This window comes from Myxocyprinus asiaticus, chromosome 46 (assembly GCF_019703515.2).
Source record: "Myxocyprinus asiaticus isolate MX2 ecotype Aquarium Trade chromosome 46, UBuf_Myxa_2, whole genome shotgun sequence".
NCBI classification, from domain to species: Eukaryota; Metazoa; Chordata; class Actinopteri; order Cypriniformes; family Catostomidae; genus Myxocyprinus; species Myxocyprinus asiaticus.
The window spans coordinates 11,587,586-11,727,980 of record NC_059389.1 but is presented as its reverse complement, the minus strand read 5'-3'; the positions used below and the strand labels follow the sequence as shown (position 1 = coordinate 11,727,980).

Here is a 140,395-nt window from a genome sequence, read left to right as displayed (position 1 = left end):
CAGTGCTTATTTATCTTAGAAAAGTCACAAAAATGTCCTGGAACTTAAAGGGATAGTGCACCCAAAAATGAAAATTCTCTCATCATTTACTCACCCTCATGCCATCCGAGATGTGTATGACTTTCTTCTGCAGAACACGAGGCAAAAAAGGGCAGATTTTTAGAACAATATTTTAGCTCTGTAAGTCCATACAATGCAAGTGAATGTTGGCCAGACTTTGAAGCTCCAAAAATCACATAAAGGCAGCATAAAAGTAATCCATATGACTCCAGTGGTTAAATCCATATCTTCAGAAGTGATGTGATAGGAGTGGGTGAGAAACAGAGCAATATTTAAGTCCTTTTTTTTATTTTATTTTTTTATTTTACTATAAATCTCCACTTTCACATTCTGAAAGTGAAAGTAGAGATTTACAGTTAAAAAAGGATTGAAATAATGATGTTTTTCACCCAAAGTGATTGCATTACTTCAGAAGACATACAGTATATTAAACCACTGGAGTCATAAGGATTATTTTTATGCTGCCTTTATGTGATTTTTGGACCTTCAAAGGTCTGGCCACCATTTACTTGCATTGAAAGGAAACACAGAGCTGAGATATTCTTCTAAAAATCTTCGTTTGTGTTCTGCAGAAGAAAGAAAGTCACACATCTGGGATGGCATGAAAGTGAGTAAATGATGCGAACATGTTCATTTTTGGGTGAACTATCCCTTTAAACATGAAACATGAATTGAGACATAAAAAATGTATTTTCAATGTTTTTCCTATCCTAACTCTGCATGATTATATGTAAGTTGCATTTTTGTTTTTAGTATTTTTAGAATTCATAATTAGACAGCTTTAGGCAACTAATTTATCATGGCAAACATACTCTCACCTCTTGACTGCTATAATGTAGTCCATCTGAAACTTTTGTAAACATCAAGTCTCATTAATACAACTGAAGTACCAGGATGAATATTATGTATTTAATTATTGAATTAATGTTGTGACAGTGATAAGGGAACAAAACCTGGATTTTCACTCTTCTTCAGACACGCTTATACACATTACCAAACCTTCGTTGGTGTGTATGAGAGCGAGATAGAGAGAGAGAGGCATTCTTTGAAGAACAGAGGGTGAGGGAGGCAGGGAAAAGCAAAGCTGAAAGAAAATTTCACTTCCATGGCAACCAGGCTGTTCAAGCTTCCGTGCCTTCTGTCATCCAGTTCTAAACTGACAGAGCCTGGCATCAACAGCATTGCTCTCTTGTCTGTACAGCTCAGGAGAGCAAGCATCAGATCATTACTGCTGTATACCATTCAGAGTCGGGCTGTATTGGTGTATTGGGATTGTTTGTGATTTGATTGGTTCTATAGCAATATTAATTGTCTTTGTTGCAGAGGATGATTCCCCCACCAAGAGATACCAAGATGTACCATCAACATAGCATACAGTTTATGTGATGTATTGCTCAATCAAAGGAACTTTAAAGATGGAATAAAAAAAAAAAAAAAATGAAAAAAAGATCTTTTAAAACCATTTGGAATTGAATTTGAGGGTTAAAACGTCAAGAAAAGGATGCCTTTATTGGCATGGCTGAAACAAAAATAGCAGTCGACATGAAAACAAAACTGACCCTGTTTACTTTTTTAATAAACATGGTCTTATTTTGAATGTTTCATCTATGCATCACATGTTATACTCAAAAAAAAAAAAAAAAAAAAATGTAACCGATAGTCATCACTCTTATATTTTAACCTTTCCCCTCTTACCACCTGTCATACTACTTTTCATGATTCAATCCATTTCTGATGGATAAAATCAAGACCCGCCCAATTTTTCTCATTAAATATCCTGTATAACTCAATTTACATTATGCATTATGTATTTCTAAGTCAAAAAATGCAATTTCATGTTGACTTAAATGAAGCAGTTTATGCTTGTTACAGCATATCTGAAGTAGCATGTCTCCTATGATTATTTATACCAGTTAATATAATACACAAAGTGCAGTAAAAACGAACCAATTTTTAAAGAATGACCATTAGCTGACTTCTAAAGTAATTATTAAGGAAATAAATCCAAGGTCTACAGAGAATGAATCAATACACACTAATTCCACATAATGCAGTGGGGTTTGGGTCTTCAGCAGTGGTCACCGGGCATTTGGAGTCTCCTGTGGAGTCTCAACAATTGCAGCAGCTTGCCAGGAGTCCCCCTTTATGAGATGAATTGACTCTGTGGAGACTGGAGTAATTAGTAAAGGGGGATGCAGGTCCTGTTACCTCCCTGAACCGTCAATTTTGACAATGACACATTCATTTCACAATTAAATCATACAGCAGCTGCCAGTATTCCTGTATGCATTGTGAATATTTAACAAAAGGGTAATTAAATACTTTTAGGAGGTTGACATGTCCTGCAGTGTAACATCCTATACTTCATCTATAACTATTTTAAAAAGCATTCTGCTAATTATTTCATAATTTATTATGCATGTAGCTTTAAAGGGATAATTCACCTAAAAATACAATTCTCATCATTTACTCACCTCACGCCATCCCAGATGTGTATGACTTTTTTTCTTCAGCAGATTGAAGCAAATTAAGATTTTTAGAAGAATATCTCAGTGCGCTTACGTTATGCGAGAGGCAGCGTGAACCGAGTCCCGAGTGGACGTGCATTAGAGAGCGACTGGAAGTCAACAATTATGTGAAAAGGACAAAGTATTTTAGCTGTTCTAGAATTTCCATTGCCATTGGATTAGCCACACCCCCTCTTTCCAAAACCCCACTCCAAAGATACCAAATGAGACCAACACGCGCTCTCAACTGACAATTGTTATGAACAGCATGGCATAAAAATGGCATTAAGCCTCAATAATTTGCTACAACTACAATACAATAAGAATGCATAAAATGATTGACAGGCAGAAAGTGTCAGAGACTGAGGACCATGGACACATTTTTGTTTGCTGTTTACAGAGTCTAAAGCCGTCACAGAGACAGGTGAAGACATCTCACGACACTTATTTCATTAAAGGTGCTGTAAGCAATTTTAGCCGTCCTACTTCCATGAGACTGAGCTGTTGGATTAGCCACACCCCCAGTTTCCAAAACCCTGCATTCCAAAGATACCAAATTAGCTTTATTGAGACCGACATAGTGCAGAAATGGTTGTTAAAAACAACAGCAGCAAAATAGCACCCTAAACTGATAATTGTTATGAACAACATGGCTTAAAAATGACAGTAAGTCTCAATAAATTGTTGCAACTACAATACTATGAGAACGTGCAAAATGATTGACAGGTCGAAAGCGTCATTGTCTGCAGACACATTTTTGTTTGTGCTTTACAGTCTAGTGCTGTCACAGAGACAGGTGAGCAATCTTACAACACTTATTTCAGTAATTTCTATCAGGTAGTAGAGCATGTTTTTTTTTTGCATACCTTTCCATGAAAAAAAAACAATCACTTACAGCACTTTTAAATATTTATCTGTTTCTCACCCACAGCGATCGTATTATTTTAGAAGACATTAATTTAACCTCTGGAGTCATATGGATTACTCTAACTACAACTGACTGTGCTTTCTGGAGCTTTAAACTGCTGATCACCATCTACTTGCATTGTATGGACCCACAGAGCTAAGATATTCTTCTGAAAATCTTCATTTGTGCTCTGCTGAAGAAAGATAGTCATACACATCTGGGATGGCATGAAGGTGCATAAATGATGAGAATTTTCATTTTTGGGTGAACTATCCCTTTAAAAGGTCATATTAATTGAGGGAATACATAATATTGAATATTGATATTTTTAAAAATGTATTTGTCACACCGAAGAAGGCAAAAAGGTGATTAAAAATTGTGAAAAACAGGACCTGAGATTTACACTTTCCCTTACACATTCATATAGATTTTAATCTAAATTCTTGATGTTGTTTGGAAAAAGGTCCATGTACTGTATGTTATGTGCCAACTACCCATAAACAAAACAAATAAATACAAATAATAATCTGCTCCAGCAGGGTCTCTGCATTAGGGTCAAGTGGGGCTGGGCCCCGACAGAGGTGTCGCTGTTGTGCAAAATGCACGGCATCATCATGAATTTAGAATCAGAATTAGCTTTATTGCCAAGTATGCTTACACATTCAAGGAATTTGTCTTGGTGACAGGAGCTTCCAGTGCCCCAAAAATACAGCAACAAGACAGAGATAATAGAATAAAAATAAAAAGTGAATAGTTGCTCAATGGGGCAGTTTTAACTATTCATGAGATAGATAGCCTGAGGGAAAAAACTGTTCCTGTGCCTGACGGTTCTGGTGCTCAGTGCTCTGTAGCACCGTCCAGAAGGCAACAGTTCAAAAAGGTAGTGGGCAGGGTGAGTGGGGTCCAAAATGATTTTTCCAGCCCTTTTCCTCTCTCTGGAAGTGTATAGTTCTTGAAGGGAGGGCAGGGTGCAACCAGTAATCCACTCAGCAGTCCGAACTGTCCTTTGTAGCCTTCTGATGTCCGATTTCATAGCTGCACCAAACCAGACAGTTACTGAAGTGCAGAGGACAGACTCAATGAACGCTGAGTAGAACTGTATCAGCAGTGCCTGTGGCAGGTTGAACTTTCTCAGCTGGCGAAGGAAGTACAACCTCTGCTGGGCCTTTTTCACAATGGAGACAATGTGTGTCTCCCACTTCAGGTCCTGTGAGATGGTGGTAGAGCCCAGGAATCTGAATGATTCCACTGCTGCCACAGTGCTGTTTAGAATGGTGAGCGGGGTCAATGTTGGGGTGTTCCTCCTAAAGTCCACAATCATCTCCGCTGTTTTGAATGTGTTCAGCTCCAGGTTGTTTTGACTGCACCAGTCAGCCAGACGTTCAACCTTCCTTCTGTATACAGACTCATCGTAATCTTGGAAACATGGAATTTATTTTAAGAAATTATACAATTTCCACATCTTAAACTTATTTTATGTCCATTATACAAGAAAAAAGTAGAAATTCTTTCGAGAAATTCTATTATTATTAAGGTCTGTTGTGTTAAAGCTTTTAAATCATTTTAATTTGCTATCCGTGGGGCTAGCCCATTGTCCTCAATGTTAATCAACGGAGATCTGGAGAACGTCATGCACATGTACAACGAGCTTTTAATGATGGACCAAGGGGCTTGTTTGCCTTTGCCCCTGAGCCAATCAAAAGCTTTGATCATATGTATGTCAAGCTGTTGAAATGAGCCTCGGAGATGACCGCTCGAGTGTAGACTTGCATAGTGAACTTCACTGGTAAGTTTTAAATTTTCCAATTTGTTGCTGGTTGGATTAGTTAAAGTGCACCACTCATCATCTCAGTGAATTGCATGCCATTGCTTTGAGGAGTTGTGTTGTTGATGCATTGATTTATATTAGATTACAATGACTGCTAAATATTCAGAGTCTGTTAGATTTGATTCGTTTTGTTATGTTGTTCATGCGAGATAATATGGACAGCCTTTGACATTTTGCCCATTTATGGTTTTCTTTCACTGTCACTTGAGCTTTTTGACAAGGATGTGTATGTTTTAGTGGTGTTTTGTGCTGAGATGATATTATTAGGGATGTTTGTGTGTGGCATCATGTTCAGGTTGAGCTAGAAAAAAACTATCCATCACTCAATGTAAAATTTCTGTCATGATCTATTTTTATCCGTCATACTTATTTTCATTTTAAAAGTACTAGAGCTTCATTCAGGGGTGTAGCATCCATTCTATTGGCATATTCATGGCAGTAGGCTTATATGATCGATTTTTTGACTCAACATGCTTAAGTGTGGTGAAACCAATGAGTTCTAGGGAACGTTCTAAGGTGAAGATTCTACCTGTCAACCAACCGCTGCGCTAAAATAAGGTTTTTAAACATTGCCGGTTAAAGCGCATACATGCATGCACAAGTTTACAGAACGTTTTCATTGTCCCCGATTTAAACATACGTTCCACATGAGAAGCACATCTCTGAAGCTCAGTTAATACAGTTACTGCACAATTCTGCTCTGATTACTGTATATATGGCTGAAATGATGTGCCACTTTTTTCACACTTTATTTTTATTATGCATTTTTGTGCTTTATCATCATTAATTGATGTATGCAGTCATGAAATCAGAGACCCTCTAGGCCTCTACTCATAATCCAAACACAAAAGAGATGCATAAAACCAGGTGTTAATGATGATGGTGCCTGTTAATACGCTTAATGCATCGTAATACCAGGGAATAAACAGGGCACACACATACAGCGGGAATGTTAGAAACAGAGTAAAGTCAAAACTGATGCACTAGGTTAAAATGTTTTTCTTGTTTCTTTTTTTGTCAGTTTGACAAAGCATTTGGAATTATCTGTCATAAATCTGTAAAATCGGGTTTAGTGATTGTTTGTACCCCACCAGAAATTATGACCCTGAGACGCCACTGATCTGTACTTATAATTTACCCTGACCTGAATATTTCCTCAGCTATAAACTAGGCCTGTGGATGTTGTAACATAGTTGGCATCATACAACACTTAACCAAAGTAGAATATGAATTGTGAATCTATCCCAATCATTGAGTGCTGTATAGTTTAATATTGATTGTGGAACACTCAGCTAACCAAGTTTATGCATCTTTCATGAACACAAATATTTTTCATTATTTCAAAGGTGATGTGATACTGTCATTTTCTGGGCCTCAGTAACTCCAGCACATAGTTTAACCTCCTTGGAGGAGGAAGGCATGGTGCCCTTTGACCTTTTCAATAATTACAGGAGGTTGTCTGAGGAAAGTAATCAGGGGGCACACAGCTATTCCAATGAATAAGGACAGAGAGGGGTTATTCTCCAGTGCAGCTGTCAGTCGTTGCAAATGACAGGTAGTCAATAATAAATGTGCATTTTCAGCATATAAGCCAAAACAACAGGAAGTGTACTGTATTATCAAGGGGACAATACAGGATGCCTAAGGTAGAACTACAACAATCAAACTCAGACATACAATTGGTAATGCTTATCGATTAAATACACTGATCATTGATCAAACTGGTTTGTACAGTGAGTGCAGTGAGTTTACTTTGGTCATCATATTAAAAGTGTGATTGCAAATTGATTTAAGCTTCACTCAGATTACTGCCTCCATTGATGTTAATTTAAGATAAGACGCATCCATTGTGTCACTTTGCAAAAATAACTAACTGTTGCTCATACATTGTGTTAGAGATTTCAGCAAACCCCTAACCTTAAGTATTAAACTTTGGTACATAACTGCAACACTGTTTGTGCCATGGACATGAATGATACTTCAAATATTGCGGCTTGTTGTATAGAGGTGTGATATAACATTTCTAAGCTATCCAATTTACGATTTTCATCTGGTGGATGATCAAATGGGCAAAAAAGGCCCATTGACTTATCAGTCTATGAGTCAAGGGGGCTTTTTTGCCCATTACACTTTGCCCATATAATTTGGTCTCTAGATATGGGATGTCTATATGGTACCCTTATAGACATACCATATCTAGGGACCAAAATATCATAGAGACTTGGGTGTGGGTTCTTTTGACTTAAGACAGTAAGCAACCACCTGGCAACCACCCAGAACACCCTAGCAACTAGGAGTGTGCAGTGAAGCCATTATCTGTATCTGTATCTGTTCATATGACAACATTTTCTGTATTCACTCTGTATCAAAACTAAATGAAACACCCATTTTTAAGTGTCACTGTCCTTTTCTGCATTTCATGGTGTTTTGCAGCCCTCTTCAGCCAGTCGCAGCCCATTTGGCATTACACGGTGGCCCGTTTAAGCTTATCGCCACCCATTCGGCCCCATTTTGCAGCCGGCCCACCAGGAAAAGTCCCGGTTCTCCATATGGCCAGTCCGCCCCTGAATGGAAATCATTACATGTGAATCATGTGATACATTAACATAGACATTTCAAGAAGTGGAACGTATATATGATGTACCTTCATGCCTTTCTGAATAAGGTATTTGGCTTTGGGCATGTCCCTACTACCAACCACCAAAAACAATCCACTAACTAAGTAGCAATGCATTAAAAACCCTCTGATAAGACTGTAACTGAATATAGAAGATTGGTGGAACCAAAGGAATAAATTCCTCTACTGGAAATCCTACATAAATCATCCTAATCTGAACATTTGGGGGTTGCTTTGCACATTTGCAAAGCAACTTTTGTGGATTGCACAAAAAATATTTTTTACCAAAGACATACTGGTCACTGAGACATTAAAACAGAGATTAAACATATGCAGGGCTTGACCTCACAAGTGTGTCCTGACTTATAATGGGCCCCGTACCCTCTCTGACATTATCACGTCTTGGGAAAATTAAAGGTCTTAAGTGGAGTTTTTCACGGATTCCCGTTTTATTTTTTTCCACAATATCTGATGGGTTTGATATGGCTACAGAAAGTAAATCTTGTCCAGCAAATGAAGTATTGATTTGTGTCTCCCTGGCCTTGCGATCACCTTGTCCCCAATGCTGTGATACACTGACTGAGAGAGAGAGAGGAGATAGCATGTCATGTGTATCGGTAAAGAGCTTATTTAGACCTCAACCTTGCTCCAAACCTTTCTGTCATCTCAGGACCGCTGTCTCTCTCAATCTCTGATTTAATTAATTCTACTGTCATCAATCATTGTTGTTGCCAAAGTTTATCAAAGACAGGAGGTTACAGGTTCTGAGATACTGACTTGCAGCCTCCCACAAAGCACATTAGAGCACAAATCTGGTATCAGAGGCGGGAAGTACATTTACTCCGATACATTTACTTGAGTAACTTTTTGAAGAAGAAAAAAAAAGTACTTTTACTTAGATACAATGAGTGGCATTCCTGTCGTTACATTACTGGGTTTAATTTTAATTAATGCATAATTTGAGAAATTATTGAATGGTACTTTTACGGCAGCAGAAGTTCACACAGCTGCGTGTGCTGTCACAGACTGTCACTCAAGCCGAGTCCATCACTGCTGCAGCATCAAGCTCTTCAAACTAATAGTGATAGTTCATGAACGATTCGTTCATTTTGAACAAATCTTTTATGTGACTCAGAAGAACGAGTATGATTGATTCGTTCATTTTGTGTTGGCCACGAATGTGCATTGCACAACCTCAGTTCGTTTGTTACGTGAAAACCGCATAGGCGCTGTACAGGAAACAGAAATTATTAGTTCACCTTTTGAGTCTTTTGGTCTGAGTCATTCGTTCTTTTGTCACGTGACAGCCATATACGCTATGCATTGCTTACACAGGAAACAGAAATGATTAGTTCACCTCTCGAGTCTTCTGGTCCGAGTCGTTCGTTCTTTTGTCAAGTGACAGCCGTATACGCTATGCAGTGACAAAAGAATGAACGACTCCAACAAGGAGATTCCAGAGGTGAACTAATCTTTCTGTTTCTCATAATTTGTTCTTGGCTGCATTATCAGTTTTCCTTATTGGGACTATAATCAAAGTTTGCGTAAGTAGACATGTTGGGGGGGATTTGGCTATTGAAATGTAACATTTTAATTTAATTCTGCTCAAATAAACGAAATGAACTAAATGACTTGAATAAAGATTCGTTCATTTTGCTGAATGAGACTCAAAGATTCAAGTCAGTAAAATGATCCGATCTTCCCATCACTACAAACTAAGTGAAACACTTTCTTCGCTCTGCACAGTGGAAAAAGAATAGTTTCGTCATGCAATGCGTTCATTTAACACAAAGACAAGAAGATATTTCAAGATTAAAATTGCAGCTCCAATTTAAGGCAGCACATTGAGGTAAGTTGTGGCTCTAATGATGACGTGGGCTTTTCTGTGTCATGGTGATGGCCATTTTCAGGATGATTCTGTAAATATGGGCTCGTGTGACATCAGTTTTTAAGTGTACATTTTCAAATCAGTGCAGTAATATATCAGTGCGCTTTGTCCCGCATGTCATGAGCAGTATTTATGCATTTACCCCGCGCCCTCACGGGGGTACTGGAAACTACCGCAGCTGCTTCGGGCTAATTAACTGTATAAATCCACGTAAACATCCAGGTTAAGTGTAAATGCCTTTTGCTCTGCCGATTGCGTTACTGACAACTGAAGCGCCAACAGACAGCATTTCTGCGCACGCTCAGAGAGGCGTGAGGCGATCATATGGCGAAGAGTGTTCCACGACCGGGTTGGTGCCCTACAAAGGCTGCATACCCTGCATTTAGGGAGGGGCGGTACTGCTGTACAGAACTAATGATCTAAATTCTTTCAACACTGAAAACTGTAACTACACTGAACTAAGAAATAAAAGCTATTAAATAGCAAAAGTAGGCATTAATAAAGAATGATCTTGCTTTGGTTCATATTTCAACATTATATTTAATGTCCCTGTGGGACATTTTTCACATTTTCAACTTAATAATTACTAGAAAGATTTCGAAACCTCTCCTCATTGACAAATTCATCCAGATCTGACAAGAGCCCTTAAAGGGATAGTTCACCCAAAAATGAAAATTCTCTCATCATTTACTCACCCTCATGACAGATGTATGACTTCTTTCATCTGCTGAACTCAAATGAAGATTTTTAGAAGAATTTCTCAGCTCTTTTGGTCCATACAATGCAAGTGAATGGATACCAACATTTTAAAGCAAAAATTTTTTATTTTTAAATTACACAAGTCAGCATAAAAGTAATCCATAAAACTCAGTGGTTAAATCAATATCTTTAGAAGCGATGTGATAGGTGTGATCACTTTCACATTCTTCTTGTGTTTTTGGTGATTCGCATTCTTCTATGCATATCGTCCCCTGCTGGGCAGGGAGAATAATTTCTGGCAAAAAAAATAACAAAATAGCTGTGTCTCGCTTAGAAGGCGGCGTGCTAAGTATGGTGCGTCCTTTGAAGGCTGCAGTATACTGAGCGTCCTCCTTTAAACAAGTCTCGTTTAAACGAGAAGGCCTTCGTAGGACAAACGGAAACGGAACGTAACATGGTTGCTATGACGGCATGCCACTCGCACTTTTAGTGAGAAGGTTACAAATTCCCTTTTGAAGGGAATGTATGAGGTAAATTTTAGGAGAGTTATAATGATGTATAGATTTTACAGGTGTACTTTTAGTCTAACACTTTATTTTAATTATATATTAATATAATTGTAAATATTATATACTCTGCACCAATCTACTGAGGCACTTCAACTTGGGAATTAACATTCCTTACATTTGAACATTATATTTACTACAAATTGGCTTTATTTTTTTTTAGACATTTCCATTGAAGCAAAGAATTGTGGGTTGTGAGTGCCAACGAAGGATACACCTCATGCATCCTCCGAATTCCCATGAAAGGTTGTCGCATTTGAAGGTGGCATTCGAAGTGTCCTACTCGCTTTTATGAAACAAGACAGCCTCGATGACGGATGCGGTCAACAAATGTGACCTCCGGTGGATGCAGCCTTCCAAACGAGACACAGCCATTGATCCGTTTCTTACCAAAACCGATCATATCACTTCTGAAAATATGGATTTAACTACTGGAGTCGTATAAATTACTTTTATGATTACTTTTTTTGCTTTTTGGAGCATACAAATTTTGCCACCTATTCACTTGCACTGTACTGAACTACAGAGCTGAAATGTTCTTCTAAAAATCATAATTTGTGTTCTGCAGAAGGAAGTCATACACATTTGGGATGGCATGAGGGTAAGTACATGAGAATTTTCATTTTTGGGTGAACTATTCCTTTAAAGTGATAGCTCAGCCATAATTTAATATTGTCATCATTTCCCTACCCTCATGTAGTTCCAAACCTGTGTGACCTTCTGTATTCTGTGGAAAACAAAGATGTTAGACAGAATGTTAGGGATTGACAGTCTCAGTCACCGTTCACTTTCAAAATATGGAGAAAAAAAAACATTCACTGAAAGTAAATGGTGACTCAGGCAAAAATGTCTAAAATCTCCTTATTGTGTTGCATGGAAGAAAGAAAGTCATACGGGTTTGGAACAAAATGGTGGATGACAGAATTTACATTAATAATAATAATTCTGTAATAGATGTTCAGTGTGTATTATGTAATGGAATATAGGGGAGTTAAAGTATATTATGTCATTTGTGAAAGTAACAAGTTACTCACTATTTGAGTACTCTTAATTAGATACTTTCTTACTCTACTCAAGTAATTATGTTAGTACTATTACTTCTACTTGAGTAGAAGTAATTGTACTTTTACTTGAGTACAGTTTTTGGTTCCTCTACCCACCTCTGCCTGGTAGACAGATGTAAACTTAATATTTGATAAAGTTAAAGACACATCCAAGCCTAGTTCCTTAATTTAAAAGGGATAATGTCAAAGGGTAAAAAAAAACAAAAAAAAAAACATCATAATTGTCCATACTGCTTGTGCACTTCATTGCAAATCTTATGAGGCCAAACAATAGCTTTGTGTGTCCTTATTTGACAGCAGTAGTCACCATTAATTTTCATTATATGGAAAAGAGCAGCTTGGACATCGTACTATAACTTGTTTTATAAGAGTTTTATAGTACAGAGAATCTGGAGTAAAAAAGGACTTGAATAGTGATCCGTTTCACACCCACACCCATCATATTGCTTCTGAAGACATGTATTTAACCACTGGAGTCGTATGGATTACTTTTATGCTGCCTTTATGCTTTTTGGAATTTCAAAAGTTCTGGCCACCATTCACTTGCATTGTAAGGACCATAGGAGCAGATATATTCTTCAACAAATCTTTGTGTTCTGGGATGGCATGAGGGTGAGTAAATTTTTTGGGTGAACTATCCTTTTAAATGCAGTCTATACCAGCCAAGAAGGGCTAGCTTTCTATGTGTAACATGGAAATAACTCCCAAGACTCCCAAGCATTCAGGACCTCCAAAAACCTTTATGAATTTTAATAGCTTACTTCTAATAGGTTTCAAGTTGGAAGCTTGCAAAGCAGCAGATATTACCGCAATGATATGCATCTTTGTGTCATAAATTCCTTTGCTATGCTGACAGCTGTTCAGGTTAATATGTGCTCACATTTGCGAAGCAGCGTCCTGATACTCTGACAGCGCAGGCAAGAGCTTTGAGGAATTATGGTATTCAATTTCACATCCGTGACAAACTCTCCTCCTGTGTCATAAAAACAACGATAACAGACAGATTTTATGGCCGTCCCACTTCACAGCCATTGCTCAAAATGGGCTAATGAATTTGGATGGAATAAGACAGAGCAAAGCATGCTTTTTGTGTTTTGCCTGTGTAATAAGAACACACTTTGGTGGCAGTCATACTGGGCCATGCCTGAAACAATAACAATCTATCCATTATGTTCATCATTCTATAGGATTTTGTGTACATTTCTCAAAGCATGAAGCACCTCTTTAGAGTCTTCATTCAACACGTTATCTGATCTGATGCAAGGCTATTAGTTTTCTAAGAGTAAATAAAAAGAAGAAGAAAAAAAAGAATTCAAATAATGTAAAATGATTGTTTGATTCTTTTTGTGGGCTTAGGGGAGCATCCCTGGCCTGCTTCACTCAAGCCAGTGTAAATCCCCAATGTACATATTTAAAAATATATACAAAGGGTCTTATTAGTCATCATTGAGTTTGTGAATTTCAAAGGCTTGATAAGTGGCCTAAATAATTGAAAACTGAAAAAATCCCATGAAAATTGATGAGATGACTGTAGATGATAAATCTCGAGATTCAAATTTTTGGGAACATTTTATTGGATAGGGCTCTGATAAAAAGATTTATGGTCAAGTTTCCTATAGGAGAAAGATCAAAATTTAAATGCAACTTTTTGGGGTCAATTTTTAGAACTACATTGGCATATACAGTTTAATTGTTTTTTGTTTTTTTTTACTGTAATCTGATTACTTTTAAATCAAAAATTACTGTAATAAATTACAATTTAAATTCTTGTAATCAGATTATGTTACTGACTTTCACTCATTTAAAAGTTAATTACTTTAAAATACATTACTCGGGTTAAACAGATTTTCAGATAATATTATTTATGTAGAATACATTTACATCTTGTAACGCTCTCCCTAGAGATAAGAGTATTTTAATGTGTTGATTGAGTCAAGCAGCAAATGCTAGTAATCCACAAATTTAATGGCTGCATGGTTCACGACTGCACACAGATGAAACGGAGCATTACAAAATAAAGAAATGGGGGGTACATCAGTAAAGCAGAGCAGATCTTTTGCATCACTTTTCACCTGTGCACATATTCTGAGAACACACACCACGCCCAACATGCAATATGCAAATGAGAAGTGCTAGTGTCTTAAATGCACTGCGCATACACAAATGTCAATTATATTATGAACTGTTACAGTCTACATGTAGAATTTTTTGTGGAAAAACTAAATTTTCTGTGATATGTTTTAGAAAGTAACTAAAAAGTAAAATAATTAGTAATGTGATTACTCACAAAATATGGTAAAGATAATGTAATTACAATATTATAGAAGTAATTAGTAATCTGTAATGATTTTTTTAAAGTAACTTACCCAACACTACATATATATTGCCTCAAAGCTAATAAATATATAAATAAAAAATTGTACATTTTTATTTTTTTATTTTTTTATTTATTTTTTTTTATTATGGGTTTTTTAACTAAAATCCAGAATTTTGGCAGTGTGATTATTATGAACAGATTCTAGACTCTTCTCTGCTTATTTACATCTATGGTCAGTGAAACACATGAGCAAATCACTGTAAATTAACATGCAGCAAAGGCTAAACTAGAACAGCTGTTTCAGGTTAAGTACCTAATGTTGCTTTTTATGATGCTTGGTACTGCGATAACCTCCCATGTAAATACTCAGCTCTGTCTCTATCCCTGATATTGCCTTCCCCACCATTTCATCATTCTATTAGTACCAGGCAAGTCAAATCAGGCTGGATTGGCAGTCCACTGTGTATTTACCATCTTTCATGAGGCAAAGAAATGCATCTCCTGTGACCACTTGTGTTCAGATTTCGAGGGGAGGGTCTCTGATTTCATGACGAAATTCATCAATCACTGTCAGTGTATTACTGCATGATATTAAACTGCAAAAAAATAAGACAAAAAGGTACACTGCTTCTAAGCACAAACACCATGTCGAGCAGAATTCTCTGTTGTTTTAGTGGAGTACCTTTATTTACCTGAGCTTCAGATGCGTGTGCTTCTTATCTTTGTCTCTGCGTGTTGATATCAGACACACTGAAGTTATGAAGTTTCTTCTGTGAAGAACAGGAAATGTTAGGCAGAATTTTAGCCTCAGTCCCCAGTCACTTTCATTGCATGGACAAATATTCAGTGTTACATCCCACCCCAGTCTAGGGTTGGGGAGGAGTTACAAAAAGGTTCCCTTCAACAGTCCAAAAACATTTTAAATAAAAATAAAAAAACATTTTAAATCAAATAACACTTATTAAATAAACAGAAAATGAAGTATCAAGGGCTTTAGGAGGAGGCAAGGCCAAAACAACAAGCAAAAGAGTGTTCTCTGAAGAGGGGGGTAAATTACCTGCAAAAGAAAATACAAACAGAAAACTTCCCTTTCTCCCTTTCCAACTAAAAACTGGAGAATACAAGAGGTTAAGCAAAATGGCACCCACCTCCCTACTACTTCCAATTACAAAAAAGAATAAAGCACTGTAACAATTTAAGTGAACAATATTATCCTCAATCTGTAATTAACAGGTTACTTACAACCAGAGCACAACCTCTCCCTCAACGTCAGTAAGACCAAGGAGCTTGTGGTGGACTTCCATCACCATCAATGGAGCACCTGTGGAGGTGGTCAGCAGCTTCAAGTTCCTCGGTGTCCACATCATGAGGAACTCACATGGTCCGTCCACACTGAGGCCGTTGTGAAGAAGGCTCACCTCTTCTTCCTGAGATGGCTGAAGAAATTTGGAATGAACCACCACATCCTCACATGGTACTGTAGAGAGCATCCTGACTGGCTGCATCACTGCCTGGTATGGCAACAGCACCGCCCTCAACCGCAAATGGTCTGCATTTACAGTATATAGCGCCTTCTTTAACCTTAGCGGTTCAACAAATCGCTTTACACTGTCTCATTCACCCATTCACACACCAATGACAGCAGAGCTGCCTTGCAAGGCGCTAGCCTGCAATTGGGAGCAACTTGGGGTTCAGTGTCTTGCCCACTTGACACTTCGGCATGTGGAGAATTGGGAATGCCGGGAATCGAACCGCTAACCCTGTGATTAGTGGACAACCTGCTCTAACACCTGAGCCACAGCCGCCGCAAAGCCCTGCAAAAGGGTGGTGCGAACTGCCAGACACATCATCAGAGGTGAGCTTCCCTCCCTCCAGGACATCTATACCAGGTGGTGTGTGATAAAAGCTCGGAGGATCATCAGAGACTCCAGCCACCCGAACCATGGTCTGCTCTCACTGCTACCATCAGGCAGGCGGAATCGCAGCATCAGGACCCGCACCAGCCGACTTCACGACAGCTTCAACCCCCAAGAAATCACACTTTTGAACTCTTGATCGCTCATGATCAACATATATCAGCACTGCACTTTATTAGTCTCACACTGGACTGTCATAATTATATTTCTCTTAACAACACACTGGCAACTGACTATCAACCGACAGCCTGAATGTCAATACAACACTATTCAACCTTACTGCACATTTATACATAAACTCAGCAAAAAAAGAAAGGTCCCTTTTTCAGGACACTGTATTTTAAAGATAATTTTGTAAAAATCCAAATAACTTTACAGATCTTTATTGTAAAGAGTTTAAACAATGTTTTCCATGCTTGTTCAATGAACCATAAACAATTAATGAACATGCACCTGTGGAATCGTTAAGACACTAACAGCTTAAAGACAGTAGGCGATTAAGGTCACAGTTATAAAAACTTAGGACACTAAAGAGACCTTTCTATTGACTCTGAAAAACACCAAAAGAAAGATGACCATGGTCCCTGCTCATCTGCGTGAATGTGCCTAAGGCATGCTGCATGGAGGCATGAGGACTGCAGATGTGGCCAGGGCAATAAATTGCAATGTCTGTACTGTGAGACGCCTAAGACAGCGCTAAAGGGAGACAGGAAGGACAGCTGATCGTCCTCGCAGTGGCAGACCACATGTAACAACACCTGCACAGGATTGGTATATCCGAATACCACACCTGCGGGACAGGTACAGGATGGCAACAACAACTGCCCGAGTTACGCCAGGAATGCACAATCCCTCCATCAGTGCTCAGACTGTCCGCAATAGGCTGAGAGAGGCTGGACTGAGGGCTTGTAGGCCTGTTGTAAGGCAGGTCCTTACCAGACATCACCGGCAACAACGTCGCCTATGGGCACAAACCCACCTTCACTGGACCAAACAGGACTGGCAAAAAGTGCTCTTCACTGACGAGTCGCGGTTTTGTCTCACCAGGGGTGATGGTCGGACTCGCATTTATCGTCGAAGGAATGAGTGTTACACCGAGGCCTGTACTCTGGAGTGGGATTGATTTGGAGGTGGAGGGTCCATCATGGTTTGGGGAGGTGTGTCACAGCATCATCGGACTGAGCTTGTTGTCATTGCAGGCAATCTCAACGATGTGCGTTACAGGGAAGACATCCTCCTCCTTCATGTGGAACCCTTCCTGCAGGCTCATCCTGACATGACCCTCCAGCATGACAATGCCACCAGCCATACTGCTCATTCTGTGCATGATTTCCTGCAAGCCAGAAATGTCAGTGTTCTGCCATGACCAGCGAAGAGCCCGGATCTCAATCCCATTGACCACGTCTGAAACCTGTTGGATCGGAGGGTGAGGGCTAGGGCCATTCACCCCAGAAATGTCTGGGAACTTTTAAGTGCCTTGGTGGAAGAGTGGGGTAACATCTCACAGCAAGAACTAGCAAATCTGGTGCAGTCCATGAGGAGGAGATGCACTGCAGTACTCAATGCAGCTGGTGCCCACACATATACTGACTGTAATTTTGTTCAGGAACACATTATTCCATTTCTGTTAGTCACATGTCTGTGAAACTTGTTCAGTTTATGTCTTAGTTGTTGAATCTTATGTTCATACAAATATTTACACTGTTAAGTTTGCTGAAATTAAAAGCAGTTTGAAAGTGAAAGGAATTTTCTTTTTTATTTGCCGAGTTTATTTTTATTGTATACTGTGTATTCTATATTGTGTATTGTATACTGTACATTTGATATTATTTGTATATTCAAATATGTTGCTTGAAACTGCACCCAGCACTTTCACCCACTGTATATGGTTGAGTGACAATAAAGTGATTTGACTGACCAGGGACATAGCAAGGTAATCTGGGCCCCTTTCCTATATAAAAAAATAATAATAATAAATTAAAAATGTCTTGCATTTTTTTGTGGGGCCCCCTGTACTTTGGGCCCCTAGAATCATTACCATCTCTCACCCCACTAACTGTCTTTAGCCCTGCTTACAGCAATGACCTGGTACAACAACTACTTTAGAAACTACATACAACTTTCATCCACTACAAATATATGCTGGCTGCTGGCTGCTGGCTGCTGGAACAAGGTAAAAGGAGCTCTCTGTACTGTGGCACTGCCATGGCTTTATACCAGTCTTCCTCTCCCAACCACCAGTCAGGACAACCAAGTAGTTAGCAGCCATTAGTGACAGCAGCTGAAGGCAGTCTCTGAAGAGGGAGACACAAGGATACACACAGTATACACACACTCACACACACACATAAGATACGTCCTGGAACGTAATAGTAGTAGTGGCAGGCTGCCATTCTTCCTAACATCTCATTTTGTATAACAGGGAAGAAAGAATGTCAAACAGGTTTAAAACAATATGAAAGTGAGTAAATTATGACAGAATTTTCATTTTTGGGTGAACTATTCCTTTAAGTGTTACTTTATAAAGGTATGGTTAAAATTTGCAGCTGGTTAATGTGAGCTAGTAGTGTATAAAACAGACATAGACTGTACAGCACTGGTCAAATATGCTTTGTTTGGTTAACAGTAATAAACCCTTCATGAGTATAAAAAATATAAGCATGCAAAACCATAACCCCAGTAACCATATATACAATGGCAGTATTCAGTATTGTTGGATTTTAGGGTCATCTGATCACGCACTGACTAATATTGAAGAACTCAGCCAGATCTGAACAGAAGAATTGGGTTCAAGATCACAGATGATAGATTTTCAGAAAGTCACGAGTAAATATGACTCCTCCTCTCAGTCCCCGTGCTGTAATCCGCGAATTAACCCCTTAATCAGAGTGAAGATGACACAAATCCCCTCAACAGCCCTGAGAGCGGCTGTCTCTGAGCTTAATTAAAGTTAACGCTAATTAATATCCTTTGAAATGAGTTAACAGTGATATTACAGGATATAGAGATCGAATGTTATTCCCACTTATATGTCTATAAATTGAAAATCGTTGTTTTGCAATGGCACGTGTTTTATACTATTTAACATGTATGCCTTTAAAAGATTCGTGTCAAAATGTTGTTTTTGTATCTGATTTTAGGCTCAACCACTGCATGCTATGCAGCTCTCTGGCTCCTCCTGTTGTTACAACATGAGCAAGTTTTTCCTGTAATAGGAATGTTCAGACAGCTGAATCGAAAAAAATAAAATTTAATATTTGAATAAATTAAATATGTATAAATACATTAATATGTCTATTAAAATAAAATAATATATTTTAATAAATTCAGGCTTAATACATACATTATTATTATATGTTTAAATAAAATACAAAATTCAATAAATACAGTCTGAATACATATATGTCTGTTAAATAAAAATTAAATATTTGAATAAATTCAGGCTAAATACATACACGATTATGTCTGTTAAAATTAAATATTTGAATAAATTCAGGCTAAATACATACACGATTATGTCTGTTAAAATAAAATATTTGAATAAATTCAGGCTGAATATATGTATATGTATGTTAAAATAAAATATTTTAATAATATAATAATATTTGAAGTCTGTTTAAATAAAATATTTGAATAATATAATATTTGAATAAATTCATACATACATGAATATGTCTGTTCAGTTAAAATAAAATGTTTGAATACATTCAGGCTGAATACATATACATGAGTATGTCTGTTAAAATAAAATAAAATAACATATCTGAATAAATTCAGGCTGAATAATACATTAATATTTCTGTTAAATAAAATAATTTAACAACATAATAATATTTGAATAAATTCATACATACATGAATATATCTGTTTAAATAAAATAAAATAATAAATGTGAATAATCTAATATCTAAATAAATGCATACATATATTACTACGTCTGTTAAAATAAATTAATATATTTGAATACATTCAGGCTGAATACATACATGAGTATGTCTGTTAAAATAAAATAAAATACGTAAATAATACAATAATATTTGTATAACTTCATACATACATGAGCATGTCTGTTTAAATAAAATGAGATATTTGAAATATATAATATTTAATGTATACATACATGAATATGTCTGATTAAATAAAATGAGATATTTGAAAAATATAATATTTGAATAAATTCATACTTTAATATGTCTGTTAAAATAAAATATTTGAATACATTCAAACAATACATAGGCTACATTACTCATTATCATTACCATGTGTTTGGTTATTTGTTTTAGATCAGTGATTCCGACTGAGCTCGCTCTTCCGTCTCACACTAGAGGGCATACACATTCTTTTCAAAAAAAAAAAAAAAAGTTCCCATGGAAACGTAAAACGTTGCAGAAAAGCCTCCTTTGCTCCGTCGGAAAATCCTACGGGGTGATGTTAAGGCTTCTGAGTCGGGGTTCTCACAGTCCGGTCATGACGTCATGCTCAACACTACTACTATCACAGCCGGCCCCGCATGTAAAGACGCGAAGGAAGAGTTGTTTACATTTTCTTAATCCAAACGGAAGAGGGAAAATTGCGTGCTGCGGTAAGTTCTTTGCTACTAATGCATCTGGTTTTCTGTTTTACAAGTGCTGTTTGAGTAAAGCTATTGCTAGGGAATAAATAATAAAAATAAAATAAAAATCTTAAACTGTCTTCACAATGTTGGAGAGTATAAATTTAGTGCAAAAATTAGCACTGAATATAAGCCTAAATTTAGTTAGGCCTAAATATAAATAGTGCAAGTAGTACATTTCATGCAAGCTTACTCAATTGTAATTCAATTTCAATTCAGTGCTACTAAAATGTTAAATTATTTTAAGAAAGTTCAAATGCATAAAAACTTAATCTTGAATATAAGTGTACACTGTACTTTATTTTGCTTTCAAGTTTAAGAGATGGTAACATGTACAGACAGTAGTGAACCAGTTTCTGATACTTGTACCTTAACCCTTCTCTCTCACTTTTTTCCCTCTCCAAAACACACACTTCTATAATTCTCAACCCATGCATGACTCCAGGAACCAGAGGATCTCCAGTATGACAGCTCTATGGCAGATATGAAACCTGACTTGAGTTCGTGCATCACTGGTCAACAACTACCTCCTAGGAATGAGCCACTCTCAGCCCTCAAGCAAATTAAATGACAGTCTCTTTACTTGGGACCATGAACCAAAGATCAGTGTCTGCACGTCCTCCAACTAGTATTTTGCAGGACAATCCGTTGAACAGATGAACAGCCAAATAAAGGATGTTAGCAATGCCTTAATGTGATTTTAGTTTTAGTCATCAATATTAATGTTTGATCGGGAAGATCAAGGAATATCTTGAATGAGAAAGGATCTCTGAATATCCTGCTGTTCTTGAGTAAAGGGTATCCCACGTTTTGGAGAGCATATTTGGTGCCGGGTGTCTGATATGATGGAGGTAGGCTCCGAAACATGCCAGCACCTCTGTCACCATCACCAACTTCAGTACCAGCAACAGCAGCAGAAGAGAAAGACTGCCACCCATGCTTTCGAACACCAGAAAAAAGTGAGTTTCGTTTATCAACATAACTATTTCACAAACTAGAATTGAAATTCATTGCTACATTTTATTTTTATTTTTGTGGCAATGCAGTTACAAGCAACATATCTGAAATCTCTTATTGGCTACCTAAGATAAACATTGCAAAAAATGTAAGGTGTATTCTTTTGGAACAAACTTTGTATCACCAATTAAAATTCCATTTTGTCCACGTTAATGGCAATTTCCAAACATTTGTTGATTTATTCTAAGATGAATATGGTTAGAATATATTAAAGACGATACTTTCATGTGATCTTTATCTTTACCAGAGCCTAGAGTCTGTTCTTATTGATGCTGGTACCCCAGATGCACACATTTGAACGACTGGGGCACCATCTACAGCTTGTACTTTGAAGAAGCCACATTCAGTGTTAACTGTCCAAGTCATTAGTTAATTTGTCATGATAAGTGAGGGTGATTAGGTCTAATGACTTGCTGGGTGTAAAACAGACCTACTTGAGGCCCACGTAGGAGCTGAAACATCGTAAAGAATCAGCCTCAAATCACTTCTGACTTATTGTATACCAGCCTAATTGTCTGGATATATTATAGGTTTATGGTAAGGTAGTAAATGTTCATGTGTTACCTCAAAAATAGTACTAATTTAGGGTTGAGTTGTTTGTGAGGTTCTCCTAAAAAATTATGCATACAGTGGCCCCAAAAAGTATTTGGACACTTAAGCCAAACTTATATAAATGTAAAAAAATAAAATAAAAAAATTATTACATCAGATAATAATATATCAACCCAAGTGAAGTGTAGGCAAGGCAATTTATTCATAAAGCACAATTAAAAACAACGGACTGTTGGCCAATGTGCTGTACAACAAATTATGTAAAGTAGAGGAAAAATAAATGAACAATAACAAGCATAAGTATAAATACATCAAATAAGCATACTAAACAAGGAGGTAAACAAAAACATATTAATTGAAAGCCTCTGAGAAAAGATGAGTTTTACATTGAGATTTAAAAGATACCAGTGTTGGAGCTGTTCTAATATGCAGGGCTAGACTGTTCCAAAGCTTTGGGGCACACTACTGCAAATGTGGTCTCCTTTTAGTTTAAGTCTGGACCTAGGGACACTCAAAGTCCTCTGATCAGATGACCTAAGAGATTATCTGATCTCATTTTATCTGTTTATTTCAAAGAATATCAGCACAAGTACGCTTTTTAATTATTATACCAAATGCAGTTTGTTCTGAAAAAACGTCTGGCAATTTGTTTGCAAAATTTGATGCCAATGCTTTGTTTGACATTTTGTCTAATGCATTTAATGCAATGAAATTCACACATTTGTGGCTTTAATGCAAGGACATAACAGAATATTCAAGCCTGGGGGAGGAAAAGGTAAAATATTAAGAATCGGTCATTAAAAATCCCATATTGTTTGATCACTATTTTGAATATTGTGAGGAATGTCTGTGGTGGTTATGGGTTCGTTTAAAGGAATATTCTAAGTGTAATACAAGTTAAATCGACAGCATTTGTGGCATATGGTTGATTACCACAAAAAATTATTTCAACTCATCCCTCCTGTTCTTTAAAAAAAGCAAAAATCGAGGTTACGGTGAGGTACTTGCAATGGAGGTGAATGGGGCCAATTTTTGGAAGGTTTAAAGTCAGAAATGTGAATCTTATGTTTTTATAAGCTAAATGAATTTTTCTGTTAAAACTTGTGTGTTATTTGAGTTGTAAAGTTGTTTAAATCTGAATTTTTACAGTCATTTTAGAGTTTTGTGGTTTGTTGACATTACATCATCATGGCAATTAAGTTGTAAAATTGGCTATAACTTTACACAGAAAAGAATGTGATTTTATCACACTAAAATCATTTTAACATGCATATTGTTTATGTCTTGTGGCTATACTTTTGAAACAGTCAGTATTTTAATGTTTACGGATTGGCCCCATTGACTTCCATAGTAAGTGCCTCACTGGAACCCAGATTTTAGCTTTTTTTAAAGAAAAGGAGGGGTAAGTCAAAATTAACTTTTGTGATAATCAACATATATGTTACAAATGCTTTCGATTGAGCTTAACTTGTATTGGACCTGGAATATACCTTTAAATATCGAAATACTTTTTGGGCCCACTGTGCATACTGGAATGCTCTTGCCTCGCATATAACAGCTGTCCCATTTCCATGTAGCAGAGTCCCTACGAAACATCAGGTTTTTCCATTTTTCTCTCCTTCCGTTGCCGATAAAGTTGGAGTGTGTTTGCTGTGTTCACCTGCAGTGCAGCTGCACATTCATTATGATTATAAGGGTGTCATGGCTTGACAGTTCAACAAAGAAGAGACTGTTCTCACCAACCAATGGCATACCCTGTTCCCCTGAATTAAGATGAGATGTTGATTTGATTTATGCGGGTTTTCTCCTATCACTGAGATTGTGCATGCGTGGTTTTCCAGCAAAGTTTCCATTGAGGTCTGCAACATAAATCCAGATTTAAATGTTGAAGCCCTCCCGATCACCTCCCTATGAATGCTTTTCTTTTACGACTGAGCTGAACTCGGCCTGTGGACTTGTGCATTAATTCACAGTTAGCCCTGTCATCACCATTAACTAGTACCACTGACACGGAACCTAATCACTTTGTAGGGGCCATGAGGAATGGAGAATTGTCCACAGTGCTCCTTCGTGAAGACGAGCTTGCCAGTAGACATTAGGCTCTCCTGGCCTGACTGCCTAACACAGCTTAAGTTCCTTTTTGCTGAACTTTGCTGTGAGTGTGTTAGACTCAGATTTGAACTGTTCTGATTTAGCTTTGTATTCCAGGCACTCGCCCAACCAGATTCCTCTGGGCTGAAGATTATGATTTTGAAGTTTGTGGTTCCCTTTCAAGTCTTTTGGGTTGCCTGTAAAAGGCTTTTTAAACACATCTAAAGGGGAACATCAAATACATAAGTTGTTGGTTCACCTGTACTTACAAATAGTGAATGTGGTACATGTTCATGTTCAGTTGACTCATTTTCACTATTAATCATTGGCAGTAACAAAACCATTGTAGCTAACCTAAAGTTGAAAATTTTCCAAGTGGCCTTGTTGAACTCAAGAACAGGGTAAAGATGCTAAAAATCAGTTGCTCTCTGGTTGAAATGATAACATGGATTACACAATTTAATGAATATTTATATTATAGTGCTTTTAAAGGGTGTTTTACATAATATGTAATTATGACAAACTGTATGATATCATCAATAACAGTCAGTTGTTTATATGATAAGAGTTAAAGTTCAATTACGCTAACCATAAAATTTAAGTTTGTTAAAAAGTTGCAGTCTAAGAAAGCATCTAATGTACCATTTAGTCCTTAAATGTTGATTGCGAAAGTTATTGCTTTGTCCCATTGGGAAGACAAGTTTCATAGACCTGTTTCCTGTTCAGTTTTTTAAACAGTCAGCCTTCCTCTGCCATTCTCAATTAGCATCACAATAAGATATAGTGATACCTAATTAGATCTGATCAGCAGATCTGAAATTGGAGGACTTTTTGGATTGGAGGTTGAAGGATTTGTCTTTCTGGGCAAAACAGAGTACAAGCAAGCAATGATATTTTCACAACAGTCTCATTTTAGTCTTTAGCTGTGTTCCAGTGTGCACACTTCTTCACTATGGCATATTGTAGTGTAAGCAGTGTAAGTAGTGCATTCACACTGAAAAATGCAACAGAACATAGAGCACTAAGTACCCGGATGATGTATGTCTTCAGCTGAAAAAAAGAAAAAAGAAAAACAGAGTGTGAAATGTTGGACACTTTATGCACTTAACAGGGTAAGTGGGGCGGGGTTACCTGACTGCAATGCTTTCCTGACAAAACAGTTATTATAATGCCAAATGTGGCAACTATTGAAACTTCTGTGAAGACAACCCCTTATAAATGTGAATTAAATGCTTTACCATCACCCCAAGCTTTGTGAACACATTATTTGATATATAAGTGTTGGACTGAGGTTGGCTGACGTGCTAAAGTTTGAATCATCACTTCTTTCACATGAAAAGCGGCAAATGCTTCTGTGTAGTGAAGTTACGTTAGTGTTCCATTTGACACCCTTTGAAAAGATGCTCAGCGTAAAGTGTTTTACTTGAGACACAGCTTTTGTTTCCTGGGTCTTTAAACCATCCATGTTCACTGTTGACCTTAATTCACTTTGGGTCAGAAGGTAAGACCTTGGAGTCTAGGGAGGTCAGCTCTGAGGTAAAGATTAGCCCTGTTTGGCCATGGCACGATTCATTGACTCGCTGGTATGACATCATTCCCACTTAGTACTTTTGTCCTCTTACTTTTTAACCAAGTAAACAAGTCCATTATCACTGTTAATGTTTCTGGTGTTGGAAGGTATTCACTAAAAACAGATTCTTGGCAGTACCATGCTGAAAAAACAATGACTCAAAATATCCACATGAATAATTTTTTTTGTTGTTTGTTTTTTTTTGTATAAAATAGTCTAAGATGATTATCTGGCCAAGTTGATTAGGCTGGTCTACTTTGAGGGTTTTAAAGGGGTTTGGGCATTTGTCAGCTGGTCAACCAGCTAAATGAACTGAACAGCTTGACCAGGCAGGAAGACAATCTGAACACCAGCTTAGCCGGTCTGGGAAACCAGCTAAACCTTCTTAAACCAGCTAAGACCAGCAAATCAACTTAGGATAGTTTAAGTTGTTTTTTTGGGGGGGGGGGGGGTTTCTAGCAGGATGCCCCACACTCCACCTCCACCAACTTTCTCCATCATCAGATATCTCTAACTCAGTTGTACATACAGCCATAGGAGAGCAGAAATGGCCTCACCCTATGGAAAAGACTGAAAGATATCACTGGAAATGATTAATGAGATAAACTCATTTATATTCAGATGACCTTTTCAGTCCATCTGATGTCTGAAGGTTGACACCATTTTTTATTCATGTGTATGTATTGATTTGTTGATGTTAAAGAAATATTGGTGTTAATGGGACTTTGTACACTTCTTTCCTGAATGTCGATGATCAGGGATCAGGACCCTGGCAGTGGAGGCTCAGTTGAGCAACCCTTTACTTTCATCTTCCTTGACTCTTGTGATCTAAGATGTAAGAAGATTTTCTGTCTTTTAGTGTTTTCAGAATTCATTCGCCATAGGTGCAGTATATGCTAACCTACATGCTAACCATACATGTCTTTCATTGTAGCGCTACCTGTGTGAAGTATGTAAAGAGCATTAATTAATTATCCCTGCCACATGAGACTAGACAGAGATTAATCTTTTTGCCTCTGTCTGTGGACCTTCTGTTGAACATGAAAGAGCTTAAGATATTGAGATAAATATGCATGTTAGCCCAAGACTATTCATGCTAAATGAGCTGCAGCGCTAATGTCAATAGCCTTGAGGTGTTCGGCAATTACTGGGTCTTTCGTTGTTATATGTAGTACTAAATCGTCTCCATTTATAGACAAGTTGTCTAACTGTGGACAGATGAATGTCTAAGCTCTTCGAGATAACTTTGTAATTCTTTCCAGCTTTATGCAAAGCAACAATTCTTGATCATACAGTAGGTCTTCTGAGATCTCTTTTTTGCGAGGCATGGTCCACATCAGCAGATGCTTCTTGTGAATATTAAACTCAAAATGTTTGAGGGCTTTTAATAAGTCAAAAGCACAATAACCCACACCTCCAATCTTGTTTCATTAATTGGATGCCAGGTTTGCCAACTCCTGACTCTAGCCTAGGGGTTCACATACTATCTCCAACCTACACTTTGAATATTTGAATGATGTATTCAATATGTACAAGAACAATACAATAATTTGTATGTTATTAGTTAAAACAAATTGTGTTTGTTATTGTTACTTAGATGAAGATCAAACCAGATTTTAAGACAAATTTATACATAAATGCCGGTAATTCCAAAGGGTTCACATACTTTTTTTTTTTTTTTTTTTGCCACTGTATTTAACCCTCCTTTGATGTTGCATTAGAACCGGTTTAAAAACTAATCAAAATGACCCGCAAAACCAAGGAAGGGTTAAATCTCTTTGCATTGTAAAATTCATTATGACTGTCCCAAATGCATAATTCAGTAGTAGCACGAACTGGCAGAGGCAGCTAAAATGGCTGTGCCACCAGGACGCCCTATGTCGGTCAAGTCCCAACTTTTCCTCTGTCACACCACATCTCTGGAAACCAGACATACAAACCAGAGCGATGGGCATCCTTTGCCTTTATTTAAATGAGGACGCCTAGTTTTGGAAAAGCCAAGGGTGTGTCATTTTCACTTTTCACATTCTTTATTCACAATACGCTCCACGTATTGTCCCACTGTCAAGCCAGAGGCGCACTGGTGTTTGCTAAAAGCAGGAACTTGGTCTCTAGGGTCATGCACAGGCTTCCATTATAAAATGCTACATTCATCACTGACCCTCTGCATAATAGAAGGTCAGTGTGGGGCTGGAGGATGGTTTTATTCAGACTTGGATCCAAGTCTAAGTGACAGACAAGTTTAATAGAAAGAGTAGATACTCTTTTTCATAGATTTCAAACATACATTTTTCTTGCAATTATTTGCTAGAATTTTCATGTTTGGGTGAACTAGCCCTTTAACTGATCAGCGAAACAACAGAAGCTTTGCAAAGTAGTGGTAATAAAGTTTTAGAAAGTGTAAATCTGACTAGGTTTGCTTAATTCTTAGCTATTATTTTGATACAATACACAAATGTTGATGCTTAAATATGGTCCTCTTGGACTGGGATTTTCTCTCTTGCTGTGCCATTGGATAATACTCTCTCTGTAGGACTCTTTTGTGATCTCTCCATTTCCCTGTTGTCATGCTAATTCACAATTGTCTTCTTTTTTTACCATCAACTGCAGTTTAGGTTAAATTAGGTGACTGACCCTTATTGCCAGTTTTGTTAAAATCTTGCATATGTTTGTTGTTGTTGTTGTAGTTGTTGTTAAAGCCAAAATACCTGATCTCTGTTTTGAACTGAACTGAATGATTTTTCTCAATGTGTGATCTGGATCCTGAACCAAGCAAAGATCTTCTGTTAAACCGTTACCTCAGAAACCTTTGTATTCATGCTTGGATTGATCAGGGCAGCATTTCCCAAAAGCATCGTATATAGCAAGAATACTTCATTTGAGATCTTGTTAATTTCAGGAAGAGGATATATTTCTTCATTTTAAATATATGATGGACATGTTATGTATCTATCATATCTATATGGGATCCGCTGGAATTTGAGAGTCTTGTTGTACCATGAAAACATTTTATGTTTTTTATGAAAAACGTCAAGGAAATTCAAAGTCTTTCTTAGGAGATCCCATTTCCTTTCTCTTCTGTTCTGTCCTTCCTTTGAGCTGTAAGCTCTGTGGCACACTGTACTGTAAGTGGCTCCAGTGATGTGATGGAAGTTGACTTGAGTTCTGATAGATTCAGGCAGCAGAGTTTCAAGAGCTTTTTCTTTTGTCTCTAACTCATCTGCCTTTGGCTATGCTATTGTCATCCTACTTTTTTGCTAATGGGGCACACTGGTTTAAACTCTATACAAGTATAAAAAAGATATAAATGGAAGAAAAATTATAACCCTTTTTGTCATTCCTTTTAAATAAGTATAGTTATGTAGGTTTTAGTTGTTTTTTTGTTGTTGTTTTTTTTTTTGTTTTAGCTTCTTCAACTTTCAGCATTCTAATAACTTTCTAAAATAAGAAAGGGACAGTTCATGTTCAGTGGTGACTGATGCTGCAATCTGCCGAAAATTACCTTTTGTTTTACACAGAGGAAAGACAGTAATACCCGTTTGGAACAAAATGAGTTTGAGTAAATGATGACAGAATTTTCATTTTTGGGTGAACTGTCCCTTTAATTCTGTCTGAAGGCATCAAAACTTTAACAGACTCCATTCCTTCTGATAAATGCTGGGATTTTTCTTCAAGTTCCACTTGTCTGTTCAGATCAGTCAGATCGTTCAGCAAACTAACAGGAAGTGGCTATATGGGCATAAAGAGTTCAACGTTGCTCTGTGTTTCTTGCTGAGACGCTCTCATCTTGGAGCTTTCTCTCATCTTGTCCTCCATTCCTCGAAACAGTCCTGCAAGTGAGACAGCGGAATTGTACTGCAATGACACTCAACTTTCAAACCTTCCTCATCAGAAAAGCATATTGAAATTGGAATATATAAGTAGTTACTATTATATTCCTTTGATTCCTTTTCTTCTAAATAAGGACACGCCAAACTTTTGAAAGCCTACTCTTTTCTAAAAAGGGCATTGCATAGCTAAGACAAAACTTTTTTTATATCATGGGGGAGGGGTTTTGGGGGTAAAATCTAGCCATAAGAAGTGTTTGGGTGCTGAATTTTAACCACTTTCCATTCCATCCATTTGCCCTCTTTTTCATGGGGAAAACAGATGAAAGCCTTTTTAATAAGTAAGTGAGTGGGACTGGGGGTGTGAAGACCACCTCATGGCAGTGGTGCGTTTTCAAAAGGCAACCTCCCCCCATCCGTGGCTTTGCTTCCCTAAATAATAGATGAAGTCTCAGAAATTCCTCATAATCAGAGGGCTGCAGAGCAGACGCCTCTCAAAAGACCCCCAGATATAGAATGGAATTTTATAGTTTCTGTGAGTGTAGAGTTCACTTACATCGACATGTTTGATGTGAGTGTTTTATCAACATATACTTAATTTAAGGTTACACCTATTCAATTGCATTATGCTTTGCACCCCTGAATGTTGACTATTGTAATCGCCTGCTCTCCAGATCTGAAGTATATTCACATGCAAAAGTGACATCTTGATATAATTTTGATATTAGCAAATCAAAATCTTCTATTTTCCTATGTGTTTGAACAACATAGTAATACAACAAGAGCTTGTTGTGCATGCCACTTCACTTTGCAGCAATGGGGTTCATCTAACAAAAGAGGGCAGTGGTGCTGCAGATTGCAAGATCTTGAATTCAAATGTCGCTTGCACTCCAGGATATATATAAGGCAGATAAAAAGGGTTTGCACAGTTAAATGTTGAATAAGGGGTCTAAACTGAGCCCTTCACTACATGCTGGCTTAAGGACCAGTTGTCATTTATAGTATTCCAAAATGGCAAGCTAAGGCAATCATCACTATTACTATTACTTAGGGTTAGGTATCTGAACAAACCCCCAACCTTAAGTATTGGCGTATTTTATTCTGTACTGTCTGGGCTATAAACATGAACAATACCTCTAATCACATGGCTTGTTGAGAAGAGGTGTCCTGTTCTTAGTGAACAGACTGGCAGTGTTTGCCTTGTGGACTTTAAAACAGAGGGAAAATCCCATAGATTTACATTGAAGGAGTGAAAACAGCCATTTAGGGAGACTTGAGAGGGGGTGGCTCTTTTGACTTGGATTAGTAAACAATCACCTAGCAACCACCCAGAAGACCTTTGCAATCTCATGGCAATGCCCTGATAACCACCTAAAACAAATTAGCATTGTTGCAGTGACTTTTGCATATGAAACCACCACTTAAGTTAATTTTCCTGTTTTTTTTATTTATTTTTTATTACTTGCTGAACATTTTAGAATTGTTGCCACATTTATGCACTCATGCTGCCTCTTACTTACTAAAGCTTGTAAACTTACTTCCTAAAGTAATTTCTGACTTCATTTCCCCAAGTGGTTGCATGCAGTCTGGTATATTCTGGTTCATTTTGCCATGAGGTAAGAAGTTTTTGGGTATGAGTGACATCACACATAGGTTGACGTTTTTCGGGTTTTTGTTCGTTTCCTGCAATTAGCATTAAGTTGGACTGCTGGGTCTAAAAGTGGGTGTATATTTAACCAGATATCAAAGTCATGAGGATTTGGCAGCGAAAAAGTCTACAACTGAATGGCTCAAAAAATGACATTAATCGGATGGTTTGTTTTTATTTCTGAGTTCTATCTGGCTCTGCCGCCAATTGATTTAACATGTGTTCTTCCTGTCCTCTAAGTCAAACCTTTTAAAGCCTAAATGAGACATTAGCTTACTTTGTTCCCACAAATTTGGAGTGTTTTTAAGAGGTGTATTCATTTCTAGATGTTTTTGAATAGCTGTAATACTTAAAGGGTTAGTTTAGCAAAAAATGAAAAGTTCACCCTAAAATTTATATTTTGTCTTTTACTCACCCTTATTTTTTCATAAAAACACAAACAAATGTTTTTTTTTTTTTTTTTTTTTTTAATGAACGTCGCTGCTGCTCTTTATCCATAAAATGAATGTGAAAGGGGACTGAGGCTATCAGTCCTTAAACATCTCCTTTTGTGTACCCCTTAAGAAAGAAAGCCACATGTACTTCAAACAATATGAGGATGATTAAATAATGATATAATTTAAATTTTAGGGTAAACTTTTCCTTTAAGATTGCAGCTTTCACCATTATGGTGGTGCATGTTGCTCCAGGTAGATTGTCTGTATACCGTAAGTTGCTTTAGATGAAAAATGTATCCCTTTGCTGAGCACTCATATCATGTCTTATCTCGCTGCTGGGAAAGAGAAGAGCATAGACTCAAGTCCTCCAGAGACCTCTTGTCTAATCTTTGTGGCAGAAGCATTGTTCGGTGTGTGTGTGTGTGTTCCTGTGTGGTGGGTCTTCACACGTTTGTTTCCTCTAGGCCAACTGTGTCTCGCGTGTTACTGCAGTGCTCTTCCTTATCTCCTTCTATTTATACCTCCTCTCTATCAACTGTTCTATCCATCCTGCATAAACCGCCTTGGCTATGGCTTTGACCTCGTTGCTAAGGAAGGAATGCTATCCAGAATGCATAGAGGTGGTATACCATAAACCACAAAGAGGTAATTCTGTTTGCTGGTTCAAGACCAGTAAAGATTGATTGCAAAGATTGATTTCTGTTAAATACCACTTGTAATTCTCCTTTTAAATGGCACAGAGCAAATATATTGATGACTGCTTAGTTGTCAATATACAGTACTTGCATACTTGCCTCAGTCAGTTCAATGACATTCAATGCATGTTGCAAACAAAACAAAAAATTCTGATCACAAAGTCTACAAACCTTTTCTGCTTATTTATTCACCCTTTTCTGTGTAGATGTTCATGAAAAGTACTTCGTCATTATTTAAAAAATAAATACATTTTGATTTAATTGATTTCAGAGTTACTTGCCCCTCCTAAAAGGCACATAAAAACAAAATTTACAGCAGGTTTCCAATGGTCATGGTAAACCTTGAAATATCAGGGAATATTTAAATATGTATTTCCAGGTCTGGACAACTAATAGAAGTAAGGTACATCTTAAAAAGTAATTGAAAAGTCATGCAAATTTCTATAGTGAATATAGTAATTTCTTCTACTTATGCCAAGCTCTAAAACATTTCATTGGCTAGAAAGATTCATAGACTGGAAAAATCATGTAAAAGTCATTAAAAATTAATTGGTCAGAAGGTCAGACATTGGTAGTTTGAGACTGGTATAAGGTTTGGTCCACATTGTACTTTATTTTTGACTTAGAACTGTCCACTTACAGGAAGAGGTAATCTGCACATGTAAAATGACCAACCACTGTGTAGTTTACATGACATTTAGGGTTGCAAGGCATGAAAGTGGTAGCTTTCTCCACAAAGGGTTGTACAGACAACACTGAAGTTAAAATGATAAGGATTAGAAAATGTGTGTATAAACAAATTTGTGTGGTTACAATGTCTGGCCATCCAAAACTAAAAAGTACAACTTATTATGCAGACAACAGAATGCACAGTTGTGCTCGAGCATATTTTGTGCCTCAAACAAAACTCTTAAAGGTGCTGTTAAATGTTAGCCATTCTGGAACTTCTGCCAGACTAAGCTACTGAATTACACATGACCCGTTCTTTCCAAAACCCTGATATTTTGATGCCTGAAGAGGTGTTGAAAAGATTTCTGATTTATTTAAAAGCTCATCATATCAAACATCTGTTTCAACATTTTGTTTTCAGCTGTTAGCATCGCTCAGGTGTACTGCTGAACAGCTTGACAAGCATTAGGCTAATCCCCTAATGCTATCAGCAGTTTGTGAATCACTAAAAAATCCGCTGCTGATTGCAGACTGAGGAGCAGGTGAGATGTTTGGCTGTGGTAAGAGGATTCAGAAACAGGTGGTGTTTGGTGTGACCTATTCTGTGCATGTTTACACTTTTCAGGGAAATTAACCTACTGTACGACTGGCTTACTTATAGTTCTCTGCATATTAAACTGGGATAGGGCATTTTAGCATTGAGAAGTATTTTTGCATTGAAAAAAAAAATACATCACTTTGAAGGTGTTACATGAACCCTAGAATCACCACTGTTGACATTTGACTCGAATGGCATTGTGTTTTGTTGTGAGAGGCAGGAGATGTGATTGTGCACTCACAGGCTCTTTCTGACAGGAGATAGCTGGGCATTTAAGCCAGTAATGAGATTGTTTGCTGACTGGGCATTCAAATTGTAATCTAATCATTGGCTTGGAAAAACTGCGATGCCATGTCTCCATCTGCTGCCTCTGACGAAGCTTGTGAAAGGAAGCGTATGGGGGTTGGTATAGAACTCCACAATGACCCTAATTGTACTAGTTCATCTACAGGTTTTTAATTTCAATGAATATAGATTTACTTTCACTGAATCCGAAAGTGTCGGCGAAAAAATATTCACGATAAGATTTTACAGTGTCGCTATTAACTCCATCGCACCAAGTACAAAAATGTCACTAGCTGCTTCCATCCAAGTTCTGAAGTTAATATATGCGGAAAACAATAACATCGCAAAAACTATGTGCGAATAAAGCAGCGTTTCCATGTGTTCAAAAAAACAAAATAATCACTTCCGGAGAAATTGTTGCCACTGTGACTCTTTTATTTATAAAATACTCGTGGTTTAGAACATGCTGACAAAACACTGTAAAGAACTTTGTCTCAGGTCTGGGAGCAACAACGCCCTTGGCAGGCTTTGGATTTTCAGAACACCGTTATTTCAGGATGACCAGAGCAACATTTCAGATGCGATGATTGGTCTGCTGGTTAGTCCAGTTGTGAATAAATTAATTAGTCACATGACTTTTTTGATGCACATCTTGTATTCCTAATAAATTCAATAGGAGTTTATTTGGTTAATGTGTTTCCATCATAGTTTATGCACATTTGTTTTTATCAAATAAATAAGCCACCTCAAGAGAGCATATACTTTTTTGGAGATTTTATTGGTATCTTGGTGTTTCCATCCAGCAGTTTTTATGCAATGTCCCAAAGTGTGCACATAAACATGTGGATGGAAGCCCTAATGAAATGTCAAACTGCGATGATCACTTTTAAAGGTATAGTTCACCCAAAATTTAAAATTCTGAAATCATTTGCTCACCCTCAGGTTGTTCCAGATCCATTTGACCTTCTGTCTTCTTTGGAACACAAAGGAAGATGTTAGGCAGAAGGTTAGGGACTGAATTTAAAGACATGTTAGTTAAAAAATTAATATAATCCAGCAATTTGCTAAAGTAGCCTTTTCACATTGAAATAACTACTCTCTCATTGTTCTCCTGTATTATTCAAGAGTAACTAGGTTGAAAAGAAGCAGCACAAACCTCTTTTGCCATCGGCCATTCTGTTGATGTAGTGTGTCGCTATCTCCGTGTCTGCATCCTGTTTGGAAGAAGCCTGCCACTGTCTAAGTAAAGCTGGAATTTGGTCATGCACGCTGTCTAATGTTGGGCAGAATTTTAGCATATGCCAGGGATAAAGCAGGCATCTGCAGACTGCACTCAGCCAAGCAGAAAAGCACAAATGCTCTCTGTTGATCAGTTGTAGAGAGCATTGAACATGTCTAATGCACACACACACAAAATTTTTTTTTTTAAATTTCTGCGACACAAAACAGAACATAAAAATAAAGACCCAATAAAGCCTAAAAGTGCCTGTATTTGGATTGAGATGTGATCGTGTCAGTGAGAGTGCTGCTGATAGTCAAGAGGTGACAAGCCACTGTCACTGCCCAGCACGGTGGAGATTTGCTAAAGTGGACTGTCTGTTTCACATCCTGCACACACATTTGTCAGATAGGATCCGCTGATGCCCTCTACATCTTGGTTCTGGTTTTAAGCAGCACCTCAAGACTCATCTGTTCTCTTTTGCCTTTTAAATGTAGTGGTCATTTTTATGTTTGGTTTTAATTTTTGTAAATGTTTTATTCCATTGTGTTTGAATAATATTGTGTTCTTTTGTTTGATCTTAATGTACAGCACTTAAGTCTACACTGTAGTTTTTAAAGTGCTTTATAAATAAACTGGAACATGAACTTAAGCGGTTAGTATAAATGGTGATCTGGTTAAAACACTGGGATTGATCAACATCACACCTCATTAATAGTAACTGCTAAATCTTTGCCTGTCAGATAAAAAAAGCATTTATTTCCATGAGATTCTGAGAACAAGGTGAAAGAAAATGATCTTCTTAGCTTAATAAAAATACGCATTTAGACGCATCGTGCTAGGTTTGATGTTAATGATGCTAAACAGCACTGGTTCTCGCATGTCACATGACCGATTGTTTTTTTTTTTTTTAACAGTTTGTGATTATGTCTTTGTGAGACATTGAGGTCTATTGACCACGGTCTTCAAACAAGGTTTAACATAATATTTCCACAGCAACCACAGTGAAAACTGTTGGGTGGCCTACATAGAGCTTTCCCATTGTCCATAGGGAGAGAGTAACATGCGTGTGAAGACCCACCGCACAGGAACACACACACACCGAACAATGCTTCTGCCAATAGGAAACACAATATGTACACTGGAAAAAAAACAACAACGTAAGAAAATAATGCTTCTACTCAAACTTAAATATTTATAACATTTTTAGCTTTACTTAATTTGCATTAAAGGGTTAGTTCACCCAAAAATGAAAATTCTTTAATGATTTACTTACCTTTAAGCCATCCAAGATGTGTATGACTTTCCTTCTTCAGCAGAACCAAAGTGAAGATTTTTATAAGCACATTTCAGCTCTTTTTGTCCATACAATGCAAGTAAACAGGTGCCATCAGGCTGCTGGATATATGACAGTCCAAAAGGCATATTTAGGCAGCATAAAAGTAATCCACATGACTCCAGTCGATAAATTAATGTCTTCTGAAGCAAACCGATAGGTTGGTATAAGAAACAAATTGATTATTAAATCGTTTTTAACTTTTAAATCTTTGCTTCCGGCCAGCACTGGATTGCTGTTTGAAATGACCTAACTCTTGCTCGTTCCTCTGTTGTATACAAAGTGCGCGCTTCCGAATTCTCACGTGAACGCGCCATTGCGTCACGCGACAGCAACGTGATGCGTCGACTGCTGGCAGGAAGCGATTTTTTTAAAGTTAATAAAGTTTTAATTATCAATTTATATTATTGCACAAATCTATCGATTTGCTCCTGAAGACATTAATTGATCGACAGGAGTCGTATGGATTACTTTTATGTTGCCTAAATATGACTTTTGGACCGTCAAGCAGCCAGCAGCCTGATGGCACCTGTATATTTGCATTGTATGGTCAAACAGAGCTGAAATGTGCTTTTAAAAATCTTCACTTCTGTTTTTAAAATTAAGATAAGTACTACTAACTCAAACGATCAAGTACAGAACCGAGGTTGTGGGGAATACCCATAAGCCTTGTGCTTGAATCTTTTAAGCATGTTTGTTTGGTCAAAAGGAACTTATTGGGGAATTTATTTAGTTGTAATTAAGAATTCATATAGATTTTTTTGGCTGACCTCATTATTTTCTTTTGATGCAATTAATTTAGGTAGAAACAATAATATTAAAGTTAATGGGGATGATAGTGGACTTCAGGAGAAATCCCGTGCACTCACCCCCTCACCATCCTGAACACCACTGTGGCAGCAGGGGAGTCATTCAGGTTCCTGGGCTCTACCATCTCTCAGGACCTGAAGTGGGACAACCACATAGACTCCATTGTGAAGAAGGCTCAGCAGAGGTTGTACTATCTTAGCCAGCTGAGGAAGTTCAACCTGCTACTGGAGCTGCTGACTCAATTCTACTCGGCCGTCATTGTGTCTGTCCTGTGTACATCTATAACTGTCTGGTTTGGTTCAGCCACCAAATCAGACAGAAGGAAACTACAACGGACAGTCAGGACTGCTGAGAGGATTATTGGTGCCCTTCTGCCCTCCCTCCAAGACCTGTACATCTCCAGAGTGAGGAAATGTGCAGGTAGAATCACTCTGGACTCCACACACCCTGCCCACTCCCTCTTTGAACTCTGGCTGGCGCTACAGAGCACTGAGCACCAGGACATCCAGGCACAAGAACAGTTTTTACCCTCAGGTCATTTTCTTCATGAACAATTAAACTGCCTCAGGACTCCCCCATAGTGCAATAATGTAAATATCTCATGAACATATGTAAATTCACATATTTAATTCAATAACTGTACATACCCTTACCTTGCACATACATTACCACTTGCACATGTACACATGCCATTCTATGTTATATGTCCTATTATTTGTGTCTGTTTATACTCCTTGTTTTATATTCTGTGTCTCACTGTAATGTTCTGTGTGCACTTGTTTCTCCTATCACCAAACAAAATTCCATGTGTACGTGAGAACACTTGTCAATAAAGCTCATTCTAATTCTGATAAAATGACCATAAATTTACTTAAAAAGCATGAGGCAAAAATGCTACATATATATATTAAGTAAATCCAACACATATTTTTTTTCAGTGTAGGTTCAGCAGGTTCATTGTTTATCCCCTGACCAGTGATGTCTATCTGTCCTCATTGCTTAAGGTAACCGGGACCTAAGAAGTAACCTGGGACGCTCTGTCCAGAGCAGCATATTGGTAGTGAACTGGGCAGATGTCCACTCACAAGAAGTGACCATATGGAATAAGCTTATCCTCTTGCCTATCTTTACTGAAAGAGTTGTTAGTAGACTGGGCAGCTTGCATTAGATGACCCCCAGCTGTGTGCATTGACTTTCTCTGTACTACATTTAAATGTATTCATTTGTTAAAGCAACTTACAGTGCATTCAAGATATGCATTTGATCAGTATGTGTGCTCCTCAGGAATCAAACCCTTTGGTGTTGCTAGTGCCACATTCTTAACAGTTGAGCAACAGGAACTCTTCTCAGAGAGCAAATGTGATAATGTGATAATGAATAAAATTATTTTATTTATTCAGCCATTCTGAAAAATGATATTGATTAATGATTTATTTTTTATTTTTTATGAAACTTTATTATTATTTTCAGTTGAGCAAAAAATATGAATTTTTGAATAATCTTCACACAGCAATTGTTCATACAGTACAAAAACAGATCATAGTGAACACGTCTGTCAAGCTCCAAAAAGTACAAAAAGCACCAAAATAGCACCATAAAAGTAGTCCATACGATGAATGCGTGCAATGATCAGAACTAAATTCGTTATTGACTAAACATCTTCCCCTCAAATCAAATATGACACTATGCCACATGTTGGACTTCAGTGACATCAAATGTCATTGGCTCTTGCGTATCTTGTGATATTGATGGCACCATTTTTGATGAGGGTGAGTAAATAATAAAATAATTTTCATTTTAGGGTGAACTATCCCTTTAAGTTCTCATCTTTATTAAATGCAGACAAATTAGGCATGGGCATGCACTGCGTAATATCTGCTGCTGTTATGTTGGCCTGTAAACCACCACACAACATGAACATGCCTTCAAGAAGTGTTCTTGTGGTTTTCCATCAAATCAAGTTACAACAATGGTCTGTAAAATCGATTCCATGCTGTGTGTGTGTTTACTAAAGCCTCAGCCTAGCAACCTGTACCTACCACCAACCATTCCTGCGGTAGGTGTGGTAAGTTTTATTACAATGTCCTTTGCTTGATTAGTGAAGTGATGTTTAATAATCTGACCTTCACTCTTTTTTTGGTTTGGGCAGGAGAAATACAGAAAAAAACCTAGACAAATTTGATCATATTTTAATTTTTGCAACAAGCAACCTGTTTATTTTTTATCTTTAAGTGTAATGCAAGTGTTTTTTCCGATGTTAAAATAATTTCAATTTCAACTTCACATTAAGGTTCCATTTGTTAGTTAACATGAACAAACACAGCTATCAGTAGGTGGCTCACACAGACCCAATAGTGCAGTATTTATATATTACAGTATATATTAATATACAAGTATGATATAAGCAGTGGCAACCTGTGCATTTTAAGTCTAGGCCTTCAGTGCGATTAATGCCATTAAGAAAACACTGTTTCACAATGATTAAGACACCTTATGAACATCATAAATTATGTCACAGCCAACTAATAATACCAACTGACATTTTTGTACTTGCTTGTTTTTATTATTGGGGGGTTACCTGGATATAAGTATTATATTAATATATAAGTATTATATACTTGTAGTATTTGTAGTATTTTAAAGATTCAAGTATTGCAAATTAAGTGCAAAATTTTGCAAACTTAGCTGCAAAAATAAAGGGCATCTTGTGGAGCTCTTGCTTCTGTTTCACACATGACAATAAAAGACAGCACAAGCTGGTCCAGAATAAATTATTTAATCAATTACAATAATGACAAACAATTTTTATTTTTTACTCTGTGCTTGTGCATTGTGGGATTTAAATTTATCCAAGTGGCTCAAGTGTTTTAACTACATTCACCAAAATTTTTTCAAATCCATTTAATGATTTGTTCAGTGACCATTTCAGGTGATGTCACCTGGTGATGTCTTGTGTGAAATGAGTTAGTCACTGAATCAATGATCAAAATAAAATGTTAATCCTTTAAAATGTTTATGTCTACAGACCTACACAGAGACTTTAATAGAGGTTTTATGCATTATAAGAACATAGCAAAGTTTGTGAGCTGCTGAGCATGACTTTTATCAAAAGACAACAATAATAGTCTTATGTTATAATGAGTTTCAATAACGTCCATATGTTTTCATGAATAAAAAAAGTGTGTCTACATATCTATTCACTATACAAATACCTCTAAGAACACTATCTATCTTTTTCCTACAGTTTGTCGACTGCATACCAACACAGAGGTAAAAAACAGGAGCTGATATTAAATAGCTTTAAATATTTAACACAGATCTAGTAATCTGCTTAAATTGGCAAAAAGAACTGATCAAACTATTACCTCACAAACATAATGTAAAAAGTACAACTTAAAGAAGACTCATGTGCTGATATTAACTCCACTTACAATGTGTGCATTAAAGAAGGATTGACCATTGTTCTTTTTCTGCAGTGCATTTCACGTAATGCTGCCAATCAAGAACGATATGCCGATAAATAACTATGTTTGTGTGTTCCTCATCTCTACATTATTAATTTAGATCAACATCAATGCCGATAAAAACATGAATTAATGAGCATTGTTGAAAGCAACTTTGTAGAAATTAACAGCCACGTTGATTAGATTGTCTGACTGACGGCCTATTACGTTTGTTTCGGCTCAAGAAACTCACCTGTGATTGGCTGGATGGTTGCTCAATCAGCCCAAAGTACCAAATGCAAAGAATACAGTAGACAAATCCACCATTTGGACTTGGTATGGGTTTAGCTTGGGAAAGTGTGTGGGACCGAATTAACTTTTTTTAAAGAGTGCAGCCACGTCCCCCCTGGCTGCTACACCCTTGTCCATCAGACATATTTGCATCAATTCAAATGTGATCACCTTGCCCTCTAGCACTCCAAGACACAGGTTCTGGTCCCCGTGGGAACCAGGAAGTAATCGCGTTCACATAAACAATGAGTTCGTTAACATGGGCAGTTATAATTGAGCTATTGCAGGTTTTGAGTAGTCCAGCTACAGTCTTCATCTCTCTGTCCAAGTATAGATGACATAAAATCATGAAAAAGGTTTTTTATACATGTTTTTAAAGAAACACATCAAATCAAATCAAATCAAATCACTTTTATTGTCACACAGCCATATACACAAGTGCAATGGTGAGTGAAATTCTTGGGTGCAGTTCCGATCAACATAGCAGTCGTGACAGTGATGAGACATTTACAATAACATAAAATTAACACAATACAATTTAAAGTCTAATATACACATAATTACACACAACACAATATACAAATAATAACATACACTGTACAGTATACAATACACACAATATAGATACACATTATTCAATAAAAAAAAAGTATATATAGTATATATAGAATGTACAGTAGGTTGTATTGTACTGTATTGACATTCAGGCTGTCGGTTGATAGTCAGTTGTTAAGAGAGAATATAATATAATAATAATATAATTTATGACAGTCCGGTGTGAGATATAAGAGTAAGAGTAATAAAGTGCAGTGCTGATGTATTTTGATGGTGGGAGATCAAGAGTTCAAAAGTCTGATTGCTTGGGGGAAGAAGCTATCATGGAGTCGGCTGGTGCGGGTCCTGATGCTGCGATACCGCCTACCTGATGGTAGCAGTGAGAACAGCCCATGGCCCGGGTGGCTGGAGTCTCTGATGATCCTCCGAGCTTTTTTCACACACCGCCTGGTATAGATGTCCTGGAGGGAGGGAAGCTCACCTCCGATGATGTGTCTGGCAGTTCGCACCACCCTTTGCAGGGCTTTGCGGTTGTGGGCTGTGCTATTGCCATACCAGGCGGAGATGCAGCCAGTCAGGATGCTCTCTACAGTGCAGGTGTAGAACCGTGTGAGGATGTGGCGGTTCATTCCAAACTTCCTCAGCCGTCTCAGGAAGAAGAGGCGCTGATGAGCCTTCTTCACAACGACTTCAGTCTGGATGGACCATGTGAGTTCCTCAGTGATGTGGACACCCAGGAACTTGAAGCTGCTGACTCTCTCCACTGGTGCTCCATTGATGGTGATGGGACTGTGTTCTCTGTCTTTTCTTCTGAAGTCCACCACAAGCTCCTTTGTCTTTCTGACGTTGAGGGAGAGCTTGTGCTCCTGACACCAGTGAGTCAGAGTTTCATCATTGTCAGTGATCAGACCTACCACCGTCGTGTCATCAGCAAACTTAATGATGGCATTGGAGCTATGTGTTGCCACACAGTCATGTGTGTACAAGGAATACAAGAGTGGGCTGAGAACACAGCCCTGTGGGGCTCCAGTGTTGAGGGTCAGTGATGAGGAGATGTTGCTGCCTATTCTAACCACCTGGCGTCTGCTTGACAGGAAGTCCAGGATCCAGCTGCACAGCGAGCTGTTTAAGCAAAGATTGGTGTTGGGTGATATGGGTGTTACTATGGCAGTAGTAAGTTAAAAGAATAATAATCAGAAGCACATCAGTGTGTCACAGGTGTGTCACAGGTGGACTGCTCATCTGTCCAAATATGAACATTTCTAGCATTAGCCATGATATGTGGTGTGTGCCATTCAGAAGTGATCATCCCTATGCCCTATACACTTCAAAGACTTTACCATCCATTGTGAGATCTTTGGAGGTCTGAAAGGTGTGGGGCTCAATAATAAATTTTTAAGTGGAACTGTGTTTGAAGTGATCTCACAGCATGGCTATCATGATTGTTCTCTCTTTGAAGTGTCCTTCAGAGGCTGATTTATCCTGTTTGGAACACAGGGACATTTGTGTTTGTGGTGTTCTTCTCTGCTTTGTGTTGTGTTCGACTTTCGGGTTAAATACACATCGTATTTGTAAATTTGTACATGCTTGATAAAGCCAAGCTTCAGTCGCATTATCTAGGTTTGTTAGTTCGATTTTGCAGAAACCTGACTGGTACAATTACAGTCGGACTAAAGCATTTACATTACATTTTAAAAAGGCGAATTATTGCTTTAGTCTGAGTCGACTGAAATCTAACTTCTACAGTGCATGTAAATGCACTCGATGGTGAGAGCAGTTCAGAGGTTGTATTTTCACTCAGAATACATTTTTACCTCACTAATGATCAGGTTTAGGGCTGTGGTTAGGGTGTAGGGTTAATAAAATATTAATTTCTTTTGAATTTCTGCAACCATAATTTACAACTCTTTTTTTGGCGCCAATCTGTGGACATTTCACTCGGAAAATGGAGCTCACACATGCCCATACATTCAACAATGCTTCCAGCTTCGGCTAAGCACTGACTGAGATATCATGCATCTATCAAATGTCAACAGAGATGAAAATGTTAGCTAGACATATCTGTTGCAGTGTTTATTTTCAATTTTTTTTATTGATAGACAGTAGTAGATAGAGACAGGAAATCAAGGGAAAAGAGAGAGAGGAACAAGACCTAACCCAGGTCTCCCAGGAGCACCACAGATCAATATGTCAAAGCACTCGCACTGACCAAAAGACGACCGCGCTGACAGTTCTGCTGAATTAAATATTTTAGTTTCACTAATCCGAGCTGAACTGGGATCATTTCCAGTTTTGCCATTTCAACAAATATTCTCAGAGGAAACAATGCATCAGTACTAGGAATTCAACGAACGATTATTTTGATAATCGATTAATCTAACGATTATTAGAATGATTATTCGGCAATTATTGCAACGATTAATCATTAGCTCTTAATTGATTATTCAGCTTGTGCCAAACTTAAAAGGTTGTATTAAATGTGCTTACTAACAATAAAGAGGACAAAATCATCTTTTAAAAATACCTCTAAATGACATTCACTGAATTAAAAGGAAAATAAATACTTTTTATTAAGTTTAATTCAGTAAAGAAATTCACTGCAAAAAATCCTATTGTTATCAAGTGTTTTTGTTTGTTTTCCTTTTAAAATTATCTAAAGAACCTTAAAACAAGATACATTTACTTGAGAAGCAACATATAAGATATTTAGACTTGCTTTAAGAGAATGCATCTTAAATATAAGTGTATTTTTTCACTTCTGCAATTACATTAAAGACAAAATATACTTATATTATTCTCTAAAAGCAAGTCTAACTATTTTATATGCTGGTTCTCAGGTGAATGCATCTTTTTGTAAAGGATTTTTAGATATTTTAAAATATTTATATTTTTAATATTATATTCAACATTCTCAGATAAATATTTTATCTTCTGCAATAAAGCTGCTAAAGAAAATGTACATTGTTTTAAAGTTTTAGATATTTGTATTGGAAAACAAGCCAAAAAAAAAAAAAAAAAACGCATTTTGTTGCAGTGTATAATGGGGTGAAGACTACCTCTCTCACCTTTCTGTTCACTTCAGTCCATCTTTAACTCACAAAAAACAAACTCTCTCTTATTTTCTTTCTTTCGTTCTTTAAATTTTATTCTCCCCTTTTCTCCCCAATTTGGAACGCCCAATTCCCAATGTGTTCTAAGTCCTCGTGGTGGCGTGGTGACTCGCCTCAATCCGGGTGGCGGAGGAGGAATCTCAGTTGCCATTGACAGTCTGAGACTGTCAATCCGCGCATCTTATCACGTGGCTTGTTGAGCGCATTATCGCGGAGACATAGCACGTGTGGAGGCTTGACACTATTCTCCGTGGCATCCACGCACAACTCACCACATGCCCCACCGAGAGCGAGAACCACATTATAGCTACCATGAGGAGGTTACCCCATGTGACTCTACCCTCCCTAGCAATCGGGCCAATTTGGCTGCTTAGGAGACCTGGCTGGAGTCACTCAGCACGCCCTGGATTTGAACTTGCGACTCCAGGGGTGGTAGTCAGCGTCTTTACTCACTGAGCTACCCAGGCCCCCACAAACTCTCTCTTATTAATAAAGCTGCATATTGCCAATTTTCTTCACAATAAGAAATGCACAGTGACATATATTATGATTCAATAAGTCGCGAGCCATCACGTTATAATGTAGCTGCATTAAGCACGCACGCTCGAGGGATGAGCGTCCCCATGACAGAGTGTGCATTAGCTGGATGAAGTTTCACTCTCTCCCCCTTAGAATAGGACATTTGCTCATAGAAGAGGCGCTGACCGCACAGAGAAATGCCAGTTTTGGAGTTTGTAGTTATTTACATGATCTGCTTCCGTATTATTTAAAATTTAATAAAGCTATAACACATTAAATATAACTGCATTTAAGATGTAACGCTGGGGTGTTTCCTTTAAAGACGCTCGACACGCAAGTTTTCCTTCAGCGGAGCAGCAGCTCCAGCTCCAATTATTCCACAACGAGAGTGCTTCTGTATTTACTTATTTTGTATTTTTGCTTTACAATTCCCTCATGCTTTGCGATCTACATCACCTGAAACGTTTTGGAAAGTTTAGAGTGCATCTGGACTGTGAGCTGTGTAATTCTTCCTCTCCTCTGTTAGGCGCGAGCTGCAGTGTTGCTCTCATGTATCATCATTAGTTTAATGTGATCTCATGTTACGTTAAATGAGCCGTATTCGACTATTCGACAAGGAAGATTTTTGTTGACAATTTTTTATTGTTAACATTGTTGATAACTTTGACTAATTGTTTCAGCCCTAATCAGGACCTTTTTGAAAGGCTGCAGAGAGGCAGTGGGTTTCACTGCTCTCATAGGGATTATTGGGTTCAATCTACAGACACGCAGAACTGCTGCTCTGACAGAATTTCATCCTCCCAAAGCCTCGACTCTGGCTGCGTTAATAACCAAACTCTCTCTCTCTCTCTCTCTCTCTCTCTCTCTCTCTCTCTCTCTCTCTCTCTCTCTCTCTGCTGTTATAAATGTGATCAGGCATGGGAATTCACCCACGTCCGAAAATCATGGTGAATGAGACTTTACATTTCAATCAAGTTTTTGTCCTTTCACTGATTTTATGAATGTAACTGATGTTTTTGGCAATGGGGAATTTGGTTTGTTGAGATGACAACAGTAACAAACAATTCTCCTTCACATTTTGCCTGAATTTGGATATTGTTTGATATAATAGCACACCCCGATTGGTAAAGATGAAGTGTGAAATTTTTTCAATTTTAAAATACTGTCTCATATCCCAGCTTAATATGCAGAGACAGCTAAAGTACAAGTAAGCCATATATAGGTTATGGCTTTTTGCACTGAAAATTGGAAACCGCAATATTGGCTCAACCAAGGTGTGAGTTTGGGGCGAGACTATCTATTATCAATCAAAGGCAGATGGGGGGAGTATTCAGAAAACCTGTTTAAAAACAATTGCAATTCTTTTTAATAATGCTATTAGTGCAGTTATTTCACACTTCATTTTTAAATAGTGTCAATGTGTGTTTCCATGGAACAGAGACAAAGAGAGAGAGAGAGGGGGGGAGAGAAAGAGTGTGTGTGAGAAAGAGAGAGGGAGAGAAAGAAAAGGGAGTCTTAGGTAACACTTTCCATTTCAACAGTGTCCTCCACTTTGCTTGCTCTATTAACGTAATGTAATGAGTGCGAAGTCTGTATTGACTGCTACTCTGATGCATTGGCAATCAACAGGGTGAGATTGTGGCTGATTAGGCTGTCACCCAGGGGAGTTAGTCTTGAGTTTTCCCACAAGACACATCTGCTGTCTTGCCCATGGCTTCCTAATCCTTCTCAATCCTGAGTTTCATGCCTTGCTGCCATTGCATCTGGACTGGAGGCCAATTACACTTCTTTATACAGACTGTAAGATTCTATGCTGCTATTTTCTTTTCATTGACAACAAATTGCATCCTGCCTTCCCACTTATCTCTGATTTCTGCCTGCCAGAGTGTGTTAACTTGCTTCTCAGCAGTGGCTGTGCAGGGCTATATTGGGTAACTCTTCGCTGCAGCGGAACTAGGAGCAGGTGGCGGGAGGAGTCCAGATCTCAAGTCATATATTGAGCAGAGCTTCATTGGACAAGAAATACATTCAAGATGCTGATGATGGGGAAGGATTTGGCTGATTGTCATGGGAAAAATACATTATTAGAAGGTTTAGCAAGTGTGTGCAGACGTCTGTGTGTTGTCGAGCCTCCAAGTACTGCTTGAATGCAAGTTTGTGGATATACTTCCCACCGGATTGCTCCAGCTGTTAAGTCAGCACATGCGGTTGCTCCAAGCCTTGTGCCTCTGCAACCAGACAACTTTGTGGCAGCGTGTGCAACTGTGTATGTGTGCACACCACAGTTTTGCAAACTTAGTTGGGTGGAAAAGGGTAGGAAGATGCCTGCTATTCTAGTTGCCTCCAAGATGAAGTCGGGATTGCCCAAACCTGTACATGGTACTGCACTACCAAATCCAGCCAGGGCAGCAACACACCAGAATGGACCCCTGAAGCCCATGCACTCCAGCCTCATACCACTGAAGTGTACAGTCTACAGGCAGCAAATTCAAGGCAATGCAACTACGCAGAAGAAGTACCAGACAACCAAAGAAACAGGAGACCCTCAGGTTGGAAAATGTATATATTTTTCCAGCTGCACTGATTTTCTGATGGTTGCTAATTGATTGATTCTTGTTCTAGAAGATATTCATTGCATGGACAGTTTGATTGTACACAGACAGTTTCATGCATTAGGACACCTATTTAGCTTAAATGGAACATGGTACTTGTGCATTGACCGCTAGATGAGTTGTTGCTCATTCAATTCTTTTGCAATACTTAGTACCATTGATAACTTCCAATTTTAAAAGACATATCTCATTATAGTCTACAAAAAGCTTTTAACTTGAATCACACCCCTGTGGCCTTTGTGTGCTATTTATCCAGCATTTTCTGCCCTTTTGTAGAGATTTTGTGTGTTTTATTTGTGTTTAAAGAATATTTCATCCAAAAAATCAATGATGACAAACATTTTGTCATCATTAATATTCAACCTAATGTTGGTTCGAACTTGTCCTTTCATGGAACACAAAATGAGATGTTAGGCAGAATGTTAGGGACTGCAGCCTCAGTCCCTATTCACTTTAATTTTATAGAAAAAGAGCAATGTCAGCATTCTTTAAATTGTCCCTTGTGTTCCACAGAAGAAAAAAATGTGTTAAATGATGACAGTTTTTACATTTTTTACTGAACTATCCCTTTAACAATCTCAATTTTTTTTTTTTTTTTTTTTTTTTTGTGGGTGTTTTATAAAAATGAATGAATAGAATCAAGCAGCACTTCTTTTTAATCGGAACTGCAAATGGTGAAGTCAGTTCAACAAAAACATCTGTGTCAGTAGTCATGTAGAATAAATAAATTTTATGCTTTGTTATTCAAATTTTCCCATGATTTGCAACAACTAACCTGTTTTAACTATTGTAGCAATACCACTATGCCACAATTTAAGTGTCAATTGTATTCATGCCTTCAAAACAGTTTCTTTTGGCCATGTTACCACCATTTTGACTACTGTTTGTAGAGCTTCCAATTCAAAGCTAAATTGTTTATACAATGACATGTTAAAACTATTATGCTTTTTAAGAATAGATCCTGCTGCCCTGGTCAAAGTAAATTATCTGTGAAAAAGTAACAGTGTTCTTTCTTTGGTCCGTGGCAGCAGTGTGTAAGTTTATGTCTATGTGTGTGTGCGTACATGTGTTTATATAGCTTCATACATTCAAGAGGTTGGAAGGCAGTGAAGAACCATGTTCTTCATGTGGTGGGGTACAATGAAAAGTTCAGCCAGTTGGGCTGTAATTACAGCACACACACACACACACACACATATACACACACATAGACATGGTCATGGAGGTTTTACTAAAGTACTCTATTAGTAGCGGTGAGCCGCACTGCAGGTGGGCATTTGGCCATATGGACGCCACACACACACCAATCCCACAGGCCAATAGTGGGCACTATTCTGCAAACACTGGTACTAATATACTCATCTGCCCTTACACTGTATTTCTGTCCCGCTTTGTTCTGGCCAGGAGGCTGGAAAATGTTTAACTTTAAAGAAAAAGGCACTGAACGTGTTTTGGTACGACACTGGTGTGAGGATTAGGTTTCCGTTTAAGACACCTTTGACTGCCTTGTAAAACAACGTGATGACTGCTGTTACTAGTTTGTAAAATATCTCCTTTTAGTCTTTCACTATGGAAATTATGGAAATTACAGAAAAATACAAGGAATGGAAAGTACATTTCGTAAGTTTAGAGACTGTTTTGGTAGCTAAAGAAGCAGTTGGATATAAAAGCTTTGTATTTATTTGACTGACCTTTAAATTAATACCTGTTAATTGATCTTGAAACTTAAAGGGAACCTATTATGCAAAATTCACTTTTACATGGTGTTTGAACATAAATGTGAGTCGACAGTGTGTGTACACAACCACCCTATAATGTTAAAAGTCCACCCACTCCTCTCTCTTATATTTCTATTAATCAAAAACAGTGTCTCAAAATGACTGGTTTTCGTATCCGCTCTAAAGTGACGTCACTTTAGAGCAGGCCACGCCCACGACTGGTGACGGACTCCACCCTATTATCATAGATCCTTCCCTGAGTGATCGACACACAATCCGCCATTTTTTCCACGCTGGAGCAGCTACAGTGAGAAGAATAGTGTCTCAACTTCGTAAGCGTCATAAGTGTTCTGTTGTTGGCTGTAAAAGTGAACATAAGAGTCTTCATGTACTCCCGGCATCAGAGCCACTGAAGACGCAGTGAACAAGTTTTGTTTTTGAAAAAATGTGCCCCAAAACATACCAAAATCCGTGTATGTTTGTGCAAATAATTTTACACCGGACTGCTTTGTGAATGAGGGTCAATATAAAGCAGGATTTTCAAAAAATTTGACTCTCAAGCATGGATCAGTACCAACTGTTCGTGTTCCAGCTTTATATCATGAAGATGTAAGTATCGCACTTTATATTTTGTGAATGTTTGCAAATCGCCTTTCCGAATGTGCTTGTTAGCTGATTCCACAGCTAATGCAGCTAAAGTTACCATTGTCTCTGATTGTATTCATGGAGACCAGAGCTATGTCGTTATAGCTTGTTTGCACCTGATGTGAAATGCAGATGGAGGGCAGAAAGTGATTTTCTACATAAGAAGCACTGTCACAAACTCAAAATGCCTATGTCTTGCGTCATTTACGGTTGCTCATACATATATTGCTGAACTCCGGTATTTACGGTGTCAGTCATATTGGTTCTGATTTGTTGTTGCTATAGTATCCGAAGTGCAAGCTGTAAAGGCACAGCCCTCTTCCAGAAAGGGGCGGGGAGCTGCAGCTCATTTGCATTTAAAGAAACACACACGAAAACAGCATGTTTTTGATTCCACCCAAAAAGAGGCATTTACAACATGGTATAATAAATGATCCGTGGGGTATTTTGAGCTGAAACTTCACAGACACATTCTGGGGACACATGAGACTTATTACATCTTGTAAAACAGAGAAACGCAATGTGGCATCTTACAAAGATGTATTGTGGCATGCTTTGCTACTATGATGGTATCGTGTGGTAATACCATGGTTCTTTGATATACACTCACACTATGGACCTAATAAAGTGCCTGACGTGGTCTTCTGCTGTTATAGCCCATCCGCCTCAAGGTTCGACGTGTTGTGCATTCTGAGATGCTATTCTGCTCACAACAATTGTACAGAGTGATTATCCGAGTTACCGTAGCCTTTCTGTTAGCTTGAACCAGTCTGGCCATTCTCCGTTGACCTCTCTCATCAACAAGGCGTTTCCGTCCGCAAAACTGTCGCTCACTGGATGTTTTTTTGTTTTTGGCACCATTCTAAGTAAACTCTAGAGATTGTTGTGCTTGAAAATCCCAGGAGATCAGCAACAGAAATACTCAAACCAGCCCATCTGGCACCAACAATCATGCCATGGTCGAGATCAACTTTTTTCCCCATTCTGATGGTTGATGTGAACATTAACTGATGCTCCTGGCCCGTGACATGACCCGTATGATTTTATACATTGCACTGCTGCCACACGATTAGCTGATTAGATAATCACACGAATAAGTAGGTGTACAGGTGTTCCTAATAAAGTGCTCAGTGAGTGTATATCATGGTACTGAATGATTGCCATATTTATATACCATGGGATTTATATGGTAATTCAAGCTATTTCAAAAATACCATGATACATGTCTGAAAAACTGGCCTTTGAAAGACTGCAAGTGTACCATGTGATTAATGCTAAACAGCTGGGTACTGGTCTGTGAACAGGGGTTTCTGTCTAACACTGACCATGGTCCACAGACCACATACCTCTTTCCCTATGTTTTTATTTTTAGAGATTATTATTCACAGTCCTGATTATATAACACATGCTGTCCACCACAGCCTAGAACTCTTGTTTACAGCTAATGGGTGGAGTGGTTCTCCAGGCTCCATGGGCAGAAATACAAAAAGCCCCCTTGCAGAAATCACAAGGAGTCTCTGTAATAAACAGAAATGGCTCCAAATTTAAATGACCAGTGTTTGACTCTGTTCTGCATCATGTGCAGCCGTGCCAGTTCTGATTTTATATGAGTGTCCCATTTACATTGGCCTGTTCCAAAGTGTGATGTGGACTCACCCATTACTTTGTCCTGCAATATCAAAACACTTAGAAACCATCATTTCTATCCCCTGTCCTAGTGGAAAAACAGATTTGGTGCCTGTTGAGACTGTGCTGCCCCCTAGTGCCCCTTTTTTTTTTTTTTTTTTTTTTTTTTTGTAATTGCATGAAGATCATGGAACTAGAACAAATGCATAGGGAATGTTTGGAATTTTATACTACTACCATACTACTCATACAGTTTTTGCTAAATGTGCTGTGTATTCTGTGCAATGTATGCAAATTTCAGTATGACCTTAATTTTTTCCAGTTGTGTAGTATGCAAGCAGTGCCCTCAACTTGATCTTCCATTTGAAAGTGACTGGTGAGGAAGCAGTATCAACCATGATTTTTAAAATCTCCTCATTATCTCATTATTTAATCAAACTGCCAAGAAATGTCCAAATATTAGATCCAGAAACTTTTTATTTATTTCTGAGATTATAACTGGACACCACTCACTGAATTAAACATGCAACAGTGGGGTCATGTGACAACAGTTTATCATTGCATACTGCACACTCTTTTCATATAATACAATAGTAGGCAGTATAAAGTATATACTGTGCAGTAAGTGGTGTGCTAGTACAGTGATTCCCTTTTTAAACTCTTTAAAACCTTTTTTGTCCCAGCACCGCGGCCACCGAAAAATAAATACTGTAAATAAAAAGATAAATATGCTATTAACCCTTAACCCTTAAGCTCTGAGGGTGTTTTTAAAGATTTTTTGTTTCAATGGCATACCCATAATGAAAGGCTTATAACTCGACAAAAAAAACAAGGAGGGTCAAGTGTTTGGTATCATTGTAAAGGAAACTGAACATAACATAAAACACATAGATGCACACACACAGCGGCCACGTGTCTCTCTCTCTCTCTCTCTCTCTCTCTCTCTCTCTCTCTCGAACTGGTGCCCCTGGCTTGTCTCTATCCCCCCTCCTGGCTGATTAGGTGACTCAGCCCTGGCCATGTACCCTCACGGCCCGGCCACGCCCTCCTCCTCATCACACTCCTCTACCGCTCGATTCAGGCCTGGGAAAAACTCCTGCATGACGTACTCCCCTCCCTTCCTGGAGGGGAGGTGTTGCCCTTCTGGCCATCCTTCTGCCGGCAGGTCTTCCCTGCCTCTCTGGAGCCCAGGGAGAAACGAGGGGAGGGAGAGGGGAGAGGGAACGAGCGAGGGGGAGAGACAGAGAGAGAGAGAGAGAGAGAGAGAGAGAGAGAGAGAGAGAGAGAGAAAAACCTGCTCACCGGTCCCCGGACACGCCGTCGCCTGGTCCTCAGCCATTCCTCCACCCTCTGGCGGACGACAGCCACTCCTCCCCTGGCAGACGGCAGCGAGTCCTCCATCCCCTGGTGGACGGAATGGCTCCTCCTCTTCCTGGTAGACGGCAGCAGTTCCTCCGACTCCCGGTGGCCGGCAGCGACTCCTCCGTACCCTGGCGGACGGCCGCGGCTCCTCCCCTGGCAGACGGCAGCGGCAAGAACTCCACGACATCCCTCCTCCTTCCCGGGTGTCAGCACCAGTGTAACAGGTTCAAGATGGGCAAGGAGGGGTCGGGAACCAGCCGCGCGTGTGTGTCTCTCTCTCTCTCTCTCTCTCTCTCTCTCTCTCTCTCTCTCTCTCTCTCAAACTGGCGCCCCTGGCTCATCTTTATCCCCCTCCCGGCTGATCAGGTGACTCAGCGCCGGCCGTGCACCCTCACGGACCGGCCATGCCCTCCTCCTCGTCACACTCTGATTTAACATAGTATATCTCTAGGTGTAAATAAGATAGCTCCGAAAAAATTATTTTGCTTTGTTCCCAATCATGTCAACTTTATCTGAGAACAATTTCGTGTTGATACAGCAAAGCAATTAAAAGCAATAGCATTACAAAATAATTTATCATAGTGTCCAAAAGCGTCTCTGTGTGTCCAAAAGCCTCTCTAAACAAATAAAACATAATAATTGTACATAAGAGCTAATTACACATGCAAACACAACAATGACTAAAGGTATGCATAGCATGGAGACATGATTTTAGTAATGAGATTTCACAGAATGAGTGCCTTTTGACCCAATGAGTCTGCATCATTGAGTCTGTGTCATTTACTGGCGCCATCCCCTGGAGGACATGTGTAACATTGTGCTTCGTGTGGATTATCTAATGATCTATGCATCCTATTACATTGTGTGAGGGCTCGTTTGAAAGATAATCACCTTCTCTAAGTAATGATATCTGATATTTTATATTCCATTTATTTTTCGTGAAGTTATAAGCGAAAACACAGCATATAAGCAATACAAACATAATTGTCAAAGACATATACAGTACTGTGCAAAAGTCTTAGGCACATAAGATGTTTCACAAAAACATTTGTCTTAAGATGGTTATTTATATCTGCTACTTTAGTGTGTCAATAGGAAAAACATGTTATACTCCCAAACATTCCTTTTGCAAACAGAACAGAATAGAATAGAAGAACAGGGAGCCCTGCAACAAATGTCATGGCCCTCATAGAGCCCCCCCCCCCAACTGAACATCGGGTCAGTCTGGGATTAAACAAAGAGATAGCAGTAAATGAGACCACCTAAATAAATAAAAGAACTGTGGCGAATTCTCCAAGAAGCTTGGAATATCCTATCTGCCAATAACCAAGAAAAACTGTGTCCAGGTGTAAGTAGGAGAATTGTTGCTTATTTGAAGGCAAAAGTATTCACACCAAATGTTGATTTAGCTCTTTTTCTATTTACTGGACTTTGTATGACGTTAATTGATTAATGAAAACTGTTTATATCATTATTTTTTTAAGAAATCCTCACTTTGAAAGTTTTTCACAAGTGCCTAAAACTTTTGCACAGTACTGTACTTAGCTATTACTCTCTAGATTTTTGTCTGTGAGTAAAACAAATAGGCTGGTTGTATTCTACTCTTTGAGAGCTTTCCAAAAACATATGGCACATGGCTATTTGATGAGATTGATGTTTGTACTGATTGTATTAATATGTACAGTGCAATTTTTTTAATAAATTATCAGAACGGAACACTTCTGATTTGACTGCAAATTTCAAAGCACTTGTTCAGTTTTGGTCATAATGCATGAATGCATTGGGAAGTAGAGCTTTTAAGTTTTCAAAGGATACCTATTTTGTGTTTGTCAAGACTGTAATTATTAATATTTTGACAATAAAGGGTTAAATACACTCCATTTGTATATAAAAACTGCAACAGTAGAAAGACTGGTATATTTGTTACATCTTTTCTTATTTTAGTATTGACTTGGTCCAGAAGTTCCGCTATTTGACATTTTTAGAGGCTATAGTAGCCTAATAAAATATTGGACTAAGCAGAGATCCAGCGGCACTGAATTTAGGAACCCCTGTGCTAGTATTCCATTCCAAACAGATTCTTCAGTTTATTTTAGTTTTAATTTTTGCTGTTTATTGTAGCGCTTTTTGTGGGACTTTTTTCACATTTGTGGAAATAAAGCTAACTTATATGTTTTAAATATGAAAATTTATGATACAGTCAGTAGTGTCATTAAGTAATACAATTTTCAAGATCATTTGTACAACCTGATTCCAGACCATGTGACAGCCTGCTTATGTATTTCCTTGTCTACACTCTAATATTTAAAAGGTAGCTGATGGACCACAATTTGGGATTTGTTTTTTAACCATGTAAGAGCTCAACCCAGAGTTAGATGTTCAAGTACCTCTTCCTTATTCTGTCTCTTTCCATCTCTCTTTGAATGAATAGATTTACACTGATTGGGCCAACCACTACCTCGCCAAGTCTGGACACAAGCGCCTGATTAAAGACCTGCAACAGGATGTTGCCGATGGCGTTTTGTTGGCAGAAATCATTCAGGTTGTAGGTAAGATTAAACGTAATAAAAATGCATTTTCCATACTCGAACCAAACCCTGAACTTCACTTGGCAACCCCCCCCCACATAAAACCTACATTTTTGCTTCACTGTACCAGTAATTCTAACCATAATGAGGAGGTACAGGGTAAGAAATGGACACACATGAATAACAAGTGTTTGGCTGTCACCACCTTTGTTATTTTGAATTGGTCTGAACATGCTCTGAAGCTGTTTTATGAGATCGGTTTATGAGAAGGGGTAATTTATGGACAGTTTATGAGGCTGTGAACCATGCTGTAAACATTTTTATTAAGCCAAAATAAAATAAGCGTATGCTGGAGGAGGATTTTCTATTCCCATTCCTATTATGAATACCTGCAGACCACACTCAGTGCATATTGACCGCCTTACCCTTAAACCCAACTAGAAGGTGTGAAACAACATTTTGCAAATTCAAAGTCTCTTTGTTCTTCTTTTTATTCAGCTAACGAGAAGATTGGAGATATCAATGGATTCCCTGAGAGCCGCTCTCAAATGGTAGGCCACATTTTTGTTTTGGTGTATTGCTTTGTATCTAAGCCAAGAAAAGCCAAACTAATGACCCCTCTTATCTCTCAAACTATAAGCCAAGGACAATGTCTTATGACTAGCATCATAATGTACTTAAAGGAATATTCCGGGTAGGGTTCAATACAAGGTTAGATCAATCGACAGCATTTGTGGCATTATATTGATTACCAGAAAAATAAATTTTGACTTGCCTCTCCTTTTCTTTAAAAAAAGCAAAAATCTGGGTTCCAGTGAAGCACTTAAAATTTCATGTGTGCATCTCTCTCCCACAGATCGAAAACATTGATGCTTGCCTAGGCTTTCTGGCTGCTAAAGGGGTGAACATAAAGGGACTTTGTGCTGAAGGTGAGCCGCTGGTGTTTATATATGACAGCTTTATGGGGGCATTTGCAGGCTACAGGTGTAGGCTACAACTGTAGGCTAGACAGTCAAACTAAAAGCACATTGAAAATTGTGAACTTTCAGTCATTTGTTTATTTTTCAGAGATCCGCAATGGCAATCTGAAAGCCATTTTAGGACTATTCTTCAGTTTGTCCCGCTACAAGCAGCAGCTGCAGACATTCAGACAGGACTCCGGCAATGCACAGACACTCCAGAACAACCAGACCCACCGATGTGCCAGCCCTGCCCTGCCTCCTCACACCTCTCCTGGCCACTCTCCCCATGGCTCTCCTTGTCCATCTCCCATTCACCAGCAATATACCACCTACCTGTGTGTACAAAAACCACAGGCTGACCTGCAGTCCAGGTACTGTGCTCTAAAGTACTATTTCTATTTATTTTTTTCTGCATAGACATATGTATAATAACAGCAGGATAGACAGGATTTGTGGGGGGGGGTGGGGCGCTACTATGTAGGCTTGGGATTGATGCAGTTTTCACGTAACGATAATCTGAAGATTTTCCCGATGATTATCGATATATATCAGGATTTTTTCAGATATAAATAGGGCTGCTCTTTGCACAATAGTCTTTGTCTTTTCAAACATATTTCTCAACACAACTTTGGTAAAGTGTGAACGGCAGGGTAAATTAAAGTGGGTCGCACACCGGACACATCTATCGGACGTCATGGCGCGTTTCTAAAATGTGAAAATTATTTTCTATGAAAGTACATACGCACACACTGCAAGCCAGCCATCTCTAGAGGCTGTTGAAAATTCTGCAGCATCATGAAGCTCCACTCGCATAGTTTTCCAATAAATTCTACCCATATCATTATCAAAAGGACATCGATTATTTACTCGACCCATCACTGGATGATATATTGTGTATAAGTATCTTTCATAGAGCCTACACAATGTATTTTCAGTTACAAGTATGTCTTTTTGTGGTTTGACAGCTTGAATTAAAAGCATATTCAATGCTGCATACGGGAAATTGCAAAATAAATGTCGCCATTTCTAATCGTTCAGTTTTCACAGTTTCATACACTAACTCATCAACGTCAATTTGTTCATTCTTGAAGTACAAAAACCTTCATAACTTTGGACTGTCATCAGCTGATAATGCATGTGTGATATTTGTGCCTTGTCCATGCCGCTACAAGCTTCAGTAAATGTTATGTCGCCCCCTTGTGGTCTCCCAAAGCTATTACATCAGACTACATTGAATGGAGTGCAACTGACGGCAGACAAATTAGACTTCTATTTAAATGTCGGCTGTTATATTGATGCTTCAAAAATGTATTAATAAAATAATGTGCCGATCAATAATCGGTATATCAATATTTTATGACATCCCGAGCACAAAGTCATTTTTAAAATTTGAAGTGTCCAAATTGTTTTCAGAGCATTAGATAAGGAGTAAATAGATTAGTTGCAAAGAATTGTTTGTTATTGTTTTATATTTTTTGTATAATTTCATCACATCAGACTTGATTAGATGGCCAGCATACTACGCTTTGAAACCCTTAAAATTCTAAACTGATAAAGATGTTTCGTTTGTTGTTTTATTTTCAGATGCTGTTCAGTTCTTGAACTTCTCGTATTTTTCTTCCTTTAATGCTTCTTATGCCCTCAACATTTCTAAAAATAAACCAACTAACCATGCATTTCCATTTCTAACAGTTTTCTGTTCTCTGTTGTTGCTGTTATTGCTCTAACACATCTTTTCTATCCATCCCTTTCTCTTTCTCTTCTGTCTATTTCTCTTTGAAGTTTCCCATCCAAAGGCTCCAATCAGAAAAAAGCTACAAAACTCTCAGTTGCTCAGAAAAATAACTCTAGGTCAGCTCTCTACATTTTCACGGACACTCTCAATACATCACACCATGCCTGATTTACGTCTCCTTGTCCACTCTGTGTGTGTTTGGTTGTTTGAAATATCACACTAACATACTACTCTTAAACGTATACTAATATACTGCGCAGTATGCAGTAAACTAGTATTCCATTTTGAACATAGCAATAGTTTGTAATTTTTGTTACCATGTCTAGTATATTACTACACAACAGCGCCATCTTGTGGTGTTATTGTGATACTACAAAGCCAATCTGGTGTCCTTAGGGCCTAAGAAGCATGTGAATCCCCTTCAATGGTCATTTTGTTCTTATTCATATGAGTATATATAGAGTTTTGTGTAAGGTCACTGTAGTTCATTTATATAATTGCTTCTCTAGTCTTGTGTCTTTGGAGCATAAAAAGATGTTGTTATTTTTTACTGAGCTCAGGCTTCCGAGCCCCTCTGTGAAGGCAGGTGGAGCGGGCGGAGAGAGTAAACCTCGAATCTGCAACAACACCAGCAGACACAGCCAGAGCTTCAACCAGTGTGACAGACTGAAACCTGCAACATCTGCCTGTCCTGATGAGAGAGGTGAGTAAGCCAGCAGCCATTTACACAATCTCAGAATCATCGATGCTTGTAGCAAGTCATTAGTTAAGCAGTCATTATTCCTTGTGAGGTTCAAACATACAACCTTTTGGTTGCCAACATAGATCTTTCACCACTAGGCCCCAACACCCATATAATCCCCAGGTTTTTTCTTGTATCAATTTTGACCATTTTGGAGATCATTTCAGACATTAATCAGATGTTTCCTTTCATAAGTCTACTCTTAGCTTTTTTTATATTTCAGTGACCATTGATATGTAAATATGTTAAGTGAGCCCATATTGGTTGTGTCTATTCATCAGTGTGCATCACATCTATATGACACTTTTCTAAGCGTTAAAGTATTGTTTTGCTGTCTGTGTTTATTAAATGTCGGGGTGTACAACTACAAGAACAGCTGTATGCGATGTGAATGTTATTAATCTGTAGTGTTTAGACTGTGAGTGGAAAAATGTCCAATATTTGTTAACAGACAAAGTGCCTCCTTAGTTTGTCCAGTTTTCTATATGAGAACTTAACACACTTCTATTGGGTTTTTTATAAAGCTGATTATAATGACTACAGACCCCTAAAAGAAAACTTTTTGCACTTTTAGAAAAGAAAACTTAAATGAATAATTTTGAGGAATAATGAGGAAGTTCCCAAATGTCTCCAAAGTGAGGTTTTATCAGATTTAGCTCACATCTGGGGACAGTTTTGTCCCCAAAGTATAGCTAAAGGCCACTCTTGAATGGCTTAGGCTGTTATGTGACATGAATTATCACCTCCAGGTTGAAGAAACATTTGAGCCAAATATTTTCTTCCTCTAAAGTTCATCCCAGAGATTTTTGAAAACATATTGCAAATAGAGCAATCCAAACCACCCTTCAACCTCTGAGTTAGATAACTGCTCATAATCTTCACAATTTAACAATACTGTAATTGTATACTGTGTTTTTGACACATCATTGGCAAGCTGTCATTTCATTATGGTAGGCTTGGTTTACACACTTCAGTATTTAGTTATTCCTGTATGAGTTATTTGTAGTTTTTGATTGGTGAACTGTTGTTTCTGAATCCCATCTGGTGATTTTTTACCCTCTTGCATTTTTCACACTTGGAATTCTTGATTTAAATCCTAAGAGGAAGAGTTATTTGCTTTATTTGTTTTATATGGCCAAGTTGTTTGACTGAGAGTGTGAATTTTTGTATTCAAACTTCATAAACTCAAATTTAATTGGATCTGAATCATTTTCAAATGTTTTGGGTGTAATTCATCCCCCAAATTATGTATGATGTATGCAGACATGTTTGTTTGTGTGTGCACGATTGTCTGCACACTGCTAGCTCTAGTATGCTGATGATGAAGTGGTTACCGCTCACTGATTCAGCTCTAATTAGTGTACTTGTGGCACAGCCAGTGCGAGAACAGACAGAAAGAGAGAGTGAGATTACTGAAGTCAGTGATATTGACAGAACTTTTACAGGCTGATATCAAGGGATTAGGAAGATTCTTCTCCTGGATGAAATGGGAGAAATATAATATTGATATTACTTTTTCTCGGACTTGAAATGCAGTGTTGAAACCATACTAAATGCACACAGAGTTGGTCATCTGCCTATGAGGTAAGCTTCGCTAAACCAACTTTTCATGAAGCAGGCTTGTCAACAATTTCATTTACTCACAAGGCCAACTATCAGTAAAATATAGTGCTGAAAAATTGGCATTGATTTTCACCTATGAATTCAGAGCAACTCCGAGAGAAATAACAACGTTTTTGAAAGTTTACTCACTGTAGACTTTGAGTTCATCAAATAATAATGCAGCATGGTTTTATTGCTTGCTTTTTCGCTTTTTGCTTTGCAAAAAAGAAAAGATTTGAAAAGCTGAGAATTGTATTGCTCTCTGTGATCACAGTCTAAACAAGTTTGAGTTTAGAACTGGCCCTGTCTGATTTAGGCACCTGGTGCCAAATAACAGAAGTTTCTTAAATCTTATTTGTTTATTTGTGTGGCTTCTGTATATGTTTTTATGTTGTCCAATGAGACTAAACATGAGATTGTGGTCTTACTCACTTAAACACACACAAATTCTTGCTAATGTCTCTTGCAGGGAAAAGATTCAGCTGTCTTGTTAACTTTAAAGCTGCTTCTCTTTTCTGTACAGAAGCACAACATATGATATAGTTGGATTACAGGGATTTATGTGGTTAACTGAGGATTATGGAAGAAAGCATATCAAATTTATCTAGTAATAATCATTATACACATTAAAAACACATTACTATTGGTGTGCCTTCGGAACTGCCTGTATGTATAAACAAATTCCTTACAGGGTCAAGGTCAATAAATGCTTCCTAAAAGGGACGGTTCGGCCAAATATGACAGTTCTGTTATCATTTATTCACCCTCTTGTTGTTCCAAACCCATATGATTGTCTTTCTGCTGTAGAAGTTGTTAGTGTCTGTCACCTTTCACTTTCTTTGCATCTTTTTTCTGTACAATGAAAGTGAATGGTGACTGAGGCATTCTGCCCAACATCTCCTTTTGTTTTCCACCAAAAAGAGAGCATGTTTGGAACAACATGAGGGTGAGTAAATTATGACAGAATTTTTATTTTTGGATGAACTGCCCCTTTAACATTAGTCAATAACTGTATTCTTGTTTGTTGTGCACCATAGATCAAACCATTGGATCTCAAAAATAAACATTAATTCATCCCTTCACATACCTGACATTTTTGTCCTCATAGTTCATGCTTCTTTTCCTCAGCATTTTGTCCTATACTTACATACTTTGTCCAACGCTCATATTTTCAAAATCCCAAGAGTGTCAGACTTGTCTGTAAACAACAGTTTAAATGCACTTGCTTGGGTTTGAAATATTTTCCAACTTTCTCAGTGGCCTCCCTACTTGGCAAATAGCCTGTTTCAGTATTGAAAGGTCAAATATGAGACCAAACAATGCATACATTAATACATCAATAAATGCTAAATCTTCTAATAATCCTGTTTTGTAAGGTTTAGACATTTTTTACATTTTATAATGTAATTTATGGAAATACGTAATGAACTGTAGATGTAATTTAGGCATTGTGCCATGTTTGTTTTGGCAGTCCTTCAGTCTGTGAATTTGTAAAGATTCATGGAATCGGATATGTTTAAAATCAGAAAAAAAGATCAAGGTGGACAGCCAGTACTTCTTTTGGTCTCCCAAATCTGTGAGCACCACCACACATAAAAAAAACACTGTCTTGTCTTGGACTGTAATTAAAAGTAACTGGATCTATTTTCTATGGCCAGAAGACGTCATTCAGATCAGACAAAGGAGAATGAAATAAAAATGGATTGAGCATGAAAGTGATTGTTAGATCCTTGGTCCTCACCACCAGCATTATGCTGACTGGCAACATGGATTTGTATAGGAGAAAATATTTATCTGTTGTTCCAATGCACCATAACAGTTGTGATTAACAGCTTATAAGATGTTACATGAATGTATATTTTTGCACTTACAGAGAAAATAACACCATGCCCCATAATGGTTGAACATGGACCTATCAGTTCCTCCATTCCTCCACCCACTAGCACCAGCAGCAGCACCACAACTACCACCTCTAAACCTTGGAGAAGCATGTCGCTCAGCGCTAAACACACTGCCACCTCCTCCATGGTCACTGATAAACAATCACCCTCAACTTCTCTTGAGGTTCCTCTAAAGGTGATTGCCCAGAAGTCCATGCTGGAGAAGCTGAAGCTCTTCAACAGTAAACCAGGCTCCAAAACCTCCAAGGCAACCTGTACGGAAGAGCTGGAAGCTCTGGAACGAGTGGAAGACCAAGTTAAGATCCCCATCCACCCTGAGGCTCACCCTGGAACCCAGCAGCCAGTAACCCCCAGCGGTTCCGGTAGCTCCAGTCCTAAGCTAGCGCTGAAGGGCATTGCTCAGTTGACAATTGGTAGGGCTTTGGCACCCAAAATAACCTTAGCAAAAGCAGAAAAAGACAAAGTCAAAGACAAGTCAAAACCTAAAGGGAAAGACAAGCTCGAAAAACAAGTTACAGAATTAGATCATACTAGAGGAGACATCAAAACTGAGGGACATGCTGTACCCAAATCTAAGAATTACATTCCCAAAGGAAACAAAGGCAGCAACAGTGCAAAGAAAGATAACACCAAATCGGCCATGAGTGGCATACCCAAACCAAGCCAGGCAGGGAAGGGTTCAGCTATAAGTAAGACTATTGTGGCCCCTACTTGTGGTGCAGAAGGAGAACGGTTACGGAATGGAAAGGTAGGAGGTTTGTCCGTGCATAAGGGGCAGAAGGACAACAGACACTCCAGCTCTACATCTAGTTTGGTGTCATCAGAAGGAAAAAGTAACCAAGACCCTGCTATTGGTGCTCAGACCCAATCAACTGCCAGCAGTACAGTCAGTGTGCAACTTCCACAGCTCCAGCAACAATACAACCGTCCCAACACAGCCACAGTCGCTCCGTTCATGTACAGGTGATGACCATTGTAATGAGTATATGTGTTTTTGTATGTTTTTCACAATGTGTACTAAGTGTGTAATTTCTGCACCACTTGTTCCACCAAACGAAATTGTAAAAATAACACTGTTTTCAAACAGCTTTCCCAAATCTGAAAAAAAAAAAAAAAAAAAAAACAGATAGTCCCACCCCAAACTCACACCATTGGTTGATTCAGTATTGCTATGTGGGGCTGGATGGGCAGCTCAAACAAACTTTTATAGCACCACAGAGGCACAGTCTTTACAGTTTTTAAGGAAATCAGCCAACAAATGGCTTAAATTTATTTGTCTATGCATGTTAAGCTGGGATAAAAGAACGTTTTTTAACTTCAAAAAAGTTACACACTTCAGCTTAAACACATAGTTTCCCACCTTGTTGTGCTATAATGCATTCTATCCTACACATGCCATAAGACACCAAGTTTTAAAATGCATGTTTGTTATACCATAATGAATTTGAGCTAGAAGGTTGCTCTGTCTCTCTGTAGGTCTCAAACGGAAATTGATAAGATGGGGCTAATGGCAGGAACAGACAAAAGGAGAGAAAGAACAGGCCTATGCAGCAAATCCATCCATACTTCTCTGGAGAACCTAACAGGTACACTTTAGTGAGCATAATTTCACAACCTAGTATTTAACTCCTCCTTTTCAGCATGAAACTTTTAAAGCTGCTGCACCAAAATAATGATTTTCCAAACAGATTCCCAAACACAGATTTCCCAAACTCATGCTATTGGTTGAGCCAGAAATTGCTAAAAGTGTTTTGAAAGCGTCATCATTTTTAAACTTTTCCATTAAATTTACCTTCGAATGGCTTATTTATAGTTGTCTCTACACATTAGTCTGGGATAGGAAAAAGTATTTTACCATTGAAAAATTTACGTCAGCTTTAAGTTACTTTTAAAATGTGGAAGTATTGTTTGCTTTCAATAATTACGTGATAAAGTGTCGCAAGATAAATCGTCAGACTTGAATACACCTCTATGTTAATCTAAATGTTTGTCCTAACCAAGACATTTTAATGGCTAGATGGATAAGGTATTATAAAATATCAGATTTGTTCATGTATGTAGGAACACACTGTTCATTTATGAATTAGTGAGCAGTGTTTTCCGAACTCTGAGGCCAATGTCAGGCCAGACAGAGAGTGAAAAAGAAAACAAAACAGCACTCATCTGCATGTAAAAGGCTATGGATGTCAAGGAGTTGCCAAGGCCTACCAGAATGTTGGTGTCTGAGTGTGTGTGTGAGCAGATCCTTTTTTTCAGTTTGTTGGAGCTCTGTGCAAGAGAAAAACTCCTCTCCACAGGAGAAGTATGCTGTGCTGGTGTGGGCATGAGAGCTGTATTGCATTTTCCCCTCTCTTTTTTATGGAGAAAAAGGAAAATATTGGATCACAAGAACTTCTTTCACGAATCAGTCGGCACATTCTCTGGGATAACTACTCAGAATGTGTCAGACAGACCATTTATCTGTCTTTAATAAAAGTGTAGGAGAGTCAGAGTCATCAAGACACATTACTCAAAGAAAGTGTGCAAGAAAGGACAGTACTTCCTCTGTGGAGTCTCCCCAAGACTGAAAAGACTGAAACTGAGACAAGAGCCTGCACCACTGGAACAAAACCGAACTGAACATCTTCTCAATGGAACAAATGGGGTGTCATAGTCCATTGGCGTCCCACATTAGAATTAGAAGAGCAGGAGATGGATCTGATGAGGAAGTCTTACAAGATATGTGCGAGGGGGTAGATGCTGCCGGAGGACCTCCACGACCATCTAAAATGTTTGCGGAACACACTCAACCAAGGGATTTGAATTTTGAGGAGGCGACAGCACTTAGTTGCATGTTTCAGCTGCACCTGACCCAGCACAAGTGGGTGTGGGATGGAATTGCACAAGTTAATAAGGAGATTCTTCTAACCATGTTGGATATTTTTGAGAAGCATAAAAGTAAGTGTGTGTTTGTGGATGTGTATATTGAATGACTTAACTGCAGTGTTACCCCAGTATTGAGTAACATGTTTTCAAATTTCTAACCTTTGGCACAGAACTGCTCAGTTTAAAAGAGTTGCAAGTGGCCAGGAAGTATACAACATACTTTAAGTCTTATTTTTTATTTCATTTTGTGGCTTTTTGACACTTTGCATTGACAGCAGAGACTGTGGAGGGGCCTTTGCTATGTCCAAATTTCCGTATTGTCAAAGTATGCACCCCATTTTAAAGAAGAAAAACTTCTTGGCCATTAATAAAGTATGTTCTTTAGGTAAGCAGGTGAGTAGTATAAATACATTCCCGGACATACTTCATCCAGGAACTGACCCAAACATATAACGTAGAAATAACAGCCGCAAAAATAACTGAACAGAATTGAACCACAAGGAACAAAAAACTTTCTTGGTGTGTATATATATATATATATATATATATATATATATATATATATATATATATATATATATATATATATATATACCACTTACAGTTGAAAAGAACCAACCGACTTGCGGTTCTCTGCCGTTTTAAAAAATTCACCGTTTTGAATATGTCAGCAAAGTGTCCAGTGGATGCGCACTTCAGAATCTCGTGGAATGTATTAGGTCTTGACTTGGCCTCCAAATTCCCCAGATCTCAATCTGATTGAGCATCTATGGGATGTCTGATCCATGGAGGCCCCACCTCGCAACTTACAGGACTTAAAGGATCTGATGCTAATGTCTTGGTGCCGGATACCACAGGACACCTTCAGAGGTCTTGTGGAGTCCATGCCTCAATGGGTCAGAGCTGTTTTGTCGGCACAAGGGGGACTTACATGATATTAGGGAGGTGGTTTTAATGTTGTGGCTGATCGGTGTATAATATGCATATTCGGACACAGGGTAAATTATTGGGGAGAGGGAGGGAGAATATGACTCTTACAATTATAAGTAAATCTCTTAAAAAATAAGTGCACCCTATAAAGGAGTGAGAGAGGCCAGAAATATACTCTGCTCAAGTATGCAAAGGCAAACGCAAATTCTTGGCTAACACTTTTACTTCAAATGTGTTATTGCGATATTATGCTGTTAACAAACCTCAGTACTCAAAGGGCGATTAGATTAACCTTGAAAAGTCTGTGAAATTTATAGATGTGCTATTATTAACCAGGTAGCTAATTATAAACATGTTAACTTTAACTTGCAAGATTCTTTAATTGACCATAGAATAAGACAGTTTACACTAATATCTGCTATAGCGCCCCTTGTGGCGACACTAAAAGAAAGAAGCATTTGCCTTCAAATACTTGCATAGAATATGTTTCGGGCCTTAGTGATGCAAAAATTGATGTTTTAGGAAAGTTGGTTCTCTTTTGAGGAGATCTCAAAAAGGCCTGAAGACCAACGAGTTAGCCTTTGCCTTAGCATGCTGTTCTGAAAGAGGCTGTTTGTGCTCTTACTGCCTTCAGGAATGTACTGTACCTCAGCAATCATTCTCTTACACGTTTTACATCATGTGTGTGAGTATGCGTATGGGTCTGCCAATGTGTTGGTGTGTGTGTACACCACTCTGTACTTCCTGAGCTCCTTGTGGACCCCTCATGATCAGTAAACAGCCCTTAATCTGACTGGCCAAATCCCTGCTCACCTCCAGCATACAGTGTGTTTATTTTTAATCAGAGGTTGGCTAACATTTCATATGTTAGCACTGCTTCAGGAGAACAAAAAGCTCTTTTATAAAACACTAGGAGATTTAAACTTATGTTTCCTAGTATGCAAACAGGGGAGAGTTAGCACTGTGATGCTAAACCCAATCTGGGATTGCTTCATGTACATTATCCCATGATTCTCTGGGTTTTAGGAGCATTTTTTAAGCATTTTAAGTGTGTGAATGTATGTGCTCAGACATGTCTTAGAGTTATGGTAGCAGCTGTTTGCAGGCTGTGGGGAAGTTTGTGTGAAGAAGAGTCTGGTTTTCTCAGGTGAAGATTCAGATGCAAAGAGATTGCGTACTGCAAAAAACATCGCTGATCTGAGGCAAAACCTAGAAGAAACCATGTCCAGCCTACGGGGGACAACTCATTTTAGTCACAGGTAGGACTGTTTTGCATGAGTTAGTGTTTTTACTTACAGGTGTTTCACAGATAACAAATTATCCATGCGCTTTTTATTTTTTATATTTTTTATATTAAGATTTTATTTTTAATTACATTCACTATGAGATTTGACACCCTTGAATTAATTTACATTTCTTAAAATTCTTTTGATCTAAATGCTTATGCTTCAATGCTTGAATGAGTAAACTTTGTCATCACAATTGATACTAAAAAGTCAATGGTATAATGTTAAACAAAGTCAAAATGTCTCTTTGGCTTCATAGTTTTGTACATAATCACACTAACTTTCAAAAATGTAAATCAGTCATCAGATTAATTATTAAATAGTATTTAAATCTATTATGACACAGAGGTTTTCCTCTAGTGGTAGCTGCCACTTACTGCTATTTCTCTTGTGTCAGCTCATGTTCAGACTCTAAATGACTAGTTCAGTAGGGCTGAAGTAAAACATGACATTAATTATGACTGGGCACAGAGATCACAGCAGAGCTCAGAATGCACCCCATTGTTCATGGGTGTGTGAACCCTTTTATCTGTGGGGGTTTGCGAACAGTTGAAAAATCTAACTGGCTTTGAAGAAGACAGTTTGATTGGCATTAGGAGCAGTTTTGGTGGGTGCCGGGTTTTGTCTTTGCTGCGATTAGTTTGATATGTGTCTCGTCTTTCAGTTTACAAAAGCTAGCCGTGAAATCGTCCGGGGGCCACCTACCGTCTGCTAATGCTGGATAAAAAGCTTGTTTCAATATCCCAATGAAACTCTGTCCCAACAGGATGCAGAATTGTGCCAGAAGTTTTTCTCAGTGCTACTTTTGCTTTTTTATTGCTCTCTCTCTTTAAGAACAAAATGAAATTCTGTAATATTGTGATGTAACATTTTCAGTCTGTTTTCTTAAAAGAATAGTTCACCCAAAAATAAAAAATTCTGTGATTTTTTTACTCGCCCTCATGTTGTTCCAAACCTGTAGGACTTTCTTTCTTTTCATGGAACACAAAAGTTTGAGTTCCATACAATGAAAGTGAATAAGGTCTGGGGCCTTTGAGCTTCAAAAATAGTAAAAACACCATACAAGTACAAAAAAGTAGTCAAGATGATATTTTTGTGTTATATTCCAAGTCTTCTGAAGCCATAGGATAGGTTTGTGTGAGAAGTAGACTGAAAATGGAAATCGTTATTCAGTGAAAATCTTTGTTCTAGTTAACTCTCAAATCATTCTCAGCCAGCTTCTTATCTATCTATCTATCTATCTATTTATCTATCTGTCTGTCTGTCTGTCTGTCTGTCTGTGTCCATCCATCCATCTCTATTCATTCTTGTCTACCTCCTTCCCTATTCAAGCTGTTAGTGTATGATCATGTTAACATCTAATGTATTCTCTCTCCATCAATCACCTTCCAGTACCCTGGAAACAACCTTTGACAGCACCATAACCACAGAGATCAATGGGAGGGCCTTGCTTGCCCTTAGTCCACGCCCATCTTCTGCATTGCCGTGGCGTCTGGGCTCGTCTAGCCCTCGCCTGCAAGCTGGTGATGCCCCCTCCTCAGGAAAAACATTCATGCACCATGGCAGTGGCTGCGGATGGCACACAAACAGATATCAGACCTGCACACCCAACCTCTGTGGCCTTGAACTCCCTGACAAGGTAGAGGAGCTGGAGAGTGTTCCCATGGAAAAGCCAGGGTATATGAGTGATGGAGACGTCCTGGGCAAATCCATGAGAATGGATTGTGTCACTACTGGGTGAGCGTGGTTTGCAAAGTATTTCAACATATTCAAATAATATTCATAATTCATATTTATATATAAGATTACAGAGAGAACTGATCCAGGTATAATTCAGGTAAGGCAGCATCTCCCTGCACCAACCACTGGGTGGCACTCTTTAGTTAGTTCTCATTACTGAAGTCATCAAGCAAATTAAATATTTATTGTAAATCGCTCTTTCTTTTTAAAAGTGAATTTTGTAGTTTTATGTGTATTTTATTTTATTTTTTTATCTATATCCCAGCAACGTAACTCCTGTCACAACCAGTGGTGTGAGTTTGGGGTGGGATTATCTGTTTGCTCAACCAATGGCAGTCAGGGGAGTTTAAATAATAATAAAAAATAAAAAAAAAGTGCGTTAGTGATGCTAGTGGTGCAGAAATTAACACTTCACCTTTAAGAAGACATACTCACAAACCATATTTTTCATGTTTGGATTTGAAATAATAAACAGAAATAGGAGTGTTCCAGAAACCCAAATGCCTTGAGATCATCAAGACATAAGTGAAAACATATTCTAAATAGTTTTTAAACCACAAAAGCATTTTCGGATAAGCAAAAATTAGCAATTTGCTTCCCTAAAGGAAAATTCCAGGTTCAATACAAGTTAAGCTCAATCTACAGTATTTGTGGCATAATGTTGATTACCACAAAAAATAACTTCTCCCTCCTTTTCTTTACAAAAAGCAAAAATCAAAGTTACAGTGAGGCACTCACAATGGAAGTGAATGGGGCCAATTTTTGGAAGGTTTAAAGAAATGTGAAGCTTATAATTTTATAAAAGCACTTACATAAATTCTTGTGTTAAAACTTGTGTATTATTTGAACTATAAAGTTGTTTAAATCGAAATTTTTACAGTCATTTCAGGGTTTTAGGGTCTGTTGACATTACATCATCATGGCAATTAAGTTGTAAAATTGGATCTATCTTTACACAGAAAAGGTTAGTAAGTGATTTTATCACACTAAAATCATTTTAACACGAATATTGTTTATGTCTTGTGGCTATACTTTTGAAATAGTGAGTATTTTAATGTTTACGGATTGGCCCCATTTACTTCTATTGTACGTGCCTCACTGGAACCCACATTTTTGCTTTTTTTTTTTTTTTTTAAGTAAAGGAGGGGCAAATCGAAATGTAAACAATATTATGCCATAAATGCTGTCGATTGTATTGAACTAAATATTTAACAAGATTTGTTTGTTTGTCTGTTTGCTTAGTTCTATGTGCTGTATTTGAATTTGTGTTTTTGTGTGTAGTGGCTTGGTCAGCATTGTTATTCCTTGTGCCACGAGTGGCTAGCCGCATCTCTTTAACATGTAATCATGCAACGCCGATACAGCTTTCTTTATTCACTTCACTGTGTCATTGTGTTGTTTGCCAGAATTTCCTGCCAATTTCTGCAATCTCTGCCTATATAAAACATACTAGTGTGGTTTGTGGCAACATGCAAATTACAGTATGTGTAGATGAACTCTTGGCCTTGGCTGCTCCATGTATCAATTTTAAGCAACTACTAACACAGAAATAAGCTTGAAGGAATAGTTTACCCAAAAATGAAAATTGCGACCTGTAATGGATTTTGCAGATAACACAATAGGGAAAAAGCCCATTTCTTATTAATCGGCAATTGATATTATACTTATTATTTAAACAATACAAAAATAATATTCAATTATCAGTAAATTAACCAATCAATAAACACTCACTAAGCACATTATTAGGAACACTATATTTCTAATAAAGTGCCAGACGTGGTCTCCTATTGTTGTAGCCTATCCGCCTCAGGGTTCGATGTGCTGTGCATTCTTAGATGCTATTCTGCTCACTATAATTGTACAAAGTGGTTATCTGAGTTACTGCAGCCTTTCTGTCACTTGAACCAGTCTGGCCATTCACCACTGACCTCTCTCATCAACATGGCGTTTCCATCCACAGAACTGCTGCTCACTGGATGTTTTTAGCTTTTGGAACCATTCTGAATAAATTCTAGAGACTGTTGTGTGAAACTCCGAGGAGATCAGCAGTTACAGAAATACTCAAACCAACCTGTCTGGCACCAACAATCATGCCACGATCTAAATCTCTGAGATCACATTTTTCCCCCATTCTGATGGTTGATGTGAACATTAACTGAAGCTCTTGACCCGTATCTGCATGATTTTATGCAATGCACTGCTGTCACATGATTGGCTGATTAGATAATCACATGAATAAGTAGGTGTAAATGTGTTCCTTATAAAGTGCTCAGTGTGTATTCATGAGTACATGTAAAGAGAACGGTGATGTTGTTATGTGTTTAGCATAGTCACATATCACACCAAACACCCACGAGGAGTCAGTGATTGTTTTTATTTCACCTCTAGTGGCTGCTGTCATACTCTAGAACCCTCCAGTGTCACCGCAGAAAGAAAAAAATGTATTCATTTTCCTGATATCTGATAGTTCTAAAAGCTATTATTGATAATTCTGTTGTCCTCTAATAAGCATTAGTCTCTAATAATGAGTGGGTATACTATATGATAAATAATGTGTGGCTAGAACATTGAGAGCCCTCATAGCTCTTTTCTCTTTAGCAATTATTTTGTGCGGATGTCTGTTGTCAGCTGTTCGTTTCACTGTCTGTCAGTGCACACAACTGTAGTCAAGGGTCATGGGAAATATTCATGGTTGGATCCTGAGAGAGAATAAATAGATGAATATTTGGGGCAAAAAGAGAAAGTGGGCAAAAGAGAGAGAAAGCATTTAGGATTCAGTATTAACCTTGCAGAGACACATTTAGTTAGCTGAGTCTCATGGAAAAATCAGTAACCTTTTGACCCTGTGCTAGAGATGTGATGAGATGAGGTTACATCCAAATTTGGAAATATGACTACATGCATAAACGCACTACATGTAGCATTGTGCACCCGGAGTCGTGCATAATCTTTTCCCTTGTCTTGCTAAAACAAGAATAAGACATACACCTTTTATTGGATACTCATATCCTTTTGCTCTGTACTGAATTCCTGTAGAGTGATTTTATCACCACAAGAAAATCTTTGAAAGACTTTTGATCATAGTTGGAAAGCTTTTAAGACCAATTACTGTGACCATATATGGGTACATTTTGAATCGTAGTCAACATCTGTACTTACGACCAGATTCAGTTTCTAAAATGTGATGCCTTGGTTTAGATTTCTTGCTTTTTACTTGCTTATTTTAGTACCGTCTTATCTACATGCTCAGTTAAAGACAGCATGAAACACATCTAATTGAGTAAAACAGAAATTTCAGTGGGAAGTAATGTGGGGTGGAACTTTTTTCCATCAGAATTTGATTAGATTGTGGATGTTAGGCTATGATATTATTGGTTACGTTAACAGAAATAAAAACATTTCTACAGTTTCACTGATGTAGAAAGTTACCAAATTTTTATGAACAATAATAAAAACAAGCATTTCTATTCTTCAAAATAATGAGCACTGATGAATCGTTCACAATAAGACCAAGAGCATTTATTACGGAAGTAAATTAAGTCATGTTGATTTCAAGGTGATCTCATCTTGTTCCTCTGTTTATCGACCAGTGTGTCTAGACAAGATTTTAAATGACTTATGGAGGGTTACTAGGTCAGGGCAAATAAATAACCTGCTTGCAGCAGATTGTTTTACTGGTCAAACCAACATTAACGAGCATTTGTTGCTCAGTAACCAATGATAAACAGCATCAGTGCTGCCAAATCTTCTCAGTAACACACCTGTCATGGAGGTATACTGTATAATATGAAATATTGTTTAAGCGTAGAACCCTAACCCTTACTCATAACATTAAAACTTAAAAGCACTGCACAATCATAGATAACCCCTACAAAGCATACTGTGGCATAAAAATGGTGTTGAATGGCAATTCCATGGTATTTACATGGTACTCTACGATACTTCAAAGAATACCATGGCTCATGTGTCCAGAAGCATATGGTATTTTCATGGTAATATGATGGTAAATTTGTATTTATTTATTTTGCAAGGGAAATTGCTAAAATTGTGACAAAAGCATGCTTTGAATCAATAAGACTATTTCCACATATAGAGTATTTATGCTAAAATAAAGTAACTTTAAACACCTTTTAAGCAATAAATAAATTGAATCAATAAGTTAAAGGGACACCTAATTTAAAGCATGCAATACATGTCACCAAAACAGCTATAGCACGTATTAACATTCATAATTGGAGCTCAAAGGCCACTTACTGGCCAATTTCTTTGTCCTATACTTGCTTCAAAATCTTTGCTAGATCTTTTGAAAAATATGACTAGTACTAAAAGGATTGCGCAGTTCATGTTAAGCAATTGACTGACTCTCATTTCTCTGAAATGATTCACACCTAATGATTCAATTTCTGCGGCTTAATGGAAAATCATAAATGGTTAGTGTGCTGTTTGGAGTTGCTTCCAAATTGTATGTACCTGAAATCTCCCACCTGCTCAGCAGGTTAGTCAGCAGCCCAGATGACGATTGTGCCGTCTTATTCAAAGTGTGATTGCTTCACAGCAGGAAATGAGAGATTAAGATAAAGATTATGGGTCTATTAAGTTTGTTTCACAAGATCAGTAGCTGTCCTGTCACCATACCATGCCTACATGGCAGGCGAGCAACGAAACAACACTCTGTTGCTCGAATATCATTATAATCCCACAGTTCCCACGGTCATGGAAAACCTGAAAATATCAGGGAATATTTGATTTGGTATTTGGTATAGAAAAGTCGTGGAAATTAAATAAATCCTAAAAAGTCATGGACATTTCTATTGGGATTATAAAATGTTTCTATTTCAGCTTTATTCTAAAATATTGGCTAGAAATAGCTCTATATATGTGGCGGCTAGAAATTGCTCCATGTGAGTGCAGTCTCTTTAAAATGGTTCAAAAATTCTTATCATGTACTCACAAACAACTGGGAAAACTGTAATTGACAAAGCTACATTATGCATATCATTGTTAATTCTCTCTAGAATTAGTTCTTCCATGCAGAAGATGAACATCAACTTAAAGGGATAGTTCATCCAAAAATTTACTCACCCTAATGCCATCCTAGATGTGTATGAATTTCTTTCTTCTGCTGAACACAAACAAAGATTTTTAGAAGAATATCTTAGCTCTTTTGGTCCATACAACACAAGTGAATCATGGCCAGAACTTTGAAGGTCCAAAAAGCATATAAAGGCAATATAAAAGTAATCCACAGGACTCCAGTGGTTAAATCCATATCTTAAGAAGTGATATGATAGGTGTAAGTGAGAAACAGATCAATATTTAAATATTTTTTTAGTATACATTCTCCTCGCTACCCAGTAGGTGGTGATATGAAATGAGAATGTGAATCAGCAAAAACAAAAGAAGAAAAATGAGGAAGTGAATGTAGAGATTTATAGGCTGTGTCTGAAAACTGGAAAATGCTGCCTTTGGAGACTGTATACATAGGCAGGATGAAAATAAGATGCTTTACAAACAGTTCTGAGACCAGTCTTCTGAAGAGTTCCATTCATTCAAAAATGTTGTTGGTTAAGCCATTAACTGATAAGGCAGCAAGTCAGCTGCATACATTTTCGGGTGCAGCGATAGTAAAAAATAAAATAAAACAAAAGACTTATATATTTATTTGTTTCTGCACCCACACCTATCATATCAGTTCTGAAGATATGTATTTAACCACTGGAGTCATATGGATTACTTTTATGATGCCTTTATATGCTTTTTGGACCTTTAAAATTCTGGCCACCATTCACTTTCATTGTAAGAACCATAAGAGCTGAGATATTCTTCTAAAAATCTTCGTTTGTGTTCAGCAGAAGAAAGTAAGTCATATACATCTGGGATGGCATGAGGGTGAGTAAATAATGAGAGAATTTCAATTTTTTGGAGAACTACCCCTTTAATCTCAGATTGGATCAGTGCAATTGAAGCTCTTCCTCAGTAGTAGTTTTAAGTGTTTGATGGATCATATTGCTTGTCCCTTTAAGGCAAATTACTTTTGAGAACATCCACTTAAATGGCTCAACAGAGCAAACACCCATCCACCTATTGCCTTAAGTTAAAACCCAATGTCCCAACAGCTCAACTGTCCACTGATGCCTGCAGTCCAACCCACCAACCTTCTGCTATTTGTTTCTCTTTATCCTCTCTTCTCACTGCAGCTTGTCCTTAGGGATATTAAGAGCACATAGATACTCTAGGATCACAAACACACACACCTTAACAGTCAATAGACAGTAATGTGAAACCACCATCCAGACTTTCTTTATGGTCGCAGTCCTGGCTTGTGACCTTTAGGTAGGTGAGTGTATATTTTGAGTTTTTTAAGGTTTTGCTGGATTGATTGGATTGGTGTTAAGTTGAAAATACGAGGTCTAGTTAAAGCTGCTTTGGACACATTTTAAACACATTTTAACTAGCTGAAGTGTGAAGTATTTGTAAAGCTCATGTTAAATGAGCCTATACCACATGAGGTTCCTTACAGTGATTACAGTTTTAAAGATTATATATAGATGTGCTGAGCATATTTATGTATATTTAACCCTTACAATCTTAATATCTCTTGAGGACTTCACTTTTGTCAACATAGCTTTCAGGAATAAAGTAAATGTATCAGTCTTCTGTGACTTGTCCATGAGACCATATTTATAAAGGTTAGAAACTGTTGATGTTCTGTGCAAAGCTTATGTGTACATACTGTAAATTATGAACCCTGTTGTCAATACACACAATGTCAAGTCAACATCATGGAACATTACATCTCAGATACTGACTTTAAAGATGAGTTATGTAGACAGAAAAAAACAGCTTTTATTCAATACACTGTAATCTTCACCTACATTTGATTCACAATTGATTTTAGATAATTAGATTACTCTTAATTAACTCTTGAAAGGGAGATCATTAATAAATAAGACATTACAATGAGCATCTAAAAGGTTCATTATTCAGAATGACCTACAACTACTAGTTTTTGTGTGTTTGTTTTAGGCATCGTCTGCATACAAACAATGTGAACATTATTAATCATCATTTCCAGTTGTCAGCGTACTACAAGATATAATTACACTATAGCACTTCTCTACTATCATGTTAACTCAATCTTTACTACTTAAGGTGGTAAAACTGGTTTTACCTATGTGCTGATTTCACTAACATTGAAAAACATCCCTTTTAACGCTGTTTGTAGAAAGAAAATTGAATCCATTTGTTAAGAATATAAACACCACGAGTCACGACTGGATAAGTACTGATCAAAAGAATAGTATTATCATGTAAAATATTTTCTTTTGTTCATCTCTCCCAAATACATATTAACCTTCACATGATCATTTTTTATGCTCTATTTACAGATAAGGCATTGCATTAGATCTGTAATTGCATTTTAGTTGCTTTACAGGCCAGAAAATGGTCCCATTTATTTCCTGCACAGTAAGCTATAGGAGCATTTTACTGACTACGGCATAAAGAATGACACTACTGTATGTCTATGTGTGGCTGCAGCTATTTGACAGACGGAGGGCTGAACGTTTACTCCAGGAGGGTTAACCGGGTCTCGGAGGGAATGAGTGCCATAAGAGGGACCGTACACCACCTCAATCCCAAGAGTCAAGATGACACTGAAAGGTAGGACTTAACCTTTCAACTCTGCACTCTTGGTTACCTGCACAGATCCACCCTGTAGACACTCCTGGTTCTTGTCTGTAGACTTCACAGCATGTTAAGTAGTCAAGCTTAGGGCTGGATGATATAGCAAGAAGAGTACATTACACTTACATTTATGCATTTGGCAGAATCATTTGTTCAAAGCGACTAACAGTGCATTTAAATGCAGTCAGGTTGTGTATTCCATAGGCAGAACCGTCACATGGACTGTGCCATGTGTGTGACTGCACAGGGCTTCGCGCCCCTACATGGCCTTGCACCTGGCCTTCAATACTGTAGTTTGTTATGTATATAGGTATCAAACTCATCACCTTTTTATGTACAGTATTTATTCGGAATTCAACATGTTTTTGTTTTAAAGGCATGATTTACACACCATTCAATTAATGAATATTATATCATTTTTGTTTATATGCACCAATTTAACAATGCCTGTAATAAATGGCGATTTTAGCCTACATATACAGTACTGTGCAAAAGTTTTAGGCACATGTGAAAAATGTTGCATAGTGAGCATGTCTTCAAAAAAAATGCCATAAATAGTTTTCATTTATCAAATAATGTCATACAAAGTCCATTAAACATAAAAAAAGCTAAATCAATATTTGGTGTGTGACCACCTATGCTTTCAAAACTGCACCAATACTCCTAGGTACACCTGGACACAGTTTTCTTGGTTGTTGGCAGATAGGATCTTCCAAGCTTCTTGGAGAATTCACCACAGTTCCTCTATCTATTTTGGCTGTCTCAATTGCTTCTGTCTCTTCATGTAATCCCAGACTGACTCAATGTTCAATGGGGGGTTCTGTGGGGGTCATGCTATCTGTTGCAGGGCTCCCTGTTTTCTATTATGTTTTATTCTATTTGCAAAAGGAATGGTTGGGAGTCTAAAATTTCCTATTGACACACTAAAGCTGAAGATATAAATAACCATCTTAAGACAAACATTTTTCAGAATCAGAATGAGCTTTATTGCCATGTATAATTACACACACAAGGAATTTGTCATGGTGACAGAAGTCTCCAGTGCAAAGAGAATGCAACCATATATACATACATACAAACATATACATTTAAACATATATGCATATAGCGACATAAAAAAAAAAGATATAACAGATAAAAAGAGAAATATACAATATATTAATAATGTTGTTCATATATTTTATATACATACAGTTGTGTGCAGGTGATATAATGCATTGAAGAAGAGGTAGGATATGTTAAAAAATATAAATGAAATATAGATATAAGTAGGAATGGATGGACTGAATATTGCACATTGTTGTGTTGACAAAAAGAAAAGTATTTGGGTGCAGTTTTAACTGCTCATGTGGTGGATGGCCTGAGGGAAAAAACTGTTCTTCTGCCTGGCTGTTCTGGTGCTCAGTTCTCTGTAGTGCCGGCCAGAGGGCAACAGTTCGAAAAGGAAGTGTGCTGGGTGAATGGGGTCAAGAGTGATTTTACCAGCCCTTTTTGTTACTCTGGATGTGTACAGTTCTAGCAGGGTGGGTAGGAGAGTGTCAACAATTCACAATTTTTGTGAGACATCTTATGTGCTTTTGCATAGTACTGTATATTTTTTTATAAATACGTGATGATGCAAATTAATTGTTTTTTGTTTTAAGCATGATTTGATTCATTCAAATAGACAGTTTGACCTGATTCACAGAAATTTATTCAATTTACCAATGTGCGCAATTTTTGCAACAGAGTTTAAATCAAAGACACTATTGAAACAACTCCTTCTAAATGCTCTCATTCTTGGAAGTTGCGAGAGCAAGGATTTGGGAACAATCTCCATTAACCTTGATGGCCAAATAAAAAATGCATTAAAATCATCACAATACCCACAATGTTTATTAATTTTATGTTGGCAGTACAATCATGGCTAATATATCATGAATATTCAACATATCTCCCAGCCCTAGTAAACCTGGATCATTTAAGATGTGTAACAGAGTTGCCTTTGTCTGCTCACAAAGGAGAGAGTGGCAATTGTCTCCTTTATCACCAAAGGAAACAGCTGATGGATAGGTTTAGACATATACACTCACACACACACACACACACACACACACACACAAACACACATGGACCATTGCAAACACTTTATGCATTGTTTTCTTTGAGTAAAACCCTATAGCTTCACCAGCCAGTGCATTAATATCTGTGTGCGTGTGTGTGCTTGCATTTAGTGTGTCTGTGTACTGTACTGAAGGCCCTAAGGCCATTTAACATCCCACATCCCTCTTTAATCTCATACATTTTGCACTGTCTCCTCAAAAACAGCAACAATTAGTGGATAAACATGTTAAAACCATCTGTGTTTTTACTCAATATGTCTGAACTGACAAACCGAGGTGAATCTGAGACAGTGGTCTGCATATTCATTTTTAAAAATGTCAGAGGGAGCCATGACTCATTGGTTACAAGTGGAAAGATAGGTGAAGATGTGCTACAGCCTACAATGAACCAGAATCCCTCTTCCTCTATTGCAAGGTCTGTGTCTGAGAGAAGAAATTAAATATATACACTAACTGAGCACTTTATTAGGAACACTATGGCTTTAATAAAGTTCCAGACATGGTCCTCTATTGTTGTAGCCCATCCCCCTCAAGTTTGAACATGTTGTGCATTCTTAGATGCTATTCTGCTCACTACAAGAGTACAGAGTGGTTATCTGAGTTACTGCAGCCTTTCTGTCAGCTCAAACCTGTCTGGCCATTCTCCATTGACCTCTCGCATCAACAAGGCATTTCTGTCTGCAAAACTGCCGCTCAATGGATGTTTTTTTGTTTTTGGCACCATTCTGAGTAAACTCTAGAGACTGTTGTGCGTGAAAATCCCAGGAGATCAGTAGTTACAGAAATACTCAAACCAGCCCGTCTGGCGCCAACAATCATGCCACGGTCAAAATCACTGAGATCATATTTTTTCACCATTCTGATGGTTGATGTGAACATTAACTGAAGCTCCTGACCCATATTTACATGAACTTATGCTTTGCACTGCTGCCACACGATTGACTGATAAGATAATCACATGAATAATTAGGTGTACAGGTGCTCCTAATAAAGTGTTCAGTGAGCATATAGGTAAAAAAACAAAAGATACAAAAAAGATATATGAGAGAAGAATTGGAAGAAACAGTAAAAAAATGCAGCATGTGGTGAGGTAAGCAGATATTACAAGAATGTGCAACCGTCCTCTTTTGAAAAGAATAATTCATGGAAGCATTGAATCTTTGGATTAGAAAAAAGAAAAGACAAAATAGGGGTAGCTCAGTGGTAAAGACGCTGGCTATCACCCCTGGAGTTCGCTAGTTCGAATCCCAGGGCGTGCTGAGTGACTCCATCCAGGTCTCCTAAGCAACCAAATTGGCCCAGTTGCTAGGGAACGTAGACACATGGGGTAACCTCCTCGTGATCACTATAATGTGGTTCGTTCTCGGTGGGCGCGTGGTGAGTTGAGCGTGGTTGCCGCGGTGGATGGTGTGAAACCTCCACACACATTATGTCTCCGTGGCAACATGCTCAACAAGCCACATGATAAGATGCGCAGGTTGACGATCTCAGTCGCAGAGGCAACTGGGATTCATCCTCCACCACCCAGAGTGAGGCAAATCACTACGTGACCACAAGGACTTAAAAGCACATTGGGAATTGGGCATTCCAAATTGGGAGAAAAAGGGGAAAAATAAAAAATAAATAAATAAAAAAGACAAAATAAAACAAGAGAACACCAGTTTTCTAGATTAAGATTATGAATCTTTAGTGATCATTATAAGCATATTGTCAAGCATTCATACAGACATTCTATTCAAGGTTGAGCTTGCCCTAATCTCAACCTCAGGCAGCACGGCCATGGACTCTTCACAGACCATTTGATGCTGTGAACAAAATCACAAGCTCCTGTCTAATTTGTTGATTTTACAATTTCTGTGTCAGGGTGCACAGGTTTTAACAGTCCACCAGGTACCGGGCTGCTACAACTAGTGCCTCCTAGGAAAAACTAGTTGCTGGATTTTCCAAAGTTTTTGAGGTTCAAGACATCAAATATTTGACTTAAAAATATTCAGTAACTAGTTGTGTTACTTTTACGAGCAAAAAGCTGTGTCTTATTCACTGACCACCCACAATCTAGTTTAAGTCTAGGCACAATTCCTGCTAAAATAGCACTGCTTCTTGAGTATTTAAATAAAGTTATTGTCATTCATTTCTGTGCAAACACATCTCCATACTATGTAAATTAAGCTCATTATAGACTGCACTTTATTCACAAAACTCTGTGCTGTTGGCCCAGCGCAAAAAACATTGCTCTATACTGTATTGCAGGTGGTAAACTGAATTTTATAGAGATGTTTGTAGATTTTCTATTTATCCCGGCAACAGTAATTCATTAAAATAATAATGAAATGATGTTGAAGAGCATTTTAACCTGCCAAATATCCATATGTGCAGTGTAGTCAAGCACACTTTCGCCATTTTAAAGAAATAAGAAGATCAATAGCTATCAATGTTAGTCAATGTTAGTGCGTGCCAGGGCCAGTTGCGTGTCCACTGTCACTTCCGGGGCTTTATCGTGCCTCCTTGGGGCCAACGGGCAAGCACCTTTGACCTGCCGATTACCCTTGGACCAAAAAAGGCCAGCAGGCGGTGTTTCGCTGAGTCAGGTCAGAGGTTTCAGCACCTGGATACTCATTTCCCAATTTTTCATATCTAGTGCCCAGCTTACCTTTACAAATCGAAGGAGAATGGAGAATCATCAGTACTGGTCAGTAGACAAATTCAGGGCTCTTCTGAATATTTGGGCTGATGAAAATGTGCAACGTCAGATCGACAGTGTCTGCCAAAAGGAAGACTTAATTAAGTATATTGTCGCCAAACTTGCCAAGTTGTGTACCCAGCACACAACGGTCCAGATTCGAGAAAAAAAAAAAAATTGCAGGCAGAGTACAAATCCGTATTCATTTCGAGGGCTAGCTAGTCTCCAGAGTCTTACCTCAGCTTGAGTATCCTTCGTCCTTGTGAAATGGGTGGGGTGTGTGACATATGCACCAGTGCGTTGTATTAAGGGTGGGGTTTTAGGGCAATGCTGCGGGGCTATTGGCCTGATGGTGGAAATGCAGATCGATTTTGGATCAATTTGAGGCTATTGGCCCCAGCTGACTAGTTGATAGCCCTGGCTCACACTGGCCCGATAGTGGAAAAGCAGATACTATAGTGTTCAGAACCGGCCCGCAGTGTTGAAATTGAACTGTGCAAAATGCATTCAGCACAGATTGTGCAAGTGTTTTTGCACCGTTGCATAATTCCTTTAGTGAATCAGACGCTAAACCAGTGCAGACAGCACATGCAAATAAACAGCACAAAAAATCATTTTGTTTGAGGCATTTACAGTAGTAGCAAGTAAACAGTATATCCTCAAGCACTGATAATGCAACTGTACATTCCAATTTGTTTTTAAGTTTGTGTTCGAGGAATTATAGTTACTTATTACTTTTGGATGTACGGAAAGTCTGACCTCAAAGTTTATGCACATTTTTCAGTAGTTTCTTTGGTGTTGTCAGTAACACCAATCATGAAGAGTGTTGTGCTGTTATTTGAATGAGTTACCAGGTTTTTTGTCACGCTAGTCTAAAATTGTGGTATTAGCGAATTTAGATTTACCCACCCCTTAAAGGGGCACTCTGTAATTCTAATCCAATACACTTTTTGTCAAATTCTGCAAATATCTCCTCACAGTCTGCTAGCTGTCCATTTTGTGGGTGGGCTGAAAAAAAAAAATCTAGTATTTGTACAAAGCCCTGGCTCTGTAAATGGGACAAAAACAAAGTGGATCAGGCCGATTCACACAACACTACTCCAGCCAATCAGCAACAGGGGGTGGTTTTTGCGCGTGAGGGAGAGGGAAATTCATTAGAAGAACGAGAGCAAATCTGGCTGATGTGAACTTTCTAAACACCAAGGAGGACAAATGGCTGAGAAACAGACCAAGAGAAAAAGGTCAGACGAATATAAACTAAAAAAGAAGGATTATGATAAGTCGAGGGCTAGGAGCTGCATCAACATCCACGAGGCTTTTCAGTGGTGGAGAGACCTCCGAGAGGTAAAAGGCTTGAAGACGGATGCAGAAGTTGCTCTTTTTCTTCTCGATATGTGGGTAACATAAATTTTGCTATGTTTCACAGAACCCATATATGCTGTTATTGTGATGTTAGATTTAGTAGCAGGAGAGTTGCGAGTGTCTGGAGCTGGTGTGCGTAAAACCGTCTCGCGTGCATGAATTTGGGGGGCGGAGCTTCCAAAGGAGCACTGAAGGGAGGGGTGTGTTTGTTTTGGCAGCTGAGTTCGAATATCAACAGTGTTTCTCAGGAATCACTGAGTGCACAATGTCATGCAAAAAGCAAACTGTGGTTGAACATTGAGTGCTTTTACATGCATATTCTTGCCGATTATGCTTGATAAGTTGACAGTGTGTAAGGGCATGTGAACGCCTTAAACACTGTTCTTTTTTCAGGGTAAGGTCATAAACGGTTTAAGCCAAAACTAATTGGCGCACGTAGATCTTTGCTCATTACCCTGTGTAAAACAGCCTGATCTCACAGTGAAATCGGAAAGAGTAGATCGACTTTTCTTTCATCAAAATCGGTATACATTGACTGAAATTTCGAAACACTGCCCCCAGTGGCCAAAGCGGTAAGTGTTGTAGGGCAAATGGGCACGTGTGAGCTCCATTTATGTCCAGGAGAGGTAACCAAAAGCTAGTAGTGAAGCAAGTTGTATTCAGCTTTACAGGACGTTATACAATGAAGAGAAAAGCATATGTTTATAGATTCTATCCCCCAACCCAAACCTTACCTTAACCATTAGTGGAGTAAAAAAGTAATGTTAGAGAGAAAAGTGAAACCTCCAAATCATGCTCGTCATTGATTATTCAAATGTGGTTACTGCCTTGGTTTGAACCCTAGTCTCCCACGCAGCTGATGCAACACGCTGCCAATCGCACCAGGTGGAAAGGTTAACACATGGAGACCACTGCAAACATGTCTGATAAGAATGCTGCATGTCAGGGCATCGGCATACAGTCGCCGATCCTAGGGTACCGAAACAATCTGAAACATCATGCCGACTTCACGTGTGATCATGTTGTGTAAACACCTTTACCGCCATTCTTATTGGCTTGTCTGATGTGCGCAAGTGTTGTGCGCATGACTGTTTACATTTTGACATCCAAAGCAGAGAATAATCTGATGATTTCAAATCTAATGAAATCGCAGGTTTCTTGCATTGTTGTTTAAATAAGTTGATTTTTTTATAATTATAATTTAAACACACTGAGTGACGGTCATACATTGTGCTGATATAGTCAAAAGTCTTGCTCTGCAAGACTAAGCTTGCCCTGTTCTTGATGAAGTCAACATGCAACATCTCATAGATAGAGTGGCAGTCGATCAAGATCTTTCAAACCTTGGTACGTAGGAACTGAGGAAAGCCAAAGAGATGACCTTCAGACAAGCTTTGTTAGATCCACAGTTGCCCAAATAAAGTCATTTTTAGCCCAGCCAGGTGAGCTCAGGAAATCCTGTGCCCAGTACCTGTCAAGTTATCGACTTAGTGCCCAGACTGTTACAGGTAAAAGAGGGATGATCTAAGACCTCATGAAATGTTGCTGGGGCTCAGGAATGGTGAGAATCCAACAGGATTTGTAAAAAAAAAAAATTCATGGAAAAGCTTTATGTCATTTATAATGTGTGAATTCTTTCTTCAGCAGCTGCAGTAAGACAGAATTAGATCTTTTGTTGAGAGTTATTTTGACTTGCTTTGTCATCAAATCTGCCAAAACATAAGTCTGGGACCGGTGGAGAAAGATGAGGCAGTGCAAACTTTTGTTATACATCACCGTTAAACCTGCATAAATTCCATTGCGAAGAGAACCATGTTAGTTTTGGAGTTAGATGATGGGAATGCTGTAGCAGATTGTTTGATTCATATAGCACTATAAATGTGGTCAAGACTCCAGCGATCACAAGCCAAGCTCTCACTTTGATGGTCTGATGATGCATTTGAACTGATGCTCGAGGTGAGCCGTCAAAGTTTGTTTTATTTTGCTGTATGACTATATTTGTCTTGCAGAGAATAAATGATATTGCTATGACAGTTTTGTTTTTATCAGTGTATCTATATATGTTTTCATTGCAGGCTAAAACTTAAGTTAGTGGTGCTTGCTAAGGCAAACAGATTAAAAATATTCACTTTGATCACAATAAACTGACCCCCTTCATTGTTGATTTCTTCATATTCAAAAAGTAAATGGTTATTCATGCATACATATTACATATCAAATTGACTACAGTCATGTGAGCCACAAAAGGAGGGAATATTAGAATTTTAAATATGTTCTCATAAAAATAGGAAATATCAAACCAAATAGTATAACTTTATACTGTCAAACTATTCAAAATAGGCATATCTTAATATACTAAAAACACTCAATATTTAGAATAATATTATGAACTTATGCTATTTATGGCTCTAAAGACACGGGGTATACTTTTTCTGCATTCCAGATCGGATCACGCCTGGTCGAACTAATTGCCTTTCAAAGTAAACTCTATTGACCACAAGCGTATACGAACACGTTCGACGCATTCACTCTATGATGGCTTTGTGAAACTCCTTTAGTACAGTCAGTGGCAGGTGCATGCGGCGACGATGCATACACACAAGGACAGTCTATGTGTTAAGAAAATCTGGACTGCTCGTGGACTGTGCTGATGCCGAAATTTGCATCACGCATACTGTGCACGGAATGATAAACAACGTGGACAACCGAAGGATAGTCGGGCCTTAACACCGATTATCGGTCTATCTCTGGTTTGGAGTCCATTTCTTTATTCGCACACATTCGTACACATGATTTATGTATGTCAAACCTGTATCCTATGTTGGGCGGCACGGTGGCTCAGTGGTTAGCACTGTCGCCTCACAGCAAGAAGGTCCCAATTGGGGCTTAGCTGGGCCTTTCTGTATGAAGTTTGCATGTTTTCCCCGTGTTTGCAGTGTTTCCTCCAGGTGCTCTGGTGTACCCCACAAGTCCAAAAACATGCAGGTTAAGTGAATTGGAGACTCTAAATTGCCCCGTAGGTGTGAGTGAGAGTCCCCCAGCCACTGGGGGTTGCGTCAGGAAGGGCATCCGGCGTAAAACCTGTGCAAGTCAAATACGCAGATCACAGATGGTCCACAGTGGCGACCTCTAACGGGAGCAGCCAAGGAAGAAGAAACCTGTATTCTGTGTTCTATTTTTATTTTTGTAGTAAAGGAAACAGGACCTCTCTGTTTTGTACTTTTACAGACATACAGACAAGCCATCAAAAAAGACAATTGTGTGGTGTCTAAATTCTTGCAGTTTCCTGCCAGTTCATCGATGTCCTTTTGACTGCTACATTGTGCTTAACTGGACAGTTTGTCTGAGGCAGTTCAAACACAGCGCTGTAACTTGATCGGGGCGTCTCGCTCAGTAAGGGGCTTGGGGACCATGTCTGGACTGAAAGAAGAGACCTGGTCAAATCCACACCCACACACAGAGAAAATGTGACACATTGCACACACTTGCATCTGTGGTTCAGTGGGTTTCTCTCTTTCATTTCAATGGCTTTGAATGCCTTTGGCTTAGGAATGCCAAAGTTCTTGAAACTGATCAGGGTTCTGTGAAGCATTCGATGTCATGCGGTGAACTTAACTTCTGCAGTTGTTGAGAGATGCTTGGCGGAAACTCTGTGGGGCCATATTCTACACTTTTGTAGCATTTGGTAAGGTTTTTCCCTGAAGGCCACTTTTAATGTTGGAACAGGTTTTTTAATTGTTTTTCTATGTAAACTTGCACAAGATGGACAGCTTTGACTATTTTTAACACCAGCACATGTCCTGTGTGAATGGCCGCTTAGAAGCTTTTTTCACATAGAATTTAATAAGCTTCTTTATTTTGCCTGTCATTTTTGGTTTTAAAGTTATTGTGTATTATGCTAATCTCTCTCTATAGAAAGCAGTTTTGTCTTGTGTTAATGTTTGCCAGTATTGTTTTTCTGTCGATAAATGAATGTATTTGCCTGCTGCATTTTTTTACCAGAAGCCTGTAGGAGTACAAGTCCATCCGCTTACACAGATATGTCCACCAAGAGTCAGTACAGAGAAAAAGAAACACAGGGTGAGAAAAAGAGAGATGACCTGGCGTCTTCCCAAACAAGCATTTAGTATTCATGATAGCCTAGCAGGTACAGTCATTAAGTTCATGGGAGGGCTAAAAAACAATCTCTGCTTTCACTCTTCTCTCGCACCCCTAGACTCCTTACAACACACAAACACACACACACACTCGGCAGTAAGAGCGCAGCGGTGGTAGTGTTATGGCTGAGACTGATTGAGATCTTTGATCATGTTGGTGTGTCTGGCTCTCATGGATCTGATATGCATCCCTGCAGTCTGTCTGTACCTGTAGATTGCCAGATAGAAATTGAGTTAGTTACAGAGAGAAAGACAGATCAGACAGGAGTGAATGCAGTGGACATGACAGACTGGAATAAGCCAGGTGAGTGTGCAGTAAAGTAATTGTGCTATTGAAGACGACTGTTTAAGTGTCTTTGAACGTGTTTCTATGTGTGATGCTTGCACTTATTGTAAATTTGTGGGTGTCCAGAAATCTTATTCAATATGTTTTTTTGCTGGTCATCACACTTCTGATCAAGTGTTTACAGTGTAGTATTTGCTGGTTTCTAGGTTGTTGTTTTTTTGTTTGTTTCTCTTTTTTTTTTTTTTTTTTGCATTTTAATTTACATATTAAAGGCATTGCAATTAGCCATCGGTGCGTGATAGCCTATTATTAGTAAGTCTGTAACATGAGTGAATAACACCCAGACAGTCATTTAAGTTTGCCTGCAGAATTTTAACACAAAGGGAGACAAAACTGTGGTCTATTGTCATCTGGTACGCTGAAGTCATTGTCCCATTGGCAAAAATGCAGTGAGTGGTTCTTTTACTTAAGCCCTCAGGGCAGTCTCAGTGACAGCATGTGAAGCATTCTTCATTTTTAAGCTGCTTAAGTCACCACCCATGCAATAATGTTGAGACAGAGATGTTAAAGCAAAATTTTGAAAACTATCTTTTAGGAAAATAAAAAATAAATGTTTTGTAAATAAAGAAAAACTGGTAAGATAATGGTTGATTTTCTTGTTTTGCTTTGAATCAAGGACATAAAAGCACATCCATCCATTTTTGACACATGTCTGGTATTGATAGAGAAAGCGATACGAAGAGAGAGAATTACTTCCTCTGTGGCTCAGGTCGTGTGAGCATGGGCACACAGGGGGGCTTAGTAATCACAGCCGAGTGGGACCCCTTTCCAAAACAGTTAAATGGATGGGACAAGAGAGAGAGAGAGAGCATGTTCTTATCTGTTATCTGCTAGAGGAACCTAGCAGACAACAGTCTGTACCACCAGTCTGTACATATTATACCGTTGAGTGGCATCCAATATTTGGTGTTTTCTCATCTGATAAAGATGTGAATTTGTGGGTGGTATCATGAAGGAAATTTAAAATGTAACTGTTTACCAGAAATTATTGTTTGACTTTTTGTTGAATCAACAATCATTTTTGGTTGGTATTTTTGAGAGTTGCGTTTGTTTTTTGTCCAAGAAAGTCGAACTAAGGGGTGGGATCAGCAGGGACCTAGTGATACATTATTATATCAATATCTGGGTCGCGATCCAATAATAATGCAATTCTTTATGTCATATATGGCCAACGTTTTCTTATTTCTCATTCATCTTCATTGGACTTCGGTGAATTCTGCAAAAAGTGCAAAAAAACTCTCACAGTCTGTCTGTAAGGCCATCTTTACAAATGAAACATGTAGACTTATATTCTTAGCTTGTTCTGAGTTTGCATTTTATTCGATAAGAAATGTGTAGAGCCGAGGAGGGCAGGGCCGGGCTGGAATGATGCACGCCCGGTCCCCAGTCAACCTGATGGGGCGCGCGAGGGATAAAGGCGGCCGGGGACGACGGTTCGAGAGAGAGAGAATTGCAGGCAGCTGTACTGTGTGGTGTTGGTTGTGTGTTTTTGTTTAAGTTGTTTATTAAATTATTATTTATATTCTTAAGCCGGTTCTCGCCTCCTCCTTTCCACTGAACCCCCTTACAAAATGTTTTATATTTAAATTATATTTCATTTATATTTCAAAAGACATACTCCAAAAAGAAATGAATGAATAGAAACTTGTCTTTTTAAATATGAAAATGACCATGAAGATTATTGCAGTTAGATTATCAATAAATTATTGTGAGTAAATTATCATATACTTTGATATTGTGATAGTTTATCACCTCTTCATATATTCTCCCAGTTTTTTAACTAGGTAGTAATTCACGAGTTTTTAACTTTTTAACTGTGTTCAAGTGTTCACATGGACAATGCGATTGTGTTTGTGAAATGGAATCACACCATGAACAGTGGTAATTAACTGCATGAGACAATTATCTTAATCATTCAGCCCAGCCATCACACCCAGCAGCCAATTCACATGCAGATGTGGCCAGAGAACAGAAAGTAGGAGATGGAGGGACAAAGAAAAGAAACAGTGAAAGACAGAGGGAGGAGAACATCCATCAACACAAGACCAAGAGACCCCCTTCCTCCCCCACTACACAGTGTGTGTGTGTGTGTGTGTGTGAGAGAGAGAGAGAGAGAGAGAGGGGGAATATTTGTTAGATAAATGGATTTTGAATGATGTGTGATCAATCAATATCAGTGTTTCCCCTAAATGCATTTTGCGCCACTGCTGAATGAACGTTACATTTATATATAGAGCGTTTTTGACACTACACTCAAAGCGCTTTACACAGTGAACAGGGGACTCTCCTCAACCACCACCAGTGTGCAGCATCCACCTGGATGATGTGACGGCAGCCATAATGCGCCAGTACACTCACCACACACCAGCTATTAGTGGAGAGGAGAGAGTAGAGTGATACAGCCAATTAATGGATGGGGATTATCAGGAAGCCATGATTGATAAGGGCCAATGGGGGGGATTTGGGATTTTTAATGACCACAGAGTGTCAGGACCTCGGTTTAACATCTCATCCGAAGTACCGTGCCTTTTTACAGTATAGTGTCCCCATCACTATACTGGGGCATTAGGACCTACACAGTCCACAGGGTGAGCACCCTCTGCTGGACTCCCTAATACCTCTCCCAGCAGCAACCTTAGTTTTCCCAGGAAGTCTCCCATCCAGGTACTGACCAGGCTCAGCCCAGTTTCAGTAGGCAACCAGTCTTATGCTACAGGGTGATATGGCTGCTGAACTGCTGAATTATAAGCACTGATGTTGGGATTTCACTTGGTTAATTTAATATTCTTGATGCAACATAATGCTTGCCAGCCCCAGTCAGCTGTGCGCTTCCCTTTGCGAAAGGGACCCCCCCCACACACACACACATGACATCACCACATAACAACATGTGTCAAACTCACTTCATTTCATGTGGCCTGTGAGCTCATTTCTGAAACGTAGGATGGCAGGGGATCGCAATGTTTCACTAAACAATCAGTTAGCGCTTTCCTCGTGAATATAAGTGAGCCTTCCCCTATCATCTGTATGTTTTGGAGTGCATTTTACTCGCTTCAAAAGTTAAATGAAACAGCTCTACACGGGTCAATTATCAACACTGCTTAATCATAGCAGCACGAGGGCAGAGCAGGTGTGGTCCACACAGACTATTTTAAATGTGCCTGCGAACCAGTGAGATGCATGGCGGGGATCGCAAAACCTGTTTGAATATGGTACAGAGTTGTCTGTCGCAAAACTCTTGCATCTCGGTGATGAAACTATAGCTTAAAACAAACAGCCCTCACATTATAATTGGCACTGACAAAGAAAACAGGAGAAAACATAAATTAGAAGGCTTTTCAATTCTCAGATCTCAACGCTTACAAAAATGGACCATGAATTTACTGCAGTAACGCTAACTATACTGTATTACCCATGGTAGTTGTGGCAGAAAAATTTTCTAAATGTATTTAAGTTTTTTCAGTACAAAAATGCCATAGTTCTACACAAAATACATGTGTATTTGCCATTGGTCAGGCCAACAGGTAGTCCCGCCCCAAATTCACGCCATTAGTTGAACCAATTTTGCTGTGTCAGGCTGGTCAGGATGTAATGTTTTGATTTCTTTCATGCCTTCTGATGTATAGCAGATTTTAAAGCCATAGTTCACCCCAAAATGAAAATTCTGTCATCTTTTACTCACCCTCATGTTTTTCCAAACCAGTTTAACTTTCTTCGGGAGATGTTAGGCAGAATGTCCTAATGTCTCAGTCACCATCCATTTTTATTGCATCTTTTTTCCATACAATGAAAGTAAAAAGGTGACTAAGGCTGACATTCTGCCTGGCATCTACTTTTTTGTCCCACAGAAGAAAGAAAGCCCTATGACTTTCGAACATCATAAGGCTGAGTAAATGACAGAGATTTCATTTTTGGGTGAACTATCCCTTTAACGCTTAGTGCTCCAAATTGTACCAACAACAATGGAATGTCTAACTATTTTTTACATACTCAATAACTATGCAAATCATGCAATATGGCAAGAAATGAGACAAGAAAGCCCAGAGTCACAACAACTGATGAGTGAGACCTGAAAGTTGTTGGCTTTTGTCATATTTTTATGTTGAAGTCATGTTGAAGGAGCCGAAAGTGAGGGAGACAGAATGCAAAAGAGGAATGGAGAAAGAAACTACTCCGAATTCCTCATGCTCACTAGCAGCTCTGTCATTACAAACGTCTGGCGGCAAAGGTTTGGGCACAAGAGCTGGAATCTCTCTCTTTCTTTATATATCCCTCTGTGTTATTTTACAGTCACATAGTCATAACTTCTCTATAATGACAGGAACCTCTCGTCATGCTACAGTATATATACACTCACTGATCACTTTATTAGGAACGCCTGTACACCTACTTATTCATGCGATTATCTAATCAGCCAATCACGTGTCAGCAGTGCAGAGCATAAAATCATTCAGATACGGGTCAGGAGCTTCAGTTAATGTTCACATCAACCATCAGAATGGGAAAAAAATGTTTTATCTCAGTGATTTCGACCGTTGCATGATTGTTGGTGCCAGATGGGATGGTTTGAGTATTTCTGTAACTGCTGATCTCCAGTTATTTTCACACACAACAGTCTCTAGAGTTTACTCTGAATGGTGCCAAAAACAAAAAACATCCAGTGAGCAGCAGTTCTGCAGATGGAAACACCTAGTTGATGAGAGAGGTCAACAGAGAATGGCCAGACTGGTTCGAGCTTACAGAAAGGCTACAGTAACTCATATAACCTCAATGGCATCTCAGAATGTACAATATGTTGAACCTTGAGGCGGATGGGCTTCATCAGCAGAAGACCATGTCAGGCACTTTATTAGGACCATAGTGTTCAGTGAGTGTACGTTTTTGTACATGGGTTTTGTTTCCACTTTTAATGTTTTTTTGGATTTGAAACAAGCAAGATTAGCAGTTACCTCTATTTTTATGGAATGTTGTACACAAAAAAAGCTTTGACTTTGCATATTATGCCTCTCAAAGTTTTGCCCACAAACTTGTGTGCCAAAGTTCGAGGCCAAGACGCTGTCTGCTGTCTCGGTAAACACTTTGACGGACCTGCATCTTGCGTCTCTGTCAGTTAGTCTGGTCTTCCGCCAAGGATTAGTGCAGATTGACCTTTAACTATGGGATGTGACCCTGAAAAATCCTCTTTAAACAACAGGGCATGAGAACATAAAGCACTGAGGAATGATCTAATTGGGCGGGTTTGGTGAAACCTGTAGGTTAGTCGCTTTTTGACTTTAGGTACCTTATCCACAAGTCAGCCACATACAACTACCAACTCCAGACAGACACAACTGCAACCAAAAATGGATTCCCACATGATTTGCAGTCTTCCCGTATCGCAGTGGACTATGTTTCCAAGCTGTAAAAACACACTTAGCCATAACTTATTACAAATGTTGGTGTGCTTAAGAAGATTACTCCTTCCCACACATACGCACACTCACTCATTGACTCTCACATACAAACACCTTTCATGTAGGAACCTGCCTTACCTCAAACCTGTAGGGTCACCTGGCATTTACGACGTAAGGCAGATGTCCAGAGTTCTAACTCATCTTAAGATGTTGACAGCTAAACCTGCCCTGTTCAGTGGCTACACAATAAAAAAAAATCTCAACTAGGATCTCCCAAAGCTTTTATTTTTCCGTTTTTTTATCCTAGACAGCAGTAAGATTAAATGGAGACTTTTGTTGAAGTCTGATTTTTCTCTTGAGAGACAGACGCTTGTAATTAATGATGTGACGGAATGTTCAAGTTTTGAGAACCACATGTAAAGATTTAGAAGAAAAATCTATCATTGAAAAACCCATATGGACCCCGTTTACATGCACTTAAGAAAATGGTTTATTCCAGGGTTTTTGCAGAAAGCGACGTTCTGAAATATCATGTAAATGAGAATGCTGTTTTCCTTACACCATTTAAGGGATTAAGAGAAAGCCATTTAACACACCTGGGTTTCTCTGGGAGAATGCCACTTATGTGGCCGTGTAAACACATTAAGCGCCACTCTTACATGTTTTTGTGTTTGTGCGCATGTGTATGGAATAGACCAGATAACTAAAGTCATAGGATTCAAGTTTTTAAGTTGAAGTTTGTTTTTTTTACTTGACACTGCGTCTTCAAGCGTGAGACGCTGAAAAAATGCGAGACGTGGCGCAACGGTCAAAAAAGTCTGTCTAACGCATCTTTACATGGAAAAACGGATGCTAAAAAGTGATCAGTGTCACTTAAAATGTGTATGGAGGTTATGACCATGCTAGTAATCTCACATGTCTCCTATAAAGTTTAGAGATTTCAATATGAAATTATCAGAGTGGTGCTACAAACATTATTTGTATAGCTTTATACTCTTACTGTATGTCAGCAATTGTCTCTCTTGTGTCTATTTTTACTTAGGAATTTTAAGGAAAACATTTTGAGACAAAGTTTACATTTAAGTGAAACAAAGATAAGAATGTGAGCTAGAAAAGAGCAACTTTTGTCTGGTCTGATTTTTAAGTTTTAACTTTTTGTTTGACCTGAGATCAGATAAACATTCAATACCATAAGAAGGTTTTGCACACTAAACCTCTCATTACACATGAAGAATTCTGCTTCATTTACATCTTGATATTCTTTCTAATCCAACTCTGTTCTGAGACCAGTTTAGAGAGTCACCACCCATCTTCTTTTGAAGTCCTGCCGTGCTTAAGACTGCTTTGTGATCAGATTACCATTCCTTTAGTTGGTGAAGCTGCTCCCCTCAGCCTGTGGTTGGCTGTTGGGTTTGTGTGTGTGTTTGAGTTTGTGTGTGAGTAATTGCTCTCAGAGTCAGAATTGTGAAAGGCAGAGAGAGGGAAGGAGTGCAGTGGAGGTTTCCTCATGAAGCTCCCTTCCATCCAGCCAAGCTTTAGCGGCCTCTCGCCGGCTGTCCCAGGATCAGGCTCCTGCCAGGGAATTCTGCACCCAGGCTCCGACACTCTGAGGTATAGAGGAGGAATTTTCTTTGTTTGAGGATTTATGGGGTGGAAAGTTGCTTCGCCATGTGGGACTGTTTGTGTGTGTGTGTGTGTGTGTGAGAGAGAGAGAGAGAGAGAGAGTGAGAGTATATGTATGATTATACCCTTTTACTCAGTTTAAAAAACATATATTTTATTCAGTCTCATATTATCCACAGTGCAAACACAGCATAAAATACCTGTTAGAACATAAGAAAATATAATAGTGAATATAGTGACTGTTTTGCCTAAAACAAATAAAAAATTCTGCCAATCAAACAAATCAAATTACTCTTATATTCAAAATGTATTCTCAAAAACAAGTATTAATACCTTATAACAGTTTTGCTTCTTGGGTAAATTTATGTTGTTTTAAGGATTATTTTAAGACAAAGATAGGGATGTAGTAGTTGTAGTAGTCTTTAAGCACTGTGCATATATTTGTCCATTTGGGATGTGTTTTATATTTTAGGATTTTTTTGTTTTCTTACTATGACAAATCAGAACTGCCCTGTTTACCCGTGGTATTAAGATGCGTTTCAGGTGATCCGATCACAAGTGGACAGGCAAGACACATCACCGTTTACATATGGTCGTAATATGTGAGTTTGAAGGGCTGGTGTTTGATTTCATGACGACATACATCAATCACTACGTCACTGTATTACTGCATGATAATAGAGTGCAAAAAGAAGAAGAAAGCAGGATTTTTTTTTTCAATTATACTTGCATTTAATCTAAACACAAACATGACATTTAAAGCAGAATTTTCAGTTATTTTAGTGGAATACCTGTAGTAACTGAACTACATATATAGTTCCGTTCTTGTGCATGTATACTGTATGGATGCGCTTTTGCAAATTTTTCAATCGGACAGTTTTTTTTTTGTTTTGTTTTTTTGATCACACGTAACTGGCAAAGATTAAACTCTTGTTTTAGCACATTGGTTGATTGACAGGTAAGTGGGTGGTGCTGCTGTTCGAATACACATGCGTTTTCAACTACTTTCGACCACTTCTGAATGTGGTTGAAGGTGACAAATCTAAAAATGTTTTGGACCCCATTTACACCTGTCTTTAGCATTGTCATCTTTCAAACGGTTCGTCCAAAATGCATCTTAATACCAAGTGTAAACGGAGCATGTAATTGTTCACATGTTTGGGATGTGTCTCTCAAAATACTGTCTTTCCCCCTGGCTGATTCAGTTATCAGCTTTTAATTTATCTATAGGTTTTACTTTATTTTTTTTTTTACAAATAATTTTGTCTAGTATTGCATTCTTTTAGTTTAAAAGTTTAGAAGTTTAGAAACATTGTCGCCACCGCCACAACTGTTAATCATGAATGTTCCTCTCAAAGAAACAAGCTGGTCAATGATCCGTGCACATTTCTTAAAACCAAGACTTTTTTGGCCATTCCGAGTTAAAGTACATTTCCTGATAGTCCACAATGCCTGGCAACAGCACTGGGGTTGCTGTAGAGATGGGTATCCTTGCAGAACTAATTGATGGGCCACCCAAAGCAAACAGGACAGGGCAGTGTGTGTGCAGTCTAGCTGTAGCTCGCAACTCCACACTGCTCTTCTAATAACAGGTCTTCAGAAAAACCACAATTTCCTGCCCTGTTGATCAACCCCCCGTATGCCTTTACTTTGTTGGGGCTTGACACTAATGTCTCAGACGGGGGAGGGGGTGGTGCTTTTGCATGCGTGTGTTTGTGTATGGTGGGGGTAGATGACAGGTTGTTTTGGGACAGTTTGTATGTTTACATGCGCTCGCCCGTGTCTTAAGGCAGTGCCCGTGACTCCACTCAGCACACCTGCGTCCTCTTTCATTACATTTTCAGATTCATACTATTCGTTTAAGATTATTTGGTGAATGTGATCTGTGTATTGGTGGTGAGAGGAAGTTGACGATCCACATATACAGTCTACCGTTTTTATTCAAAGCATCTTAGAGGAGTGTCTGTTTATAAACGGGAGATATTTGCCTGCAGGATTTGCCTCTTTAATATCTGATTTGTTTGTCCTAGACAGCAGTGAGATTATATGGAGAGCAAATAGAGACTTTTTTCTAAAGCCATAGTTCACCCAAAAATGAAAATTCTGTCATCATTTGCTCACCCTCATGTTGTTCCGAATCTGTATGACTTTCTTTCTTCTGTAGAACACAAAAGGAGATATTAGGCCCAAATTTTAGGGAGTTACAGCCTCAGTCCTTTTTGCATTTGTTTTTCAAACAATGAAAGTGAATAGTGACAGAGTCTGTCAGTACCAAACAATGTTTATATACATTTTATATTCACTAATGTTTTCTGCATTTAAGATGTACAATTTTGTTGGCCTTGTTTGAATTCCATGCCTCTTTCAAAAGAGTTCAGAAGCAACATATTGCACACTTTCCTTCTATTTTTGACTGGTTTGCACTTGGTAAAGGCAAAAGGAGGCATGTTTTCGGATTATATTGGAAAGACAGAAACAGAGGGATGAATTCTTTGAAAGTGTATAAAAGTACCGCCATCTGCCACCCACACCTTCGCCATACACTCCCTCTGACTCTCTCTTTCATGTGAGAGGAAGTATTATTCTGTGCCTTTGCAGAACTTTGTTATGATATAGTGAAGAACAGAGAGGTTTACTAACTGGTCAGCAAGGAAATACAATTGTGCTGAGTTGGGAAAAAAAGGAAGCTACTTTGAAACTATAGCTTTCCAAGCTACAAGTAATTCATAACTAAGTAGTTAAAGTACAGTAAAGCTATCCTTAAAAAAAAAAAAAAAAGTAGTTGGCTACACTTCAAGTTACTTACAAAATGCAGTCAACTACATTGAAGCAATTTAAAGAAAATACTTTAAAATATATAACAATCAGATGATATCATTTGTTAGCATTTATTTAATCATTTTTCCTGATAGTTGGATATATTTAATTATGGTGAGATTAAACAGTGTGTCAACATTACATATAATTTAAAGAAAATACTATAAAATATATAACAATCAGATGATATCATTTGCTATTATTTATTTAATTTAATACATTTTCCTAATAGTTAGATATATATAATTATGGTGAGATTAAACAGTTAGTGTGACAACATTACATATAACTTATTATTTTACACTAAATATAAATGAATAAAACTAGAAAACACCATATTTAAGTGAGTCGAAACAGCAGCAATTCACTAAATATTTCTCTTCGAGAAAGAAGTAACTTCTGGCAGAAATTGCACACTCAAACTATAAAATATTCTGAGAGACTATTTGCACTAGGTGAAAATAGCACCTGCCACACATCATGTCTATTTGCACTCCAGTAGTCTGGTGGAAACACAGAAATTAAACAAAAACTGCGGCCCTAGTATCACTGCAGTGGTGTGGGGTAATGACAGTGTGAATGTGCTTTTCGTGCGGACGACCCAGGTTTGATTCCGCCTTTTGTCCCACTTTTTCCATCTTGATTCCTGCCTGCACTCTTAATATTTCCTTTAATACTACTTATAATTATAAATACAAATGAATATAAAGGTTGATTTCCTTGCAGGTTGGTAAATTAATCATGTTTTTACTGTAGTAATATTGTAATAACCATGTATTTTAGCGGAAACCATAGTTTTAATGCAATTAACCATGACGTTACTACAGTAAAATGGTGTTAATATAGTAACCATGTTTAATTTGGTAGTTCCTATGATTTTACTACAAAATACCGGAGTGATACTATGGTTAATGTAGTAAAACCACGAGTAATTTTAGTAAGGGAAGGTTAGGGGTAGGGCTAGGGGTTGGTGTAGGGTGTCTGTGGAACTCTAAATAAACACAATAAACACATGTATGTTAGTATTTAATTAGGGGTGTAAATAGTATTTGTCACTAATTACACCAGGGTGAAAAAAGAATCAAACACTATTTGCACTTAGTGCAAAAAAGATACTTTTTGTTACAATTTACACTAAGGGTAAACAGCATCTATCACACTTAGTGCAAATAGCCTATGCCTAAAATATACTGTCTTTGAAGACACAGTGAAAAGTTTTGACAAACAGTTTTCTTTCCTTTGTTGACATATTTCCTTTTGAAACAGGAAGGTTGGTCGGAACATATCGATTGTCCTTTTTTAAACCATAAATTGCCTTTCTACTTTAAGCCTAGAAAAACCAATGATTTTCTGCTTGCTATTGCTAGTCAGTTACAGGTGGTACATTGTGGAGCAATGTACAAAAAATTTGTATGATGAGTCATTAATATTTTTGTTCCATTTTTCCCAGAAGAGACAAATTGTACATTTTGTATGTGCATATCTGCTAAAGGTTAGGTTTGTTTTGTCAACTTTTATGAGTGCACTAGCATATAAACTGTATAGCATCTAAGCTCATGGACTAAAACAATTATTTTGATTTCATGGGGTTTTTGAAGAGGAATAAGTGACTAATTTCAGCCTCATGTTTATTTCCTTTCTTGGGGCCTTTTGGCTTTTCGCTGTTTGTTTGCATTTCCCGCCTATAGCATCTGACAGCATACGGAAAATGATGAATGAAATAGATCATTTAACCAGAGACACGCAAGCACACAAACACATTAGCACAAGCTTTTAGTGACAAATAGCCCCAACGGGAACAACATTTTCACAGCTCATTAAAAACAGGAATCTCAGACGTCCCTCGACACCACAGTTTGTTGGATATTAGTTATATTGAGTTGGATATGACAGACATGAACTATGGGGACTTTGTTCAAATCAAGAACAAATATTTGTTCAACTCTGTTGCAGAGGTTCTGGACAGTTGTGGATGTTTCAGCAAGATTAATAATGTTTTGAACACACACCACTCTTGGTTCATGACTGCTTTTGAATGAGCTTTCAGGTGGGTTGGTTGGTTGGTGTGCTTGAATGATCCTGAGAGATGTGTGGATTAGATGGTTCCTTATGTGTTGATAGGAAGTTTTGTTGACATGCAATGTTGCTTAAGGTCCCCTAGCATTGTTTGAGACTGTGGTGGCCTATAGTTGTAATATGGGGGAGTTGGGGCAGAGCTACTAGCATGAAAGGACTTCTCATGTACTGTACAGTCTAGGGATGCACCGAAATGAACAGTTTTGGATGATAACGATTAACAAAAAACTATAGACAGATAGAGATATTTTGCCACTTACCCAATACATATAATTTCAAGTGTGTATATATATATATATATATATATATATATATATATATATATATATATATATATATATATATATATATATATATATATATATATACATACATATATGTGTATATATACACTGGCGGCAAAGGTTTGGAATAATGTACAGATTTTGCTGTTTCGGAAGGAAATTGGTACTTTAATTCACCAAAGTGGCATTCAACTGATCACAAAGTATAGTCAGGACATTACTGATGTAAAAAAACAGCACCATCACTATTTGAAAAAAGTCATTTTTGATCAAATCTAGACCTGCCCCATTTCCAGCAGCCATCACTCCAACACCTTATCCTTGAGTAATCATGCTAAATTGCTAATTTGGTACTAGAAAATCACTTGCCATTATATCAAACACAGCTAATGAAGCTTAACATTGTCTTTGAGTTTTTGAGTTGCCACAGTATGCAATAGACTGGCATGTCTTAAGGTCAATATTAGGTTAAAAATGGCAAACAAAAGTAACAGCTTTCTCTAGAAACTCGTCAGTCAATCATTGCTTTGAGGAATGAAGGCTATACAATGCTTGAAATTGCCAAAATACAGTCTTCAATGATAAAGGACATCTGGCTCTAACAAGGACAGAAAGAGATGTGGAAGGCCAGATGTACAACTATACAAGAGGATAAGCACATTAGAGACTCTAGTTTGAGAAATAGACGCCTCACATGTCCTCAGCTGAGAGCTTCATTGAATTCTACCCGCTCAAAACCAGTCTCATGTACAACAGTAAAGAGAAGACTCAGGGGTGCAGGCCTTATGGGAAGAATTGCAAAGAAAAAGCCACTTTTGAAACAGAAAAACAAAACGAAAAGGTTAGAATGGGCAAACAGACATTGGACAACAGATAATTGGAAAAGAGTGTTATGGATCTTAACCCCATTGAGCTTTTGTGGGATCAGCTAGATTGTAAGGTGTGTGAGAAGTGCCCGACAAGACAGCCAAATCTATGGCAAGTGCAACAGGAAGCGTGGGGTGAAATGTCACTAGAGTATCTGGACAAACTGACAGCTAGAATGCCAAGGACCTGCAAAGCGTCATTTCACAACGATCATTAAAATGAGAACAAAAAAGAATAAAAATACATTATTATATGTTCTGAGTAGTGCCAACTCTTTTGTGGATATTATTATTTCTGGATTGTACATTTGAATTCACAGTTTTTACAAAGTGTTTTACTAATTAATTATAAATAATCCAAATCAGTTTTCATATCTGTGTTTTCATGCTTATTACCGGTATGCTGATGGTTTTCATTTGGTCAATAACTGGCCAATAAATACTGGCACCCAACATAGTGGTGCATCCCTAATACAATCCCACACATTCATATCAGCACATGTCCTTTTCCCTGTCTTTGATTAAGACCAGATAGCGATCTATATATTGGTCAGGCCAATTAATTGGCCGATATTTTTCCATTTTGTGATTATTGACACTGTTTTCATTTTTTCTTGTGAATTTGGAGTAAATATGTTGTGTACATCTCATATGCTGTCATTAAATGTTATTATATCAGCATTACATCAGCTATCTGCCACCTTGTTTTCTAGATATTGGCATCAGCCACTGAAAAACCCATATTGGTTAACCACTACACCTTATGCCATAAAATTGTATACATTGTCTCATATATTTTGGAGATCTCCTTTTTAAGTTCATGGATAAGTTCATGGATATGTTATTGTCCTATGGAAAATATCAGAGATTGTATGAGGAGAAGAAAGGCCACTTAACATGGTGGCTGTTCCTTTCAATAAAAGAGACAATCATCATATTGACCAAGGCACTCCCTTACTCTATAATGCATATTACTTGACCAGACTATTTTAGCATGATTTGAGCTAAAGAACCAAATATATAATAAAAATTTTGTCAGATGATATTGGTGATTTGACATTTTTACACTGCTAATGCAGTTATGTTTAAATGATAATCTTTCTCTCCTTAACATATACCATAATTCATAGCTCTTCGACGGTTACCCAATCATGCTACTTACCTTGAGGAGGGGCTTTCCCTTGGACCATAGACAGCTTCAGTCCATATGACTTTGGTAGGGCCCTGCTGAGCATCCTAATGGATTTTGTCAGGCAGTACGCTTTGGGAAACAGGAATAGCAGAGCAGAATGCATTGAGAATATGAGACACAGAGCTAATTAAAACAAGTTTCGAGGAGTAGAGAGACGTGCCTAATGTCTCAAGCATGATGGGAATGCAGGCTTTTACACTCAGGCTGCCCCTGTGCACATATCAGAGTCTGTGGAGACTTCATGAGTCTTCACAGATGTGGTCTTTTTGCTCACCTTTACCTCCATTCCTACTCTTTATAACCACGATTTTTCTAATTATGTTGGGTATTCTGCCTACATATGTTCTGTTTTGTCTCTGCCTGTCCCAGTTTCACTCTATTGATAACATGATATCCCCCTGGTGGAGCATTCTACATACATTTTAGAAGAATTAACCTTTCCTCTTTCTTTCTTCTTTGTTCTCAGTTGGGACGACAGCAGTTCAGTCAGCAGTGGGATCAGTGACACCTTGGACACAGATGACCTCAACACCAGCTCATCCCTTAGCTCCTATGTCAACACCCCATCAGTCCCACACCAGGACGTGGATGAACAGGTTAGTCATTGATACTTTAGAAGTAACTTCAGAGCCTTAGTGGAATCAAAAACATGTGCAGATCTTCAAGAGAATCAAAAGGATGCTTAAAAAATTAGCTATTTTTGTTTAGTTAGTTTAAAAGAGCAGGCTGAACCTTTAGATTTAGGGTTATAAGGGGCTGTTCACATCGAATGTGTTTTTGCATCCATGTGTGCTGTTTTTCAATTGTTTTTCTATGTAAGTATGCACTAGGCTAGACAGATGTATTTGTACAATACAAAAAGTTATTTTGTATTTTGATTTTCAATTTCAGTTTAGTTTCATTTTTTATTCCTTATAACACAGCACTACAAATTGTTACATCTGCCTATGATGACGCACATAACATTGCAAAAAGGCTACAAACAAACTGTAGTTGGTTAGTTAATGGAAATATATTTTTTTTTCATCTGTGGATCAGTGGATTTTCATCTATATAATAGTTTTAATTTCATGATAATGACCTTGTCTAGATCTTCATTGCACATTAATTGTAGAACACTTCAAAACCACAAATCTACTCTTCGCAATTCATACTAGTGTACTGTGAAGATTAAATTTAGCGTAATTGGGGTTTGGATTGTTACATAGAGTAATATCTATGTCGAAAGAATCTAGTAGCCTTAAAAGTATCCTGTTAAATAGCCCCTTAATTTGATTTAAAATCTCTGTACTTCATTATATACAATCAAAAACAGGCCTTGACGTTTATAGCTCTGCTCTGGCAGCTGTTCTGATGCTTCATTGTCTCTCTGATTCAATTAAACATTGGTGGGCCATTATCAAAACTTCTGCTTTCAACTCTGCCCCAATGATAGATCATCTTTACAAGCTCTGAGCAGGTTAACATATGCTGAACAAATGGGCTAAAGATACTATGTCTGTCTAGCCTGTTCAAACATGGTGACCCCTTTAAATCCAGTTGTTGCGCCAATACCTGTGGCTTATTGGTTTTTGTGTTTCTGTTAGTTGTTGAAAACTTAAAAATTTCATTTGGAGTCAGTAAGCTTGCATCATGAAATGTTGCGATGTTAAACACATGATCTTGTTCTGACACCTAATAATTTTAGCATAACTGCATTCTGGACATGGGCATAACTTTGTTTTAAAAAGTGGTGTGGACAGTTTTTATTGGGGGAAGGTTGGTTGTGATGTCGCGAAGTGGCAAAACTCATGAATATTAATACGGTTCTTATAACACGCACAAACAAAATAGAAACTCCTTACACTTACCTGTCAAAGTAATTTGAAAAAGTGGTGGGGACTAAATTAGCAAAGGCAAAAAGTGGAAGGGACATGTTCCACCTGTCCTACCCATAAATGATGCCTAAGATTCTGTAATTGGATTGTTGAAAAAGAAAAAAGAAAAAGAAAGAAAAAGAAAAAAAAAGGTTTTCTTAAGAAACTTGGAGTAGTTCTTTCCCCTGCTCTCACGATGCTAGGGCATTGTGGGTGGTTGCCAGTGTGTTGCCAGGGGTTCATCTTAATGTAACTATAATCTCCCAGACACATCAAACCCTATAACTCTTGTATTTAAGATAAAAGGAATGTTCTGGGTTCAATACAAGTTATGCAATGATGGAAATGAATGGGGTCCATTAACGTTAAAATACACACTATTTCAAAAGTATAGCCAGAAGGTGTTAACATTATATTTGTTGATTTTAGTGTGATAAAATCGCTTACCAAGATTGCAGGGCTTACTGGCGTCATAACAACTAATTTGTAATACTGGATATAATTTGACACAATTAATGTTAGTAAGGGATTTTATCACACTAAATTAATGTTAACACGCATAATGTTTACATCTTTTGGCTATACTTTTGAAACAGTGTGTATTTTAACATTTATGGACTGGTCCCATTCACGTCCATTGTAAGTGCCTTACTATAACCACAGTTTTTCTTAATAAACGAGGGACGAGCCAAAGTAACCAAGTGATAATCAACATCAGGCCACAAATGCTGTCGATTGAGCTTAACTTGTACTGAACCCTGAATGTTCTTTTTAATCACATTTTTATTCATCTCCATATCAAAATGAAAACATGTAGGCAACTTCAAATATCTCCATTTGTTTTGGATCTTTGCACCACTCAAAGGCCAGGAGTGGTTTCCAGTACCAGCTGATAATTTAAAACTCACAGTGTCAAACAAAGCCGTGACCCAAAAACACATAATCATAAGCCAAATATCTGCCACCTCTCACCTCCACACCCTTATACTCTTTCCCTATAAAGTCTTCCCTTATTCTTAAGGCTGAAGTGGAGGACGGATTTATTGTATCAGTGTAGAGATAAAAATGTTTTGGAATTGGCCCGATAACAACTGGAGGCCATTAACATTCTTTTCTTGCCAATAATTTTTCATGAGTATTTTCAGTAGCAGCTGAACAATGAACGTCTCTGAAAGGGGGTAATGTCATCTTGGCTAGATTTGTGGAAGGCCATGTAATTGGGTAATGGGCTGGCTCATATAATCAGGTTTTGTGATGGAAGTTGATAATGTTGCAGAAAATATAAGATGTAAATTAGCTGTCGTGATGATATCCTATCTCAGTCATTAAAGACATTACTCAATATGTTTTTTGCATATTGATGATGATGATGATGATGAGACTGTGAGACTGTGACTTAGTGCACAGTTAAAGTCATACACATCTGGTGTGGATGTATTAAGACAGTAGAATAAATATCTTAGCTCTGTAGGTCTGTACAATGCAAGGGAATGGTGGCCAGAATTTTGAAGGTCCAAAGAGCACATGAAGGAGGCATAAAAGTAATCCATATGACTCCAGTGGTTAAATCCATGTCTTCAGAAGCGAAATGATAGAATGTTTTTTAAATTCCAATATATTCTAATGTATTAAAGGGAACTAAAATTTTGTTTTCTTACCACAGATCCAGACGGATACAGAGAAACACTGTGCTGTGAAAAATAACCCCAATTGGTACAACAACGACGTTAAACATTCAGAAGGGTTCCCTGACAGTGGCATTAAAATGGACACCTCATCAAAGTGGATTCACCGGTCTTTGGTTTTATCTGATGAATCAGAACAAAGCTTGACAGGACGCAAGACGCCAACCATCTCCCAGACAGGTTCTTGGAGGCGGGGCACCTCCCCAAGGACCAAGGCTACCATACCTACAAACTGTAGCTCACTGAAGTCACATGGTAATGGTTTAAATGGTGATGGTCTATTGCATGGCTGAATCCCAATTTGCATAATTTCTGTACTATATAGAATTCCAAATTAGGATTGGTGCGTCACAAATCATTGTACATATGAATATAGTATGTCAAAGGTACCAGACAGCATTCTATTTCTGGTGGATTTTCAAAGTATACATCCATTCTTGCTTGTTGGAAGAATATTGCCCAAAACCTCTAGTGCTATAAAGGAGGGGTTTGCAACAGTTCGCTGTATGTATGCGACAATGCTTTATAGGTGGGTTTGTGCTATCAAAACACAATTTTATGATGTTGCACTATGTTCACTTCTGGTGTTCTGGCTTCATACATACTCAGAAGTACACACTTTTTTTCACTTTTACTAATGCAGTACATACTGTTATTGCATAGCAGAAGTAAGAACAATGGGATTCAGCCCATGTTTATGTAAAACACACACTTTTAGTTGATCCTGTGCCTCTTCAGACTTTAAGACTCAGATGACAATTATACAAGGCACTTATGTATTAAGACAGTAGAATAAGGATTAAATGTCAATGAGATTGACTGAAATAGACATTCTGAAAAATAAAATAATGAATAAGAATCAAAAGATCAAGGGCAGGTCAACACTACTCCATTTTCGGTTGAAAACGCATAGATTTTGCTACATTTACACCTCTCATTCACACTTTAAAGGTGTTTTCCTCCACTGAAAACAGTGACTTTCAAAAACGCTCTCTATTGCTGCATACTTGTTGTTAGGGAACTGAAAACAGAGGGAGTTTTCAAGTGAAAATGATTTAGGGTTGACATGGCCTAAATACATTTAAATATAAATCCAGGCCATGTCTCTGTTTTTATGTGGTCGTCTAAGGTATTAGTCCTTTTCATGTGTAATCTAAGGCAGACATGAGTCAACACAGAGATGTGTTATCTGATCACAGATCACATCACAATGCCCTGTAACACTTACATTGTCTTATGTGGGATGTGCTGCACACCTTTGCTGAGATGTGGAAGGCTTATGTTCATATGAGTCCCGACATGGACCCTTCTACTGTATTCAAAGCTGTAGAAAACATGATTTCATTTTCTGCTTGACAGTCCGTGTCATTGATCATCCCACAGGTAAGACCGATGACGCCAAGGTGTCAGAGAAAGGACGGCTCTCCCCTCGTTCCAACAGCAACCCCCGTTTCCCTTTGGAACGGCAAATGAGTGTTGATGAGACCAAGAAACTTTCCTCCAATTCTACTGTGCGCATACCAACCAGCACTTTTGGTTTCAAGAAGGTCCCAGGTTCCATGGTGACTATAACCGCAAGTGGCGCTGTGATAACTAGTGGCTCAGCTACAGTGGGCAAGATACCAAAATCAGTTGGAATTTCTGGGAGGCGAATTGTGGGTCGGAATACGAGTGTGGATGATGGATATCTTCCACAGGGTGCCCGGAACACTCTTCAGTATCGCAGTTTGCCTAGGCCTAGTCGTGGCAACAGTAGTACCAGCGCTGCTCGTTGTTCTAACCGCTCCAACAGCTCTATCCTTGATCCTAATATTTGCAGCAAGGGCACTGCCACACTACCCAATCCTAAGAGTCGCAAACTAGTCAAGTCCCCAATAGGGTCCAACCAGACGGACCGAGAGAAGGGTGTCTTCTCAGATGTGGAGAGCAAAGCATTAGGGCAGGCACCTAAGGCTTGCACAGCTATTCAGAGAGGGATGCCAATGCAGTGCCAAGCTGGAAGGCAAGAAGGAGGAAAGCATTCCGAAATGTCCTCGCCAACCCTGCACAGGTAAGTTCTCGCTTGCTGAGTACACATTTACTAGTTGCAAAGTTTAGCTTATGGAGTCTTAAAAAAAGACTTTAAAGACTGTTGTGATGAAAAATGCTGTTTGTGAGGCAAGATTCTATGGCACTTTCTGTCTGTTCTTATGCTTGTGGATGAAAGCACCATTTAAGGTCCCTCAAATATTTACACAGCAGTTCTCAGCTGTGCTTTGTGAGTGCCAGAATGTTCTCCTTTGGTGTTGGATGGTGTTCACAGAAGTCAATGTTTTTCTGAGTGATTTGATCTTGGTTGATATTCTGAGGTTTGCAAGGCCTCTACTGGTCCTTTTTCTCTGGGCTTCTTGTACTGGCTGCTTGATATTTCTCTAAGACATGGCACAGACTAAGGGACTTGTGTTTGTTCTAGCTGATTAGCCCTATAGCTTTGACTGACTGCCCTCCCTTATGTTAGTTGTACCAGACTAGATATAGGCTGATGTTATTATAGACCAGACAGTCTATGAAATAATGAAAAAAATCAAGAACCTCTCTTTTTTCAGAGATATCAGGCTTTCCTGATCTTATATGTTCTTTTGTAAAGAATTAAACCCTTCTTTGGTTTGCATTCTGTTGACAATTACCAGCATAAAACGGAAACATCCCAGATAGCACCCGTACATCCTCAAGATGTTTCATCTGAAAAGCATCGTATTCAAATTTTTGTGTAGAAACTAGTGCTGTCAGTCGATTACAATTTTGAATTGCGATTAATCACATATTATTTTGCAGTTAATCACGATTAATCACCAATTTTAAAAGTGCTGAAATTTGACACTGTACATACTAATTTTCTGGTAAAAATTAATTTATTTCCATATTAGGAAAGAAAACAAAACAATATGTAGCAATATAATGCTTTATTATATCCCTTAAAACTCTCATCAATTTCGAGTAAACTTCCTGTCGCCTTTGAAGGAATGCAATGTGAAGGTTGTACAAAGTAACATTTATCTTTAACAATGCTATTAAATAAATAGAAGGCACAACAACACTATCTCAGTGTGGATGGAAGGCTAAAATGTTGTGAAAAACGTATTAGTGTGGACATGGCCTTATATCCATTCTAAATCATAAATATCTCAAAGAGATCTGCTGAATGTCCTGTTGACATCCAAGAGAAAACATCTTATACATGTAATGCAGATGAGAAAACACTCTAAAAATATCTCTTTCAGATTAAAACGCACACATCATATAGACGTTTTGGTGATGTACATGTGCTATCTGGGAATTGGATCACATTTTGGGGCTATCTATCTCATTTTACATCTCTTTCCCTAATTGCATCCAGACTGTTTGGTGGCAAATCTGGTAGCAAGCAAGGTCCAGTCACCACCATGGATAAAATGAAAAACTCCTCCATCATCTCAAATCCCCATGCCACCTCCATCCAGCAAAGTGGTGCTCTGGGCACACCATCTGTCACCAGCGAGGGCACCAGTCCACTTTACAGTGACAGTCTAACACTGCCCTCTGGGGATAACGTGGAGCAGGCCCTTACCTCTGTGGCCTCCAGACCAGGATCTGCTTTCTCACCTTGGGTAGGAAGGGATGGAGTAGGCCATCTCTCCCAAAGCTCCATCCACACCAGTAGTGACTCCATAGATGTTTCCCTGGGAAAGGAGGATACACATTCAGCATGTGTTAATCGGGCTAATGGTACCCGAACTGGCTTCTCAGACAGGTGAGAAATGGAGTCACATGTTTTTAATTTATGTATGTCTGTACGGCTGTATTGCACTGTATATTAAGTAGTTGCTGTATTGGAAGCCTAGTAGTTAAGGGGCCGTTCACACAAAACATGTTATTGTGTCAGTCTAAGCTGTTATTGTTTTTCTTTGTAAATACGTGCTAGATGCACTTTTTAGACTTCTGCACTGTGTCTCACGCAGGAGTGGCGCGTTTTTTTTTATATGTATATTTGCTGTGCTGCAAATCAGGTTTTTTAGTGCAAGAACGCATTTGGTCTAAACAGCCCCAAAGACTCCGAAGTCGTTGCCCATAGATTGCAAGTTTGGTCTCAGGTATCTGAAGGTGTCAAAACCACAAGGTTATTTCAAGGGCATTACCCTGCAATTGGTTTTCTGTGTACTTCGAATCAATAGTTTTTCCACTTCCACAAACACTGTAAATGTACTGGTGAAATGTGACTTAACTCTTCAACTCTTATTGTAATACATCACATTTTGGATAACTACAGAAGGCCCTTTTACTGTAATATGTTCCTTTTACCTTGTTTTTTGAACAAGTATCTGCATTGTATGCTCAACCATCTCTTTCATTAAAGCAATGGCGGACCCTCGTTCTTCCTCTCACAATTATTTTTTGAAGCTTGCCAACATCATGCCAAAATTAGTGATTCTTTCAGCTATTTGTGACTAGAAAGTAGGGCTTATATCTCCACTGATGATCTCTCTTCCTTTTCATTTATTCCTCTTTAATCATTTCTTTATCTTTCTATCTCTTTCATTCCCTTTTTCGTTTTGTCTGCCCCTGTACCCTTTTATAGCCCTATGTCTTCCCCCTCTGCTAGCCCTAAATTAACCCACAACACATTGCCACGGAAGCAGGACAGGTAAAGATGTTTGGTTAAGTGATCAAATTGTACTTTGTGTTGTTGTCTGGTTTGTATGCAATATGTGAATAACATTCTAGTATATCAAAAACATGCAGTTTTTGAAAACTGGTTTGGATTCTTTTTATATGCAATTATATTAGTTTATTATTTGTAATGTGTATTTATATTATTAGGTTTCTTTGGTTCATTGCCTGCTTATGTGGTTATTGTAGTATGTAAATAAATGAGGGATTCCAGATCAGTAGACTTGGAATTTCTGTATCCCATAATGAATTAGATAGCAATGCTTATTCTGGCATTGTGGCATTTTTCTTGGACCTGTTTTCATGTGAATGTACAGTGTGAAAAGAGAGAGCACTCAGTCTCACACAGTCAAACACCTGTTTTAAATCTGCAGGTATGCCCATGTGCCTCAGATCAGAGGTCACGAGGAGACCCATGATTGGCTACGTTCCCCATCTGCTTTTGGGCTCCCAAACTTGACTGGCTCCTCCCCTTTTACCCCTGCCTCTGCACTCAGCTCGCCCTCTGGTACACGGCTCAACTTTGCCACACTTGGTAAACACAAGCAAACACTAACTTATTCATAACCGCTGTCTTTTCCAATGCGTAAAACGAAAAAAAGGTTTTTGATGGGTTTTCAATATCACCTTATAGCTGAGTAAATCATTTCAGCGTAATCTAAATTGGAGTTAACTGGCTCAATGCAGGATTCAAACAATGAACTTTACAAGGGTTATTTTTTATAGTATAATTAACCTCACTTCTAATATATTGACATCTTGCTTTTTTGGGTTTTCTTATACTTTTAACAACTAAAGTACTAGCCTTTCCCTGCTGCTTTACTGTGAACTTTGAATGTGTGAACATGTTATGAGATTTGGTCATAGAACTTATTTAACCTTGACCACTGTGTTGACACTCCAGGCAGTCCCACCTCAGGTTTGCAGATTCATCTGACCACTCTGCGTGGCACCAATGGTCAGGGCAATCACGAAAGCCCATATGACCCCTACAGTGACCCACGTCTGCGGAACTCCTCGATGAGCCTGGAAGAGAAGAGTCGCACCATGAGCAGCTCCGGATCGTTCCGTGAGGGTCTAGAGGAAGGTGGGACTTTGGAACCATTTCGGAATGATACTTGTGTATACTTGTATACAGTGGCCTGATTGCTTAAAATGAAACAAACTGGGGCCCGATTCACAGAGAATTCTTAAGAAAAAAATCTTCTTAACTACTAATTACATTTTATTTTCTAACTTAAGAGTTAAGAATATTTTGTATTCCCAAAAAGACTGCTTAAGAATGTCCTTATCCTTTTTCTTCTAGCATCAACATTTATATCTAAATACCCTCTTACTAACTACTTATAATTTATCATAATAACTAAAATTTCACTCTATCTCTATCACGAAATCTGGTGCAAGTTTGTTTTTGCTTGTGTTGAGTGATTTTGGTTCCCTATCTGTCACTCACTCGACGTTGTGTCAATGTAGTGACACTAGGGGTCACTCTTGGGAGCCCCGAACACCTCTGCTTTTTTTAAAAAAAGGCCAATGGGAATTGGCGAGTGGAATTTGCATGCTACTCCCCCGGACATACAGGTATAAAAGGAGTTGGTAGGCAACCACTCATTCAGATTTTCTCTTCGGAGCCGAGCTGTTGCATTCAGTGCACTGAATTCAATTCAAACTCAGTTCTCTTTACCGTTCACCTAAAACGAATGGGTTTACGGCGCATTTCAGCGGCTTCTCCCCCTCTGCACCTGTGGAGTGCAGAGAACGCCCCTGGGCGCTTCGGCAGAGCAAAAGAGTATATTCTAAAAGAGTATATTTTCTTTCTAAAAGAGCGGCACACACGGAAACGTCTTTTTAAAGATGACTTTCCGTTTGTGTGTTATTCCTGGTTGCGGTCGTTATCTCTCCGCTTCTGACAGCCACGATCGCTGTCTTACGTGTCTGGGCGCTGCCAACGCGGAGACATCGTTCGTGGATGGGTCTTGTCCTCATTGCGAGAACATGACCATGGCAACGTTGCGGTCGCGGATTGCATTTGTAAGAAAGCAAGCCACCCCAGCGGCTCCCTGCCTCAGTCCTTCTACCTATGGGTATGAGGCCATGCCGGTTAGCACTGGAGGCGATTTGGGGACCTCAGTGGGAGCACCTCTCCCGGGTAAACCCCACGGACCTCCCATTCCCCAACATGCTCGCTCTCACGGCAAGTTCGACCTCTTATTCGGAGCCCGGAAAGACGATGAGTTATCGAGCGCAGCATCGGAGAGCTGGCTCGTCCACTCTGACGCGAACGCCTCGGCTGGGCTCCCTCCTTCGGGTTTGGTCGCCTAGTCTCAGGCCGACGTGGAGATGATGGACATGCTTTCCTGGGCAGCCGCGAGCAACGGGCTAAAGTAGAACCCTCTGCTCTCCCCTGAACCCTCGCGGCTCGGTGACTGGTTACTGGGCCCAGAGCGCCGCTCACGGCCGCGCCCCGCCCCAGTCCCTTTCTTCCCGGAAGTGCATGAGGAGCTGACAAGATCGTGGGGGGCACCTTTTACTGCCCGGTCCCGATCTTTCAGCTCCCCCACTCTCACTACCCTCGATGGTGGGGTGGCCAAGGGGTATTCGGTGATCCCCCAGGTGGATAAGGCGGCCGAAGCTCCCGTCCAAGGCCTGTAGGTTTACATCGTCCCTGACGGCCAAGGCCTACAGTGCCGCTGGACAAGCCACCTCCGCCCTGCACGCCATGGCTCTCCTGCAAGTTCACCAAGCCAAGGCGCTAAAAGAGCTGCACGGGGGTAGTTCTGACCCGGGATTGATGCAGGAACTGCGCTCGGCGACCGACCTCGCTCTCCGGTCGACGGAGGTCACAGCGCGGTCTCTCAGGCAGGCGATGTCCACCCTGGTGGTCCAGCAGCGCCACCTTTGGCTCAATCTGGTCGAGATGAGAGAGGCCGACAAGGCACGGTTCCTTGACATCCCCATCTCCCAGGTTGGCCTATTCGGCAATACCGTCGAGGACTTTGCCCAGCAGTTCTCGCGGTGAAGCAGCAGATGGAGGCCATTCAACACATCCTGCCCTGGCGCGGCTCAAGACCCCGCACCCTGTCTGCTCGTCGCCAATGGCGTCCTCCTGCAGCAACAGCACCGGCTCTGCCGCAGCCTGCCCCCGCGGCCCGGCCCCGACGTGGAGCCTACCGCTGGAAGCAGATGCCACCCATCTCACAGCCGGCCGCCGGTCGAAGTGCCCCTGAGATGGGCAACCCAGGGATGAGGAGATCCACTTCTATGGAGCTAGTAGACAGACCACTCCATCCCCCGGTGGAGGGCCGGGAGGAGAATCTTTTGTTTAATTTTTTGCCGCATGCCCAAGAGGCTGCGGTACCCAAAACTTCAACAAAAGAGTGGTTTCCTTGTTCTCTATGTCACATGTCAGGTGCGCACGGCCAGCATCATGACCGGTGTCCATCGTCCTATTTCAGCAGGTTTGGCGCTCCAGAGGCGGACCCCCCGCCCCTGCGCACCCAGCTGTGGCACAAACACGGCCACACTGGGTTGGCTTCGACGGACTACGGGGACGATGTTCCTCCTCCCCCCTCCTCGACCAATCTTATGGTGGGTATCAGGAGCCAGGTAAGTGCTTCAATGTCCCTGGACTCAGCACGGCCACGGGGCTTGAGCCCCCGCTATGTGGCGCCTCAGGCTCTGTCCCACTGCGAGGCCCCACCGGCCGGTATGTCCGATGTGATTATTGGTCCCCCTCGCCCCTCGGAGTTTGGACACGTGGCTTGCGCTTTCCAACCCGTCGCGATGGCTGACCCGGACCGTCCGACTCGGCTACGCGATTCAGTTTGCCAGGCGCCTGCCCAGGTTCAGCAGCGTCCGCTTCACCTCGGTGAAGGGCGAGAGCTCCGCTACCTTGCGTGCGGAGATCGCGACCCTTCTGCGCAAGGGTGCGATAGAGCCTGTCCCTCCAGCCAAGATGAAGAAAGGGTTTTACAGCCCTTACTTCATCGTACCAAAGAAAGGCGGTGGATTGCGGCCAATCTCAGACCTGCGAGTTCTGAACCGGGCCTTGCACAGACTCCCATTCAAGATGCTTACGCAAAAACGCATTTTAGCGAGTGTCCGACAGAGATTGGTTCGCGGCGGTAGACCTGAAGGACGCGTACTTCCATGTCTTGGTTTTACCGTGACACAGACCCTTCCTGCGGTTTGCTTTCGAGGGCCGGGCGTACCAGTACAAGGTCCTCCCCTTTGACCTGTCCTTGTCCCCTCGTTTCTTCACGAAGGTCACAGAGGCAGCCTATGCCCCGCTAAGGTAAGTGGGCGTCCGCATACTCAACTACCTTGATGACTGGCTGATCCTAGCTCACTCTCGAGTGTTCCTGTGCGCACACAGGGACCTGGTGCTCAGGCACCTCAGCCATCTAGGGCTTCGGGTCAACTGGGAAAAGAGCAAGCTCTCCCCAGTTCAGAGCATCTCTTTTCTCGGCTTGGAGTTGGACTCAGTCTCGATGACGGCGCGCCTCATGAATGAGCATGCACAGTCAGTGCTGAACTGTCTGAAGGCGTTCAGACAGAAGTCAGCGGTTCCACTGAAACCTTTTCTGAGGCTCTTGGGGCATATGGCATCCTCTGCGGTTGCCACACCGCTCGGGTTGATGCATATGAGACCGCTTCAGCACCGGCTTCAGACTCGAGTCCCGAGATGGGCATGGCACTGCGGGACACATTGCGTGGTCATCATGCCGATCTGTTGCCACCTCTTCAGCCCTTGGAACAACCTAGCATTTCTACGGGCAGGGGTTCCCCTAGAGCAGGTCTCCAGGTGCGTCATGGTTACGACAGATGTCTCCAAGACGGGCTGGGGTGCCGTATGCAACCGGCACACAGCCGCTGGCTCCCGGACTGGCCCGCGGCTGCATTGGCACATCAACTGCCTCGAGTTGTTGGCAGTACTGCTTGCCCTGCGGAGGTTCCGGCCGTTGATCCAGAGCAAGCACGTGTTGGTCCGGACAGACAACACGGCGACGGTAGCATACATCAACCATCAAGGCAGTCTACGCTCCCGTTGCATGTCACAACTCGCCCACCATCTACTCCCCTGGAGTCAGCAGCGCCTCAAGTCGCTACGAGCCACTCACATCCCGGGCGACCTCAACACCGCAGCGGACACGCTGTCACGACAGGTTACACTCAGGGGAGAGTGGAGATTCCACCCCCAGGTGGTCCAGCTGATTTGGAGTCGATTCGGTCGAGCACAGGTAGACTTGTTTGCTTCCCGGGAATCCTCCCACTGTCCACTTTGGTACGCCCTGACCGAGGCACCCCTCGGTATAGACGCGCTGCCACACAGCTTGCCCCCTGGACTATGCAAATACGCGTTTCCCTCAGTGTGCCTACTTGCACAGACCCTGTGCAAGGTCAGGGAGGACGAGGAGCAGATCATCCTAGTAGCACCCTACTGGCCCACCCAGACGTGGTTCTCGGACCTCATGCTCCTTGCGACCTTCTTTCTCAGGGACAGGGCACCATCTGGCACCTACGACCAGACCTCTGGAATCTCCACATCTGGCCCTTGGATGGGACGTGGAAGACCTAAGTGGCCTACCACCCGCGGTGATAGACACGATCATTCAGGCTAGGGCTCCCTCAACGAGGCGCCTGTATGCTTTGAAGTGGCGTCTGTTCGCTAAGTGGTGTTCTTCCCGACGCGAAGACCCCCAGAGATGCGCAGTCAGATCAGTGCTTTCCTTCCTGCCAGAGAGGCTGGAGGGGCGGCTGTCCCCCTCCACCTTGAAGGTGTATGTAGCCGCTATACGGCACACCACGACACAGCGGACGGTAAGTCCTTAGGGAAGCACGACCTGATCATCAGGTTCCTGAGAGGTGCTAGGAGGTTGAATCCCTCCAGATCGCATCTCATCCCCTCATGGGACCTCTCTTTAGTCCATCGGGGTCTACGGGGAGCCCCCTTCTAACCCCTGGAGTCAGCTGAGCTTAAGTCACTCTCCTTGAAGACTACTCTCCTGAGTATGCTCATTTCCATCAAGAGGGTAGGGGACCTGCAGGTGTTCTCTGTCAGTGAAACGTGCCTGGAGTTCGGTCAGGGCTACTCTCACATGATCCTGAGACCCTGACCGGGCTATGTGCCCAAGGTTCCCATGACCCCGTTTAGGGATCAGGTGGTGAACCTGCAAGTGCTGCCCCAGGAGGAGGCAGACCCAGCTTTGGTGTTGCTGTGGATCGCACGCAGAGCTTTAGAAGCTCCGAGCAGCTCTTTGTCTGCTTTGGTGGACAGTGGAAATGAAGCGCTGTCTCCAAACAGAGGATCGCCCACTGGGTCATTGATGCCCATCATGATGCCATATCACGCTCAGGACGTGCCGCCACCCATGGCGCTACGAGCCCACTCTACTAGGAGTGTAGCGGCCTCCTGGGCCCTGACCAGTGGCGCCTCTTTGGCAGACATCTGCAGAGCAGCGGGCTGGGCGACACCCAACACCTTTGCGAGGTTCTATAATCTCCGGGTTGAGCCAGTTTCATCCCGTGTGTTGTCAGGTCCGAACAGGTAAGTTCCGGGACAGCTGGCCGGGTGTACCGCTTGCATATAGGGCCTTTCCCCTCCCATGAGGTGAAGATGTGCGCCTTTGACTCCCAGTCGTGTTCACAAGTTGTGATCGCTGGATTAATTTTCTCCTTAGCCCTGTGGCAGACGAGTTTGCGGAGAAACTCGCTGCCGCCCCAGTACATGTGCTAACTAAGCCCTGTACTGGGGTAGGTGCTCCACATGCACTGGTTCCCAATAGGTGACCCCATGTGATATATCTTCTGCTAAATCATTTCCCTGTCAGAAAACTGCGTCTTCCTTGGGCAGACGCCCCTCTGCCCCCGGTCACCATGCTTGTAGAATCTCCTCCCCCCTCGGGTAGGACCTACCATGCGACTTCTCCACATGACATACTTCCGACAAGACTAGGTAAGACCATGTGATGTATTTCCACTCAAAATACACCTCCCCCCCCCCCCCTTCTCTTGGCGGGGTGTGGTCTCAGCGGTGTCTTCCCCTTGGGAGTGACACCCCCCGACGTAGACATTTATGGCCCCCAGTCGGTTAACAAATTCCACTCTTTTTGGGGAGAAAAAAAGAGAAAAAGAGGCCATGGCTGGGCTAGCCTGTCCCTATTTGTTGGGCAGTCGACTCGTTCCCGAAGGACCATTCAACACTCATAAGAGCGTTGGGGGAGTTTACGTGACGGCCTGGTGCGCTGGCTACGAGGCACACAGTGGTCTGCCCATCTCGCACAGCCAGTCCACGTAACACAGTTCAGCTAGTTGTGGCATTTTGTATAGGGACCCCTAGTGTCACTACATCGACACAACGTCGAGTGAGTGACAGATAGGGAACGTCCTGGTTACTTTCGTAACCTCCGTTCCATGATGGAGGGAACGAGACGTTGTGTCCCTCTTTCCACAATGCTGAACTACACACTGAAATGGCCGGGACCTTGTCTCGGCTCCTCAGCACAAAACCTGAATGAGTGGTTGCCTACAAGCTCCTTTTATACCCGTAGTCCGGGGGAGTGGCATGCAAATTTCACTCACCAATTCCCATTGGCCTTTTTTTTTTTTTTTTAAAAAAAGCAGAGGTGTACAGGGCTCCCAGGAGTACATCGACACAACGTCTCGTTCCCTCCATCAGGGAACGGAGGTTACGAAATTAACCAGGACGTTTATTGTAGTCTGATTTGATTAATTTTTGACTCATTTATTCCAACAGTCATGGAAAGCCTGGAATTATTAGAGATTTTGAAAACTGTGAAATCTAGGCTTGGAAAAGGCCTAAAAGTAAATGAAATTTCTATTGAGAATTAAAAAATTTCTAGTTACATTAAATTCTAAAATATTTTATTGGCGAGACATTGCGCTATTAAATGATTATTATTTTAAGTGACTGGAAAAATCATGGAGAAATAATGGAAAAATCATGGAAATTCAGTGGTCAAAAGGTATGTGGGAAACCCGTTTTAATGGTTTGAGAATTGATCATACTAAAACTACTGATTTTAATCAGTGCCATCTAGTTTTTGATTGTGTTTACATAATTCACAAACACAACTCCAATCCATAATGTCATGATTTTACCAAAGAACAAATAGACCTGCTAATAACTAAATGATAGGTTGTCATTAATGTTATGGCTTTTGACTACGTCATGCTTTAACATGTGTCCTTACTTGCGCCAAAGCATAAATAAACAAAGGATGGCTTTGTTGGCCTGGCAGCCTTTAGCTGCAGTTAAACTTGATTTGATGATTAACTCGCCTGCCTTGGCCCTTCACCACTTGTCCTAAGGCTCTCTTGTGCTTTCTTTCCATTTTGTCTCTCTCTTTATGATTCATGTTTTTCTAAGATAGTGATGGTGTTGATTTCAATATGCCCATGAGCTTAAGCTAGAGCTACAATCAGCAGTGCTGTTCAGGCTTGTTAAAAGAACACAGTTGTTGATTGCAGTACTGATCCATATCTTTATTCTAACTTGAACTAACTAACATAAACTAACAATGAAAAATAATATATTTATAAATGTGCATTAACCCAGATTAATAAATATTGTAAAATGTATTATTCATTGTTAGTTCATGATACCAAATGCATTGACTAATGTTAACAAATAGAACATCATTATAGTGTTACCTAATGATAAAACATGGTAGGACTAGGACAGCTTTGCTAGTGGAGATTGTTGCATCATCACAGCTTTCTCTTTGTTATTTAAAAAACTTGACTAGAAATCTAAGTTCCAAGTAATTCACTTCCAGAGCATTAGCCTGTTTGCTGTCAATAGTAAAAAACAACTTGCTTAAAAAAAGCTAAAGTTCACCTGAGGCTTTATGTCATTGGTTAAAACTTCCCCTCAAGGATCTTCCCTGGACTGTGAAGAAATCATTTGTTCCATGAGATTAGTCATAATGCATTAACATTTATTTATCATTTAACAATGTTGCAACCTCAAAGGCAGTTTAGTGTAGTAACACTTAACACAGTTATTTCTTCGTTTAGAAAACAATGAAAGGAAGAATTTAACTCATAATTCTTTGTATGTAGTGTGGTGAAAGGGATTTAGAACCATGTATCTTAATTGCAAGTTGAATGCCCTTTCATCCATAAATTATTTTCTTACTACATTTATTTTGACATGCTTTTATTACCTTTGTTCTTCCTAAGGTTTTTGGATCAGTGAAAATAAAAATAAATTAAAATAAAAACACACTATATACAGAGGCAAGAAAAAGTTTGTAAAACCTTTGAAATTACCTGCATTTATGTATAAATTTGTTTTAATATCTGGTTTGAACTTCATCTAAGTTACAATGATGAACAAACACAATCTGTTTTAACTAATAACACACACATTATTGTATTGTTCTTGAACATATTGAATACATCATTCAAACATTCACAGTGTAGATTGGAAAAAGTATGTGAACCCTTAGGCTAATAACGTCAACAAAAGCTAATTAGAGTCAGGAGTTGGCAAACCTGGCATCCAATTAATGAAACGAGATTAGAGGTGTGGGATAGAGCTACTTTGACTTATAAAAACACTCAGACATTTTGAGTTTGCTATTCACAAGAAGCGCCTGCTGACGTGGACCATGCATCGCAAAAAAGAGATCTCAGAAGACCTACGATCAAGAATTGTTGCTTTTCATAAAGCTGGAATGGGTTACAAAGTTATCTCGAAGAGCTGAGGTATTCATCTGTCCACAGTTAGACAAATTGTCTATAAATGGATACGATTTAGTACTATGGCTACTCTCCCTAGAAGTGGCTGTCCAGCCAAGATGATTCAAATGGCACACCGCAGAATGCTCAGTGAGGTAAAGAAGAACCCTAGAGTGACAGCTAAATACTTGAAGGAATTATTGGAACTGAAACAGGCATGCCCTCCAATAAAGACAAAAGACATGAACGATTATAATTGTTTGAGCATTGTGTTTGTCTATACTTTGATTAAAGATGAGATCGCATTGTATGACCAATTGCAGAAAACCATCTAATTCCAAAGGGTTTACATATTTTTCTTGCCACTGTACCTTTACCCTACCAGCAAACTAGTTCTTAGGTATTGTTTACTAAACTACAGCCCACAATGTCTTTTCATTGCTTATCCTACTACTTGCATATTTATTCTTTGCAATGACTCACATGTTATGAATGATACCTGAATACTTGTTTAAATAGAGGTTATTTTACATTTCTCCACAGTTCATGGCTCATCTTTGTCTCTGGTATCCAGCACGTCCTCAGTTTACTCAACGGTGAGTCAAGGGCTTCAAGTTATAGAAGCTAAACTCTAAACGAGCTGGATTTCTGACTCATAATCAGCTTTAAAAACCCCATCAAATTAAAATTTGAGTTAGTTTCTTTTAGTCAATGTCTGTATATGCTTGTATTTCCATAAAAGTTGACACATCTAACTTTTATCAGATTTAAATGGACAATCTTTCTCTTAAAGGAAAACAGACCAAATAATAATTATTCATTTTATATGCATAGGCAGATACACATTTCTGTCCAATAAAATGTACTTTAAAATGAGAATGCTGCCTGATGGCAATCTTTTTAGTTACTTCAAATAAACTATAACAATAAAATCAGCATTTAGTTGATGAGAGCTAATTTAGTGGTGCAGCTTGTTTGTGCAAACTCTATAGCTTGCAGGCTTAACTAGATGCTGTTTGTTCACTTTTTAGAATAGCTCAGAAATGTTAATTAAAAATATTAATCATCATCTTCTTCCATCCGTAGCCAGAGGAAAAGGCTCATACGGAGGTAAGAGTGCCATTGTCTCACTTCATATATTGTAAATTGTTGAGTGTGTCACACATTTGAGCATGTAGACTGCCCCAACACTATTTTTGTATGTAATTCCATTAAAAAATTTAAACATTTTCCTATTTGTTAAGGTGATCTTGTAGTAATTGCCCTTGATCACTACTCTTTAATCTTTGTTTTATGTCTACAAGCAAAGTTTCCCTTTCATGTGGATCAAGGGACAGCCTCTCCTCTCCTTATTATATGAGCAGCCAAATTAGCATAAAAAGTCAGCTTATAGCAACATGGCTTGTGTTTGATGACTTTCATTTAATGTGTGTTTAGATTCGTAAGCTGCGGAGAGAACTGGACACATCTCAAGAGAAAGTCTCAGCTCTCACAACACAGCTAAGTGCAAACGTGAGTACAAAACTTAAGCAGTTGCTTTGGCATGATTACCCATAATATATTTCTAATACACTGAAACCATTATTTCCTTCAAGCATTTTTCACTCTAGTTCAGTATTCTTCAATATCTGATAAACATCTTAAAAGGAGCATTTTCACTTACATTGTAAATTATATACAGTAAGTTGCAAAACATCTGCTAAATGTCATTCTAACAGGGACAATTTAAGGAACCCATTGCATGTGAGCAGGTGCCTCAAATATTACATTGTCCAGTGGAATACACATCGAATAACTGTGTTGGAGACAAGATAGTCTTTTATACTATGAGCATTGTTATTGGCTTTGGAGGTTGTGGAGTTTGGAGGTTGTGGAGTTATCAAAGATGTGGTTAGTAGTTATAGAACTGCATCATATTGGATTTTGCATTGTGGTGTAATTTTGAGTTTTGTACCAGCTGTTTAAAGAATGATTCAGTTAGCCTTTTGTCTGTTTTGAAATTTTACCAGCTGCCTGCAGCGCACCAAGACGGTGTGTAAATGGGTGTGTGTGATAAACCTGTAAGAGGAATTATTCGCTCATTAAAAACAAACATGACAGCCCGCATCGGGTCAACACAGGCTAATTAATCGTCACATCCTCAAGCCCTTATCTATCTGTCAGCTCCCATACAGGCTTCAAGCTGGAGGCTTTTGCCCTTCTGGGAAACCTTTCAAAGCATTTAACGTCCACATACACACCTAAAACACAGGGTGCTCTGAATACTAACTTACTAGGACATAAACGATTAGTGGGAGCTTTATTAAGGGTATCATTTGAAATAGCACATGCACAAACACAAACCTCTTACAATGGAAATCATTCAGATCAGGTCTCTAGTTCCCTGATTATCGGCTCATGTTGCACAGAGTGTGGGATACGATTGTTGTTATGTGTGAGAGTAGTTGCTCATTCTTGGCGGCTCCATCTGAGGAACACGTCGTCCTGAGTGTCTCAGTGTGCGATTAACATTTGCCAACTCAGAGAAACAAGAGAGATGTTGACAGGCAAGGCTAACCCCAGTCAACCTGGGCCAGTGATCTGGCACCCTCTGAATCATTACCCATCTCTGAGGTGGGTCCGTGAGAGGACTAAGCCAAAGTCTCTTAGATGCAGCAAGAGCCACGGTTTCGGCTCACAGAACCAGAACAAATGGAGGAAACGGGAAGTTAGTGAGGTGGGCTGAGCAGATTTTGGCGACAAGATCTCAGTCTTGCTACTCTGTGCCACTAATGCTTGCTCTTCACATTCTTTGTCTATTTAGTGTTTTGCTTTTCAGTTTGTTTTGTTTTGTTATGGTTTAGTGGGTTTTTGTTTGATTTTGTTTTGTTTTGCAAACAACTTGTAAATTGTTAACTTGAGGGGGTTTGTAATTATTCTCTTTAGTTTGAGGATTTTGTTTGTTGGTTTGGGCTCTTGATTAATCTCTGTTGTTTTATGAACAGTTTGTATGACACATATTGATGAGTTACCATTTGTAACTGTCTTTGTGAAGTTGTGGTTTTCCATATACATACTCCAAAAGGTTAATCAAGTAACCTGTATGGGTGTGTTGTATGCATTGTGTCATATTGTCAAGATGCAACTCACTTGCAGTTAAAAGTGAAGAACAAATGTCTTGTTTCACCTCCAGTCCTTATCAGTCTAATAATCTACTACATTTTGTCATGGAATATTTTCTTCTTCCTGGTTTCATTTTGCATGTAGTGGGACTTGAGGTGTTTCATTTTGCAGTGAAAATGAATAGAGCTTGTGTCAGCTTCTCTAGTTTCTAGATGGATTTTTTAGAAGCTGAGTTCATGCCACAGCATGTCTTTATCAGAGAGCACAGACGCACAGATATAGTTGGCACTTTGGGAGGCATTACTGACAAGTTGCGACCCACATTTTTGTGGAAAAATCATAATACTTTAGTTGGCTGCGCAACATCAGGTTTAATTCAAATACTGATTTGAGGTCTTTGTCCAAACTTATTTAATTTGAGAGTGAAATTGTGTGTGTCCCCCAGGCTCACCTTGTGGCAGCTTTTGAACAAAGCTTAGGAAACATGACCATCCGGCTGCAGAGCCTGACAACGACAGCTGAACAGAAGGTAAATGTGTGTGTTCTGTATGTGTATATGTATGTGTACTTTGGGGACAACATTGACAAATTAAATCTGACAAAACCTCACTATGGGCACATTCAGGGATGTCCTCATTTGGAAAAATAATTCATACATAAAATATAGATGGATGGATGACATCCCTGTGAGGAAAATAGCTTCAAAAAGGATCTAAATAGAAATTTAGCATAAAAAATTCTCACAAATATACAAATACACTTAGGGTTAGGTGGAGGGTAAGGGAAGTCCCCACAAAGTTTTAACATCACTGTATGCTTTTCTACAGGACACAGAGCTGAATGAGTTGAGGAAAACCATTGAGCTCCTTAAAAAGCAGAACACTGTAACTCAAGCCACCATCAATGGAGCCATTAAGATGCCAGACCCAAATCGCAAAGGTTAGAACCTTTGGATACGTACAATAAAGTAAACAGTACCATTTCATTTATTGCCTGCATGATTTATGCTACGTTTCCCTTGCATTTTTTCATATTCTCTCTCTCTATTACTCTTCCAGTCTCTCTAGACTCCATTAACGGGTCGCCTCAGTCCCAGCAAGATTTGCGGATCCACAGGCAGCCCTCCTCAGACAGTGTCTCCAGCATGACCAGCGCCACCAGCCACTCAAGCATTGGCAGCAACCTAGAGCTTGACGCTAAGAACAATAAGAAGAAGAAAAACTGGGTGAGTCTCAAGTGCAAGCACAACTCCCAAAATACCTTTTCTTCTCATAAATGATTGTTCTTACAAAGACTGAGCAGGTTGAACTCTGTTTACTTTACTTGAATTTATGTTAAAGGAATATTTCACCCAAAAAATTAAAATTCCGTCATCGTTTACTCACCCTCATGTTGTTTCAAACTTGCATGACTTTCCTCCTTGGAACACAAAAGCAGATGTTAGGCAGAATGTTAGCCTCAGTCACCCTTCACTTTCATTTTTTTTTTTTTCATACAATGCAAGCGAATGGTTGACTGAGGCTAACATTCTGCCTAACATCTCCTTTTGTGCTCAACAGAGGAAAGAAAGTGAAACGGGTTTTGGAACAATATAAAGCTGAGTAAGTAATGGCAGAAATATCTTTTTTGGTGAACTTTCTCGTTTATGCTAGATGTTATTAGTTGACCTGCATTGGTTTAATCGTTTTAAATATTGTAGCAATGCTGATGTTTTAAATACTGACTCTCACCATTTCTGTTATCAGTCTACGTGTGCAGGAGGAAAGGTGAATAATACCATATTAAAGAAAATGTGTCACATTCTGTTGTAGACTTTCTCTGTTGCTGCATGTGACAAACAAATCACAATATTAATTTGTAAAATTCACCATAATGCAATTAGGGACCAATTTCCCTGAATCACTCTGGGCTTGTCAAGTGCAGTAAACAGTGTTTGACGAATTGTGGGTTGATGTTTGTTTTTGTTTAAAGTGTAGAATAAAAGTTTCTTTTAGTGATATCATAAATTACTTTGTCTTCTTGCATTCAGGATGTATCATGCATTGGAGGGAAAGCACAGGATAAATATGTATGCTCTACTGTCCCTGTTGATGTGGTGTTGTTTTTGGGCTAGTATGTATGAAGATATTGACAGTCACTGGCATGTAGATTAAATGACCTGAAACTACTGTGGTTCATACTGTAGTTGAGGAAGTGTCTATATCACAGATGAAGTACAACAGATTGTTGTGTTCATTCCTCCCTAACGTTTTCCATTTATGTAGTGCTAAAATATTTGGATTCCTTCTGTAGCATTTAGATGTTGGTTTTCTTTAAAGGTGCACTCAGTGGGGCCTGGGTAGCTCAGCGAGTATTGACGCTGACCACCACTCCTGGAGTCACAAGTTCGAATCCAGGGCATGCTGAGTAACTCCAGCCAGGTCTCCTAAACAACCAAATTGGCCCGGTTGCTAGGGAGGGTAGAGTCACATGGGGTAACCTCCTTGTGGTCGCGATTAGGGGTTCTCGCTCACAATGGGGCACGTGGTAAGTTGTGCGTAGATCGTGGAGAATAGCACGAGCCTCCACATTCTGTGAGTCTCCACGGTGTCATGCACAGCAAGCCACGTGATAAGATGTGTGGATTGACTGTCTCAGAAGCGGAGACAACTGAGACTTGTCCTCTGCCACCCAGATTGAGGTGAGTAACCGTGCCACCACAAGGACCTACTAAGTAGTGGGAATTGGGCATTCCAATTTGGGGAGAAAGGGGGATACAAATTTTTTTTTTAAAAGGTGAACTCTGTGATGTTAATAGTACAAAAGTATTTTGGAAGATGTGTTTAAAATGATGTACACATAAAAAGATAAACACAATTTTACTGAGTGCTCCTTTAAGAATATATCATGGTTATCATAAACTGGATCCAAATCGCATTTTTCCAATTTACCGTGTACTTGACTAACTTAAAGCTACAGTGTTTTTAGTTAGATTTGGTGTGTTGAAATATTTTTTTCTGATTTTCCCTGTGCTTTCATGTCATGGTATAGGTATATGAGGTAAGATTGGATAAGCTTCTTCAAATCAAGCTCAGTTTCTGCTTTAATATCCACTTGAAAAAAGGGATGGTAGTCACTGCAAACACACAATGTTGAAGGGTTCATAGTAACATCTTTGTTTCCTTCCTCACAGCTGCGGAGCTCCTTTAAACAGGCTTTCGGAAAGAAAAAGTCTCCCAAATCGTCCTCCTCTCACTCTGACATTGAGGAGGTTACGGACTCCTCTCTGCCGTCTTCACCCAAACTGCCCTATAACGGCTCAACGGCCTCCTCTCCCATGATACACAACTCACACTCTAACTCCCTGTAAGCGCCTCTCACTTCTTCTCTCTCCTACTCACCCTTTTTCACCTGTTAGTAAAGCCAGAGAACCCAAACAAACCCAAATACTTGTAAAAACCAACCCTGCCCAAGCAGTTTGTCAGGTCCCACTGGGCTCAGATCAGGTAGCAGGCCCCTAAGCAGCTGATGAATTTGGTTTTCTGGAAATCCTTAGACCGAGGATGGATTTATAATAGACAAGCACCATTTACGATGTGATTTAGTCTAGGACTGGGTTGTGTTTTTGGAAAATAATCCACTTTTATAAACTAAAAGGTTTGTTTAACCCACACCTAAACTTTATGTTGCTACCAAGTAACTCAGTGTGAATGGTACTGTCAGATATAGCACTTCAGAAATACCCAATGCAACATGCAGCACACTGAATCTTTCTCATCGTTCATATACAGTATGTGTATGTTCATAGTCCTCAACTGTCCTCCCTGCCTGCACACGGGCGTGGCTGGGGCTGTAGCAGCACGTCCATGAGGTCTGCCTCTCTAGCACGGTAATAAAGAATGGCACAAACCATACCGATATTTAATAATCTTTGATGATCATATCCCAGAACACAATGCAATGTATTGATGTTCAACCAGTGACTACAGTTTTGCCTTTCAACACTTGTTTATCATTGCCAATCCCACTTAACTATTAAAAAGAACTGTGTGTCCTCATTATAAATAATCAAGTATTGCTGCAATTTATGAGTGGATGTCTTCATGCTCTGTCTTCCATAGTGCATTGATGGAAAATTCAGTTTTACTGCTAATCATGATCTGATGGTTTGTGATTTTTCAAAAACACAAAACAATCAACTAAGCTAAAAAATAAATAAATTTGTTTTGTTTTGCTTTGCTTTGGTTTTTTTTTTTTTTTTTTTTTGCTTTTTGTTTTTTTTCTAAATGCATTTCAAAGCAATAATTTTAGTTTTCCTTTAGTTTTGTTTTTTACTGATGTATTTCAAAGCAATCATTTTTGTTTTCCTTTTGTTTTTTACTGATGCATTTCAAAGCAATCACTTTTGTTTTCTTTTTGTTTTTTACTGATGCATTTCAAAGCAATCATTTTTGTTTTCCTTTTTGTTTTTGTTTTGTTTTACTTATGCATTTCAAGGCAATCATTTTTGTTTTCCTTTTGTGTTTGATATTGTATATCTTTTCTCACAGGACATCCGAATGCACGGACAATGAGGCAGAAACTCTCATGCATTTACGCAGTGAACTGCGTGATAAAGAAATGAAATTGACAGACATCAGGTTGGAAGCTCTCAGCTCTGCCCACCAACTGGACCAGCTGCGAGAGTCCATGAATCGTATGCAAGTGAGCATCTGCTCAAACAGAACATCAATTGTGGATTGCTTAATTTTGTGGAGGTGTCACTTAATTAATTTTATACTGACAGATTGAGATTGAGAGACTGAAAGTGGAGAATGACCGATTAAAGATGGAGAGCCAGGGTAGCAGTAGCAGAGCTCCTTCTCAGATGTCCATCTCCCCTTCATCTGTAGGACTCTCCTCTCAACTGAGCCTCACAGAATCCACCAGCCTAGGTATGAAAGACTATTTAAAGAGTGTGTGTGTATATATATATATATATATATATATATATATATATATATATATATATATATATATATACTGTACATATAAAAATTCATATGTGTATATACAGTACTGTGCAAAAGTTTTAGGCACTTGTGAAAAATGTTGCATAGTGAGGATGTCTTCAAAAATAATGCCATAAATAGTTTTCATTTATCAAAAAATATCATACAAAGTCCAGTAATTCTCCTAGGTACACCTGGACACAGTTTTTCTTGGTTGTTGGCAGATAGGATGTACCAAGCTTCTTGGGGAATTCACCACAGTTCTTCTATCTATTTAGGCTGTCTCTATTGCTTCTGTTTCATGTAATCCCAGACTGACTCGATGTTCAGTGGGGGGCTTTGTGGGGGCAATGCCATCTCTTGCAGAGTGCCCTGTTCTTCTATTCTAATCTTTTCTATTTGCAAAAGTAATGTTTGGGAGTCCAAAATATATTTTTCCTATTGACACACTAAAGCTGAAGATATAAATAACCATCTTAAGACAAATGTTTTAGTGAAACATCTTAAGTGCCTAAAACTTTTGCACAGTACTGTATATATATATATATATATATATATAATTTATTAAAAATAAAAAACTTAAATATCACATTGACATAAGTATTCAGACCCTTAACTCAGTACTTAGTTGAAGCACCTTTGGTAGCGATTACAGCCTCAAGTCTTTTTGGGTATGATGCAACAAGCTTTGCACACCTGGATTTGGGGATTCTTCTCTGAAAATCCTCTCAAGCTCTGTCAGGTTGGATGGGGACCATCGGTAGACAGCCATTTTCAGCTCTCTCCAGAGATGTTCGATTGGGTTCAAGTCCGGGCTCTGGCTGGGCCACTCATGGACATTCACAGAGTTGTCCCTAAGCCACTCTTGCGTTGTCTTGGCTGTGTGCTTAGGGTCATTGTCCTGTTGGAAGGTGAACCTTCGGCCCAGTCTGAGGTCCTGAGCACTCTGAACCAGGCTTTCATTAAGGATATCTCTGTATTTTGCTGTGTTCAGCTTTCCTTCAACCCTGACCAGTCCCCGCCACTGAAAAACACCCCCACAGCATGATGCTACCACCACCATGCTTCACTGTTGGTATGGTATTGCGTAGGTGATGAGCGATGCCTGGTTTCCTCCAGACATGACATTTGGAATTGAGGCCAAACAGATCAATCTTCGTTTCATCAGACCAGAGAATCTTGCTTCTCACAGTCTGAGAGTCCTTTAGGTGCTCTTTCACAAATTCCAAGCAGGCTTTCATGTGTCTTACACTGAGGAGAGGCTCCCGTCTGGCCACTCTGCCATAAAGCCCAGATCGGTGGTGTGTTGCAGTGATTATTGTCCTTCTGCAAGTTTCTCCCATCTCCACACATGATCTATGGAGCTCAACCAGAGTGACCATGGGTTTCTTGGTCACCTCTCTTACCAAGGCCCTTCTCCCCAGATTGCTCGGTTTGGCCAGGCAGCCAGTTCTAGGAAGAGTCCTGGTTGTTCCAAACTTCTTCCATTTCAGACATATGGAGGCCACTGTGCTCTTGGGAACCTTCAATGCAGCCGAAATTTTTTTGTAGCCTTACCCAGATCAGTGCCTCGACACAATCCTGTCTCTGAGCTCTGCAGGCAGTTCCTTTGACCTCGTGGCTTGGTATTTGCTCTGATATGCATTTTCAGCTGTGAGACCTTATATAGACAGGTGTGTGCCTTTCCAAATCATGTCTAATCAATTGAGTTTGCCACAGGCGGTCTCCTATCAAAGTGTAGAATCATCACAATGGTGATCCAGAGAAATGGGATGCACCTGAGCTAAATTTCAAGTGTCATAGCAACGGGTCTGAATACTTGTGTCAATGTGATATTTCAGTTTTTTCTTTTTAATAAAATTGCAAAGTTATAAAAATCTGGTTTTTACTTTGTCATTATGGGGTATGGAGTGTAGATAGATATGACAAATATAATAATTTAAAGTATTTTAGCATAAGGCTGCAATATAACAAAATGTGAAAAATATGAAAGGGTCTGAATGCACTGTATATATATAATATATTCAAGCATTATTAACTCTTTCATTATGTGCTGACTTTTAGATATGTTGTTGGAGGACAGTGGAGATGGAAGTTCCTGGAAAGAGGGACAACATGTTAAAGTTGTGGTGAGTCTGGGGAAAGATCCAGAATGGAAAGAGGTAAGACTCAAGGCATTTCCCTCCATTCATTAATTAGATCCATTAGCAAAGATCATTCAATGATCACATCAGTTTTACTTCAAGCACCTCTTTGTTCTGCTATTGGCAGGAGTCCAGACCTTGTCAGTTCTTGCTGGGCTGCATTGGTGTCAGTGGAAAAACCAAATGGGATGTCCTAGATGGCGTAGTCAGACGCCTTTTTAAGGTACATAGGAGTTTACTGAGACAATTCAGCTGTTACACTGCAATAAATCCTATTCTTAATGAATGTTTTTTTATTTATTTTTTCAGGAAGAATATTCTAAAAATCCTAAAAACAAGATAAATTAACTTGAGAAACAAAATTATCTAAATATATTTATACTTGTTTTCAGTGAATATATCTTGTAAATAAGTGTATTTTGTTTTACTGTACTTGCAGACTTGTTTCTGCCAGTGCATTAGGTACAAAACACTTACTTTTAAGATACATTCTCTGAAAACAAGTCTAAATATCTAATGCAGTGTTGCCTTTTGAAGGAAATTGATCTTACTTTAAAAATATTTAAATAATCTAACTGGAAAATAAGTAAAAAAAAAAAAAAGGCTAATTAATTTTTTATTTTATTTTTTAATTTCTGTGCATCTTATGAAAGGCTTCTTCACAGTGGTAAATCTATTTTACGTTTGAAAAACATCTGTCACTCCAATAGGAATACATCATCTACGTGGACCCTGTAACTCAGTTGGGTTTGAACACCGACAGTGTGATGGGGTACAGCACTGGAGATGTTCATCGCACCAGTGATGCAGATACACCAGAACTTCTGCCATGTGGTTATCTTGTGGGAGAAAGTGATACCATCTCTGTCCATTTGAAAGGTATTATGAAGATACTGATCTGACACTGAAACTGTTCTTTTAAAGAAATTAGTTTTTCCTTTGTTCTTCTAGCTTTCTTAGAAATTTTAAAATTTCATATGGTGTTATGAGAAGATGCACGTGAAAATGCATACATGGAAAGTGACAGATTTTTTGTAGTTGTCATACAGAACTAAACAAGAACCTGTGCAGATTTTTTCCTTGCATATTCATACCAGTGATCCAAATCTACCTCTGCAGACATGTCCACCGACAGCCAGGACAGTTTGGCATTTGAGACCCTCATTCCAAAGCCTGTTTTGCAGCGATACATCTCTCAACTTGTGGAGCACAGACAAATCATCTTTTCAGGGCCCTCTGGTACAGGGAAGAGCTTTCTGGCTAGCAGACTAGCTGAATACATGGTCCTAAAAGAGGGAAAGCAGCTGGAACATCAAGCCATCGCCACCTTCAATGTAGATAACAAAACGACTAAGGTCAGTAGAACCATTTAGCTCAGTGAAGTAGTACTTATAAACAAGCATGTTCGGGATTCAAAACAAGTTAAGCTCAGTTGGCAGCTTTTGTGGCATAATGTTGAATACAACAAAAAATCATCGCATTTATTTCCAAAAAAATAAAAAATAAAAATCATGTTATATTAAGGCACTTACAGTTTTGATGTCTTGTGGCTACATTTTTAAAACATTGTGTATTTTAATGGTTATGGCCCCATTCACTTCCTTTTTAAGTGCCTCATTGTAACAATTTTTTTTTTTTTTTTAAATACACAAAGGACAAATCTAAATTATTTTTTGTGATAATCAAAATTATGCTGTTGATTGAGTTTCACCTTTATTGAACCTGGAACATTTCTTTAATAATTTATAAAACAAGTATACTTAATTTTCAGTTACTAATTTACAACGTTAGCAGTTTGGGATTCATTCCAGTAGAGTGAAATTCATGATTTTAAACATTTTTACAAAACAAACACAGCTAGATATCATTGTTTAGCCACTGAAATCAAGCAAAAATATAATAAGTTTGAGCATAATGTAAATTTGAAGGTACCAGTAAGAACGGACAATGTGTGTTGTTTAATACAGGAGCTGAAGCAGTATTTGTCTAATCTTGCTGAGCAGTATAAAAGCAGTGTACAGGCTGTGAACATGCCAGTGGTGCTCATTCTAGACAACCTGCACCGTGTCAGTTCACTGGGCGAGATTTTTAATGGCCTGCTTAACTGCAAGCACCATCAGTGGTGAGTTAAGCACCTGACAGTTCATCACAATGGTTCTAACTGTACAGATGCTGAAAGCATTTTTTGTTTCATGCTAATGTATAAATTGAATTGCTTTCTCACAGTCCTTATATCATTGGAACCATGAATCAAATAACAGCACCCACTCCAAATCTACAGCTTCATCATAATTTCAGGTACCATTTCATTCCGTTTATGGTGTGATACTGCTGATAGCCATGCATTGTTTATGTGTGTACAATTGTATTGATAAAATGTGATAAACCATTTAGTAAAACTTAAAAAAATAAATAATAAAAAAAATAAAAAATTATATATATATATGTTTTCCAGTAAAAAGAATTCTTACCCCACTGGCAAATATATTATTATTGTTTTAAGCATAAACCTCACTAAATGTTGTTGGATTTCTATGAAAACAAGACTTAATATCTTATGTAATTTTGCTTCTCAAGTAAATATAACTTGTTTTAAGGATGTTTAGATATTTGTACTGGAAATGTTTTGTAAGAAAACGATTTTTGCAGTGCATAAATGCAAGCATCATACATGGTGGTTGCTATACCGACAGTCTCCACAAGAGAGCTCTTTCAAGTAACCAGTCATGCATTTCCACAAAACTTTTTTGCTGGACTGTGTCATACATGTGTACAGTGCTGAGTATTGTAATGTGGTACTGTTTACAAATTACATGACTACATTTGTAATCAGTAATGTAATCTTTTGGATTATATGTTAGGTTAATATAATCTGATCACTTTCGGATTACTACAGATTTGTTTTTAGTAGAATAGTCTTGTACCATTTTGACATAAACATATAAAGACGATGAAAATATATGAAAATATTATTATTATAAAATATAATATTTATTACCAACAAAAAGAAGATTTGAAGACTTACCAAAAAACATATATCACCGTTAGGCTGATTTAGAATGAAACATTGAAAAAATATTTTTTAAAGATTAAAAAGGAAGAAGAATTAGGGGGATCATTAAATTATGAACAATAAACTGCCGTTGCCTGATTAATATATAATAAAATAATAACGAATAAAAAAGTAATTAATCTGATTATGAATGTTTTCAAATGTAATGTAATCTAATTATAAGTGCTTAGATTTCATGTAACCTAATTACATAATACAGATTACATGTAATCCTTTACTACCTAGCACTGCATGTGTAGAGGTGAAAAGGTCTTTTTTTTTTTTTTCAGATGGGTTTTATTTGCTAATCATACTGAACCAGTGAAAGGCTTTCTGGGTCGGTTCCTGCGGCGGAAGCTTCTAGAGACAGAGATCAGCAGTCGTGTTAGGAATGGGGAGCTAGTTAAAATTATCGAGTGGATCCCATGTGTCTGCCATCATCTGAACCGCTTTCTGGAAACACACAGCTCTTCTGATGTCACAATTGGTGAGTTAGGCCACAGCCAATCACATGAGAGCAACCAAATGCTTGCTAAAATTGTCTCAGCTTCTGCTGATTTGAACCAAAGCATATTTCTTATTCATAAACATAATTATTTACATTTCAAATATAATGTAGAGTCTTTGTACTGTATAATTAATACTGTAATTTCACTGATTTCTGACTCACATGGATAGTTCACCCAAAAATGAAAATTATGTCAATTTACTCACATGTCATTCCAAACCCATCTGACTTTCTTTCGTATGCAGAACACAAAAATACATATTTTAATGAATATTCTGGTCAGTCTTTTCAATACAATAGCAGTTGATAGGGACTCACTTTAAAGTTTAAAAATTACCTAAAAGTATCATAAATGTAGACCAAGTGACACATGCATTATATTCCAAGTCTTCTGAAGGCATCCAATAGGTTTTTGTGAGAAATAACCAAAAATCTAAGTCATAGGGTGAAAGAAAGAAAGTCATATGGGTTTGGAACAATATGAGGGTGAGCAAATTATGGCAGAATTTTCATTATTGAGTGAGCCATTTCTTTAAAATATTGCATCTTCTTAGACATGAACCTCCGCATTTGTCCACCACAGGGCCCCGGCTCTTTCTGTCCTGTCCGATGGATGTTGAGGGCTCGAGGGTGTGGTTCACTGACTTATGGAACTACTCCATCATCCCCTATATGCTGGAGGCTGTTAAAGAAGGGTTACAGGTATGGCCGCCTTCATTCATATCTTGTATTTGTTGCAATACTAATACTGACCTGCATTCTAAAGCTAACAATTAAACCCTGCTTTTTAAGTGAAAGTTTTCAATGCGTGTTCTGCAGATATATGGGCGTAAGGCAGCATGGGAGGACCCGGCTAAGTGGGTGATAGATAGTTTTCCATGGGTGGCAGGTCCACAGCAGCACGAATGGCATTCTCTACTACGCCTTAGGCCAGAGGACGTGGGGTTCGATGGATACTCTCTCTCACAAGAGGGCAGCCCATGCAAGCAGCCTTCTCAGGACAAATCAGAGGAAGACCCATTGGTAAGATTTCATCGATACTCCTTTAGATTATTGAACAAAATATTATTTTATAATAAAGTCATAATTTAGTCCCCCTCATGTTAATTCAAATCTGCATGATTTTGTTTCTTTCATGGAACACAAAAGGAGATGTTAGGATGTTAGGGACTGACAGCCTCAGTCACCATTTACTTTCACTGTATGGTTTTCCCATGCACAAAAGTGAATGGTGACTGAGGCTTAACATTAAGCCTAATATCTCCTTTTGTGTTCCATGGAAGAAAGAAAGTCATACAGGTTTGGATATATATATATGTGTGTGTGTGTGTGTGTGTGTGTGTGTGTGTGTGTGTGTGTGTGAAATTGACATCATAAATGCTAAATAACCTTTTGACCCGTTCCCATCACCACAGATTAATATGTTAATGAGACTAAAGGAGACGGCTCACTGCACAGGCACTGAGAGCTACGACAGTAACAGTCACCAAGATGATATGCTGGACTCTTCATTAGAATCTACACTGTGAACAACACTTTAAAACATAAAATATGAGACTAGGACTTTTTTAATGGCATAATAGGCTTTTGGATGGAATTACAGGGTGCTGGTAACCCTGAAATTCCCTGAAAATCAAGGTGCTGGTAACCCTGAAAAATCACACAAGCCCTAATGAATCCACATCAATTGAAATTAAAGTAATCTTTTCCCCCAAAAAGCATTTTTTTTTTAAATAACTGTGCATCTTTTTATGAGAGCTCAACATTCCAAAACATCTGAGAGCTTGAGAATTAAAAGGGTTAGTTCACCCCAAAAATTAAAGTTGTCATAATTTACTCACCCTCATGCTGTTCCAAACCCACATGGCTTGCTTTCATGGAGCACTAAATGAGAAGTGTGGCAAAATGTTAGCCTCAGTCTTTCACTTTTCACTTTTATTGCATCTTTTTTTCATATATGGAAAGTGAATGGTGACTGAAGATAACATTATGCCTAACATCTCCTTTTGTGTTAGAAAGAAAGTCATGTATGTTTGGAACAACATGAGGAGGAGTAAATTATAACAGAATTTTCATTTTTGAGTGAACTATCTTTTAAGTGTCTTTTCTGAAATTGACACTAGATGGCAGTATAACTTGTTCTATAAGGAGGACTTCACCACCTTGTTGATGAAATGATGCAACTCCTTGCAAACCGTTTTATAACAACATTTTTAAAATTCTCAAGTCAAATTACAGTTCCAGAGTAAATAATCTCAAGAACCAAGATGTAATGCCACCAATACTGACAACAATATTGATTTTCCTCATTTGTTTCAAAGTTTAGAATTAAAGTTGTCTATTTCAAAACTTCTGTTAAAACTCATATTTCCAGTCTCTCATGAGTTTCTTCTCACAAACCATACTCTTTCAGAAATGGACCTCTAGGGTGACTAATGCACTAGTAAACATCTTTGGTGGTGAACTTGATAACAATGCCTTACAACTTTGCGATGTGCTGTATACCTAACTTGTACTTTTTGTAACTTTCTACAAATGCAAATTAGCAAGGACATTAAAGCCTTCAAAATGTGCATGGTCTGTGTGACCTAACAATGGGATATAGTGTAATATGAGCTATATTGTGGTTACTTTTTTGGAAACAATAGAGTAAGTGTCGGGAACTTGTTAGTAACTTGCATAACTTACTGGGTTGTTGGGGAAAGAATTGAAAATATCAACACTAATTTAAGAGCTTCTTGAAAGTGAGCTCATTATGTGCCAAATCAATGTTTTGTGCCTCTTTTTATATAATGTCAAATATTTATGGAGATATTAACTACAGACAGTAAACTCTCTATGCAATGTTGTTACATACAAAGAATATTTTACATTCATTATGTTACACTATCTGGTAGAATTTTAATTAAACACAAACTGGACATGGCTCTGAGGACTGTCTATGATGGTCAGGATGAATGAAAACCTTCACAGACATCGAACATGTTACACCTTGTAACAACTTGCATTATTATTTTTGCAGTAAAGTGGCATTAACACATTCAAATCATGTTGATATCAGGACAAATTAAAGCCAAAACTGACTTTTTGTAGATTTGTATTCCCAGCCTTTTTCTGAATAATTCCAGCTTCCTGACAAGGACAAATGTATAAAACGTGAGTGTATATTTAGCCAAAATACTTGTTGAGGGGAGAAAAGACCCTCTATTGTGTATATCATTTGAGGTTTATACTGAAGATCTTTTGGGGGTATTTATACATACATTCAGAAAGGTCTGGCACATGGATCCGTGTAATGTGCTTTACTCTGAATTGGGGGTTAGCGTGTCTAGTGGCCCCCTCAGGAGTATTAATATGGCATACATTTGCATGTGGTCCAAATAGATTACGGAGCATTGCTTTTTTGGATGAGTGCATTTTCTTCACCCAGAAAATGAAGAGTTTTCATGCTTTTACTTGTTTTATTTTATGTTTTCTGAAACCTATTTTGTTAGAAGACCTTCAGTGGCAGATACCGCCAAATAATCTAGCTATACTTCCAGTACTGCCAAGATTTTTCTTTTACTTTAAGCATCTACATTTGAAAAAGTTTATACACTGCCTGGCCAAAAAAACAAAAACAAATAAAAAGTTGCATACTCTAATATTTAGTTGGACCGCCTTAAGCTTTGATTACAGTGAACATTCCTGGTGGCATTGTTTCGACAACCTATGCAAAGTCACAACATTTATTTCCATCCAGAGTTGCATTAATTTTTGGCCGAGATCTTGTATTGATGACAAGAAGAGTCAAACCACTCCGTAAAGTCTTCTCCAGCACATCCCAAAGACTTTCAATGGGGTTAAGGTCAGGACTCTGTGGTGGCCAATTCATGTGTGAAAATGATTCCTCATCCTCCCTGAACCACTCTTTCACAATCTGATCCCAATGAATCTTGGCATTGTCATCCTGGAATATGCATGTGCCCTCAGGGAATTAAAAAAAAAAATCAATTGATGGGATAACCTGGTCATTCAGTACACTCAGGTAGACAGCTGACTTCATTTTATTGCTGCATAATGTTGCTGAGCCTTGACCTGACCAATTGAAGCAACCCCAGATCATAACACTGCCTCCAGAGGCTTGTACAGTGGGCACTGTGCATGACGGGGGCATCTCTTCATACGCTTCTCCTCTTACCCTGACGCTTTGGAATAGGGTAAATCTGGATTCATCAGACCACATCAGCTCCACAGTCCAATCTTTATACTCCTTAACAAACTGAAGTCGTTTTTTACGATTAGCCTCACTAACAAGTGGCTTTCTTGTGGCCACACAGCTGTTTAGTACCAATCCTGTAAGTTCTCATCACATTGTGCAAGTGGAAATGCTCGTACTTTCACAATTAAACAAAGCCATGAGTTCTACTGTCGATTTTTTACAATGTGACTTCAAGTGTTTTAGTGATCTCCGATTACCATCATTCAAGATTTTTTTCTGACCACATTTCTTCTGCAAAGCTGACGGTTCACCACAATCCTTCCAGGTTTTAACAATGCATTGGACAGTTCTTTACCCAGTTCCAGTGATTTCTTCCTTTGCTTGATGCAAACCAATAATTTGCCCCTTCAGAAACACAGTAACATATTTTCCACGACCACGGGATACGTCTTCCGACATGGTTGTTTAAGAAATGAGAAACTACACACTGCATCATTTAGGGTTAAATGAATTGTTGCCAGCTGAAACATATTAATCACTGCAATAATGATACAGTCATAGACTCTTAAGTATCTGCTTAAATACAAACGGCAACTTTTTTTGGCCAGGCAGTGTGATGAATTGAGTTTAAATGATAATAGTGAAAGAACATATGGAAATAGTATGTGTACTGTTTCCGTTTGAATTTGCTGGTAATTTTAGAAATATGAATTTTTATTTTGTTTGTGTATATTTTCAGTTGTATTATATTTTTGTAAATATTTTGCTTTTTTGATGGTTTCTGTATGCTGTAAAAGAACATATTTGAGATGTTTTATGTAAAGAGTTTGTTTAGTCAAAATTTTTGTAATCGCATGCGGCCCTTTTTGGAATAAATGTGATCAGTTTCCTATCCAACTATCAGCTGCTTTCAGTTATTCAGTGGTAAATTGTAAACAGTTGGAGAAAATAATAATTGAAGCACAAGGAAACTAAGTATGGTGAAATTTTGAATTGTTCATTGAAAATGTTAAATGTTGGTGTTAAAACATTAATGCTTTAAATACCACTGCGATATTTTCATGGTTTGGAATCTAATAATGCTGGTCATCAAAAACTACTGAGAAATGTGTGATGCATTTTGTCTTTGAATGATTGCTTTTGTTTATATACCACTGCATATATACATATACATGGTTCCAAGACTAATTGTCTTCTCATGTGAATTTCAGATATAATCCTCTGACACAAATATATATATTTATAAAGATTATAATTCATTTTTGGGCAAAGATCAAATCTGATGTTAGGTTGTATGTCTGATCACCTAACTTTATTTAACCCTCTTATTGCGTTCAGAATTTGCATACACCTTTTGCATTTGTAGGTCAATTTTGACCTGGTGAAAATCTTATAAATGATTTGGTTTTCATCTAAAATTATATTTTAAGTCATTAATACATTCTTAACTGTTCTTACATGTAAAAAGATTGATATTTTTTGCATGTTAACTGACAAATATAAAAGTTATTAATATGCCTTTTTTGTTTAGAAATAATAAAATGTAGAATTTTTTTGAAAAATTATAAAATATAAATTAACTACAGCAAAACCAGTGTGATACGTGTTTTTATCAACATTTCTGTGAAAATATATCTAAATATAACATGGTATACAATTAATATTAACATCTAATGTGAGAATTACTAGTAATTTGAATGCATTTTCTATTACTTATAACTGCTCAATACAACTTGGTGGTCACAATTTATTGAACCAACAATCATACTATTGTTCATCAAAACAACTGTACAACTCATATTTAAAACATTAATTCTTTACTGTGTCTTTAAGCAAAACCTAATCTATTTACCTGCATAAACTGCCGAATGTTGATGTGTGAGGAGTATGCTGCAGAGTAAAATGTGGACAATTTCCTCTTTCAAGCCCTATTAAGGCAAAAGTGTGCATGAACAAAATCTTGCCACACTCCCTTTTAGCTCATAGTACCTTTGA

The 140,395-nt window shown here is 38.8% G+C and overlaps 1 protein-coding gene and 1 long non-coding RNA gene across 2 annotated transcripts; one reads left to right on the top strand and one right to left on the bottom strand.

The window, feature by feature from the left end:
- Positions 1 to 29,799: 29,799 nt before the first annotated feature.
- On the bottom strand, positions 29,800 to 35,934 carry LOC127436083 (uncharacterized). The gene is made up of 3 exons (XR_007896330.1): positions 35,527 to 35,934; positions 35,307 to 35,343; positions 29,800 to 30,041 (listed from the first exon to the last, which is right to left on the bottom strand). It is a non-coding gene; the product is annotated as an uncharacterized LOC127436083 (long non-coding RNA).
- Positions 35,935 to 47,974: 12,040 nt separating this feature from the next.
- On the top strand, positions 47,975 to 139,975 carry LOC127436089 (neuron navigator 2-like). Its single transcript, XM_051690019.1, has 40 exons — positions 47,975 to 48,202; positions 56,048 to 56,165; positions 56,643 to 56,695; positions 57,001 to 57,073; positions 57,213 to 57,477; positions 58,889 to 58,957; positions 59,402 to 59,544; positions 63,059 to 64,049; positions 64,563 to 64,672; positions 68,029 to 68,140; positions 69,560 to 69,904; positions 77,447 to 77,569; positions 102,958 to 103,087; positions 106,011 to 106,287; positions 107,416 to 108,082; positions 109,409 to 109,801; positions 110,627 to 110,692; positions 111,093 to 111,253; positions 111,623 to 111,805; positions 120,967 to 121,019; positions 121,510 to 121,533; positions 121,861 to 121,935; positions 123,971 to 124,054; positions 124,353 to 124,464; positions 124,584 to 124,754; positions 125,734 to 125,738; positions 126,698 to 126,870; positions 127,313 to 127,393; positions 128,055 to 128,208; positions 128,291 to 128,438; positions 130,560 to 130,657; positions 130,767 to 130,862; positions 131,350 to 131,518; positions 131,759 to 131,994; positions 132,607 to 132,761; positions 132,866 to 132,937; positions 133,982 to 134,178; positions 134,783 to 134,901; positions 135,019 to 135,222; positions 135,615 to 139,975. The coding sequence occupies exons 1-40, from the start codon at positions 47,975 to 47,977 to the stop codon at positions 135,726 to 135,728; spliced, it is 7,047 nt and encodes a 2,348-aa protein (XP_051545979.1). The 3' UTR covers positions 135,729 to 139,975.
- Positions 139,976 to 140,395: the final 420 nt, after the last annotated feature.

Excerpts from the sequence above, each read along its gene's own strand:
- LOC127436089 (XM_051690019.1), top strand. The coding sequence starts at position 47,975 with ATGCCTGCTATTCTAGTTGCCTCCAAGATGAAGTCGGGATTGCCCAAA. Across the intron at positions 56,166-56,642 it reads AGAAATCATTCAGGTTGTAG|CTAACGAGAAGATTGGAGAT; the intron begins GTAAGATTAAAC and ends CTTTTTATTCAG. Across the intron at positions 124,055-124,352 it reads CAACGACAGCTGAACAGAAG|GACACAGAGCTGAATGAGTT; the intron begins GTAAATGTGTGT and ends GCTTTTCTACAG.